This window comes from Saimiri boliviensis, chromosome 17 (assembly GCF_048565385.1).
Source record: "Saimiri boliviensis isolate mSaiBol1 chromosome 17, mSaiBol1.pri, whole genome shotgun sequence".
Classification (NCBI taxonomy): Eukaryota; Metazoa; Chordata; class Mammalia; order Primates; family Cebidae; genus Saimiri; species Saimiri boliviensis.
In genome coordinates this window covers 43,570,886-43,697,632 of record NC_133465.1, presented here as the reverse complement: position 1 = coordinate 43,697,632, position 126,747 = coordinate 43,570,886, and the positions used below count along the sequence as shown (strand labels likewise).

Here is a 126,747-nt window from a genome sequence, read left to right as displayed (position 1 = left end):
AAAAATAAAAAATTAGCCAGGTGTGGTGGTGGGCACCTGTAATCCCAGCTACTCTGGAGGCTGAAGCAGGAGAATTGCTTGAACCTGGGAGGCAGAGGTTGCAGTGAGCCGAGATTGCACCACTGCCTCCAGCCTGGGTAACAGAGCAAGACTCTGTCTCAAAAAAAAAAAAAAGAAAAGAAAAGAAAAATGCCCTTGTTCTGAAAGCCCTGTTTATGCTGATACCTTGGTCCTGATGGACATCTGGGGTAGAAGAGGGGGCAAGAGGCTAGAGTTGGTGCCCCATAGAGTCCAGACCCTGGATTTGGAAAGCTTGGGGGAAGTTACATGGCGTCAGGGCAAGGGAATGGATGGGACCTCAGGGCGCTTGCTAGCCTCACGTGGGGCCAGCTGTTAGTGGGGGTAAGAGGATCCTCGAAGTCCCTCCTCCCCACCCCTTCGACCATCTCGCTCTGTTTGCAGATGATTGTGCTCCAGTCCCTCCATAAGTACCAGCCCCGGCTGCACATTGTCGAGGTGAACGACGGAGAACCTGAGGCCGCCTGCAGTGCTTCCAATACCCATATCTTTACTTTCCAAGAAACCCAGTTCATTGCCGTGACCGCCTACCAGAATGCCGAGGTGAGGGCCGCCTGAGCCCCGGTGGGGAGGAGGACAGAATGGGGTCCCCTGTCTCCCTTGGGGGTGGATTTGGGAAGTTCCCGAGCCCCAGACTCAGGACTCCGGTGACTCTATTCCCTTCTCTCTAGATTACTCAGCTGAAAATTGATAATAACCCTTTTGCCAAAGGATTCCGGGAGAACTTTGAGTCGTAAGTGCCACTGGGTTCAATTCAGCTTTGGTCCGTCCTGAGACACATCCTCTCCCTGTCCCTAAGAGCAGGAGAGTTGGGGGCAGGTGCTAGAGGTGGGCAGGGCAGGGAAGGCGGGTCAGGGAAGGGACACGTGAAACAGGTTGGCTCACAGGTGACTGGTTCTGCTTGTGACCCGTTTTCTTGCCTTTTTTTCCCTAGCATGTATACATCTGTTGACGCCAGCATCCCCTCCCCGCCTGGACCCAACTGTCAATTCCTTGGGGGAGATCACTACTCTCCTCTCCTACCGAACCAGTATCCTATTCCCAGCCGTTTCTACCCCGACCTTCCTGGCCAGGCGAAGGATGTGGTACCTCAGCCTTACTGGCTGGGGACCCCCCGAGACCACAGCTATGACGCTGAGTTTCGAGCAGTCAGCATGAAGCCCACATTCCTGCCCTCTCCCCCTGGGCCCACCATGCCCTACTACCGAGGCCAGGAGGTCCTGGCACCCGGAGCTGGCTGGCCTGTGGCCCCCCAGTATCCTCCCAAGATGGGCCCAGCCAGCTGGTTCCGCCCCATGCGGACTCTGCCCATGGAATCTGGCCCTGGAGGCTCAGAGGGGCAGGGACCAGAAGACCAGGGTCTCCCCTCGGTGTGGACTGAGATCGCCCCCATCCGGCCGGAATCCAGTGATTCAGGACTGGGCGAAGGAGACTCTAAGAGGAGGCGTGTGTCCCCCTATCCTTCCAGCGGTGACAGCTCCTCCCCTGCTGGGGCCCCTTCTCCTTTTGATAAGGAAGCTGAAGGCCAGTTTTATAACTATTTTCCCAACTGAGCAGATGACATGGTGAAACAAACAGAAACAGTGTTACTAGACTGGAGGACGCCAACTCATTTAGGAACAGATGAAGGCCTGAGAAGCCCCACGCTCCCTCTGACCCTTCTCTGTATAGTAGTTGGCTGGGGAAGCAGGACTCAAGAGGATATTGGGGTTCACTGGCTGCTTCCTGACCCACGATGAAACCTGAGAGGGGTGTCCCCTGCCCCTTCCTCTGCCCTGACTACAGTCGTTACCTGGTGCTGCTTCTTGCTCTTGGTTTTCAGCTAGAGAAAAGAAGACAAGAAAGTCTTGGACATGAAGGAGCTTTTTGCTTCTAGTGGGGTGGGAAGGGTCAGGTGCGGGACATAGGATGAGGAGACGCCACTTTCTTCCTTTGTACAGTAACTTTCAAACTTGTTGTCGGCTTGTGTGTTAATCCCTGATCCGAAAAGAACAAATACATGTATTTTATAACCATCAGCCAGCCAGGATCAGGGAGAGGACTCAGGTGACTTTGGGCAGCTGGCTGGGCTCCCCCTGCTCAAACAGTGGGGAGTGGAGGAAGGGGCTGGAAAGGGGGGATGGCAAAGATATTGTTTATGGTGGTTGTGTGTGTGTGTGTGTGTGTGTGTGTGTGTGTGTGTGTGTTTACTTTTTCTTTTCCTTTTTTTTTGAATGGGGGAGGCTATTTATTGTACAGAGAGTGGTGTCTGGATATATTTCTTTTGTCTTCATCACTTTCTGAAAATAAACATAAAACTGTTGGATGTGCCTGCCTCAGTACCAGCATGGGAGGACATGGATGGGGACTCGATTGGGGGTTGTACCCCAAGGTGTTTCTTGGCTTTCATTTCTGGGGTACCTGCTAAAACCCTGAAATGACTCCAGCTGAGTTAGAGCAAGGCCACATGTCCTGGCTTCAGCACGCAGGGGATGGTTGATGCTCCTTCTTAAGGCATCTCGGAACAGGCTGTGTGTGCATCCTGACGTTGGACGGGGGGGTGTGAGGACAAGGCTGGGAGCAGGGGCGGGGTGATGTGAGGGAGTGGCACTTGATTTCGCTTGGCATTTCTAGCAGCCCTCCACCTTTATCTCTAGGGTTATTCAAGGATTAAAGAAATAAATATAAAATGAAACGTGAAATTATCACTTTCGTAAGTCAAAAAGCCATCCGGCTGTGGTGGCTTATGCCTGTAATCCAAGCACTTTGGAGGCCAAGGCGGGCGGATCACCTGAGGTCGGGGGTTCAAGACCAGCCTGACCAACATGGTGAAACCCCGTCTTAGGAAAAAAAAAAGCCAAATATTAGCTATTTTATGTGACTCGAGCTAATACATGTAGAGTTTAGGAACAGTGCAGGGACAGGCCAGGCGCAGTCACTCACGCCTGTAATCCCAGCACCTTGGGTGGATCGTCTGAGGTCAGGAGCTCAAGACCAGCCTGGCCAACATGGCGAAACACCGTCTCTACTAAAATAAATACAAAAATTAGGCAGGTGCGGTGGCAGCCACCTGTAACCTGTAATTCCATCTTCTCAGGAGGCTGAGGCAGGAGAATCGCTTGAACCCAGGAGGCAGATGTTGCCGTGAGCCGAGATCGTGCCATTGCACTCAAGCCTTGGCAACAAGAGACTCAGCCTCAAAAAAAAAAAAAAAAAAAAAAAATAATAATAATAATAATAATGATCAGAACAGTGCCTGACAAACAGTAAGCACTCACTGTGTAAGCTATTGTTGCTAACAGTTTCTAGCTGTTTCTGTCTCTCTGTCTCTTTATATACACACTGAATTGTGTTTGTAAAATGATACATGCTTTTTATTTTTTTGAGACAGAGTTTCGCTCTTGTTGTCCAGGCTGGAGTGCAATGGCATGATCTCAGCTCACTGCAACCTCCACCGTCCGGGTTCAAGCTATTCTCCTGTGTCAGCCTCCTGAATAGCTGGGATTTCAGACATGTACGACCATGCCCAGCTAATTTTTGTAGTTTTAGTAGAGACAGGGTTTCACCATATTGGCCAGGCTGGTCTCAAACTCCTGACTTGAGGTGATCCACCTGCCTTGGCCTCCTAAAGTGCTGGGATTACAGGCATTAGCCACCATGCCCAGCCAATTTTTAAAGAATTCAAGCAATGAAGAAAAGTATAAAGACAATAATAAATTATCTCAACTCTTACCCATTAAGAATTATTATTGCCGGGCGCGGTGGCTCAAGCCTGTAATCCCAGCACTTTGGGAGGCCGAGGCGGGTGGATCACGAGGTCAAGAGATCGAGACCAGCCTGGTCAACATGGTGAAACCCCGTCTCTACTAAAAATACAAAAAATTAGCTGGGCATGGTGGCGTGTGCCTGTAATCCCAGCTACTCAGGAGGCTGAGGCAGGAGAATTGCCTGAACCCAGGAGGCGGAGGTTGCGGTGAGCCGAGATCGTGCCATTGCACTCCAGCCTGGGTTAACAAGAGCGAAACTCCGTCTCAAAAAAAAAAAAAAAAGAATTATTATTAACATTAGATGGGCTAGACAGAAATATTTTATAAAATTGGATCCATACTGAAAATGCTTTTTCTTTTTTTCTTTCTTTTTTTTGAGACTGAGTCTTGCCCTGTCACCCAGGCTGAAGTAGTAGAGACAGGGTTTCACCATCTTGGCGAGGCTGGTCTTGAACTCCTGACCTCATGATCCATCTGCCTCAGCCTCCCAAAGTGCTGGGATTACAGGTGTGAGCCACTGCGCCGGCCTCTTCATATGCTTTCTAATCATAGGTTTGTAAAATGATTTGTTCATATCTTTTGCTCAGATTGCTATTAGGGTATTTGTCTTTTTCTCCTTGATTCTGGTTCTTTATATATTCTTGACTTGATATCAACCATTGTTTGGTTATTTATATTCCAATTGTCTTCCTGTAGATTATTGTTCCTCTTATCATTTTCTTTAAAGTGGTTTTCTGATAAAAAAAAAAATTTGTAGTTTTAATGTAGTTAAATTTAACAATTTTTTTTTTTTTGAAGAGACAGGGTCTTATTCTGTCACCCAGGCTAGAGTGCAGGGGTGTCATTATAGTTCACTGCACCTGCAAACTCCTGGCCTCAAGTGATCCTTCCACCTCAGCCTCACCAGCAGCTAGGAATACAGGCATGTGCCACCATGCTTGGCTAATTTTAAATTTTTTTGTAGAGATGAGGTTTCACTATGTCACCTGGTCTTGAACTCCTAACCTCAAGTGATCCTTCCACCTTGACCTCCCAAAGTGTTGGTATTATAGGCATGAGCCGCCACACCTGGCCGACATTTTATGGTTAGTACTTTTCCTTGTCTCATTTAAGAAAACTTTTACTTACTGAAGATCAGAAAGATATTCATCTGTATTTTTTTTTCCATAGAATTTGAAATTTTGCATTTGACATTTAATTCCTTTTAGTATATGGTATGGGGGAAGGATTCATTTGTTTTTTGTTTTCCAGTTTTTCCTGTTTGTTTTTGTTGAATAGTCTTTCTTTTTTATTACTTTTTTCTTTTAGAGACAGGGTCTTGCTATGTTGCCCAGGCTGGAGTGCAGTGGCTATTCACAGGCGAGATCCCACTACTGATCAGCACAGGAGTTTTGACCTGCTCCGTTTCTGACCTGGGCCGGTTCACCCCTCCTTAGGCAACCTGGTGGTCCCCCGCTCCCGAGAGGTCACCATATTGACGCCGAACTTAGTGCAGATGCCTGATAAGCATAGCGCACTATAGCCCAGAACTCCTGGGCTCAAGTCATCCTCCAGCGTCAGCCTCCTGAGTAGCTGGGACTACAGGCACACACCACCGCACCTGATGAGTAGTCTTTTCTTTCTTTAGACTCTGTCTCCCAGGCTGGAGCAATCTCGGCTCATTGCAATCTCTGCCTCCTGGGTTTGAGCAATTCTCCTGCCTCAGCCTCCCAAGTAGCTGGGACTATAGGTGCATGTCACCATGCCCGGCTAATTTTTTGTATTTTAGTAGAGACGGGGTTTCACCATGTTGCCCATGGCTATCTCAAACTCCTGAGTTCAGGCAATCCGCCTACCTCAGCCTCCCAAAGTGCTAGGATTACAGTCGTGAGCCACCGTACCTGGCTGTTGAATAGTCTTTCTTTTGCCCATGGTCTTAGTCTCACATACTACTTCTGGTAAGCGAAGTCCTCTTTTTGAAATTTCTTCTTCTAAAGTGCCTTGACTATACCTAGCTCTTTACCCTTCTATATGCAATATATAATAACTTGGAAATTTTCATGACAACCTGATTCAGATTTTTACTGAGGTTGGACTAAATCTATTGGTCAATTTGAGAGAAGAGATAACTTTGTGATATTGTCTTTCTATACACGAACATGGGATATTTCTTCATTTATTTAGGTCATCTTTGGCACTCTTTTGTAAAATTTTCCAATTTGTAGGTGTAGGTCTTTTATATCTTTTGTTAACTTTAGTCTTGGATATTTATTTTTTTCTCTGTAAATAGCATCTTTTAAAATATATGTTTTCTAGTTGTTACTGGTTTGCAGAATTACAATCGATTTTTGTATATTGATCATGAGATCAGCCACGTTGCTAAACTCTCTTATTATTTTGGGGGGATTTCATATAAATTCTTTAGAGCTCTCTCCGTGGCAAATGATATTATTTTAAAAATGAGAGTTTTATTTCCTTCTTTTTAATCATTATGCTTCTAATTTAGTTTCCTTGTCTTATTGCACTGGCCAGAACCTCAAGTGCTGGTTTCTTGTCTTTTGGGGGATGATTTCCCCCACCCTTTTTTGACACCACCTCTGATGGGGTCTCACTCTGTCACTCCGGTTAGAGTGCAATGGTGTGATCATAGGTCACTGCAGCATTGAACTTCTGGGCTCAAGTGATCCTCCTGCCTCAACCTCCCTAGTAACTAGGAGTATAGATGTGCACACTATGAAGCCTAGTTAATTAATTAATTTTTTTTTTTTTTTTTGTAGAAACAGGGCCTGGTTATATTGCCCAGGCTGCTCTTGAGCTCCTGGCCTCAAATGATCCTCCTGCATTGGCCTCCCAAAGCACTGGGATTAGAGGAGTGAGCTGCCATACTCAGCTCAGTTTCCTCCTATTTATTACACTTTTTTTTCTTATGCTTGTTTGCAATTCTATAATTTATTTATTTTAGTGGTTTATCTATACATTTTAATAAGCATATTTAAAGATGAATGGTTTTTTTCCTCCCTTCTGGACAGTAAAATAATTTTAGATCACTTTAGTTCTGATCTTCCTCCTTCCAACTTACTGTTCCTCCTTCTGACTTAACTAATAAAAACTTATTTCCTTCTTCTGACTTATTGATAGCAACTCCTGTATTATCATTTAGTAGCCATTCTAATAACCTGTTTTCCATTCATGTTTTTCTCCTATCAACTTACCCATTTTAGTTCTTTCTTTTTTAACACCTAAAAATTGGACTCCTTTATTATTTTATTGAGAATATGCTCTTTTGGACTTACCTTTGTTGTTGTTGTTGTTGTTTATTTTTTTTGAGATGGAGTTTCACTCCTCTTGCTCAGGCTGGAGTGTGATGGCACAATCTTGGCTCACTGCAACCTCTGCCTCCTGGGTTCAAGCGATTCTCCTGCCTCAGCCTCCTGAGTAGCTGAGATGACAGGCATGTGCCACCACACCTGGCTAATTTTGTATTTTTAGTAGAGACTGGGTTCCTCCATGTTGGTCAGGCTGGTCTCAAACTCCCAACCTCAGGTGATCCGCCTGCCTCAGCCTCCCAAAGTGCTGGGATTACAGGCGTGAGCCACTGCACCCGGCCCTGGACTTACCTTTATGTTACCATTCTTTTTGTTCATTTTCCCTTTTTCGTATTTCTCTTTTTGGGGGGATCATTTACCTGCTTCTTTAACTAAATTCTTTATAAGTTCTTTTAGAGACATTCTCTTTGTAAACTTCCCCTGGGCTTGTTTCTTATAAATGTTATCATTTTCCCTATCGGTATCGAGTCTCACTATGTTGGCCAGGTTGGTCTTGAACTACTGGCTAAAAAGTTCTTCAAGCAAGAGCATACTTCCTCCCAGAGAACTGGTTTACTACCATAACACTGGAAGCTGATTTATTAGGTTGGGCCCCCATGATGTTATGAGTAGAGATTTGAGTTCTCCTAAAGAGACTCTTCCAAATTTCTTACCAAGTGACTGAAGAATATTGTAGGAGTGAAATATGAGAAGAGGAACTGAGGGGTTAATTTGTTCTTTTGCAACATTTCACTTACATTTTCTTCTTCCAGCTTTGCCTCACCCTTCCTAGCCACTGTCTTGGGTATCCCCAAGTTCCATGGCTGTTCCTCTCATTTTCTTTGAGAATGACCCTCTATAATTCTAGGTGGTGGTGGTATTTTGTCGCTCAGGGTGGGAAATCGTTATTTTGTCGCTCAGGGTGGGAACGCATCATGGGCATCTTGATATCTCTGATTTCAAACTTTTAGCCAATCCACCAGTTGTCAGTACCATGCCTCAATCCCACCTTCTACTATGCCAAGTTTTGAGCCTCTTAAGCACTCTTTGGGGGTACATCACTTCGCTCATTGTTCATCCTGTTTATAACATTGCAGGCTGTAGCTCCATGTTGCCAAATCACGCACTACTCCCCCATCTGCTTTCCAAAAACTTGTTGAAATGATTGTTTGCTTCCTCTTCCTCTGCTGTTCTCTTTGTTCCTATGGTTTCATACATTTGAAAAATTCCGGGGCCGGGCGCGGTGGCTCAAGCCTGTAATCCCAGCACTTTGGGAGGCTGAGGCGGGTGGATCACGAGGTCGAGAGATCGAGACCATCCTGGTCAACATGGTGAAACCCCATCTCTACTAAAAATACAAAAAATTAGCTGGACATGGTGGCTCGTGCCTGTAATCCCAGCTACTCAAATTGCCTGAACCCAGGAGGCGGAGGTTTCGGTGAGCCGAGATCGCGCCATTGCACTCCAGCCTGGGTAATAAGAGTGAAACTCAGTCTCAAAAAAAAAAAAAAAAGAAAAATTCCTATATTATCATTTTAGTAACCAGTGTGCAAATTTTAACCTAAACACTCTTCATCAATTTTGAATGAAACCTGGTACACTTTTTTCAGCCTTCATGGCCTTCTTCTTTCTCTACCCCCCATTCCCAAATTTCAGGCAAGTTTTCTTCTATTTTGTCTCTGATTACTTCCCATCCAGCAAGTATTTATTTTTCAGAGATATCCATTATTCTTTGACTTGATCTCAACCCTCTGTTTCTCTCCTTTTTTTTTTTTTTTTTTTTTTTGAGATGGAGTTTCGCTCTTGTTGCCCAGGCTGGAGTGCAATGGCGCGATCTCGGCTCACCGCAACCTCTGCCTCCTGGGTTCAGGCAATTCTCCTGCCTCAACCTCCTGAGTAGCTGGGATTACAGGCATGTGCCACCATGCCCAGCTAATTTTTTGTATTTTTAGTAGAGATGGGGTTTCACCATGTTGACCAGGATGGTCTCGATCTCCTGACCTCGTGATCCACCCGCCTCAGCCTCCCAAAGTGCTGGGATTACAGGCTTGAGCCACCGCGCCCGGCTTCTCTCCTTTTTTTAAAAAAATTTTTATTGTTTTTATTTTTTTAGACAGGATCTCACTCCCATTGCCCAGGCTGGGGTGCAGTGGGACTATCACAGCTCACTACAGCCTTGACTTCCTCGGCTCAGGTGATTCTCTCATCTCAGTCTCATAAGTAGCTGGTACTACAGGCACATGTCACCATGCCCAGCTAAATGTTTGTGGTTTTAGTAGAGACAAGGTTTCACCATTTTGCCCAGGCTGGTCTCAAATTCCTGGGCTCAAGCAATCTGCCCACCTTAGCATCTCTAAATGCTGAAATTACAGGCGTGTGCCACTGCATCCAGCTTTTGTTTCTTTTCCTATTACTTTGCTTTCATTTTTTGACTTTACATTCTGTCCTCTGGGAGAGATTTCCAAAGTTATCTTAGTAGTGGCTTATTAACTTGGGGATGGCTGAAGATTAATTTCTAAGGAGAGAGTGATCCAGAAGTATAAATATCTGTACTTATGATTTACATGAATGCCTTTGTGAGTGTCTGTGGTTACAGCCATCTCTTAATATGCTATATTTTGTAAGAGTTGATATAGTGAGAGTTATAAATGGCTGGGTATAAAAGTAACTGTTGGGGGCTGGTCTGATGGTAGTGGGTTATCAGAACTTATTAGCATTATTGTCACTAAAGTTGGTATAAAAATCCCCACTGCTAAATTTGACTGGCTTAAAAAAAAAGTAACTGTTGGATCAGGACTAGGTTAAACAGTAGTTTAATCTTTTCTTAGACTCAGCAAAACCCAGCCTGCCAGCCAGGTGTGGTGGCTCATGCCTGTAATCCCAACACTTTGGAAGGCCGAGGTGGGCGGATTGATTGTGCTCACAAGTTCAAGACCAGACTGTGCAACATGGTGAAACCCCATCTCTACTAAAAATAAAAAATTAGCCAGGTGTGGTGGGGCACACCTGTAGTCCCAGTTACTTGGGAGGCTGAGGTGGGAGAATCAATTGAACCTGGGAGGCAGAGATTACAGTGAGGCAAGATCGTACCATTGCACTCCAGCCTGGAAGACAGAGGGAGAATCTGTCTCAATCAATCAAACAAACGAACAAAAAACCAGCCTGCCTAAGCTACTTATACCTAAATTGCCATGGGTTTTTTGAGATCGGGAAAAAGGATGCAAAAATTGCTTCAGAAAACATCTGAAAAACACAACTGCCTGAGCTCGTATCTCAATATGACAAGTATTCTTATGTGACGTAAGAGAAATTGTGGCACAGAAAGATGATTGAATCATGTTTAGCCACACATGATATCAAAATGGTCTTTCACTGCAGTGACTTGGCTTTCCCCCAGTTCAAGTGTGATCTTTAGAGCTTTATTGGAAGTTTACATTCTGCCATTGGATTTTAGTTTTCAGTTTTGTCTTATCTCATCTATCTTTTCTTCATCCTGGCCCTTTATCTTTGTATCTTAGTTTTCTCCTAATAGATTTCTTTTATTTAATTAATTATTATTATTATTATTATTTTTTGAGATGGAGTTTCACTCTTGTTACCCAGGCTGGAGTGCAATGGCGCGATCTTGGCTCACCGCAACCTCCGCCTCCTGGGTTCAGGCAATTCTCCTCCCTCAGCCTCCTGAGTAGCTGGGATTACAGGCACGTGCCACCATGCCCAGCTAATTTTTTATGTTTTTAGTAGAGACAGGGTTTCACCATGTTGACCAGGATGGTCTCGATCTCTTGACCTCGTGATCCACCCGCCTCGGCCTCCCAAAGTGCTGGGATTACAGGCTTGAGCCACCGTGCCCGGCTATTTAATTTAATATGCTGAATAGTTACCTGAAATTTTTTGGGTGGTCTTAAAAATGTCAATGTAATTGCAGAGGTAACTGACTATGTGGGATTACCAGCTATATATCAGTTAAATGAATAGTTGAACCGTAACCTTTTTTGGGCAAAATAATAGACATTGTATATCATACTCCTCCTTTCTGAAAACATCACCCATTCCCTCCTCAGAAGGCCATGTTTATATGATGTGACCCTGCCCCACCTCATCCCCATCATGACTGATCAAAAGTGGATTGACACATGAAAAAATTGAGGTTAGCCGGGCGCAGTGGCTCAAGCCTGTAATCCCAGCACTTTGGGAGGCCGAGGCGGGTGGATCACGAGGTCAGGAGATCGAGACCATCCTGGTCAACATGGTGAAACCCCGTCTCTACTAAAAATACAGAAAAATTAGCTGGGCATGGTGGCACTATGCCAGCTACTCAGGAGGCTGAGGCAGGAGAATTGCCTGAACCCAGGAGGTGGAGGTTGCAGTGAGCAGAGATCGCGCCATTGCACTCCAGCCTGGATAACAAGAGTGAAACTCTGTCTCAAAAAAAAAAAAAAAAAAAAAAAAAAAAAAAAAAAAGAAAGAAAAAATTGAGGTTGAGAGTCATTAGTTACTTTGGGATGGTGCTTGAGTTTGGGTTGTCTAAACTGTGGTGCAACAGGTCAGCCAAGCATGTGAAGATGCAGAGAATACAGTTTGTGGAGTTGGAGCAGAAGATATGCAAGGAGACAGTGGGATAAAGTATAAGAAGAGACTGAGTGATAGCAAGACGAGAGTAAGAGTGAAAGAGAATTTCCTGGTTCCAGTTCCCTTTAAAGTTCTACTTAACTTCCTCTCTTTGTCCCTTGAGTCACTTCCATGTTGTGATAACAAGTTTCCTTCAGTTTGGAGTGGGAGTCTGGGACTACTAAGAGAACCTCAATTAAGACATCCCTTCCCAGTCATAATAAGCAAATCACATCATTGTGAGTAAGAGGATGAAGATGCTGCACAGTCTGTTCCTATAGTGGGAGGACATGGCTCCAGCTCATCCTAAACTAATGTCAGACTGTTAAGAAACAAGGCAAAAAGCTGTAGGGGTGGAGAGACAGAGATCACATCCTCATTTCATCCCTGTGTAAATTATTTTCTGATCTATCAAAGGTTGACCCTACCATTCCTAGGTCTTGCTGAAGTATTGGTGTAGGTTCTGCATGAGTAGCAAAACCTCATGAAGCTTTGCCTATAGCCAATTTCCGATTGTGGAGTTCAAAGAGAGAAAGAACAACTAAAGCTTCTGGCCTGGTGGGGGGACCACAATCATAGTCTGAAGCGGAGGGTCATAGCCAAGTCCTTTCTGCTTCTCATGTTCAATACCTGCCAAGGAAATCTATGATTTCAGATCAGTGAAGCAGCAGTGGGTATACATTTTAGATGGCTGCTATGACTTTGGAGTAACAGTGAGATGTTTAAATGAGAGTTAAAAGGGAGATGTCTAAATGAGATTCACCTGGATGGGAACCAAGCCTGTGAGGCTGACAGTAGCTTGCCAGAGACCAGACAACACTGTCCAAGCAGGCCCTTGAACATCCGCAGGGCCACAGAGTCTTTCCTGGATGCTGTATTCAGTGACAACTTCATTCTTTTGAAACTTACTATAAAAAAATTCGAGCATACAAAAAATGTATTCGATTTAACAATTATTCACATTTTGCTATATTGCTTTATTTTTTTTCACCATTTTAACCTAAGTTACAAATATTATGATATTTCACCTCCAAATATTTCAATCTTTATCTCTTAAAAGCAGGAACATTTTTGTTACATAACCACAATGCCACTATCATGCCTAACAAAATCAATAATAATTTCCGGTATGTTCTTTTATTGAGTCCTTATCCATACTGACCTCACCTAAATGTCTTTCACAACTGATTTATTTGCCCAGATTCCAAACAAAGTCTGTATCTGATATTTTGTTGTTATTCTCCCTCTTGTAATAGGGAATAGTGCTCCTACCTCTTCTTTTTTTTAAATGCTGTTAACTTTTTAAGTAGCCAAATCAGCTGTTCTGTAGAGAAGTATCTCTCTTTCTGGATCTGGCCGATTGCTTTCGCATGATGTCACTTAATTTGTTTATCTATACTCTGTGTTTCATACAAATTTACATATTTATTTATTTATATACACACACAGTGGACCTTGAAACTTTGTGCAGTTGAAAATCTGCATAAGCCGGGAGCGGTGGCTCACCTGCACTTTGGGAGGCTGAGGTGGATGGATCACAGGGTGAGGAGTCCAAGACCGCCTGACCAACATGGTGAAACCCTGTCTCTACTAAAAATACCCAAAATTAGCCAGGCATGGTGGCACACACCTGTAATCCCAGCCACTCAGGAAGCTGAGGCAGGAGAATCACTTGAACCTGGGAGGCAGAGATTGCAGTGAGCCGAGATTGTGCCACTGCACTCCAGCCTTGGTGGCAGAGTGAGACTTCATCTCAAAAAAAAAAAAAAAAAAGAAAAAGAAAAAAGAAAAGAAAGAAAAGAAAAGAAAATCTGCGTTAAATTTTGATTGCCCAAAAAGTTATCTATTATTGATTGGAAACCTTACCAATAACATAAACAGTTGATTAACATTGTGTATATTATATGTATTATATACTATATTCTTACAATTAAGTAATGAAATGTCCTTAAGGAAGTCATAAGAAAGGGAAAATATATTTATTATTCATTAAGTGAAAGTGGATCATCAAAAAGGTCTTCAACCTTGTTATCCTCCTGTCGGACATGGTATATGTATACATATATAGTATATGTATTATATACTGTATTCTTACAATTAAGTAAGCTTGATAAAATGAAATGTCCTTAAGGACTAATGGATAGTCATTATCCTATCAACAGCAAGTTGTGCTACGAGAGGTGTCATTATCCTTTAGTAACACCATTTGTTGGCTGGTCCATTTGTTCCCCATTTATTTACAATGCCATGATTATCATATTTGAATTCCAAGGTATACAGTCTGTATTTTTTCCTTTTATTCATTTGTTTGTTACTATGCCAATTATATACTTTTTAAGTAAAAATGACACATTTTACTTTGAGATAATTTTAGATTCACAAAAAGTTGTAAGAAATAATACAGAGGCTGGGCATGGTGGCTCACACCTGTAATCCCAGCACTTTGGGAAACCAAGGTGGGTGGATCACTTGAGGTCAGGAGTTTGAGACTAGCCTGACCAACATGGTGAAACCCCATCTCTGCTAAAAATACAAAAGTTAGCTGGTCATGTTGGTGCACACCTGTAGTTCCAGCTACTCAGGAGGCTGAGGCAGGAGCATCGCTTGGTCCTGGAAGGTGGAGGTTTTAATGAGCCAATATGGCGCCACTGCACTCCAGCCTGGATGACAGAGGGAGACTGCATCTCAACAACAACAACAATAAAAAAAAATTTTAAAGAAATAACACAGAAATCCCATGTACCCTTTATCCAGTTTTCCCAATGGTAACACTTATAAACTATAGCACAGTATCACAACATAGAAACCAACATTAATGCAGTCAAGATACAGAACATTTCCATCACCCCAAGGACCCTATTGCTCATTTATAGTGACATCTGTCTCTCTCCGGACCTCACCTTCTCCTTAACCTTGGTTATCTATTAATCTGTTTTCTGTCAAATTGTTTTTTTTTTTTTTTTTTTTTTTTTTGAGACAGAGTCTTGCTTTGTTGCCCAGGCTGGAGTGCAATGGTGCAATGGTATGCTCTTGGTTCAGCTCTTGGGAGGCTGAGGCAGAAGAATCGCTTGAACCTGGGAGGCGGAGGTTGCGGTGAGCCAAGAGGGGAAATATATATATTTATCATTCATTAAGTGAAAGTGAATTATCAAAAAGGTCTTCAACCTTGTTACCTTCCTGTTGAGTAGGCTGGGGAGATGAAGGAAGAGGAGATGGAGGAAGACTTGCTGTCTCAGGGGTGGCAGAGATGGAAGAGTTGGAGGAGGTGGAAGGGGAGACAGGAAAGGCTGGGACATTTGGTGTAATTTTATTTTATTTTATTTTATTTATTTATTTATTTTTTTGGGTTTTTCTATTTTCTTTGGTGTAATTTTTATTGGAAAAGATCTGTGTACAAGTGGACTCATGTAGTTGAAAGCCGTGTTGTTTGAGGGTCTACTGGTGAAACCCTGTCTCTACTAAAAATACCAAAAATTAGCCAGGCGTGGTGGCGCAATCCTGTAATCCCAGCTACTCAGGGGGCTGAGGCAGGAGAATCAATTGAACCTGGGAGGCGGAGGTTGCAGTGAGTTGGTGATCTGATATCTGATACCATAGCCGGCATGTTATGTTTAACATATCAGAATGGAATTACTGGTATATTAGGGTTTAAAATGAATTGGGAAGTGTTTCTTACTCTTCTACTGTCTGGAGGAGATTATTCAGAATGGGTGCTAATTCTTTTTTTTTAAAGACAGGGTCTCACTCTGTCACCTAGACTGGAGTGCAGTGTCACAATCTCAGCTCACTGCAACCTCCACCACCCAGGCACAAGCAATCCTCTTGCCTCAGCCTCCTGAGTAGTTTGGGACTACAACATATACCACCATGCCTGGCTAATTTTTTTTTTTTTTTTTTTTTTCTGTAGAGACCATGTTGCCCAGCCTGGTCCCAAACTCCTGAGTTCAGGTGATCTGCCCTCCTCAGCCTCCTAAAGTGCTGGGATCACAGGCATGAGCTACTGCACCCAGCCAGAACCGGTGTTAATTCTTTCAACATTTGGTAGAATTCTCCAATGAAACAATCTGGGCCTGAAGATTTCTTTTTTTGTTTTTTTTTTTTTTTGAGATGGAGTTTCGCTCTTGTTACCCAGGCTGGAGTGCAATGGCGCGATCTCGGCTCACCGCAACCTCCACCTCCTGGGTTCAGGCAATTCTCCTGCCTCAGCCTCCTGAGTAGCTGGGATTATAGGCACGCGCCACCATGCCCAGCTAATTTTTTGTATTTTTAGTAGAGACGGGGTTTCACCATGTTGACCAGGTTGGTCTCGATCTCTCGACCTCGTGATCCACCTGCCTCGGCCTCCCAAAGTGCTGGGATTACAGGCTTGAGCCACCCCGCCGGGCCTAAGATTTCTTTTTTGGGAGTTTTATATTATGAACTCAGTTTACTTAATAGTTGTAGGACTATTCAAATTATCTGTTTCATATTGGGTGTAGATTTTGCTTTTTGAGGAATTGGTTCATTTCATCTAAGTTATTAAGTTTATATGCATAAATGTTCATAATATTCTCTTATTCTCCTTTTATTGTCTGCAGATCTGTAGTAATATCTGATTTTGGTCATGCCATTGGTAACTTGAGTCTTCTTTCTTCTTTGTCAGTCTTGCCAGAGGTTTGTCAATTTTATCCACTTTTAAAAATAACTACTTCTGCTGGGTGCGGTGGCTCAAGCTTGTAATCGCAGCACTTTGGGAGGCCAAGGTGGGTGGATCACGAGGTCAAGAGATCGAGACCATCCTCGTCAACATGGTGAAACCCCATCTCTACTAAAAATACAAAAAATTAGCTGGGCATGGTGGCTCGTGCCTGTAATCCTAGCTACTCAGGAGGCTGAGGCAGGAGAATTGCCTGAACCCAGGAGGCGGAGGTTGCGGTGAGCTGAGATCGTGCCATTGCACTCCAGCCTGGGTAACAAGAGCGGAACTCCGTCTCAAAAAAAAGAAAAAAAAGAAAAAAAAACCACTACTTCTTTGTTTCATTTATTTTCTGTATTGCTTTGTCTTAAATTTAATAGACAGTTGCTCTTATCCTTTCTCCAGCTTGCTTTGCATTTATTCTGCTCTTCTTTTTCTGGCTCTTGAGGAGGAAGTTTAGATTATTGACTTGAGACTTTTCCTTTTTTTTTTTTGAGAGAGTCTCACTCTGTCCCCAGGCTGGAGTGCAGTAGTGGGATCTTAGCTCACTGCAATCTCTGCCTCCCAGGTTCAAGCAATTCTCCTGCCTCAGCCTCACGAGTAGGTAGGATTACAGGCGCACACCACCATTCCCAGATAATTTTTGTATTTTTTATTGAGATGGCTTTTTGCCATGATGGCCAGGCTGGTCTCAAACTCATGACCTCAGGTCATCTGCTTACCTTGGCCTCCCAAAGTGCTGGGATTACAGGTGTGAGCCACAGCACCCAGCCTCCTTTTTTTCTAATGTATATATCCCGTGCTATATATTTCTTTCTCATTACTGGGCACTATGGCTCACACCTATAATCCCAGCAATTTGGGAAGCTGAGGTGGGTGGATCACTTGAGGCTATGAGTTAAAGACCATCCTGACCAACATGGTGAAACCCTATCTCTACTAAAAATACTAAAATAACCCAGATATGGTGGTGAGCACCATATCCTGAGTCTCAGCTACTCAGGGGAAAGAGGTGGGAGGATTGCTTGAGAGCAGGAGGTGAAAGTTGCAATGAGCTGAGATGGTACCACTGCACTCCAGCCTGGGAGACAGAGTGAGACCCTGTCTCTCTCTCTCTCTTTTATTTTTTTTGAGACAGATTTTCATTCTTCTTGCCCAGGCTGGAGTGCAGTCGCATGATCTGCAGCCCCTGCCTCCCAGGTTCAAGCGATTCTCCTGCTTCAGCCTCCCGAGTAGCTGGGGTTACAAGCATGCACCACAACGCCCAACTAATTTTGTATTTCTAGAAGAGACGGGGTTTCTCCATTTTGGTCAGGCTGGTCTCAAACTCCTGACATCAGGTGACCCGCCAGCCTCAGCTTCCCAAAGTGTTGGGATTACAGGTGTAAGCCACTGTGCCCAGCTGAGACCCTGTCTTTAAAAAAAAAGAATCCTCTCTCAGCACTGTTTCGTATGTCTGTCCCACATATTTTGATGTTGCATTTTTATTTAGTTGAATGTATTTTTAAATTTCCCTTGAGACTTTCTCTTTGATCCATGGATTATTTAGAAATGTGTTGTTTAGTTCCAAGTGCTGGGACATTTTCTTGCTATCTTTCTATTATTGGTTTGTAGTTTTATTCCATGGAGAACACATTCTATATAATTTTAATATTAAAAAATTGGCTAGGCTCAGTGGCTCAAGCCTGTAATCCTGGCACTTTAGGAGGCTGAGGTAGGTGGATCACCTAAGGTCAGGAGTTCAAGACCAGCCTGGCCAACATGGTGAAACCCTGTCTCTACTAAAAATACAAAAATTAGTGAGGCATGGTGGCAGGTGCCTGTAATCCCAGCTACTCGGGAGTCTGAGGCAGGAGAACCACTTGAACCTGGGAGGCAGAGGTTGCAGTGAGCTGAGTTCATGCCATTGCACTTCAGCCTGGGTGACAGAGCAAGATTTCATCTCAAAAAAAAAATTATTGAGATTATTTTATGGCCCAGGATGTGGTGTATTTTGGTGTACATCTTGTGGGTACTTGAAAATAATGTTCATCCTGCTGCTGTCAATTGTAATGTTCTATAAATGTCAATGAGATCTTGTTGGTTGATGATGTTAGGTTCTTCTGTACACTTGCTGATTGTATTTATTTATTTTTATTTATTTATTTTTTGAGACAGAGTCTAGCTCTGTGGCCAAGGCTAGATGCATGGCTCACTGCAACCTCCCACTGCCTTCCAGGCTCAAACAATCTTCCCACCTCAGCCTTCCAAGAAGCTGGGATCACAGGCGCACTGCCACCCCCAGCTGATTTTTGTATTTTTTGAAGAGATGGGGTTTCACCATGTTGGCCAGGCTGGTTTTAACTCTTGAACCTTAAGTGATCAGTCTGCCTCAGCCTCCCAAAGTGCTGAGATTACAGACCATGTTGCCCGGCTAGTCTGGACCTCCTGAGCTCAAGGAGATCTGCTTGTCTTGCCATCCCAGAGTGCTGGGATTACAGGTGTCAGCCACTGAGTCTGGCCTCAGGTACTTTTTTTTTTTTTTAAGATACTATTTCTATTGAATGTGTTAATCTGGGCATGTCTTTCTGGGTCTCCCAAGCTGGAGTGTAGTAGCACAATTCTCCTGCCTTGGCCTCCTGAGTAGCTGGGATTACAGGTGCACACCACCATGCCCAGCTAATTTTTGTATTTTTAGTAGAGACGAGGTTTCACTACCTTGGCCAGGCTAGTCTTGAACCTCTGACCTCATGTGATCTGAACACCTTGGCTTCTCAGTGCTGGGATTTACAGGCATGACCCACCACGCCAGGCCTTGCAGGAGTATATCTACCGTATTAGAATGTTGAGTGATTCCATTTAAAACCAAGGATTCTTTATATTTGTTACTGCTGTATTTTATGTCCAACACTGAAGAGGCATCGTTTTCTTGAAGTTTCTTGTTAGATATATTACTATATCATCACAGAGGTTTTTTAAAATTGTAAATGGAACATTATTAACAGCTATTTCTAATGAGTAATTGTCAACATCTATAGAGTCATTAGTTTCTGTGTGTTTATCTTATATCTGGCCACTTTACTCAGTCTTTTCATTAATTCTTCCAGTGGCTTTTTTTTCCCCCTCTACTAAGCATCCTCTTCCCCACATTTCTGATAATAGCTTCAGGAGTGCATACAGTACAAATCAATCACAGCATCCCATGCTCCTGGATGAAAGGTTGGCACATGACCCAAGACAAACCAATCAAAACCCTTCTTTGGATTTCTATGGCTGCAGTTGACAGAAAAGGGCTTATTTTTTCCCTAGTTATGGTTTTCGGGTATCATCCTAGATACCACTGGTAGCCAGCATCCTCTAATTGCATGGATAAAAGTCATTCTAATTTGGAACACAATGAGGCCGAAACACGAAGTGAGGAAACCAAGATAATAAAGAGAGAGAGAAACTAGCAGTATTTGGTCCTTGTTTCCAGGATATTCTTGCCTTTTCTATCTCATGACACAGCAAGTCACCTTTTGTTTAAATTGAGTGGGGTTGTTTATTTGCGATGAAAAGAATCTTGACCATACAGAACTGGTGCCAGAAGTTGCGTGATGTAAGCAACAGAATTTGACAAGTGAACCTGGACAAGTTGTGTGGAATGCAATGAAAAGCACCTCTTTCCAACTTGGGAAAGTAACTGTTCTCATGGTAGAGGATTAGCTGGCTTAACCATTTCCTGTTGTATTTTGGGACTCAGATTATATGGCCAAAAGTACTGAAATTATTGGGGACTCGGTGGAAAATGTCAGATATTGAACATAATGTACTTCCTGTGGTCTTCAATACAATGCTACAAGACAACAAACATCTTTCTTTTAAGCACCATCCGAGGAGGTTGGATAATTAACTTCGTTAAGAAAGATTCAATCTATCTGTGTCTAATGATCTAAGACCACCAAGAGACAATTGTGTGCTGTGAGTAACTGCAAACGCTGAATTTTCTTCTCTATGCTCAAGTTTAAGAGCTGTCAGAGGAAATGATCTGTTATACCTATAATCTATTTTTTTGTTTTGTTTTGTTTTCTGTTTTCTATCTCTCTGTTCTACACACACAGTGTCAAATAACTTCCCTTGTAATCCCAGAGTCCTCCCCTTACTGGAGTCTCAGTAGCTCCTGGGGCTATAGGCTCTTATTCAATACCAGCAAGAAAGAGCAAGTCCATTTCACAGTGTTCCCAGCAAAAGTCCTGTGATTCACTCCGGGCTGGTATAGATCAACTGCTCATCCCTGAGCAATCATTTTGACTAGGGAAATGGGAATATACTGAGTGGGCACATCCTAGATTTGAGAGTGGAAACAATCCCAGATTAAATATCCTGTCTGAGAATGGGATGGGGGAGATAATTCCCCAAAGGAAATTCAAGGTCTCAATCCCAGAAAGATGCTGGGAAGTGAACCCCAGATGTTCTAAGGAAGAACCTTAACCTAAGGCCTAGATGGCATCATCAGAGCCTCCAGACCTGTTGCTAGGAGACAGACACCACCATAGCCAGGTTCAGAGTCAAATTTCATAACTGGGCAAAATTGTTGGCATTGGTTCCTTGAACATGGTATCCCCAGGAATTGAAATGGCAGACGGTCAACTAGGATTTAAGGGAGTTGTGTCACCAGAGAAGTCCCGGGCCTGGCAAACAGGGCCCTCCGATGGCTCAGCCCTGAGGTCATTCCCACTCTATGCCAGCAGGATGCGGGGCACTCAAGGACTCAAAACTCCTCCCAGGTCTGGCCATGGAGGGCAAAAGATGAGGTAAATTCAGGCAGTGGCCACAATCGGGGCAATCTGATTTGCTAAGAAATAACTGATTTCACTGCCAGGGAAGTGAGTTCTCGCAGGTCCTGTTCTCCTGCCTGGAGTCCGTTTTCTAGACTGTGGACCACTGTTACTTTACCTCCTCTCCCCTTCCTTTTTAAAAATATACATTATATATATATTTTGTTTTGTTTTGTTTTTGAGACGGAGTTTCGCTCTTGTTGCCCAGGCTGGAGTGCAATGGCGCGATCTCAGGTCACCGCAACCTCCGCCTCCTGGGTTCAGGCAATTCTCCTGCCTCAGCCTCCTGAGTAGCTGGGATTACAGGCACGTGCCACCATGCCCAGCTAATTTTTAGTATTTTTAGTGGAGACGGGGTTTCACCATGTTGACCAGGATGGTCTCGATCTCTTGACCTCATGATCCACCCGCCTCGACCTCCCAAAGTGCTGGGATTACAGGCTTGAGCCACTGCACCCGGCCAAAATATACATTATATTTTTTAAAACAAAAATCATAAGTGTTTTTTTGTTTTGTTTTGTTTGTTGAGACAGAGTCTTGCTCTGTTACCTAGGCTGGAGTGTAAAGGCATGATCTTGGCTCACTGCAAACTGTGCCTCCTGGGTTCAAGTGATTCTTGTGCCTCAGCCTCCCGAGTTGCTGGGACTACAGATGTCTGCCACCACACCCAGCCAATTTTTTTTTGTACTTTTAGTAGAGACAGGGTTTCACCATGTTGCCCAGGCTGGTCTCGAACTCCTGGCCTCATATGATCCACCTGCTTTGGCCTCCCAAAGTGCTGGAATTACAGGCATGAGTCACTGTGGCTGGCCTTAAGTGCTCATTTTTATAAAACAAAACAACATAGAAAATTACAAAGTGAAACCTTAGTCTGTCCCCAGACCCAACCCTCTTTGGGTCCACTCTGACTCTCTAGAGAGTAACACCTTTAAGAGTTAGGTGTGAATCTTCCAGTGCTTTCTCTATATACATACAAATACAAGTATACATCTAAAGCGTACAAGAGAGTAAAATTCAAAAATCTCCCTCTATCAATTCTGAGGCCCACTCCCAGAAGTAATTATTTTTAACTATTTTTAGCTTTCTTTATAATACTTCCTTGATGATAGAAAATATGCTTCTGTCTCTGTGCCTAATCCATCAAGTTTAAACAGTAGCTTCTGACTCCCTGTGATGAAAGGTGATAAATGCTATTGCTTTCACTTCTTCCTTCTTTTAATCCCTGCCAGTCACATATTTATTTACTTCTTCTACTATTTACTTTTAGAAATTTAAATAATACATTTCAACATCTATTTCCTGACTTCTTTTTGGATCACTGCCATACAAAAATGATTTTCCTTTATTCTCATACTTGATTGATAGTTTGGCTGGGTATAATTTCCTTTCAATATCAGTTAGGATTAAGGTTAGCTACAAATAAAAGACTCAAAATAGCAGTGGCTTAAACAAATTGAAGTTTATTTCTTTCTCTTGTGAAAGACTGGAGGGCATTAGGTTCCTCCCAGTTTTCCACTGCGTCACACTTAGTATGTGACCCTTTTCCTCATGGTTAAAGAGGATGGCTTCATATTGGCTTTCTAAGCAGCAGGATGGAGGAAGATGCAAAGAAGGAAGGGAGAGGCTGGGCACGGTAGCTCATGCCTGTAATCCCAGCACTTTGGGAGGCCAAGGCGGGTGGATCACGAGGTCAAGAGATTGAGACCATCCTGGTCAACATGGTGAAACCCCGTTTCTACTAAAAATACAAAAAATTAGCTGGGCATGGTGGTGCGTGCCTGTGATCCCAGCTACTCAGGAGGCTGAGGCAGGAGAATTGCCTGAACCCAGGAGGCAGAGATTGCGGTGAGCCGAGATCGCGCCATTGCACTCCAGCCTGGGTAACAAGAGCGAAACTCCGTCTCAAAAAAAAAAAGAAGGAAGGGAGAGTTGGAACTTAGTCACATGGCCACACTTAGCTTCATGGAACCCTAGATGTGCAACCTTCATTCTGGCTGGCCATGCACCCAGCTGATTTTTTTTTTTTTTTTTTTTTTAGAAATGGTCTCACTCTATTGCCCAGGCTGGAGTGCAGTGGCCTTATCACAGCTCACTGAAGCCTCAACTTCCTAAGCTCAAGTGATCCTCCTGTCTCAGCCTCCAGTAGCTGGGAATACAAGTGCACACTGCCATGCACAGCTAATTTTTAATTTTTATTTTTTTGTAGAGACATGGTCTTACCATGTTATCCATGCCCATGTTGTTCCCTGGATAGTTTTTGTATTTTTTAGCAGAGACGGGGTTTCACTATGTTGACCAGGCTGGTCTCGAACCCCTGACCTCAGGTAATCTGTCCATCTTGGCCTCCCAAAGTTCTGGGATTACAGTGCCCAGGCTGGTCTTGAACTCCTAGGCTCAAGAAATCCTCCGACCTCAGCCTCCCAAAGTGGTGGGATTACAGGTGTGATCCACTGCACTCAGCCAAATATCAGGTGTTTGTGGGGTCTTTTTTGTTTTTTTTTGAGACATGGTCTCACTCTCTTGCCCAGACTGGAGTGCAATGGCTTGATCTCTGCTCACTGCAGCTTCCACCTTCTGGGTTCAAGCGATTCTCATGCCTCAAGTAGCTGGGATTATAGGCATTTCCCAAGTAGCTGGGATTATAGGCATGTGTCACCATACCTGGCTAATTTTTGTATTTTTTGTAGAGATGGGATTTGGCCGTGTTGGCCAGACTGGTCTCAAACTCCTGAGCTCAGGAGATCCACCCGACTTGGCCTACCCTGCTGCTGCGATTACAGGTGTGAACCACCACGCCCGGTTAACTATTGGTCTTAATGCACCCTCTACTCTTTGACTTCCTCCTCCTCCTCTTTCTTCTTTTTTTGAGACAAGGTCTGGCTCTGTTGCTCGGGCTGGAGTGCAGTGGCACGATCATATGATCATAGCTCACAGCATCCTGGAACTCCTGGGCTCAGATGATCCTCCCACCTCAGCCTCCCATGCAGCTGTAGGACTATAGATGTGCGCCACCACGCCTAGCTCTCTTCCTTCTTCCTGCATCAGGTATTGCTTATGAGATTCAGCTGACAATCTGATTTTCATTTTACCTTTGTAGGTAATCTCTTTTTCCCCTGGAAGTCTTCAGATGAGAGAGAATGACTCATGCAGAACACTTGGGATGCAGGAGTGCAAACCATTTCCTCACAATTGGCCACTAACGTGTGCTTGTCCTCCTCCTGGACTCTGCCCTTTGTCTGCCCTCTGTGTCCACCGCTCAGTGAACGTGGATGTCCTCCAGCTCTGGCTTGCCCTGAGTGGTGGTGTCCTCCTGTGGCTTTAGCTACCACCCGTGGGATGAATCCCAAATGTATCTCCACAGCTCAATCCCTTTTCTCAACCTCTAGGTCCAAAATGATAGAGTCATCCACTGGGTATCACCCGAGTGGCCCACAGGCATCTCAACCCCCTCATGTGCCAATCTCAACTCTCACCTCAAGCTGAACCTCCTCATTTGTCCCTGTCTCAAGGAACCGGGCAAGTTCGCCCTTTTCACAAACCAGAATCCTGCAGTCTCTAAGGTCTATAACTCTGTATGTTACTGTCTCTCCTTGAACTTTCTTATACGTTTGCTAATTCTCACTCATCTTCCATAACTCAGTTGAGGAGTGATGTTTTTAGGAAAGCGTTTCCTGGTTTCCTCTTGCCTCACTCCGAGTTGGGTGTCCTCTCTTGGGCTCCCAATGTCTGGAAAGTTCCTGTGCCCCATCATCACTGTATACTTCCTTTTATTCTTCTTCTTCTTTTTTTTTTTTTTTTTTTTGAGACTGAGTTTCTCTCTTGTCACCGAGGCTGGAGTGCAGTGGCACTATCTCGGCTCACTGCAACCTCTGCCTCCCGGGTTCAAGCGATTCTCCTGCTTCAGCCACCCGCATAGCTGGAATTACAGGCACCCACCACCACCCCTGGGTAGTTTTTATATTTTTAGTAGAGATGGGGTTTCACCATGTTGACCAGGCTGGTCTCAAACCTCTGACCTCAGGTGATTCACCCACCTCGGACTCCCAAAGTGCTGGGATTACAGGCGTGAGCCGCTGTGCCCAGCCTGTCACTGTATAACCATCTGAACTCTCATCGGGACTGTGAACTATGTGAAGTTAGACACTGGCTCTTATTTCCAAACCTCCAGCTAGAGTGGGACATCTGACACATACAAGTGGCAGTTTCTATGGTTTGCTGTCCAGCCTATATTTTGTGCACCTCCTGATAACGGCACCCCCATTTCTTTGGGGAGCTACCTCTCTTCCTCTACATGAGGAGGGAGCTGTGGTACTTACTCTCTTCCACTTCCACCTCCTCTACAAAGGTGGGCGTGTGACCAGGCTGGGTTTGTCAGTTTTTTATGTCTCTGGCAGCAGTGATTAGATCAATTCAGTGACCCAAGAAGGACCAATCGGATTCTCTTTTGGAATTGCCATACGGACACTGGAACAAAGTCCCTTTCATGTTTGGACTGCCAGTTGAGATGTTATAGGCGTGAGGCTGCAGGTGGTCATCTTCTCACATTTTTGGAGGGAGTCCATGTGTAGGAAAAAGGCAAGCAGACCCAAGTGGAGATGAGCCATGGGCAAGGATGGAGCCACGGCGGCCTTGCGTCCTGAGCTCCAGTCCTGTTGTGCCTGTTTCCCTCCTTCAGCCCTTTAGACTCTTAGAGTACAGTGTCCTCCCCAGTGTGAGCCAACAGGTTCCCTCTTAAAGTTGCCTTGAGTGGGCCGGGCCCAGTGGCTCATGCCTGTAATCCCAGCACTTTGGGAGGCCGAGGCGGGTGGATCACCTGAAGTTAGGAGTTTGAGAGCAGTCTGGCCAACATGGTGAAACCCTGTCTCTAACAAAAACACAAAAATTAGCTGGATGTGATGGTGTTCCTGTAATCCCAGCTACTTGGGAGGCTGAGGCAGGAGAACTGCTTGAGCCTAGGAAGTGGAGGTTGCAGTGAGCTGAGATTGTTCCACTGCACTCCATCCTGGGCAACAGAGCGAGACTCCATATTAAAAAAAAAAAAAAGTGGGTTTGAGTGGGTTTCTGCTGCCTGTAACAAAGAATCTGTCTAATAGGGAACTCCATACAAATTTAATGAAAACGCTCATAAACTAAGTGAACCATTTCAGGCGCCTACGCCCACCCTCTGAGTGCGTCAAGCCCTCCTCATCTATGCTCTTTGAAGAGGCTGATACTACCCCCGGCCTGCACTTGCAGTCTTGAGTCTGAACTCTGCAGCCTAGTAAGTAACACCTTTGCGATCTGGCCTCAACTTCCCCAGCAAATTTCCCATCTTCTTCCTAGGCAGCCTCTGTTCCAGCCAGTTCCTTGCACATAGGTCGCTAAACTGGCCCCGTTGTTTCAGATGGCTGCATTCTGCATGCGCCTCACACTGATGCTCTTATCCCAGCTAATTAATCCTGACCCACCCTCCAAGACCAATCCCAAGGGCGTCTCTTCCAAAGCCTTTCCTGTCCCACCCAAGCGGAGTTCAGCCCCCTTTCTTCAGTAATCACCCCCGACTGCACACCCATCAGATGAAATCACAATTATTGCTTACTCATCTGTCCTTCCTCTACTAAGGCAGGGTCCCTCAAAGGCAGAGATATGCTCTTTATCTGCCTTTGTAGCCCTGTCTCTCAGCACTCACAGTATATTGTCAACAAACACATGCTGAGTGAGTGGTCTTGGGAAGAAGCTTCATTTCTTTATAAAAAAGGGAGTTCTTCTGACCCCACACACCCCCAGGTTTTAGGTTTCAGAAGAGAGGTAAGTCTTGTGATCATCCATCAGGACCCATTCCATGCTACGAGGGTGGAGAGCGGAAAGACAGTGTGGACCTCATTGGACTAGCTCATGTCTACACTGGCTTCTGGTACAGTTAGTGATGGTCCATTTAACTTAGAGTACCCTGACTCTCCCTGAGAGTCTCTGAGCTTTGAGCAGCCCAGCCTCCTCCCTCATTTTCCACCACCAGAAGTGGGATGGAAATGGTCATGAAACTGCAGTCATGTCTGCAATGACGGGCGGGGATGTGTTGCTGAGTGATTTCATTGGGACCACCGTCATATATGTGGTCCATTCTGGACAAATGTTATGCGGTGCATGACAGTACATGGAGGATGGAAAAGATATAGTGAAATCCCTCAAGCATCCACCAGAGGGCACCCCAATCCCCACAAAGCGCCCACTTCACTCTGAGAAAGAGCCTTGTAGGACTCATTACCTTCTCTTACTTCTACTTGGGTATCTATCGAAGCAGGTCAATGAGAATCAGGCCACAAATGTGTGATGATGGCTGAAGGTACCGCCCAGTGATGACAAATGACTCATATAGAAGCATCTCCAAACTCAGGCTGTTTGCACCCCAATACATACCACCTCTTGTTTTCTTTTTTTTGAGACAGTCTCACTTCGCTGCCAGGCTAGAGTGTAGTGGCGTGATCTCACCTCACTGCAAACTCTGATTCCTGGGTTCAAGGGATTCTCCTGCCTCAGCCTCCCGAGTAGCTGGGACTACAGGCACGCGCCACCACATCCAGCTAATTTTTGTATTTTTAGTAGAGACAGGGTTTCACCATGTTGGCCAGGATTGTCTTGATCTCTTGACCTCATGATCCACTCGCCTTGCCTCTCAAAGTGCTGTGATTACAGGTGTGAGCCACCGCGCCCAGCCATAGACACCACCTCTTATCCCGCAGAGACACAGATATCCCCAATTTCTAGACCTGTCCCCCAGGACACTGGGGATAAGGGGAGTCAGGTTCCCTATGGGAAACTATGCCAGTTCCCTCCCCCACGCCCACCTCTGGGAGTCAGCCCCCTCCATCAGCCTCACCCATTGGGCCCTCATAGTGGTCTGGCCCCTAAGCAGCCAACAGCACAGACCTCTCTTCAACCACTCCTGCCTCTCTAGCTACCTGAGCCTATCCATGGTCTGGGCTAGGTCATGTGAGTCCAGCTCTAGTCCTTACCTCTGGTTTTTGGGAGAGAGCTGTAAGTAGGTTGGGAGCAAGATGGGGAGATGGGAGACATCCCTCTGCCCTGCCTAGAGGGTGAGGATTGGGATGAGAACAAGATGGTGATTAGGCCCACTGCCCAATTCAGCAGAAAACTCGTGAGGGGCAAGTCACTGCTTGTCCCTCACTGCTCTTGGGTGTTCCTAGGAAGCTGGAGAGAAGGGGGAAGATCAGAAAGGGTGGTCACGCAACCCTCTCTCCCCACAATGCAGGCCCAGGCCCAGCTCCCCTGCAGCAGGGCTCTTGGGGATGCAGCCCGTGGGGACCCAGATGTGGCGGAGTCACTCCTGACCGCTCCCAGCTTTCCCAGCTCTCACATGCAGAAAGGGAGTGAGGGGCAGAGCAAAGAGCACTGGATTCTACAGGAGGCCTGGGTTCGAAGCCTGCTCTGTCACGCACTGTCGCTGCTTCGCTGAGGTTCAGGTTCTTCATCTGTAAGGAGGGATATGACGCCATCTAGCCCCAGCAGTGGCAGATTGGCTCCCACAGATGATGGAATCAGAGTTTGGAAGGGTCGGGGGATAAGGGCCCTGTCAACTGTAGATGGGAACCATAGTTCCTAAAATTACCTACCAGTTTAGTTGGGGCAGAAGCAGAACAGACCCTTAGTGGAATCTAAGGTCCACCATCACTCTCTTAAAAGACAGTGTGACTTCCCCATCAGTTCCTGAGACAGACCATCCTGTGTCTGACTAATCGTCCTCTCCGGTTCAGGAGGCTTGGGCTGTGGGGAGTCTTGCCCCACCCACCTCAGATACAGAAGGCAACCTGGCTAAAGAGGCCGGAAAGTTCTGGAAGGGCTGGAATTCCGGGGCTAGCAAACATGCAGGTTGAGTGGGCAGAAATGGGCACTTGCCTCCAGGCATCGCCTTCAGTGCACACTCTGGGACCTACCCGGGTGGGCCAGGGGTGGGATGCGGCCGGGACACGTGGACCCCGAGGAGCCTGCAGGCTGGCGGGTGTAGATGGCTGCCTTGCAGGAGCAGCACGGGGCAGAGCCCGGGGCTCTCGGGTGCAGCGGGCCGGGTAGCCGCGGGGCGGAGCCCGAGAACCAGAGACTCCCGAGCGGGAGGGACCCGGCGGGTCTTGGCCTCTGTCGTCTGTGCCCGGAGCGGCGCGGGCCCGTTTGCCGCCTTTGTCGGCTTCCCTGGGGCTGCCTGGCTGGGAGCACGCAGAGAAGGTGCAGGGTTCGCAACGGCGCTCGGATTCAGTCCCCTGGCTGGAAAACCGGCTGGGACCGGGGCCGGGGGCCAGGGTGGCAGAGTCTCCGCGTGGTCCGTCCGCTCACACGTGCGGGATTCCGCCCCCAGCACGGACGCGGGGAGGGCGGCGGGGCCAGCAGAGAGAGCAGGTCCCAGGCAGCCCTCATCTTGGTGACCTCTACCACCCCAGCTACTAAACAGGTGGGGAGGCTATAGGATGGCCACAGAAAAGGCACCTCAGGTCCCCTCAGTTGAAGTATTGAGGGTCAAGAGGTGGTTGGATTAGACGAGGGGAAGTCTGGACGAAAAGGTGGGGAGGGTGGGGTTGGAAGCACGAGCCGCTGGAAATCCCGTTGTAGGGAGGCGGCGTCGAAGGCCAGTGGGCCCTCTCCAGGCTCAAATGCGCCTTAGCCTTTCTTTTGATCACTGTTGTTTTTTTCTTGCAGATCAAACGGATGAAAGTCAATTTTAGAAAATTTGAAAATTTACAACAAAAGTAAGAAAATTATAAATTGCTCCTAATCTTATCACCCAGAGACAATCATTAATATTAATATATATAAAATCACACTGTATTTAAATTTGGCCGGGCACAATGGCTGAGGCTATAATCTCAGCACTTTGAGAGCCCAACGCAGTAGGATCGCTTGAGCCCAGGAGTTTGAGACCAGCCTGGGCAACATAGGGAGACTCTGTCTCTACAAAACAGACAAAAATTAGCTGGGCATGGTTGTGTGTGCCTGTAGTCATAGCTATTTGGGAGGTTGAGGTGGGAGGATCACTTGAACCTGGGAAGTTGAGGCTGCAGTGAGCTGTGATCACACCACTGCACTCCAGCCTGGGTGACAGAGTGAGACCCTGTCTCAAAAACAAACAAAAAAACAAAAACAAAAAATACTTAACATTATATGAAGAACATTTCCCCATATCATCAGATAACGTATAAAAGCACGATTTTAAAGTCTACATTTAATTGGAAGAGTAGATCACGACTTTACTCAATTCCTTATTGATAGAAGGTTAGATTGTCAATCTCAAAATAGTCTCTAAATTTTGCCACAGCCAACATCCTTGCATATGAATCTGTGCCAACGTATGCCTATTCAAATTTATTTTTACTCCAAAAGAAGTGCCCGCTCCTTGTAAATGATATAACCAATCCTAAAGGATCCAGAAAAGAACATTGAAGTCTACCTCCACTTTTTGTCAACTCACTGGAGGTGACAGAGTCCTCATTTTTCTAGGAAGAGGTCAAGATTTTCCTTTGTGCATTGCAAGGTAGACATATTCTTGTACATGTTTGTATATGGTGAGGGAACAGCAGATCACAGTTAAAACTCCTTTTGCCTCTTTTTAAAATTAAATACATCATTTTATGAAAAACACACATTTGGCCATGCACAGTGACTCATGCCTATAATCCCAGCACTTTGGGAGGCTGAGGTGGGTGGATCACTTGAGGTCAGGATTTCAAGACCAGCCTGGCCAACATGGTGAAGCCCCATCTCTACTAAAAATACAAAAATTACCCGGGGGTGGGGGTGGGCACCTGTAGTCCCAGCTACTCGGGAGGCTGAGGTGCGAGAATTGCTTGAACCTGGGAGGCAGAGGTTGCAGTGAGCGCCACTGCACTTCACCTGGGTGACAGAGCAAGACTCCATCTCAAAAAGAAAAGAAAAGAAAAGAAAAGATAAACACACATTCATTGTGAATAATAACAGTGAATCAGATCACACTGGGAAGGAGAGTAGAGTGAAAAGCCTGGGACTGAGGGCCTCTTCTGACTCCCAGTGTCCCTGTGTCTCTGTGTTGGTGGGGGTGGTCACAGTGATGAGAGCCTGGTCCACTCCCTGTGAGTGCCTATTAAGAGAGGTCCTCAGACCCCTGAGGCTGGAGTGCTGGAGGGGAGACCCCAGAGTAGGGGGCTGGTGGTGTAGATTGGGTGACAGTCATTATCTCAGTGCCATTAAGGTCCATGATTGTGGGGAGACAGGGGCCCCAAGGGGTGGGGGAAGGACTGGCCTCGGCGAAACCTGGAGCAGACATGCAGGTCCTTGGCCTGCCTGGGGTGCATGACTTTCAGCAAACTGAAGGGACTCTCCCTGCCTGGACACGTCCCACCTATCCGGGCCATTGTGGCTCTGTTGGGCTGAACTGCTCTCCTGCACACAGCTGGGCCAGCACACTTCAGGCTCTCCCTTACTAGTCTGAGAGCCCAGAGGCCTCCTCTGCCCTCCTCAAGCAGAAGACCCTCCTCTACGCCAACCCCAGAGCTGAGGAAATTCCAACAACCCAAGCAGCTAGCTGAGAGGAACCACAGGGCTTGGCATGAGTGGGCAAAGGTCCCAGGCCATTTAAGATGACTCTGGTTCACAGGAGAGATCATGGAGCAGGGACCTGGGGAAGGCTGCACCATGGGTTGCCCATGAAGGATACCCCCCAGCCATCACACCCTGGACTGTCCCCAAGGACCTGTGTCAGGGGCTGTCACTTGAGGGACTTTTAGATGGTGCCCATGACAGTGCTGTAGAGATGTTTCCGTGTTGCATGCTAACAGCGGTGGGTCCAATGGGGTGGGTTTCCTGCCCAGGAGTTCTGCTCTGACACTTGAGGGTAGCGTTGACATCCTCCTTCCAACCCCTAGGGTGGGGCCTTACACTGGGCGGGTGACCATGCATCTCAGCTAAGTCTGCTCCTAATTAAATGCTCAGCTGTTAAACCAGGATGAAGACAGAATTAAATCGGGGGTTTGAGGTAGCTGATTATTATCATAACAATTATGTTCTGTTCGGTGCCTACGATGACCCAGGCATTTTACATCGCTTTTTATTTTTTTAGTGTTTACAATCACCTCCCAGGAAAATACTCTTCCCTGATTTACTGAAGAAGTGAAGTTCAAAAACAAAAGAAAAAAAAGTGAAGTTCAAAGAAATTCAGTAACTTAACCAAGAAAAAAACAGTAGCAGATTATGGGCTTGGGCTCATGTTTTTCATTTCTCTATGTTCTTAAAACTTTTGAAAGGCTTCTATGATATTTTATACCTACATGTAATTATAACAAGGATGATAACTTTACCCTAATATGACAACAAAAGCAAATTGCTTGGAAAACCAAAACAAAGTTTCCATACAGGTTCTCACTTCTAAGACGTTGACTGCATTCCTGAGTTGAGCTGTTAGTGATCATCAAATCAAAGATCGCTTGCCCTGGAATCTCCTGAGAGGAGATGAATAAATTAATGAAAAAGAAAAGTAGCTTAAGAAAGCCCAGGCCGGGCGCGGTGGCTCAAGCCTGTAATCCCAGCACTTTGGGAGGCCGAGGGGGGTGGATCACGAGGTCGAGAGATCGAGACCATCCTGGTCAACATGAAACTCCGTCTCTACTAAAAATACAAAAAAATTAGCTGGGCATGGTGGCACGTGCCTGTAATCCCAGCTACTCAGGAGGCTGAGGCGGGAGAATTGCCTGAACCCAGGAGGCGGAGGTTGTGGTGAGCTGAGATCGCGCCATTGCACTCCAGCCTGGGTAACAAGAGCGAAACTCCGTCTCAAAAAAAAAAAAAAAAAAAAAAGAAAGCCCAAAGACTGGAAAACAGTTGTGCAGTTTCTTATAAAATTCAACATATCCTCACCATATGCTCCAGCAATTCCACTCCTGAGCATTTATCCCACAGAAATGAAAACTTCTGTTCACCAAAAAAGCCTGTACACAAATGTTCATAGTGGGTCTATTTATAAGAGCTCCAAATTGGGAAAAACCCAAAGGCCCTTCGATGAGTGAATGAACGAACAAACCGTGGTGCATCTACTCCGTGGAATACCGCTCGCAATAAAAAGGGTTCAGCAGGTGCGGTGGCTCACGCCTGTAATCCCAGCACTTTGGGAGGCCGAGGTGGGCAGATCACTTGAGGTCGGGAGTTTGAGACCAGCCTGCCAACGTGGCAAAATCCTGTCTCTACTAAAAATACAAAACTTAGTCGGGTGTGATGGCGAGCACCTGTAATCCCAGCTACTTGACAGGCTGAGACAGGAGAATCACTTGATCCGGGAAGGTGGAGGTTGCTGTGAGCCGAGACTGAGTGACTGCATTTCAGCCTGGGCAACAGATTGAGACCCTGTCTCAAAAAATAACGCCAACAAACAAAACACACACACACACAAAATGGAACAGGTTACTGTGACACACACAACTCAATGAATCGCCAGGACATTACAATGAGTGGAAAAAAGCCAATCCTCAAGGTGACCAAGGCTAGAGCTCTAGGAAAAGGTCCCTAAAATACCTCATATGGGTGCTGTCAGGATGGGGGAGGTTTTGAAGGGAGAGCCTGGGGGATCCCTTTATCTAACCCGAAAGGAGATTTTTTTCTCTCTCTGCCTCATCTGGAGAGAGGCTGATTTCTCCAGTAAGAAAACTCATGGGGCTAGTCTGTACTGTACTACCATATAAAAGTACCTGAAAAGCTTCTTTCTTTTTCTTATCTTTTTTTTTTTTTTTTTTTTTTTTTTTTTTTTTTTTTTTTTTTTTTTTAAATAGAGTCTCCCTTTGTTGCCCAGGCTTGAGTACAGTAGTGTGATCTCGTCTCACTGCAATCTCTACCTCCCAGATTCAAGCCCTTCTCCTGCCTCTGCCTGAGTAGCTGGGATTACAGGCGCTTGCCACCACACCCAGCTAATTTTTGTGTTTTTAGTAGACACAGGATTTCACCACGTTGGCCAGACTGGTTTCAAACTCCTGACATCAGGTGATCTACCCACCTTGGCTTCCCAAAGTGCTGAGATTATGGGCATGAAGCCATCATGCCTGGCTTTTTTTTTTTTTTTGAGACAGAGTTTTCTCTTGTTGCCCAGGCTGGAGTGCAATGGGATGATCTCGGCTCACTGCAACCTCCGCCTCCTTGGTTCAACTGATTCTCCTGCCTCAGCCTCCCGAGTAGCTGGGATTACAGGCATGCACCATCACACCCAGCTAATTTTGTATTTTTAGTAGAGATGGGGTTTCTCCATGTTGGTCAGGCTGGTCTCAAACTCCTGACCTTAGGTGATCCACCCACCTCAGCATCCCAAGGTGCTGGGATTACAGGCTGAGCCACCACACCCAGCCTCATTTGTTTTTAGTTTAGTTTTAATCACTTTAGGAATACGGGGGTTTAGACACCCATTCTTATGCTAGCAGCTTTCCTAGACCTTTCTGCCAGTGGATCACTAATCAGAGCAGACTACAGATGTCCCTTAAACTGTGCTAGGTTTATAAAGACGCTTTTAAGGCATAGTTCACACCTCATCAGGAAAGTCATGACTGGTAGAGGAACCACGTGACCCGATTGTCTGGAAGAGCATAGAAGAAATGAGACAGAAGCTTCTGTCATCTTTGCTGTTGCAGAAGACCAGGCCCAGCACAGAGAAGTGGAGCATCAACACCCTGTCCCAGGTCCCAGATGTTCAACAATACTGTTCTCTTCCCATATCCCACGGAGGCTCCATGGGACTGAGGAGAATCTGTCTTGGAGAAAAAATGCTGAGTCAGGACCTCTTTGAAGATAGCTCCAGGAGAGGCAATAGAGTCCTGGCCATAATTGAAACTTTTTTTTTTTTTTTCTTTTTTGAGATGGAGTCTTGCTCTGTCCCCAGGCTGTAGTGCAGTGGCACAATCTCGGCTCATTGCAACCTCGCCTCCTGGGTTCAAGCAATTCTTCCGCCTCAGCCTCTCAAGTAGCTGGGACCACAGGCGCGTGCCACCACGCCTGGTTAATTTTTGTATTTTTATTAGAGACAGGGTTTCATCATGTTAGCCAGGATGGTCTCGATCTCTTGACCTCGTGATCCGCCCACCTCGGCCTCCCAAAGTGCTGTGATTACAAGCGTGAGCCACCGCGCCCGGCCCATAATTGAAACTTTTACTGAAACTTTCTCTAGGAAGTTCCAAGTTCACAGGCAAAGATTTTAGATAGGGTCCTAGCAAGTACAATAGCCAGGAATCCGAAGCACTGTAGACCCCGGGGCAGAGCTTTCCGCTGTCCGTGGTGCTGATGGCTGTAAGCACTTTGGAGCAGAGAAGACTGATAGCGAGCTAGTTATGACATATGGCATAGTGATCAATAATTTGAGAAGGTTCCCCATTAGGATCATGTGAAATCACTTCATGAAGAGGCCTCCCATTTTGACCTCAGCTGGACTGCTGGACTCGCTTTTCAAATCTCCCACTGGGATGTAGGGTGAGCATGAAAAAACAAAAAACAAACAAACAAAAAAGTGAGATTGATAGGCCGTGACACAATTGTTCAATGGGGCAAAAATGAAAGTTACAATAAACTTCGAAGAACAGGAATTATATACATTTTACTTTCTGACCATAATGCAATTATGTTAAAATGTAATATTTGAAAATGAAAACACAACTAAATAATTCACAGGGCCAGGCATGGTGGCTCACGCCTGTAATCCCAACACTTTGGGAGGCCAAGGCAGGAGGATGGCTTAAGGTCATGAGTTCAAGACCAGCCTGGGCAACAAAGTGAGACTATCTCTACAAAAAATTTAAAAATTAGCTGGGTTTAGTGGCATGTTGCTGTAGTCCCAGCTACTGGGGAGGCAGAAGTGGGAGGATTCCTTGAGCCTAGGAGTTTCAGATTGCAGTAAGCTATGATCACGTTATTGCACTCCAGTCTGGGTGACAGAGGAAGACACTAAAAAATAATAATAATTCATAGGCCAAAGAAGAAAGCACAGTGAAAATTTTATAGTACTTAGAACCTAATTAAATAATAAAATGTTACAAAAGTTATTCATCCATGTAACAGATTAACAGAGAAAAATCATATCATCAACTCAATAAATGTAGAAAAAAATTATTAAGTTCAATGTTAATTTGTGTAAAAACAAACCTAAGCAGATTAAGAATAAAAGAGAACTTTCTTACCTTGAGAGAATATATCTATGAAAATCCTATAATAAATGCCATCTTAAATGGGGAAATTAAGCATTCCCTTTAGAATCCAAGGTTGACGAAGTTGTGGAAGGAGCTGGTGAAGCTAATTTGACATTCTGGCAGAAACCAAAAACCTAATCTCTATTTTAAAGCATGTAATCCTGAATTCATCAATTTTGGAATGGAACAGTATGTTAAAACACCCTCAGAAATTTGTGCTATCTTTATGAAATATGTTAAAGAAAAATGAAGGTATTAGCAAAGGTATCTTGCTTAGTATTTGTTAAAATGTTTTTTTTGTTTGTTTTGTTTTTTGTTTTTGTTTTGAGATGGAGTTTTGCTCTTGTTGCCCAGGCTGGAGTGCAATGGCACGATCTCGGCTCACTGCAACCTTCACCTCCCAGGTTCAAGCGATTCTCCTGCCTCAGCCTCCCGAGTAGCCGGGATTACAGATGCCTGCCACCATGCCCAGCTAATTTTTTGTATTTTTAGTAGACATGAGGTTTCATCATGTTGGCAGGCTGGTCTCGAATTCCTGACCTCAGGCGATCCACCTGCCTCGGCCTCCCAAAGTGCTGGGATTACAGGTGTGTGCTGTTACTCCTGGCTAATTTTTGTATTTTTAGTAGAGACTGGGTTTCACCATGTTGGGCAGCCTGGTCTCAAATTTCTGGCCTCATGTGATCTGCCCACCTCAGCTTCCCAAAGTACTGAGATTACAGGTATGAGCCACCATGCCCGGCCCCAAAATTAAGTGTATTTCTATATACCAGCAATAAATTATCAGAAATTGAAATTTTTGGCTGGACACAGTAGCTTACACTTGTAATCCTAGCATCTTGGTAGGCCAAGGCAGCCTGATTGCTTGAGTCCAGGCGTTTGAGACCAGCCTGGGCCACATGGTGAAACCCTGTCTATAACAAATACAAAAAAACTAGCTGGGCATGGTACACACTTGTGGGAAGCTAAGGTGGGAGGATCACCTGAGCGAGGGAGGTCGAGGCTGCAGTAATGTTCCAGTGAGCCAAGACCACACCACTGTTCTCCAGCCTAAGCGACAGGAGTGAGACCCTATGGAAAAAGGAAGAAACGAAGGAAGGAAGGAAGGGAGGGAGGGAGGGAGGGAGGGAGGAAGGGAAGGATATTGAAAATTTTTCTTTTCTTTTCTTTTCTTTTTTTTTTTTTTTGAGACGGAGTTTCGCTCTTGTTACCCAGGCTAGAGTGCAATGGCGCGATCTCGGCTCACTGCAACCTCTGCCTCCTGGGTTCAGGCAATTCTCCTGCCTCAGCCTCCTGACTAGCTGAGATTACAGGCATGCGCCACCATGCCCAGCTAATTTTTTGTATTTTTGGTAGAGACGGGGTTTCACCATGTTGACCAGGATGGTCTCGATCTCTCGACCTCGTGATCCACCCGCCTTGGCCTCCCAAAGTGCTGGGATTATAGGCATGAGCCACCGCGCTTGGCCCGATATTGAAAATTTTTAAAACACCATCCAAAGTTCAAGACTAGCCTGGCCAACATGGTGAAACCCTGTCTCTATTAAAAATACAAAAATTAGCCAGGTGTGGTGGCAGGTGCCTGTAATCCCAGCTACTTGGGACACTGAGGGAGAAGAATTGCTTGAGCCTGGGAGGTGGAGTTTGCAGTGAGCAGAGATTGCAACACTGCACTCCAGCCTGGGAAAAAGAGCAAGATTCCACATAAAAATACATAAGTAAATAAAAATAAATAAAATAAAAACACCATCTTCAATGGCATTAAAATATGGAAGACTTGGGGAAATCTAACAAAAGATGTGCACGATCTACACACTGAAAACTGTAAAACTTTCTGAAAGAAATTAAAGAAGATCTAAATAAACATAGAAATATGCCATGCACATGGATCAGAAGACTCAATATTGTTACAGTGCTATTTTCTTCAGATTGAACTATAAATTCAACATGATCCTAGCCAAAATCCCAGCAGGCATTTTTTTTTTTTTGGTAGAAAAAAAAAATCACAAGCCAATTCTAACACTTATATAGAAATTTAAAGTACTCTAAACTAGCCAAAACAATTTTGAAAAAGAAACGTGACATTAGAGGAATTACACTACTTGATTAGGCATTATACATAAAATTGTAGTAATCAAGAGTGTGTGATATTGGCATAATACAAATTGATCAATGGAACAGATTGGAGACTCCAGACGTAGACTCACTCCCCAAAGGTAAAAGACAGTTCCGAGGGGGAAAGGATAATTTTTCAACCAAAAATGCTAAAAAAAAAAAAAAAAAAAAAAAAAAAAAAAAAAAAAAAAAAGATATCTTCATGCAAGAAACAAAAGAATGGAAGAAAGAAAGAAGAAACAACCATATTCAAACAATTTCCTCAAATGGATCATAGACATAAACGTAAAACTACAAACCTGGAAGAAAATCATAGAAGAAAATATTTGTGGTCTTAGGCTAGGTAAAGATTTATTAGACACAACACCAAAATCTTGATCTGTAAAATTTTAAAATAAGTTGGGCTTCATCAAAATGGACAGATTTAAACAAACACTTCACCAAAAAAGACATACTATTCAGTTGGCAGTTAGCGTTAGCACATGAAAAGATGCTCAACAATATTCATCTATTCTATCTTACGAAATCTCATTTTACTCAGTATCTTCTGTATCCTAACTCCTTCTACAAACGGAGATGCTACTGATTGTCTTTGTACTACGACAGGTGAGCTTTATTTTCTTATTTTTGTATTTGAAAACTTTTCTACAATGAACATGCATTCATTTTATCAGCAGCAAAAAGATTTTTTTTTTTTTTTTAAAAGAAAACATGTAAAGATAAATTGACGACTTGTATCACAACCTCCATCACTCATCCAGCGGGTTAGGGGTCCTCCATTACCTGTGCTTTCAACCACGCCCGCCCCTCTAAAATCCTGAGCCTCCCTCAGCCCAGTCTCTCCTCTGCTTCCTCCTCTCAGCACCGGCGCGTCCTTGTTCCGTCAGGGCATCTTCAGTGCGTCTCTCCGTCCGGACGCTGCCGAGGAAATACTGAAGTGGTAGAGGGTGTGGGGAGGCCGTCCAAGAGTGGACGTGTCCAGGGCTTGCTCTCCGCAGGAGGAGGCGTGCAGGCTGGGGTCCGTCTCCACGGTCCGGCACTGCTGGGGAGGGAACCCCGCACGTGTGCGCAGAGCGGGGACGCGGGGACGCAGCTGCTCCTCGGCCCCGGTCGCAGACTCTCCGCGCCCTCCCTCCCCGGCCGCCGCTGCGTTTCCCCGGCCAGCAGGAGCCCGAGTCCGAGCGCAGCTGCCGACCCTGCGCCTTCCCTGTGCACTCCAAGACCCGCATCTGCAGGGGAGCCTGGGGGCCCGCGCCGCTCCGGACCCAGGCCAAGACGCCCCTGGTAGCTCCAGTTCCTGCGTCTTCTGGTCCTCGGGCTCCGCCCCGCGGTCACCGGGCCCGCTGCACCCGAGCTCGCCGAGTTCTGCCCCCGCTGCTCCTGCGAAGCTGGTGTCCACACCCGCCGGCCTGCAGGCACCTCGGAGGCCCACGTGTCCCCCGGCCACATCCTACCTTGGGGCCACCTGTTTCGATCCCAGAATGTGTGCGGAAGGTGAGGCCTGGGAGCAGGTGCCTATTTTTGCCCCCTCAACCTGCATCTTTGGATCCTGGGACTTACTGCTCTTCCAGAACTTTCTGGCCCCTGGTAGATGGAGATGTCTCTCCAGTGTCTGAAATGGGTGGGGCAGGAACTCCCCACAGCCCGAGGCTTCTTAAGTGGAGAAAGAGATCAGACATAGGATATTACATATAATGATGTTGCGATTTGACTGTGGAATACGCAGTGATCTGACTGAAGGCTCCGGATCCCTAGGGACCTGAATCACATCAGAGGGAATGGGAGCAGGAGCCAGGGTGTGGTGGGCAGTGCAGTCCCGAGCAGCGAGGCTGATGGGAGCTCTAGTCTGGTGTCACCTGTAGCCACATCTGCTGTTTGATAGGTGCTCCAGAGTCTATATTCAGTTCCACCATCCTGTTAGACTTACACCTGAGCACGTGGGGAGTGGAGGTCAGAAAAGGAGGGCCAGGATTTCAAGGCTGCGCTAGACACCTGGGGCTGAGAAATGGGTTGTACTTGGGTACCTGTCGCCTGGGCTTGATGGAGGAACCTGGTTACATAAGTTGTGACAAATCCAAGCAAAGGGTTTGCATTGACATGGTAGATTAAACACATTTCTGCACCTCCTTGCACACAAAATCCTGCAAAATGACAGAAAAGATGGGGAGAAACAGCATAAGTAGCTGGGCACTGTGGTGTACACCTATAATCCAACATTTGGGGAGGCTGAGGCAGGTGGATCCCTTGAGCCCAGGAGTTCGAGACCAGCCTGGTCAACATAGCGAAACCCCATATCTACTAAAAATACAAAAAAAATTAGCCGGGCGTCGTGGCGGGCACCTGTAATCCCAGCTACTTGGGAGGCTGAGGCAAGAATGCCTGAACCTGAGAGGCAGAGTCTGCAGTGAGCCAAGATTGTGCCGCTGCCCTCCAGCTCTGGGGGGACAGTGTGAGACTCTCAAAAAAACCAAAAAACAAAAAACAAAACAAAACAAAAAAACAAAAGCAGGGTGTGGTGGTGTGCACCTGTAGTTTCATCTACTCCAAGGGCTAAGGTGGGACCGGGGAGGTCAAGGCTGTAGTGAGCCATGATTGCACCACTGCACTCCAGCCTGGGCAACAGAGTGAGACCCTGAAAAAAAGAAAAGAAAGAAGGAAAGAAAGAAAGAGAGAAAGAGAGACAGAAGGAAGGAAGGAAAAAAGAAAGAAAGGAAAGAGAGAGAGAAAGGAAGGAAGGAAGGAAAGGAGAGGAGAGGGAAAGGAGAGGGAGAGGAACGAAAATTTAGCTTTTCTTTCTTATCTTTTTATTACACTAGTTTAAAGAGCTAAATTGTTTTGGAAAGTTTGTTATGAAAACCTGCAGTCTCCCACATCCTCCATTCCTTATTCCCTAGAGGCAACCCCCTTCAGCTCTTTTAGCTCAAAATAAAATATTTATTGCCGCTTATTCATTTTTCAGTTTTGAGACATTACTGATGAAAGATAAAGATTTAACTACCTTTCCTCCGATCTTTATTATATGCTCACTCTGCACACACCCTATCAACATAATAATATCATAAATATAGATGAAACTTGATATGGCTAGATCAGTATGCCATTACTGGAATTACATAAAACCTTATTCATAGCATAAACACAGAGAATATTACAATTACTTTTCCTCCTCTAAACACTTTTTTCCTCTGAAATTAATAATTGTTTTTGTTTGCCGATTTTTCTGCAAATATATCACTACTCCAACCCCCAACTCTCTACCAGTTGTCTAAATCGCTTCTCAATATTTTCAGACACATCAGGCATTTCAATTAGTTTCATTTTATGGGAGGATCTTTCCTTAACCAAAGCTTCCTTCTTGCTCTGACCTGTGCTGGCTGGTGTCTATTCCTGTTGCCTGTTGTCATCTTGGCAAGTCCCTCTGCTTTCCTCTTAAGTTGGATTCCTCATTCTTGGAGCTTGTGTCTTTTCCTTTCTTGGTTTCCTCCCTTGTTTTGGTGGAGTACATCCTCCAGTAGCTTCCTGAAAGGGGCGCATGGCAGGTAAGTATTTTTGGAACTTGCTCATCTTGAAGTTCTTCATTCAGCTTATGTTAAATTGATAGTTTGCATGGATACAAAATTCTATGATATAATTTTCTTTAGAATATGAAGGCATGGTTCATTTTCTTCCTGCTTTCAGTGTTTTTTTTTTTGTTTTTGTTTTTGTTTTTTTTGTTTGTTTGTTTGTTTTGAGACAGAGTCTCACTCTGTTGCCCAGGCTGGAGTGCAGTGGCATGATCTCTGCTCACTGCAGCTTCTGCCTTCTAGATTTAAGCAATTCTTGTGCCTCGGCCTCCTAAGTAGCTGGAACTGCAGGCACATGCCACCACACCCAGCTAATTTTTGTATTTTTAATAGAGATGGGGTTTCACCATGTTGGCCAGGGTGGTCTCAAACTCCTGCCTCGGCCTCCCAAAGTGCTGGGATTACAGGCATGTGCCACTGCACCCAGCCTTAGTGTTACTCTTGAGATATTTAAAGCCTTTCTAACTTTTGAGCTGGAGTGTGGTAGCATGATCAGGGCTTACTGCAGTCTTGACCTCCTGGGCTCAACTGATTCTCTCACCACACTCAGCTAGTATATTCTGCCCCCCTTTTATGTAGAAATGAGATCTCACTATGTTGCCCAGGCCGCTCTCAAACTCCTGGGCTCAAGTGATCCTTCTGCCTCAGCCTCCCACTTATACGAACTGTTTTCTTTCTTTCTCAAGAGCTTTAGGGATCTTTTCTGTGGCCCTGGTGCTGACATTTGAAACTGTGCTTTGATGTGAATCCACTTTCACCAGTTGCATAAACTTTCAACCTGAAAACTCACAAATTTTATATCTTTGAAATTTTCTTAGCTTATTTAATTGGTGAGTTATTTTTTCTTATTCTCTATTTTTCCTCGATGGAACTATTGTTAGTCAGGAGTTGGATTTTCTAGATTTGTCCTGTAATTTTCTTGTCTTTTCTCTCCCATTTCCATTCCATTTGTTTTATTTGCTTTCTGAGAGATTGAAGTTTTATCTTCCAAACTCCTATTGAATTTTCAATTCCTGCTATCCTGTTTTCAATTTCCCAGAGAATATTTTTATCCTCTGAATATTCTTTTTTAAATATAGCATTCTGTCTTGTTTCTTGAATGCCATATTTGACCTAATCTCTTTGATCTCATCTTAGTGTTAGTGAGATTTCCTTTCCCCTGGGTGTCTGTTTCCTTCAAGTTGCTCTTTTCACTATGTTTATTTTGGGTCCCATTTTTCACACTATAAGATTTCTTTAGATGTTTCAGGTTTTCAGTCAATTTTACCTTCTCTGAAGAAATCTCTTCTGAAGTCTTCTAGCCTGCTCCTATTTGAAATGTCACAAGCCACACTTGGTGATTGGCTGTCATTCTGGGAATACCTTGTCTGGCTCTGTTTGAGAACAAGGCACTAAAAAATTACAAGGCTGGCTGAGTTCATGGCTGAGCTTATCCACAGTGGAGCCACTGTAGTGATCTGACTGGGACTTTTTTAGGGGAACCCTTCAGAGTCTTTTCCTCATGAGCTAGTCTGACACTGTAAGAAGGACTCTTATAACCCTCCTCTAGGTGGTTTAAGACTGTGGACAGGGTCTGGATGCTGAGTGGAAGGAGAGGTTTGGGAAGGGTGATCTTGAATTTAACTCGTAAACATTCCCTGTCCCCCATTTCCTGAATGGTAACCCCAACCCTCGGCCACATCTGGCATCTCTAAGTTTAGAGACTGCTTATTTTAACCTCTCCACAATAAACCTTTGTCTTTTGGGAATTGGAAGGAGAGTTACCCAGCTGTGTTGAGTGTGGAAGAGAATATGAGACTATACCTATTTTTTTTTTTTTTTTTTTTTTTTTTTTTTTTTTTTTTTTTGAGACGGAGTTTCGCTCTTGTTACCCAGGCTGGAGTGCAATGGTGCAATCTCGGCTCACCGCAACCTCCGCCTCCTGGGCTCAGGCAATTCTCCTGCCTCAGCCTCCTGAGTAGCTGGGATTAAAGGCTCGTGCCACCATGCCCAGCTAATTTTTTGTATCTTTAGTAGAGACGGGGTTTCACCATGTTGACCAGGATGGTCTCGATCTCTCGACCTCGTGATCCACCCGCCTCGGCCTCCCAAAGTGCTGGGATTACAGGCTTGAGCCACCGCGCCCGGCTGAGACTATACCTATTTCTTAAATAGGCTTTTAAACAATCTGTTTTTTTAACCCTATCTTCTTCTCCACTGGTACCTTCTATACCAGAGTCTTTAGAGAGTTATCTGCAAGCCAGAGCTCTGACTGTGCCTTCTCCACTGCTCGTGTCAGAGTCAGTTATTTTAGGTTTATCACTCACCATTTGTTTCCAGCTTCCACAACAGTCTCCTATTTCAATCACTGTTTTCCTTTCCCTTTTTTGGGCTGTGCTTTTTTTTCCCCCCCCCACCCCCCGGCTAGTCAAATGAAGCAGTGGGAGTGGAGAAGGAACAAAGAAATCTGTAACTGGTTGTGATCAATTAGTTGTAAACACCACTGCATTCGGACCAGCCTTTTTTTTTTTTTTTTTTTTTTTTTGAGACAGAGTCTCTCTCTGTCACCCAGGCTGGAGTGCAGTGGCGTGTTCTCAGCTCACTGCAAACTTCGCCTTCCGGGTTCAAGCGATTCTTCTGCCTCAGCCTCCCTAGTAGCTGGGACTACAGAGGGCACCACCATGCTCGGCTAATTTTTGTGGTTTTAGTAGAGACGGGGTTTTACCATGTTGGCCATGCTGGTCTTGAACTCCTGACCTCAAGTTATCTGCCCACTTTGGCCTCTCAAAGTGCTGGGATTACAGACATAAGCCACCACTGTGCCCGGCCACCTTTGCCTTTTAAGGTCTACAAAGATCTTGTTAAAAGAACTCTTCCTAGGGCTGGGCTCGGTGTCCCACACCTGTAATCCCAGCACTTTGGGAGGCCGAGGCGGGTGGATCACCTGAGGTTGGGAGCTCGAGACCAGCCTGACCAACATGGAGAAACCCTGTCTCTAAAAGAAAAAACAAAAACCCTTTGAATGTGATAACCAGACAGAACCTTGGCTCCACCCAAAGATGTGAAGAGTGGTAGAAATGGCTCATATTAAAAATAAAATTTATATCTTTTACATGTTTGGTTTATTTAAAGGATAATTTACTATATAAACTTAACTCTAAGTGGGTCACAGACCTAAATGTAAATCTATAAAACTTCTAGAAGAAAACATAGAACATATTTTTAAATTTGAGTTAGGCAAAACATTTTTGAATACCACACCAAAAGCATGATCTGTAAGAGAAACTATTGATAAAATTGGATTTCATAAAAATTAAAAATTTCTCCTCTTCGCCGGGCGCGGTGGCTCAAGCCTGTAATCCCAGCACTTTGGGAGGCCGAGGCGGGTGGATCACGAGGTCGAGAGATCGAGACCATCCTGGTCAACATGGTGAAACCCCGTCTCTACTAAAAATACAAAAAATGAGCTGGGCATGGTGGCACATGCCTGTAATCCCAGCTACTCAGGAGGCTGAGGCAGGAGAATTGCTTGAACCCAGGAGGCGGAGGTTGCGGTGAGCCGAGATCGCGCCATTGCACTCCAGCCTGGGTAACAAGAGCGAAACTCCGTCTCAAAAAAAAAAAAAAAAAAAAATTCTCCTCTTCAAATCACATTGTTAAGAGAATTAAAAGACAAGCCACAAGCCAGGAGGAAATATTTGCAAAATATGTATCTGATAAAGAACTTGGACCCAGAATATATAAAGAATGCTTAGGCCAGGCGCGGCGGCTCACGCCTGTAATCCTAGCACGTTGGGAGGCTGAGGTGGTTGGACCACCTGAGGTCAGGAGTTCAAGACCAGCCTGGCCATTATGGTGAAACCCAATCTTAAAAAAAAAAAAAAAAAGGCCGGGCGCGGTGGCTCACGCCTGTAATCCCAGCACTTTGGGAGGCCGAGGCGGGTGGATCACGAGGTCAAGAGATCGAGACCATCCTGGTCAACATGGTGAAACCCCGTCTCTACTAAAAATACAAAAAATTAGCTGGGCATGGTGGCTCGTGCCTGTAATCCCAGCTACTCAGGAGGCTGAGGCAGGAGAATTGCCTGAACCCAGGGGGCGGAGGTTGCGGTGAGCCGAGATCGCGCCATTGCACTCCAGCCTGGGTAACAAGAGCGAAACTCCGTCTCAAAAAAAAAAAAAAAAAAAAAAAAAAATCCTATTGACCATAAATGTTAATTAGATTCAAGTCTTCTTTAAAAAAAAAAAAAAAAAAAAAAAGAATGCTTAAAAATGAGTAATAAGGCAAGGCGCAGTGGCTCATACCTTTGGGAGGCCAAGACAGGTGGATCACCTGAGGTCAGGAGTTCGAGACCAGCCTGACCAACATGTTGAAACTCTGTCTCTACTAAAAATACAAAATTAGCTGGGTGTGGTGGCACATGCCTTTGGAATCCCAGCTACTCGAGAGGCTGAGGCAGGAAAATTGCTTGAACCCAGGAGGTGGAGGTTGCAGTGAGCCGAGATCACACCATTGCACTCCAGCCTGGGCAGCAAGAGAGAAACTCTGTCAAAACAAAACAAAAAAGCCTCAGTAATAAGAAACAAACAATCCAATAATAAATGGACAAAAGACTTGAACAGATGCTTCAGCAAAGATACATTAATGATAAGCACATGAAAAGATGCTAAGATAGGGGAATGCAAATTAAAAGCACAATGAGATACCACTATACATCTACTAGAATGACTAAAAACAAACACTCTAAACCCCTGGCAATAATAAGTAATGATGAAGATGTAGAGCAACTGGAAGTCTCATATGTTCTTAGTGGGAATACAAAATGGTACAGCCACTTTAGGAAACTGTTTGGCATTCTCTAATAAAATTAAACATACACTTAACAACTTTTATAAAGTGAAATATACACCTAATGTAAGGTCCAGAAATTTCACTCCTTGATATTTATCCAGGTAAAAGAAAACAGGTTCACTCCAAAATTGGTACATGGGACTGGGCTTGGAGGCTCACACCTGTAAACCCAGCACTTTAGGAAACTGAGGCAGGCGGATCACGTGAGCTCAGGACTTTGAGACCAGCCTGAGCAACATGGCAATACCTCGACTCTACAAAAATATAAAAATTAACTGGGCATGGTGGCTCACCCCTGTGGTTGCAGCTTCTTGGGAGGCTGAGGTGGGAGGATCGCTTGAGGCTGCAAGGCGGAGATTGCAGTAAGCTGAGATTGCGCCACTGTACTCCAGCTTGGGTGACAGAGGGAGAAAAAAAAATTGCCGCATGGTTGTCTCTAGTGGCTTTATTCATAACTGCCAAGAACTGGAAATAATCCAAATGTCCTTCAACTGGTGAATGGATAAACAAACTATGATACAACCATACAATGGAAAACTATTACACAACAAAAAGAAATATTGATACACATAGATCTCAAATGCAGTATGATAAATGACCAAAGCCAGACTCAAAAGGTTATATATTGTGTTATTCAATTTATATGACACTATGGAATAGTGAAAATTTTAGAGACATAATACAGATCAGGCTGGGCATAGTGGTTCATGCCTGTAATCCCAGCACTTTAGGAGTCCAAAGCAGGCGGATCACCTGAGGTCGGAGTTCAAGACCAGCCTAACATGGAGAAACCCCATCTCTACTGAAAAATATATATATATATACAAAATTAGTCGGGTGTGGTGGCGAATGCCTGTAATCCCAGTTACTAGGGAGGCTGAGGCAGAAGAATCACTTGAACCCGGGAGGCGGAAGTTGCAGTGAGCCGAGATCACACCATTGCAATCCAGCCTGGGCAACAAGAGCAAAACTCTGTCTCAAAAAAAAAAGAATATGGAATTTGGGGGGTGACTGTGGATTACAACTGTTTGCATTTGTCAAAAATAATGGAATTGTACTCTAAAAAGAAAGAATTTTGCTGTATGATAATTGTACTGTAAATAATGCTAAAGTTAATCCATTCGATTTTATTTAGTTGTGTTTGGCCAGGAGAAAATAAATACATGCATGTATTCCATCTGTAGTTTTTACATGAACACTATTCTGTATGCCTTTTTTTTTTTTTTTTTTTTTTTTTTGAGACAGAGTCTCACTTTGTTGCCAGGCGCCAGGCTGGAGTGCAGTGGCACAATCTTGGCTCACTGCAACCTCTGCCTCTCAGGTTCAAGCGATTCTCCTGCCTCAGCCTCCCGAATAGCTAGTGTAAGGGTTATTGCCGAGTTTAAAATGAGGAAACTGAGGCCAGTATAAGAAAATTAAATGTCAGGCCGGGCGCGGTGGCTCAAGCCTGTAATCCCAGCACTTTGGGAGGCCGAGGCGGGTGGATCACGAGGTCAAGAGATCGAGACCATCCTGGTCAACATGGTGAAACCCCGTCTCTACTAAAAATACAAAAAAAAAATCAGCTGGGCATGGTAGCACGTGCCTGTAATCCCAGCTACTCAGGAGGCTGAGGCAGGAGAATTGCCTGAATCCAGGAGGCGGAGGTTGCGGTGAGCCGAGATCGCGCCATTGCACTCCAGCCTGGGTAACAAGAGCAAAACTCCGTCTCAAAAAAAAAAAAAGGGAAATTAAATGTCAATTTATTCAGCTCCCCGGCGAGGTTCTACGGTCCCGGGGAAAGGGGCCAGAGAAGTCAGGCTGACTTCTTGGGGCCTGGTGTTTTTATGGCTAGGAGGAATGGGCAACAGCTGGGTGCTGTGATTGAGTACAGGGGAGCGGGATTGAGACGGGGCTGGCAGCTATTGGTTGGCGGGTTGTTGGGCGAGTTTTCCGGTGTAAGAGCCGGTCAGGGTTGCATTAGCCGGAGCCTTTCAGGGGAGCCATGCGGCAGAGCTCGGTGCTGAGTGCAGAGCCTGGTGCCAGGTGCAGAGGTGGGTATGTCCGGCCTCCTGGTGAGGCAACTGGCCTTACATTCAGACCCTTTTGATGATATAGGACGTCGCTTCTTTGTGGCTACTTCCTGCTGAATAGGGGCGGAGTGAGGGAGAAGGGTCAGTTGGCTGGTGCCTTGGTTGGGAGTTGGACGTAGGGGTGAAGTAGCATCTGGTTTACGACCACCCTGGAAATTTTCTTCATGCAGGCCTGTAAAAACTTGAGGAAAAAAGGGGCTAGCATTAACAGAAGACAAACTACGACCCAGCGAGACTGATGCATTTTGCTTCTTGTGGAGGTCCTCTTGGAGGCGATAGAGAGTGTTGACATTGTCTTCCATAAGGCCTGTTTCATTGATGTAATAGCAGCACTGCTCCTGGAGAAACAGACAGGTACCTCCCTTTTCTGCTATCAGCAGGTCAAGGGCCCCTCGGTTCCGGAGAGTTACCTGGGCCAGTGACGTGATTTGTCACTGGAGGGAGGCCAGGGAGGTGGCCAACACTTCAATGGCCACGCGAAGCTTGTCCTTTAGTTGAGTGGCTGAGGTGACACTGTAGCCCAGGGCGCTGCTACCAAGCCCGGCCACCGCCAGAGAGGATGCTAGAGAGAGACCAACGACCATTGGGAGGAAGACTGCTCATCTGTCTTGGTGATGAGGGGAGGGTTGAAGGAGTGATAGAAGTTCGGCCTGTCCGTATACCTCTAATTGCAGGACCAAGGTGACAGGCACACAAGGGAAAGGGAAGGAGGCATTACTAACTTTAGTTAAGGTTCCATTACACCAGAAATCTCCTCCTGGTGGTGTGTAGAGGGAGGATTTTACCTTAACTGTGGTGTTACAGCTGGGACTGGAGCTGCTGGCTGTCTCATAGCAGAGAGAGAAATTTTGAGGGTGTACTTGGAACAAGGGGATATCCGTTAACATGGTGCCGGGTCCCGTAGGTGATTGTGACAGATTGAACCTGGACCTGAGGGGAACTGTAGCTAAGGGGGAGTTGCTGAGAGAGGCACAGAAAAAGCAGTTGGTGATATTCATGACTTTAGTTAAATTTAACATGTTGGCTCCCTGCTGTACTAGAGTCAACCACGAGAAAGGTTGAGAGGTGCTATCAGGATTTGAATTGGTTAGTTAGGGTGGCTCCATTTTGCAGGATTGTATGGCTTACAGAACTGAGCTGTTCTATTGCTTCAGGGATGATGCGGGTATAGAACTGGAATATTAGCCATGTTCCCTGAGGGTGGCTCCAGGTATAATCTTCATAGACTTTACTGGACACTCCTGCATCCCAACAGCTGTGCCACAGCCTCGCGGATGTTGAGGGCTAAGAAACCGTTGCTGAAGCGAGTGAGCATGCAGTTGGGACGGCTTGGAGGCTGTGGCTTGTGAATAACACAGGAGCTGTATGGGTACCCCCCGTAGGTGGTGTTCCACCAACGACAGTAGTCCTTGGTTTGGTCATATAGAAAACACAGCCCATGCCGAAAGTGAAACCCATGATCGTGACTGAGTATGGCCCTTTTACCGTGTGGGATGAGGATGGAGACGGTAGACTGACAGCTGCCTGTTTGGCAGTTTGCCTGTGCAAGATAATGGGTCCTGGTGGTGGGGCCCTCAGTTCAGGATTCCTGGATGTAGAAGCGCCAAACATATGACTTGGCCTCAAGAGGAGATATCAGAAGGACTGTGAGGAGGAGGCTCTGAAGGGTTAGGGGGTGACGGGTCGGGGCCACGGGTGAGGCAGAGGCGAGTGGGGCCCAGGGGTTCAGATTTCCACTGATCATTTTGGGGGGCCAGTTTGAGGCGGGACACATGGTACCACAGAGTGTGACCCAGGAGTTTGGCTGCTGTGGGGGTGGTTAGGATAACAATGTGGGGTCCCGACCACCTGGGCTGCAAAGATCCTGGTTTGAGCTCCAGCACTTTGGGAGCCTGAGGCAAGCAGATAATCTGAGATCAGGAGCTGGAGACCAGCCTGGCCAAGATGGTGAAATCCTGTCTGTACTAAAAATACAAAAATTAGCCAGGCTTGGTGGCGGGCACCTGTAGTCCCAGCTACTTGGGAGGCTGAGGCAGGGTGAATGGCTTGAACCTGGGAGGTGGAAGTTGTAGTGAGCTGAGATGGCACCATTGCACTCTAGCCTGGGCAACAGAGCAAGAATCTGTCTCAAAACTACAACAAACCAGTGCTACAGTAAATACCTCCTCCTCATTTGTGCATTTATTATATGGGATACAGTTCTAAAATTGAGACTCTGTGTCAAAGGGCCCCCATTCTCCCCATTTCTCCATGAGTAGTGAGTGTAGTTTTAATTCCAAGGGACTGGCAGGAGTGAGTGCAGCTACCCCCCTGCAGCAGAGCCCTCCATGCTTACCCAGCCCCCTCCATCTGAGAAAAAATAGAGCCTCTTTCCTATTACCTGCTAACCTTACCTCAGGCTCAAAAGTTTTACTAATGGCTGACAATTAGTACTTCGCTGCAATTAGACTGATGTTCAGAAAGTTTTAATAATGCCTGGAAAAGCTTATGTGGTATATAAAAATTTACATCAATATGACCACAGCAAGGAAAAAATTGAATGCCTTAAATGGGAGGAAGCCATCAAAAGGCAGTATTTATCATTGCCTTTGGTGGCACAAATATGAGTGATTATTTTCTCCTCTGCATTTTTCTATATACTAAAAGGGTTGGGGCCAGGTGCAGTGGCTCATGCCTGTAATCTCAGCACTTTGAGAGGCTCAGGCAGGTGGATTACTTGAGCCAAGGAGTTTGAGACCAGCTTGGCAATATGGCAAAACCCTGTCTCTACAAAAAATACAAAAATTAGTTGGGTGTGATGGTGCATGCCCGTAGTCCCAGCTACTTGGGAGGCTGAAGTGGGAGGATGTCGAGCCCAGGAGGTTGAGGATGCGGTGAGCAGAGACTGTGCCACTGTACTCCAGCCTGGGGAACAGAAAGGTTGATGGGCAACTTTATAATGGAGGTCACAGGTCACTCTTGGTTTCACTAAGAATGGGACAAGCTGACATTAGGTGCCTTCTGGTGGCATGTGATGTGAAGTACTTAGTACTACCTCTGAAATGTTCTTCTCTAAAAGAACAGTTAAACTTGAATCTAATCAAGCCTTTAGATCTAACTTCCAGTTCTCAGGAAATTCAGAGGGCAAAGAAATAAGTTGAAAGTCATCACAAAGGCACAGACAGGCCAATCTGGACTATGGGACGTTCCACAGAACAACTGGCCTTGTTTTTTCAACAAGACAATAGTTTGAAGGAGGATGAGGAGAGGATGGATGCTCTGAGTTAAGAGACATCATCAAACACCATCTGCAGACCTTGACAATATCCAGATTCAACTGGATGTAAAAAGATATGCTAGGAACACTTGGGAAAATTTGAAAATGGACTAGATGTTAACAGAAAGCCAAAGAATATTATTTTCTTTTTTCTTTTCTTTTCTTTCTTTCTTTCTTTCTTTTTTTTTTTTCAGATAGAGTTTTACTCTGTTGCCCAGGCTAGAATGCAATGGTGAGATCTCAGCTCACCACAAATTCTGCTTCTCAGGTTCAAGCAATTCTCCTGCCTCAGCTTCCCAAGCAGCTGGGACTACAGGCATGTGCCACCATGTCCGGCTAATTTTTGTATTTTTAGTAGAGACAGGGTTTCACTATGTTGGCCAGGCTGGTTTCAAACTCTTGACCTTGTGATCCACCTGCCTCGGCCTCCCAAAGTGCTGGGATTACAGGTGAGAGCCACTGTACCTGGCCAAGAATTTATTTTCTTAAGGAGAGGCACTGGCACTGTGGTTCTGAAGAAGATATCCATGTATTACAGATGCATAATGAACACGTAGGGTTGAAAAGATGTGAGGTCTGGAGTTTAAAACAACAAATCAGAATGAACACATTAGGCAATTGGCGCAAATGTTTGACAATTGCTCATTCTGGGAGGTGGAAATATGAGGATTCATTATATGTTCCCTCTAAAATGTTATTTTATAGTATTTTCATGACAAAAATTTAAAAGTAATACAGTAGGTGGTTATGTTGTAAACATTCCAGATAGCAAATGGGTATCTTGGGATAAAATTTTCAGGGATGCCACCATACATGATGTAAAAATTGCTTATTCTCAAATAGCTCAGATAGAGGAGGTTCAACAGCCCCAGCAGTGAAAATAAAAGGGATATGAAAGGAGCAATTTGGATCAAATAGTTTCCTAAAATGAGAGAGTGACAAAGCTGCATTGCTAAACTAGTCTATAATGTACTTTATTATCTCACATAATGTCACTTTCCATATGAAAGTGTATTAAAATAGCCGGGCGCGGTGGCTCAAGCCTGTAATCCCAGCACTTTGGGAGGCCGAGGCGGGTGGATCACGAGGTCGAGAGATCGAGACCATCCCGGTCAACATGGTGAAACCCCGTCTCTACTAAAAATACAAAAAATTAGCTGGGCATGGTGGCACGTGCCTGTGATCCCAGCTACTCAGGAGGCTGAGGCAGGAGAATTGCCTGAACCCAGGAGGTGGAGGTTGCAGTGAGCCGAGATCGCGCCATAGCACTCCAGCCTGGGTAACAAGAGTGAAACTCTGTCTCAAAAAAAAAAAAAAAAAAAATTAACAATTAGGCCTGGCACAGTTGCTCGTTCCTGTAATCCCAGCACTCTGGGAGGCCAAGATGGGCAGATCACCTGAGGTCAAAAGTTTGAGACCAGCCTGACCAACATAGAGAAACCCTGTCTCTACTAAAAATACAAAACTAGCCGGGTGTGGTGGCACATGCTGTAATCCCAGCTACTCTGGAGACTGAGGCAGGAGAATCTATTGAACCCGGGAGGTGGAGCCGAGATGACGCCATTGCACTCCAGCCTGGGCAACAAGAGCAAAATTCCATCTCAAAAAAAAAAAATTAAATGTTTTTAATAATAACACACCAAGGATGTGAGAATTAGAGAACAATAGTTTCCATTTCTTTGGGTGGCCCAATTTTTCCAGTACCAGATAAACACATTTCTAGGTTTAATTATTTTCGAGACTCCCTTGAGGAAAATTCTGTATCTTTATTACTTTATCTTTTATTTTGCATTTTTGGTGCATATAAAATAAGGCTTGTGGCATATATTTGGGATATAAATTATAATATTAAAATAGATTCCTGTGAATCAAACACCCTAAGACCAAAACAGTACCAACAACTGCATCTATCTGTGTACTCCTTCCTTCTCCAAGTCCCTTGGTCTCCCAGAGTTTACTACTATCCTGAATTGTGAGGTTGTTTTTTGTTGTTGTTGTTTAAAATTTCTTAATCTGGCAGGGCACAGTGGATTACACACCTGTAATCCCAGGATTTTGGGAGGCCAAGGCGGGCGGATCACTTGAAGTCAAGAATTTAAGACCAGTCTGGCCAAGATGGTGAAACACTGTTTCTACTAAAAATACAAAAATTAGCCGGGCATGGTGGCAGGCACCTGTAATCCCAGCTACTCAGGAGACTGAGGCATGAGAATCACTTGAACCTAGGAAGTGGAAGTTGCAGTGAGCCAAGATCGGGCCACTGCACTCCAGCCTGGATGACAGAGTGAGACCCTGTCTCAAAAGAAAAAAAAAATTCTTAATCCAATACTCATATATCCTTCAACAAAATGTTATGTAGTTGTGCTGCTTTTTGAGCGTTGTACTCTTTTCAAGTTTCCCTGGTGATATGGTTTGGCTGTGTCCCCACCCAAATCTCATCTTGAATTCCCATGTGTTGTGGGAGGGGCCGGGTAGGAGGTAACTGAATCATGCAGGCAGGTCTTTCCCGTGCTGTTCTCATGATAGTGAATAAGTCTCATGAGATCTGATGGTTTTAAAAAGGGAAGTTTCCTGGCATAAGCGCTCTTCTCTTTCCTCTGCCATGTAAGAAGTTATCTTTCACCTTCCACCATGATTGTGAGGCCTACCTAGCCACATGGAACTGTACATTAAACCTCTTTCTTTTGTAAATTGCCCAGTATGTCTTTATCAGCAGTGTGAAAGTGGACTAATACACCTTGTCTACTGGGTTCCTGGTCTGCTTGGTTTGAGACAGGCTGTCTTTGAGTTAATTGAATTGAGGGGAGAAGAATCTAGACCCTAAGTTCTCCTTGATACCAGAAGTCAAGAGGCCACGGGAGCCAATTTCATAATTAGCCTTAAATGAGTGCAACCAATCAGCACCCTGGACAGATTGGGGTCATTTCAAGTATTCTACCTTCTCTTTCCCTGAGGTCAGAATAATTTCTCCTTTTTCCCAGCCTCAGGATTTTGCAACCTTGTTCCAGGTCCTTACCTGTTCAATCAGTCCTAACACCTTGGCCTCCCAAAGTGTTAGGATTACAGGTGTTAACCACTGTGCTGACCACATTTTATAAGTTTTAAAACACACACACATATATATGACAAATGTAAAAATAAATTTTAAAATAGAAAACCCTTTAAAAGGTTTTGTTCTAGTTTTCTTTGACAGGAAGAGGATTATATATTGTGCAAATGTTACTATGATTTAGCTTAGACAGTAAATCAATTCGTTTCAGGTTAAATGTGAGATTTTTAAAATCCCTATTAATATCGAGAATGAAAAGGGATAATCACAAAAGATCCTACAGGCGTTAAAAGTTCAACTTAATGACAAATCTGACAATTTGGGCACACTCTTCCAAAAAAAGCCCAAAAACTTGAGACGTTCTTTGCCGAGAGTCGCCGCGGTTTCCTGCTTCAACAGTGCTTGGACAGAACCGGCGCTCGTCCCCCACCCCGGCCGGCCGCCCACAGCCAGCCCCCTGTCACCTCCACACCGCATCCTCGGACCGCCCCAAGGCCCCCGCCGCCTCTCCTTAGCAGCCGCCATGACGACCGCATCACCTTCGCAGGTGCGCCAGAACTACCGCCAGGATTCAGAGGCCGCCATCAACCGCCAGATCAACCTGGAGCTCTAAACCTCCTGTGTTTACCTGTCCATGCCTTTGACCGCGATGATGTGGCTTTGAAGAAATTTGCCAAGTACTTTCTTCACCAATCTCCTGAGGAGAGGGAACATGCCAAGAAACTGATGAAGATGCAGAACCAACCGGGTGACTGCATCTTCCTTCAGGATACCAAGAAAGCAGACCATGATGACTGGGAGAGCGGGCTGAATGCGATGGAGTGTGCATTACATTTGGAAAAAAATGTGAATCAGTCACTACTGGAACTGCACAAACTGGCCACTGACAACACTGAGCCTCATTTGTGTGACTTCATTGAGACACTTTACCTGAATGAGCAGGTGAAATCCATCAAAGAATTGGGTGACCACGTGACCAACTTTCACAAGACGGGAGCTCCCCAATCTGGCTTGGCAGAGTATCTCTTTGACAAGCACACCCTGGGAGACAGTGATAATGAATGCTAAGCCTTAGGCTAATTTACCCATAGCCACGGGGTGACTTCCCTGGCCACCAAGGCAGTGCATGCGTATTGGGGTTTCCTTTACCTTTTCTGTAAGTTGTACCAAAACATCCACTTAAGTTCTTTGTACCAGTCCTTCAAATAAAGAAATTTGGTACAACAAACAAAAACAAACAAAAACTTACCAAAACTGGCAGAAGAAAAGGTAAAATCTCTGCTGGTTGTGGATTTTCCCCAAGGGTGGAGCCAAGGAATTTGTACTAGGTCTGGGCTTGGGTGGTTGGGCCTTCCTTCTCCACCCAATCCTGAAAAAGGTCCCAGTTCTCATTGCCACCCCTTCGCCACAAACCACAGAGAGAAAATAGTAGAAATAACGTATTTCCAACAATATCCTGAGAAGAGTTTTTTTTGTTTTGTTTTTTTTTTTAATAGCCCGACCTGGCCTCTTTCAATTAAAAAAAAAAAAAAAAATCAGAATCAGGGCAATAAGCAGGAACATTATCAAGGCCTGGATCTCTCCCAGGGAGTGTTTCAATGGGTATGTCAAAATCTCAGCAAAATTTCTGGGCTGCAGAAATGTTTTTCTGAGCTCAGTGGGGAGGAATTTGATGACAATGGATTATGGATTATTTCCCTAAATTAACTCAGTCAGAAGAATGATCACCCAGAAATTACTCTTCCTGTTATAGGAAGCTGAGCCAGCTCCTAACTGGTTTAGACAGCGATCCTCACCGAACCTGGCCTGACCCATTACCACAGCCTTTGCCCTGCTCCTCCTTTTGTCAAGCTTTCCTGTCTTCCCCATCACTGTAGGCAAGAGTGCCACCTCCAGCATATGGTGGTAATTGGAATGGATAAGCCAGAAGTGTACTTTCATACATAGTCACAGTAAGATAAACACTGAGTGTTGTTTTGTGGGTTTTTGTTTTTTGTTTTTTGTTTTTTGTGGGTTTTTTTTGTTTGTTTGTTTTTTTGTTTTTTTTTTTTTTGAGACAGAGTTTTGCTCTTGTTGCACAGGCTGGAGTGCAATGGCATCAACTTGGCTCACTGCAACCTCCACCTCCTGGCTTCAAGCGATTCTCCTGCCTCAGCCTCCCAAGTAACTGGGAGTACAGACGCCTGCCACCACGCCTGCTAATTTTTTGTATTTTTAGCAGAGACGGGGTTTCATCATTTTGGCCAGGCTGGTCTTGAACTCCTGACCTCAGGTGATCCACCCACCTTGGCCTCCCAAAGTGCTGGGATTACAGGCGTGAGCCGCTGGCCGTGAGTGCTGTTTTAACCAAAAAGTATCATATAATTATATGGAGAAGATAAATGAGGAGGGAGCAAGTGTTTGGCCAGTGTAAGAGTGCTAAATCCTCATCTTCCTTAATAGAGCAATTATTAATAATATTGCTTAAAACTGATAAATCAAGACATTTATGTCAGAAGAAGCATGGTATTCCTATATAGGGAGGAAATATCAGAAAAAAATAGCTGAAAGCGTTTGGGATGAATGAAAAAGGGGCTGAGAAACAATGAAGCAAAGAACCATTGTTTTTTGTAATAAGCACTTTATACACTTAAAAATCTTATTTTATTTTTAATTACTAGAGAGTGGTCTTGCTATGTTTTCCAGGCTGGTCTCAAACTCCTGGCTTCCATCAGTTCTGACACCTTGGCCTCCCAATGTGTTAGGATGACAGACCACTGTGCCCGGACACATTTTATAAGCTTTAACACAAACACACACACACACACACACACACACACACACACACCCCTATGAGAAATGCAAAAATAAAATTTAAAATAGGAAACCCTTAAAAGGTTTTGTTCTAGTTTTCTTTGACAGAAAGAGGATTGTATATTGTGCAAATGTACTATGATTTAGATTATATGATAAATTAATTCATTTCAGGTTAACTGTGAGATTTTAAAAATCCCTGTTAATATCAAGAATGAAAAGGAATCATCACAAAAGATCCTACAGGCATTAAAAGAAGTTCAACTTAACAACAAATTTGACAATTTGAATTTGAGTGGGCACACTCTTCCAAATAAAAACCAGAACTTACAAAAACTGGCAGAAGAAAAGGTAAAAGCCTTGAATAGTTCAGTATCTGTTAAAGAATTGTCTCTGTTATTCAAAGTGTTTCCTCAAATAAAGGCCAGATTGATTTGTCAGTGAATGTTTTATTTATTTCCTTTTTTTTTTTTTTTTTTTTTTTTAATTGAGACAAGGTCTCACTATGTTGTCCAGGCTAGTCTCCAACTCCTGGTTTCAAGTCATCCTCCCACTTCAGCCTCCCGAAGTGCTGGGATTATAGGCGTGAGCCACTGTGCCCTGCCTAACAGCGAATTTTCAAACATTTAAGAAGGAAATATCAGCAATATAGTCAAAGTCTTCAAGAAAATAGTAAAAGAAGAGAGAACTCCTCCCAACTCTTTTATGAGGGCAAGAAAATGTTTACAGAAAAATCTAATATTACAAGAAAGAAAAATTAGTGTCCAATTTCTTTCATGAGCATAGATGTAAAATCCACGTAAATTATTAGAAAATTTATTCCAGTGATACATAAAGGGATAATACCTCATGACCAAGTGGGTTTATTCAAGAAATGCGGCCGGGCGCGGTGGCTCAAGCCTGTAATCCCAGCACTTTGGGAGGCCGAGGCGGGTGGATCGTGAGGTCAAGAGATCGAGACCATCCTAGTCAACATGGTGAAACCCCGTCTCTACTAAAAATCCAAAAAAAATTAGCTGGGCATGGTGGCACGTGCCTGTAATCCCAGCTACTCAGGAGGCTGAGGCAGGAGAATTGCCTGAACCCAGGAGGCGGAGGTTGCGGTGAGCCGAGATCGCGCCATTGCACTCCAGCCTGGGTAACAAGAGTGAAACTCCGTCTCAAAAAAAAAAAAAAGAAAGAAAGAAAGAAATGCATAGGTATTTAAAAATAAAATACCCTTGTGGGGCCCCCGCCGCTCCCGGCACAGGCGACCGAGGCTGCGGCTCTGCCCGTCACTCCTGCTTGGGCGTCTCTGGTCCTCGGGCCCCACCCCGTGGCCACTGGGCTTACTGCACCCGAGCCAGTCTGTTGGGCGGGCGGGCTTTGTCCCCGCTGCTCCTGGGAGGCTGGCGTCCACACCAGCCTGCCTGCAGGCACCTCGGGGCCCACGTGTCCCTCATCCACATCCCATCCTAAGGCCACCCCATGTCGGTCCCAGGTGTGGTCCCTGGGGGCAGGCACCCATTTCTGCCCCCTCAACCTGCATTTTTGCCAGCCTGGAACTTCCTGCCCTTCCAGAACTTTCTGCTCCCTTGTAGGTGGAGATGTTTCTCCTGTGTGTGAGCTTCCCACAGCCTGAGCCTCCTTAACTGGGGAGGGGGGATCAGTCACCTGATAGACACAGGGTGCTCGGTTGTCTCAGGAACTGATGGTGAGGGGACCACAGAGATGAGGGGTGCTGCCTGCTCCCCTTTAACCAATGCCAGAGCCCCCAACCTTTTTGGGGAGATGCTTTTTATCCTCCTATGTTTGGCAAAAGTCTCAGGTGACTTAAGGCACCAGCTGGTATCTGCAGGTTCACACGCTAAACTCTGCTTCTGTCTCTCAGGCGGAATTGCTGCTGCCTTGGGAAGGCCCCCAGGTGTGGTAGCGGCAGAGATGCTGGTGACCCTGGCCCAGGTCATCTGAAGCCACTCTTGTCCTGTACTCCACAGCTGGAACAACCCTCCGTCCTCCGCTTTCCTAGGACAAACAAGATACCGGTGAAAGGGTAAGGCCAGCAGCATCACCCCCATGCTACAGCAGAGGAAACTGAGGCTCAGAAGGTGAAGGGAATAAATGGCAGAGCCAGGGCCAGAACTCAGGACTCCTGGCTCTTGGTCCAGGGCTCTTGCCCCCAGGCTGCATGGCAGGTGGCGGGAGGTGAATGTGTGGGCCTCTGAGGGCTGCTGCCCACTAGGCCCAGCTCAGAGGAGAGCAGCTCTCTTGGGCCTGTAACATCTTGCTAAAGGGAGGAGAAGGGAATGAAGGCCAGTGTGACCTGCCTTCTGCATCTCCCCTCCTTCGCTGTCTGTCCCCAGGGGTCCTAGGTGAGATGGCTTCATGCAGAAGCCAAGGTTTCTCTGCTAAACTAGCACTGGATTAATAGCTCCCTTCCTTCTTGTCTTCATTCTCATCCCTCCCAGGAGGGCACAGTGGGCACCCCCCCCCTTCAAACCATGTGCACACACACACTTCAGCCAATGCTGGCATACATAACTAAATGCAGGGTTCCCATCCCAGTGTGTGGTGGGCTCTGGGATGACAGGAGCAGGCGGGGATTTAGTGGAAACTTAGGGAGAAGTCCCTTTACTGAGGGCTCTGGAGGAGAGGTGTCCTGAACCAGCTGTCCTTGGGAGGGATGTTACCTGGAAGTGAAGCAGCACTAGCAAAGGGGGCCTGACCTCCTTCCCCCAGACCAGCTGGGCAGCTTCTGGGAGAGGCTAGGGACACCTGGGTCTCCCAGAACACGGGTTTCCTGACTTGTGCATTTTCTTTGAAGATGAAGATGGGCAGGCAGGGATGGCCGGAGTCCATGGGAATACGGCTGCAACTGCGTCTGCTGCTGCCATTGATCACTGCTGGGCAGCCCACATCCTTGGAGACCTGAGACTCCGTGCAGCTGGTGGTGAGCCACCTGTCCGGTGGGGCTTGGGATAAGACTAAATTGATTCTTTCAAGAGCCCAGGGTGCCCTCTTGAGGATGCCTGAAGAATCTCACCGTCTTTGTCCTAGACAGACTGTGTGGCTGGCTCTCAGCCTTTTCTCTCCTTTCTGCTCTGTCCCTGACCCTTCCAATTTCTTCTTCACCCACAACCCTCCCAGAGCCCAGCCCCCCCACCTACCCTTCTCCAGAGAGACACTTCATTTTGAGGGGCCTCTCATGTTAAGGGTCAGCAAGGCCCTAGCACCCCTAGGGACCTGGCATCCTGGGGGAGAGTGCCCATGGTTTGGACTTGTCCATCAAAGCCACCCCTCCACATATCTTGGGGCCTGGAAGCATCTTTCAGCAACATGATGGCATGTCTTTATGAGGCGTGGGCCACGTGACGTGACTCACGCCTGTGATCCCAGCACTTTAGAGACCAAGGCTGGAAAGTTGCTTGATCCCAGGAGTTTGAGACAAGACTTGGCAACATAGTGAAACCCTTTCTCTACTAAAAATTAAAACAAACAAACAAAAAACCAGCCAGGTGCAGTGTTGTGTGCCTGTAGTCCCAGCTAATCAGGAGGCTGAGGCAGAAGGATTACTGGAGCCCAGGTGTTCCAGGTTGCAATGAGCTACGCCACTGCACTCCAGCCTGGGTGAGATCTTGTCTCTAAAAAAAAAGAGAGAGACATGAGTAGCACTCTAGAACCCCCACCCATAGAACCAAGCTCTCCCAGACCCTGGAAGCACCTGCCTGGGTCCCATACAGAGCTGACTCTGGCCTGTCGAGATCTTGATAGCTCTCAATGTTCCCTTCTGATGGTGATGGCTCTTAGGGCACAGATGAGCAGAAGATGAAGGGGTGTGTGGCAAGAATCAGGAAGACCAGTCCCTGATCCACCACATAAGGCCAGGTAATCTGGTTAAGTGTCTGTACCAGAAATAGGTCATTGGGTGAGCAACACCCAGCCCAGGCTGGCCTGTGAAGGTCTCTCTATGTCTATACTGCTTCCCTGATCACCTTAAGGGAAACAGAAATGGGTCCTAGGAGGAGAGTGCCAAGCCTCTCCTCCTTTGCTACCCCTGCTAGAACTAGAGGGTCTCTTAAAGGGGGAATCACTTATAAAAATGTGTCCTTTGCAGTAAGGAGCCACCATTCAACTAATGATCCAATGGCAAAGTCCCCCGAGCATTCCCTAAAGGGGCTGGACGTGGCCGGGCAAAGTAATCCGGGATCTTTAAGGTGCCTGCGTCAGAACTGGGGCTAGACTAGCGCAGCCTAGAACAGGAGAGCTGTGCACCCTCGAAGCAGCAGACCAGAGCCAGTGGAATTGAAGTCGGATGTAAGATCCCTGCATCTTCAGCAGGTGTTGGTCAGGGGCTGTGGGTTCCCCCACCACTGTCCCCACTGCCTTCATTCTCCCCGAAGTAGAGAGGGTGGACTCCCCTACACACATCCTCATGGGCTGCATGCCATCCGGGTGAAGCTGGGAGGCACAGGGCTGGCCCAGCAGCCTCCTCCTGCCCTGAACACCCACTCCACCTTGACCTCATGGAGCCAATGTGAATGCCTGGGCCTCTCCCCTGGTTCAGCACTCTTTCCTCTCTCTGGTTTATTATGCATACACACACCCTTTTTTCAGAAGATGCAGGGAATTGGGGATTTTGTTTTTTTGACTGTCTTTTGTTTTTTGGTTTTTTTTTTTGAGACAGAGTTTCACTCCTGTTGCCCAGGCTGTAGTGCAGTGGCACGATCTCAGCTCACTGCAACCTCTGCCTCCCAGGTTCAAGCCATTCTTCTGCCTCAGCCTCCTGAGTAGCTGGAATTGCAGGCACATGATACCAGGCCTGGCTAATTTTTGTATTTTTAGTAGAGACAGGGTTTATCCATGTTGACCAGGCTGGTCTTGAACTCCTGATCTCAGGTGATCTGGCCACCTTGGCCTCCCAAAGTGCTGAGATTACAGGTGTGAGCCACTGCGCCCTGCCTATTTTGGACTTTTTTTTTTTTTTTTTTTTTTTTCTCCTTCCAACCCAGGTGTCCCTATTAGCTGTTCACTAACGATTAATATTTTTTTTTTAAATTGTTTAAATCCTTCTGGGTGGAGCCCTTTGGGGTTGGAGGGTCCAAGGAGGGAAAATGAGGACTGAAACACCTCCTGCCTACCTTCCTCTCCCTCTGCTACTATTGAGTGGCCCAAGCATCTCCCCTGCGGTCCAAGCTCCATCGTCCTTTGCTCATCCAGGGAAGCGGGTCTCTGGCTTTCCAAACTGCTGCACTCCAAGCCTAGTCAAGGACCACCAAGCCTTTAATGGCCCCTAATTTGGGGCCATTAAGCCCCAAAATTCTCCCCTTTGCCCCAAGCCCACCATGTCCTCCAACCAAGGCCAGGAGGTCTGGGTCTGTGCTGGGTTCCCCATGGCCCAGTGGTGATGGGTACTCCTGTGGGACATTTGGACTAGGCTTACCCCCATTTCCAGCTGTTGAGGTGGCACCTGGGCTGTGCCTGGGAAAGAAGTCAGGGGACGGTGCTGGTCTAGCGGACACAGCCGCAGAGGAGTTTTTGGTTTCTTGTCTCCACTGGAAAAATAACTTGGGAATTTGGTTTATTTTAAACTCTAGTTTTTTAATTTTTTGAGATGGAGTGTCACTCTGTCACTCAGGCTGGAGTGCACTGGTGCAATCCAGCTCACTGCAACCTCTGCCTCCTGGGTTCAAGCAATTCTCCTGCCTCAGCCTCCCAAGTAGCTAGGATTACAGGCACCCCACCACCACACCCGGCCAATTTTTGTATTTTTAGTAGAGACGGAGTTTCACCATCTTGGCCAGGCTGGTCCTGAACTCCTGACCTCATGATCCACCCACCTTGACCTCCCAAAGTGCTAGGATTACAGGTATGAGCTACCACACCAAGCCTAAACTCCGGTTCTTAAAATGCGTGGCAATTTCTCATGGGCTGGTCCATCAGATGCTGTGGTGCTCTGAGGGGAAAGGGCCCAGAGAAGGGCAGTGCATGCTGTTTAAAAATATCCTGAATGTGTGTGGGCCTTGGCTTTTTTTGGAATGGGTTGAGGTTATTTCTGGCATGTGGTGTCAAGACAAGTGTATTCATTTTAACTTCAACACTTGCCGTAAATAAACTGGAAATGTGGACCACCGCTCCTCCGCAGGGGCTGAGGAGGAAGAAAAAGATGACAATGTGAAGGGCTGTCATAGCTCAGGGGTCACCTCTGTTCCTGCCACCCTGCCACCCCCTAAAGAAAGCATGACTTCCTCCTGGGACAGTAATCGGGCCAGAGCGGGACTGGGGTCTCTGTCGCTGCAGGCGGTGGGGTGGGAGTGGGGGTAAGGCGCTAAGAGAGAATGAATGAAATGAGAAGCCTGGGTTGCCTCACAGATCTTCTCCTTTAAGACACAAGAGAAGCCAAACAAAAGATAAAGCCTTTGAACAGAAGGGTAAGGCAACCTGACCAAGATCACACGTCTTCAGCATCAGAGCTGAGCCCAGGGGCAAGGGCGGTGGGGAGGAACTGTTGGCCTCCTCCCTCCCTTCCACCCTTGAACACTCGCTGATCCTGAGGGTGGAGGCGGGGCACTACACAGACCTGACTTAGGGTGCTGCGTGTCAGGGCCAGCACTCTGTGCCAGACAGGGAGCCAGGGGCCATGTGGTTTTCTACCAGTTGAAGAGTCTGGATTTTCCTCTAGGCACTGGGAAGCAGTGGATGTATTTTAAGCAGACATGAAGTGTCACATTTTCTCTTGAAATACCACCCCGGAGGCCAGCCACAGTGGCTCACGCCTGTAATCCCAACACTTTGGGAGGCTGAGGTGGGTGGATCAGCTGAGGTCAGGAGTTTGAGACCAGCCTGACCAACATGGAGAAACCCTGTCTCTACTAAAAATATAAAATTAGCTGGGCATAGTGAGCCGAGATCACATCATTGCACTCCAACCTGGTCAAGAAGAATGAAACTCCATCTTAAAAAAAAAGAAAAGAAAGAAATACCGCCCTGGAGGCCACCGCCAATAGTCCAGGCAAGCACTGATGAGGGCTCAGCCTAGCCAGTGCAATGGAGAGAAGAGGCCAGCGCAGAGAGACCCCTGGGATTGAAGTCACAGGATCAAGCAGGAGGGAAGATGAACTCGGCTTTTGGCTCAGGCTGGTGGTGGCTGTATTCAGTTCCTCAGGCTGCTGTAACAGTGCGCCACATATTGGGTGACTTACAACAACAGGAATGTATTCTGTCATAGCTGAGGCCAGGAGTCTGGAATCAAGGTGTCAGCAGGGTTGGCTCCTCCTTGAGGCTCAGTGGGAGAATCTCTCTCCGCCTCTCTCCAAGCTTCAGGCGGCTGCCAGCAGCCCTGGCACTCCCGGCTCGCAGACGCCTCACTCCCGTCTCTGCCTACGTCTCCACGTGGCCAACTCCCGTGTGTCTGTTTCACACGCTTGTCTTCCCTTGCGTACGTCTGTGTGCCCAAATTTCACTCTACTTATAAGGACACGAGCCACTGGAGTAGAGCCACCCCAATCCAATATGACCTCATTTTAACTTGATTATAGCTGCAAAGACATTATTTGCAACTAAGGTCACATGCGCATTCCTGAGGGCTAGAAACATTCCTTGGGGGACACAATTCATTTTACCCATGACACTGGCTGTGGGCCTTCCACTGACCTTGAGCACATGTGTTTTTCACTCAATGAATGGTCACAGGCCAAAGTCTGGGACAGTCTTTATTGGAGCTTGGAATGTCATAGCAATTCACCCTCATCAGAGGCAGACTGTGAGAAAGAGCAGCAATGTGGTGGACCCCCAGCAGGGGGAAGGCCGGGCTACATGAAGGAGCCCTGCTCGCCTGCAAGCAGGGCACAGGCGCACACGCACACACTCTCCTACGTGAACTTACACTCACACCTGCGCACTCGCTGCCGGTGGGTCGGAGGCCAGGTACCTCGGGCTGCTCCCCTCCTCATGGAGAGGCCTCCTCCACTCTGGGGGAATCCGCTGAGCTGAGACAGGAGGGAACCACTTGAGGATCAGGGATGAAGGATCTGGAAGCTGGAGGCATTTTGCAGTTAGGGAGAAGGGATCCAGGACAGGAGGGATGGCCAGGGACCAACCAAAAGGAGCTGGAGAAGGCCCTGCGGGGCCAGGGAAGGGGAAGCAGATGCTGGAGATGGGCAAGGGAAGGGGAGGGGAGAACATCTCCTCTCCTTCACTCACTGCAACCTCACTGCCGGGGACGCGCCCTGGGCACAGAAAGCCTGGGGAGCATCAAGAGGTCCCCTGCATCCTAGGAAGGCACTGAAATGGGGAACAGATCCTGGGAGCTGGAGTCTTCCCCAAGCACCCCAAAGGGGACAGGAAGGGAAATGGTGAAGCAGGAATGGTCTCACATGCTGATTGGGGCAAGGAGATTGGGGAAGATAGATTCTGCTTCTCACCCCAAACAGTGGGGTGCGGGGTGGGCTGAGATGCAGCCCCTCTGGCCAGCAGAGGGGAGAGAGGGCCAGGGCTGCCCCTTTGGTCTCAAGGGCAGTGAGGGGGGGAGCCTGGCCTCACCCATGTGTCCGTGGTAGGGGGAGGAGGCAGGAGTAGCGAGTAACCAGAGCCTCCTGCCCCCGGGGCCAGGGCTACCAGAGCACGGCCCCATCCATGTTCCCGTAGCCTGGCTCGGCCCGCAGCCTCCAGTAGGTATTGTTGGTCACCCACCATTCCTTCCCACTGCTGTCTGTTTGCCGCCTGGTGGGAGAAGGCGGTGGCAGTGAGGGTGAACATCTAGAAGGCAGGCTAGTGCCCTAAGGCACTGCCTCCCATGCCTGCCCTGCTCCAAGCAGGGCTAGGGGGAGACCCAGGGCAGAGGGCAAGGCCGAGGCACCTGAAGAAGCGAGCCTGGTGGACGATGTTGTTCTCCTCCATGACTTTGCGCCTGTCCCGCTGCAGCTGCTCGATCCTTCTCTTCTGGGCCTCAGCGGCCTGTATGTTCCCCTCCTCCAGGTACCTGAGGATCCAGATCGAACTCAGTGGAACTGCCCATCTGCAGGGGCCCCCAGTCCCAAGGCCGCTGTCCCTGCCCAGCTCTGTCCCCTAGACAAGCCCCATTTCTCTGAGGCCACTCAGTGAAGGAAGGACAAAGCCCCAGCTCTGTGGTCCTCGGAAACCCGTGAGGATGGAGTGAGCCAGGTGGTTCTAGGCCAGCACCCATGCGGCACTGACCTCTGGTCTGGCCGGAGCCTCGTGTCAGTGGAAGGCAGCGACCGTTTCAGCTCTGCTGTCAGCTCATTCAGTTCCAGGGCAAACTGGGTGAAGCCGAAGTTTCGCTCATGGTCAGGGGGCATTGAGTCTGGGGGAAGGCAAGGGGCTGGGGCAGGTGAACCGGGCCTGAGCCGCTCCAGCCTCACCCAGCCCTCTGTGACCCCTCCACTTACTGGGTTTCCAGATGCACTGGCCGCCCGGTGTGGGTCCCCGGTACAGCCCCTCGTGCCACTTCCCAAAGAGTCGGTGGAGGACACGGCCGCTCCGACTGAGCACAGCACCCTGCACCTCGTGGACATTGGAACTCCAGTACTTGGCCTGGGACAGGGAACACAAGGTTTAGAGAGGTGTTCCCTCCCCCTTAGCCAGGGTGACCTCCAGAGGCCGAGGCTGCCAGGGGTGGATGGGGAGGGTCAGGCTGGCATGTGCACCTTGCAGAAGGTGATCTTGCAGTGGCAGGAGCTGTCCTGTGTGTTTCGGATGAGCACCTCCCCATAGTGCTCGATCCAGCGCTGGCCGCTCAGGACGTTGTGAATGCAGGACGTCACCTTGTTCCACTCAAAGTGGTCCCCAAACCTGAGAAAAACAAAGTATGGAAGGGCAGCTGGCTGGCCTCGAGAACAAGTGAGTTAGGGGCCTCCTGTCTTGCTGGAGCACGTCACATGGGTGTGACAAGAACCCTGGGGTCCTGGCTCAGTTCTGCAGTGAAGGATGACTTCTATTCACAAGGCAGAACAGCCTTGACAGAACGTGGTCAATGAACACGTCTCCACTCATCTAGAAAGCTCCCGAGTGCCTAAGCAATGGGGTTGAAAACACACAAAGTGTCCTGCCCTTGGGCGCCAGGGACCCTGGGTACATTCACATCCATTATCCTGCTTAAGCCTCACCCCTCAGGTGTTGCTTCTTACTGTCCTGCCACAGGCAAGCAGGCTCAAGGCTCTGAGGTGTCAAGTCTTCTTGCCGCTTGCATCGCTTTTTTTTTTTTGAGACAAAGTCTTGCTCTGGGAGTCTCGCTGTATTGCCCAGGCAGGCAGGAGTGCAGTGCAGTGGCGCAATCTCAGCTCACCACTACCTCCACCTCCCACGTTGAAGCAATTCTCCTGCCTTAGCCTCCCCAGTAGCTGGGACTGCAGGCTGGCACCACCACTACTTAGGCTGGCTAATGTGCATCACTACGGAATGGCAGAACTCCCAGCTTCCAACTCCAGAATCCAGGATCTCTCCCATAACACCCAAACCATTCTCAATACCCTTTTTCTTTCTGCCTTCAGCCCCCTGCCTGTAAAATTAGCTAGATGAGAGTTTTTCAAATTTTGTCGGTGACCCATAAGTCCTAAGATCAATTTAGGTTTCTGTGTGCGTGTATGTGTACGCGTTGGCTTGAAGATTCAAAGGCATTTCTGACTGTGAGTCATGGTCCAAAAAGTGTGAAAGCCGCTGAGTCAGATGACCTCAATAGGCCCTTCCAGCTCTACGATGTTCTAAGGCTTTTCATCTTTCTCTATTGCTAACAGCTGTAAATATAGGTGCAAAACCTACAGACACTCACCCCACTGCAAGCAGCTGCAGGCCAGACCTTCCTATCCCGTCCTTATCCTGTCCCTAAGCCCATGCCCCCTCCAGCCTGAAGGACCGCCTGTCCCTTCAGCCTGAGGGACCGCCTGTGGCTGGGCCTGGCTGCTGAGAGCCTGAGAATCCTACCTGGGCAGGCTGACGTTGACTGTCCCCACAGGCACAATCTCCAGGGATTTGCCCCAGAACTTGTTCTTCCACTTCATGTCTGGCATTGAGTTGGGAGGGAGAGAGAACAATGGAGATAAGGCCCGAGAGCACTCTCTTGGCCCAGGGCCACCCCGCCCTGCTCTCCACTCCTCACCTTGCCAGAAGGTGAAGTTCTCAGACTCCGCATGGCAGGCCGAGATAGGGGGGTGGTGGGAGACCTTGGAATGCAAAGAAGTTCTCTTGAGGCTGCCCCCTAGCACCATCAGGGCACCCCAAAGTGCCTTATTCCCACCCCCAGTTCCCCTGAGTACCACAAGACCAGTTAGTTCCAGGTCTCTTGTCCCTGTCACCCTTGGCCACCTCCCAAATCCATCATCCTCTTACTCCCATGAGGCTCCTGTGCTCTCCCTTCTCCCTCCCTCTTTCTCAGGAGCTCCCCTGGCTGGCCCTGTCTATGGCACCCTCCAGAATCCCTGCTCAAGCCTGAAAAGCTCCCTGCGACATTGACAGGTGGGGCCTCATTGACCCCATGCGCTGCCTGAAACCCAGCCCTGGCTGACTGCCCTCCCACACCATCTCCCCCACCCACCCCAAAGCTGATCATCAGCCTGCAACCTCCACCACATACTCTTAGAAACACTTGTCCTTGTCCCCACTTGGAATGGCTCCACGTCTGGAGCCTTCAGCTCTGACATCTGACAGCCTGTCTGCCTGCCTCGCCTCTCTCCATTCCTTGTCACCCACAGCTCCAGCCAAGATGCCCAGGTCCCTGACTGCACTACTCTCCCAGTCTGTCATCCCCATAATGCCCCTCACAGCTCTCTCACCTGATACCCTCAATTACCTACCCCACTTGCCAGAAATGCCAGCTCCGGCCTCCTCTGTGCACCCCTGACTCTGACTTTGCTACCAAAACACAGACATGACCCACATCCACACTAAGAAACTGCTAATTTTACAGTGTTCTATATCTGGGCCCGGACACCCCCATCAAACCCGCTCTGAGGATCTAGACACAAGCCAGGCCCTTTAAACCTCATTCGCCTCCCACAGTCCGCAGGAGAACAGAGCTGGGTCAGGGAGGAGGTTCGTGCTGTTCAGCCTGCTCCCCGCGATGCCCCCCAGGCTCCCACCTCCTCCTCATCCTTCTGCACCTCGGTCTTTCCTTCTTTATTTCTCTTTCTCTCTGAATATAAAGATTTTCTGTTTCTTCCACCTTAAAAAATAGCAAACCTTTCTTTTCTAGACACACACATCTTTGTTCACATATGCGTAAAACATTTCTGGGAGGCATCCCAAAAGCTGGTAGCAGTAGTCCCTTCAGAGTGTGGGGATGAGACGAAGGCTTATTTTTTGTTGTACGCATGAGTGTACTGTGTGAATCTTCACCATGTTTTCAAAAACACCTCAAATCCAAACAAACAAACACACAAACAAACTGCCTTGACCTTTATTCCCCACCAGCTGCCATCTTCTCTCTCCCCTGTCCCACGTGGTAAAATTTTTGTGAAAATAGTCTGCATTTTTCTCTGTTTTGTTCATAACCTACCCTCTGCACCCACTGTAATCCAGTCTCTGTCCCCACCTTGTCTTGGAAACCTTCCTCATGCAGGAAGCCAGTGGCACCCCCCAGGTCCCAGGGACTTATGTTCCTGCCCCTTTGGGGCTCCCCAGCACTCCTGCCTGCCCTCCTCCCTAGACACAGTGGGCAATCCTCCCGTGGGCAGTCCTCCTGTGACGTCCTCCTCCCTCTAAGCTGGCCACTCCTCGACCTGTTAGCGCCACCTGGTGCTCTAGGAGGAGCTCCAGGCCAGCGACTCCGGAGCTCCTGAACATCTCCGGTGGAAGTCAAGCCACTTAGACGGTGTGCGCTCACACACACACTCTCCACCTCGCTAACTGGCGCCGCCATGCACTCACTGAATCCCCCAGACCAAGCCACGCAGACTTCTCCCTCTCATCGACAACCTCCCCATCCCCTACACATGATAGTACCCTGCTGAGCACCAGGCCCTGTCAGGGGCGGTGCATAAACAGCTCTTGAACTAAACACACCGCAGCCTAAGCGCAGGGCTGAATCAGCTCTACGGAGATGGCAAGACAGACCCCGTCGGCTTACCCCAGCCAGGCACATGCCACCCAAGTGTGCTTTGCACACTGTGACTCTGAGCACCCATTCCAGCCTCAAATCCTCCATTGTGCCAATGCCTACAGGATTTTAAAACGCTCATACAAAAGCCCCAAGCCTCCTTCCCTTCACTGGCAGGGCTCCTCAGGGTCTGGCCCACCTTGTCTTCCAGCCCCATCTCTATCCTTCCCAAGCCTGCTCCATGCATTCCTCTACACCATTTGGAAGGAACATCCCATTCTCCCCAGCCCGTGGACTCCCAGCTCTCTCCAATTCATCCTCCAGTTCATCCGAGCCCAAGATTGGCCCCTAGAGCATGAGCCCCAGGCAGAACTCCTGGGATCCCATGGCTGGACTCAGAATGGGCCAGGAGCACCACAGAGCCTGGCACAGAGCCGACTGCCCACACTCCTCTCCCAGACCCTGGTCCCTCTGCCCCAGCTCTGGTCCCAAAGTTCAGTCCCTTCTGGCCCCAGCTACCCAAGGCCAGCCCTCTGCTCCTGAGGCCACACCTGCTCGCTGATGAAGCGGAAGCCTCGGTCAGGCCGTTCACACTCGTAGGTCTCCCCCAGGACGGGGTTGAAGGGCTTGCAGCCGGCTCGGTGGTATGTGGAGGAGTAGGCTGAGACAGCAAAGGCTGCGATGTACACCTGTGGCGGGCAAGGCAGGTGCAGGGCCCTGAGGATGGGGCCGCCACCCCAAGCAACCAAGGTACGGGATCTCAGGGTAGAACTTCAGCAGCAAGGAATAGCCCGGCTAGGGTTTTCTGGGAGAAAGGGCCCCGGGGAGGAGGAAGGAGAGAAGGTACCATGCGCTCGCAGGGGTCAGCGATGCGGCTGGCCTGGTCCAGGAGGCTGCTGTACTCCAGCTCCTCGCAGAGCCGCTGCAGCGTGTTGAGTGGCTCATTGAGCTGCACAGGCATGGACACCTTGGACAGGTCTTTGCCGATGTTGTTGCGCAGAATGTTCCACAGGCTCACGTCAGCCCCAGGCCCACTGGCCGCAGGCAGGCAGCGACGGCGGGGTGGCCCCATGGGTCTTCCTGGAACACACCCCACTGGGGCCCGCCCTGCCACGTCACTCTCCATCTGGGCACCAGGCACCCCGGACACAGCAGGCCCGCAGCCTAGTCCAGGGCCGAGCTGCCTCCAAGCCCCTGGGGCACTCATAGTTGTCCTCGCCCCCCAGCCCGAGTCTTGACTCACAGCAGGGCAGGACCACTGGGCTCTAACTGCTGACGACAGTCCCAGGACTGAGCTGCCCGGCAGGGCTGGGAGCCATGCAAAGGTACAGAGGGATCCCACTGCCGGAAACCCTGCAGCCCAGGAGCCCCTCCCAACTCCGCACCCTTGTCTTTTGTCCTCTTTCTAAACACGGAAACAGACGTTAGAGTGCAGATTATCCAGCCCAACTTATAGACGAGGAAATAGGCTCTGAGAAGTAAAATGACAGGTCCAGAGCCACACTGATAACAGCAGCAAAGTGGGATCTCTCGCCTCCCTCCAAGGCCCTAGGCGAGCCTGCTGCTATGGAGGCCAGCCCCAAGGCCTGAGCCTGGCCCACCCCACAAAGCTGCTCCTGGAACATTTTCCGGTTCATGACCTGGCCTTCCTCAGCTCCTGGGGTCAGCATCCAAAGATACTAGACTGTCAGTGACCACAAAGGATGGCCTTTGCATGGGCCCAGGCTATGGACAAACCCTGTTTTTCCACCCGCCTCCCACCCCTCCCTGCCTGCCGACCCAGCTGGCACCTTTCTGACAGCGCTCAGCTCCCCTGAGATCCAGCACCTCCTCAGACAGGCTAGTGGTGATTTCACTGGTGCACGACTCCTCCTCTTCTGAGCCCTGGGCCAGGATAGATGACAGGCCGGGCAGACTGGGCCTCCCCTTGGGCAGCTGGGCAGTGCCCAGGGCCTGGCAAGAATCTGCCCAGCTAGCCCTTTGGTGGGAAGGGGAAGATAATGTACTGGGGGAGCTCTGAGCCCTAGGACATTGCCCCAGGAGGCCTGGCATCACATCACAGAGCGTGCCCAGCCACCTCGGGAAGGGGAGGGCCCGGCGCTGCAGCTGGTGGGAGGGACACAGAGTCTTGGCGGGACACAGAGAGAAGGGAAAGTGAGGACTGCTGAGATTCAGGGTCTGAGAAGAGGGATCAAGGGAGCGCTAAAGCTGAGACAGAGGCATGAAGATGACTGAGGCTGTGACTGAGGCAGTAGCTTCAGGAGAACCCAGTGGGGATGAACACGTCAAACTCCTCTAGAAGAGTCCTCAGCAGAGACTTCTGAGCAGGACCACACAACCCAACACATCTGGACATATTCCCAGAGACAGCAGCTGAGGTGAGAAGGGGCTGAGGACTCTAGGGCCTCTAGTCTCTGTGGACCCCACCCTTCTGTTCCTGAGGTCCCCCCCCCCCCCCGAACCACAGCCAGCTTCCCTCCTCCCTCACCTCATTCTCAGAAGAGCTGGCGGAGAGGAGAACCTCACAGGCATCGAAGAACTCCGTGTGGGAATCAGCAAGGGACAGGATGCTGCTCTGTGACAGCTGCGGGGTGAGCTCGCGCCCCTTCATGTACAGAGCTTCTTGCTGTGGGAGCAGCCAGATGGAGGTCAGGCCCCGGGGCCAAGCCGGGGGATCAGGCAGGGCACCCCTTGCCTGACAGTTCCCTTGAGAGGGAGGCGTAAACAGACACTTTTGCTGTCTGAGTCAGACACTGAACAGAAGAGGCAGCGGGGAGCGAGCAGGACACGAAGGCGTAGTGGAACGAGCCCCGGCCTGGAAGTGAGGGGTGCAGGCTCCAGGATAACTGCTTACACTGCCTGCCCCTGCCCCTGAGCTCCACTCCAAGCCCTTTGTGTGCACTAACCCACTCAACCCTGATACCCACCCAGTGAGGTAGGCGTAATTATCTCCCCCACTTTGCAGACTGGGACACAGGCTCAGGATCACAAAGCCGGCAGGCAGCGGAGCCAGATTCGAACCCACGGAACGCAGCCTCCGAGTCTGTGCTCAGAGCCTGAGTCCCAGTTCAGCCAGTCTACAATGGCAGGAGCCGGAGCCCATCCATTAGATCCTTTGAGCCTCAGCTTTCTCATCTCGAGGGTGAGAATCACCGCATCAGAGGACTTGGAATTAAAAGTGAAAGCACCCTGCACACCGATTGCTACACAATGATTGAGATGGGGCTGCCACCGACCTTACGGGAAAGACAATGGAGCCAGGATTTGTGGGCTCTCTTTGGGACTAACAATCAACCACGCCCACTGCCCGGGGCCTTTGCTTCTTCTGGGAGAGAAGGCACAGGAGAATGGGCCCCCACAACCCACCCTGGCTCCGCACCTCCTCAGGGTTGAGGGAGCTGAAAGAGTCTGCTGTGGTGTCGGAGGAGGTGGACAGTGAGTGGAGGCGCCGCTGGCTAGTGGGGACCTCGGAGACCTGCAGGGAGACGGTAAGGGACACGGTGCCAAGAGGATGAGGCCCTCCCCACCTTGCTGCCTCATCTCTGCAGAGACTCGCCCTGCCAACCCCCTACCCTGACCCAGATCTGCAATCGGACCCAAGGCTGGCAATCCTCAGCTTCAAGCCCTATACTCCCACCAACCGCCCTGTCCCCCAGGCCTCACCCCCATCCTTGACAACTCTGAGCCCTGGTGCATGTCCCTTAGTCGGTCCCGTTCAGTGGTAAGGGCGGCCAGGACGCTGCTGAGGGAGCTGTGCACTGTGGGGGCGGGGCAGACCGTCAGAGCCCCACTCCCTCCTGCCCACCCCCCATCAGCCCCTCCCAGCATCACTTACCCTTCTGAGCCAGGGCCCAGAAGCTGCGCTGAAGGTGGGCGTAGTCTGTGGGTGGCAGCCCACGGGTGCCCGAGGAGTCCCGAGACTCCAAGTAGCGAGACAGGTTGGGAACAGAGCCGTGGAGACGACCAACCTGTAGATGAAGGAGAAGGGCTGATGGGGCCAGCCGCCTCAGAGCATCCTGCCCCAGTTATGAGAGGTCCACGCCCCACCTCACCCGTCCAATGGTGTCATCCTTGGCAAAACTCTGGGTGCACCACATGCGGCTGGTCCGTTTCCCCTTCTTGGGTCTTTCGGTTGTCACTGAGGCCTGGCAAGTCAAAGTGGGGGCAATTTTACTCACAGGGTGGGGAAAAGGAGCAGTAACCATCACAACCTGGGAGAGGCAGATGGCCTCCTGAGCCACGGAGGTGGGCGCAAATCACCCAGCATAGAGAGTACAGCCACCCAGGCAAGGTGACAGGGACAACTGATATCCCAGTGGAAGATGATGGCCACCCTGGCAGAGGCATGGGCATGGAGGAAGGAGCAGAGACAACCTTGACATGGTTTGGACATGGGGCAGGGGTAGGGAGGAAACCAGGTGATGTGTGGCTCTCCAGGAAACTGCAGCAATGTGGGAGGAAGAGGACCCATCCTGGGGAAGTGATGGGATCAGGGGCCCTGGGCAGGACCCTGTGTGTCCCTCTGGATCTTACCTGGTGTGTGGGGATAACAGGGGCTGAAGGGATTCGGTGCAGGGACTCCAGGCTCTGGAGGAGCCTGTGTAGTTCCTGGAGCTTCCCCTGACACTCAGAGAGCTCTGGGGGGAGGAAGAACAAAGACATCACTTTCTTTCTTTCTTTCTTTTTGAGATGGAGTTTTCACTCTTGTTGCCCAGGCTGGAGTGGAATAGCACTATCTCAGCTCACCACGACCTCCGCCTCCCGGGTTTAAGTGATCCTCCAGCCTCAGGCTCCCAGCCTCCCAAGTAGCTGGGATTACAGGTGTGAGCCACCACAACCAGCTATTTTTTTTTTTTTTTTTTTTTTTTGAGACGGAGTTTTGCTCTTGTTACCCAGGCTGGAGTGCAATGGCGCGATCTCGGCTCACCGCAACCTCCGCCTCCTGGGTTCAGGCAATTCTCCTGCCTCAGCCTCCTGAGTAGCTGGGATTACAGGCACACGCCACCATGCCCAGCTAATTTTTTTGTATTTTTAGTAGAGACGGGGTTTCACCATGTTGACCAGGATGGTCTCGATCTCTCGACCTCGTGATCCACCCGCCTCGGCCTCCCAAAGTGCTGGGATTACAGGCTTGAGCCACCATGCCCGGCCACTTTTTTTTTTTTGAGACAGAGTCTTGCGCTGTTGCCCAAGCTGTAGTGCAATGGCATGATCTCAATTCACTGAAACCTCTGCCTCCTGGGCTCATGTGATTCTCCTCCCTCAGCCTCCCAGCAGCTGGGATTACAGGCATACACTGCAACACCTAGCTAATTTTTTTTTTTTTTTTTTTTGGTATTTTTAGTAGAGATGGGGTTTCACTATGTTGGCCTAGCTGGTCTTGAACTCCTGACCTCATGATCTGCCTGCCTTGGTCTCCAAAAGTGCTAGGATTACAGGTATGAGCCACTGCACCTGGGCTTGTATTTTTAGTAGAAACAGGATTTCATCATGTTGGTCAGGCTGGTCTCGAACTTCTGATCTCAGGTGATCCACCTGCCTCAGTCTCCCAAAATGCTGGGATTACAGGTGAGCTGAGCCTCAAGGACATGTCTCTCCCAACATTGACTTCATGGAGATCCTGACACTGCTCCCGTTCCCTGCTCAAGTGCTCAGGTCCCTATCCCTGTTAGTGTGGTGTCCCCTGATTTCCCGGGAGGGCCTGAAGCCCAATTTCTACTCTGTCTCTAGACCATGCCTCACCTCTGCTGCCTTTGCACAAGCTGGGGTGCGCTCACCTTTTCTCTCTACTTGGTTTACATTTCTCCCTCCAGGCCAACCTCACAGCTCCCTACTGCAGGAACTGGATTCTAGAGCACACCCCTTCCCTGGCACTAATCCTCAGGCCCCTGCCCTGTGTGGGCATTCAGTATCTGCTTTGTCACAACTCCTGTCCCTGCATCCACGTCATCTATGTGCCCAGACAGACTCTTACTCCTCTGTAAGACTGGGACTCCCCAGGACAGGGCCCAAGTAGACTGGATCTCCTTGTATCAGAGGCTGCCTCATTATACTGGGGCTCCCTGAGATGGGGATGGGGGTACCATTTTCCCCTCCTGCTAATGCTAACTCGACTTGCCAGCTCCGGCCCTACCCTTTGGGCTGCTGTGCCAAGGGCCCCTCACCATGAGAGCAGCGGTCCAGCCCGTCACTGTCCCTCAGCCAGGAAGACACCTTCTCTCTCGGTCCAAGCCCAGGTAGGGCTGAGGCACTAGCTGCTGTTGGAAGCTGGGCACCAGGAACCTGTGGGGTGAGCCCAGGGTCAGGAAGGAGGGTGCCCACCTCCCTGGGTCTCACAGTTCCCCACTGGCCCTGCCCCTACATTGCCATGTTACTTGCTCCCACCCCAGGGTCCACCTTACCTTCCGGTGAGTGGTACTGGGCAGTGTGCTACGGGGCATGTCCAGTCGGTGGGCCAGGCGGTGGGCACGCAGCTGGGCCACCCAGCTCTGGAATAGGTCCTGGGATTTGATCTGCAGAAGTGATGGAGCAGGCGAGGGCTATCGGAAGGGAGGAACCCCTTTGCAAGAGCAAGAAGTCAGGGCTCTGTCCCCAACCAGGGTCTCTTCCTACAGAGCCCAGTTTGTGCAAAGCTCACTTGCAGGGAGACAGAGTGTCAGGTGCCCACGTGTCTGAGCCCTTAGCTCTGTGCCTGTCCATGCAACAACCAAGAAGTACAGGTCTGCCCTTGGCTGTTTTTACAGGATGGAAACTTACTTCTTGTCAAACTCAGAGACAGACCCTGAGCTCCACAAACCCTCAGTCCCCGCCCCTGTGTGTTCCAGTGCCTTTGCCAGGCTGGGGGCCAAGACACGCCCTGCCTCCCAGGGATATCACCTTGAGGTGGTAGATGTTATCTTCAGTGTCAAGGTCAATGCGTTGGGCCTTTTTGTTGATGGACATGACCGACAGCCGGACATCGATGGAGCCATGAAGCTTCCCCTTGGTGATCTGGGGAGGAAGCATTGGTCGGGGGACAGGGAACCTGTTTTAGGCTCCCAGAGCCATAGAGCCACCATCTCCCTCAAGCCATTCTAGGCTCAAGGGCCAGGTGGCAGGTTCACTTTCATGTCTAAGTCACACTATCAGTAGAGACTTGTCAGTCATCCTCCCATGTATAGAACACTCCGCTATGTCAAGTCACATCTTGAGATCTAAGAAGTCACAGATTGGGCCAGGCATGATGGCTCATGCCTGTAATCTCAGCACTTTGGGAGGCCGAGGTGGGTGGATCACCTAAGGTCAGGAGTTTAAGACTGGCCTGACCAACATGGAGAAACCCCATCTTTACTAAAAATACAAAATTAGGCCAGGCGCAGTGGCTCACGCCTGTAATCTCAGCACTTTGGGAGGCCAAGACAGGTAGATCACCTTTGAGACCAGCCTGGAGAAACCCTGTCTCTACTAAAAATACAAAATTAGCTAGGTATGGCGGCACATGCCTATAATCCCAGCTACTTGGGAGGCTGAGGCAGGAGAATCACTTGAACCTGGGACCTGGAGGTTGCAGTGAGCTGAGATCACGGCATTGCACTCCAGCCTGGGCAACAAGAGTGAAACTCTGTCTCAAAAAAAAAAAAAAATTACAAAATACAAACTTAGAAATTAGCTGGGCATGGTGGTGCATGCCTGTAATCCCAGCTACTCAGGAGGCTGATGCAGGAGAATCACTTGAACCTGGGAGGGGGAGGTTGCGGTGGGCTGAGATTACACCATTGCACTCCAGCCTGGGCAACAAAAGCAAAACTCCATCTCAAAAAAAAAAAAAAAAAAAGTCACAGATCAAGAAAAACGATTCCCATCCTCAGGGATCTGCAGGGTTGTGGAAGGCAACACCCTCTGGGAGAGATCCTGGGCGCCCAGGCCTTCAGTTCCTTGTTCCCAGATTGAGAATGGGACCAGGATGAGGGTGGTAAAGCCCCTCTTGGGCACTTATTCTGCCCTGTCCAGAGAGCCTTGTGTGTTTGACCTCCCTTAGCATGACAGCTCTGCCTCTAGGGGATGGTACTCTCTGACTAGAGAGGAGGAAGCCACAGCCCAGGGACGTAACTTGCCCAAGATCACACATTCAGTGAGTGGTGGACCTGGGATTCGGATCCTGCTCTGGTTGATTCCAGATACCCCGTGCCTGCCCGGGGCATGCTAGGGCCAGACTCCTCCCACAACCCCGAGCCACTGCCCAGACTCACATCTTGCCGGGTTGTTGCATAGTGAAGAATCCCGTCCTCGAGCACAAAGTATCTCTTTGATGTTGCCCAGGAGTGACAGGACCAGGGAGGCCGAGAGGAAGGACATGAGGGAGAACCACACAGATCGGCTTTTCTTTCCCTTCTCATCATGCAAACACCATTGTACTGCCCGGCAGCTGCCCCCATTCCCACCTGCCGCCACGTCTGGCCCCTCCCTCTGCCTGCGCACCCTACCTTGTGCCAGCCCTTCAGAGGCCACTTCCTCTTCTTGAGCAGGTGGCCCTCCTGCCTCTCAGGCATGACACCCTCTGTCCCCAGCCTGCCCTGAGGCTCCTCCACCACCTCCCACAGCTCAGAGGCCTGCAGTGCAGGACAGAGGGAGGAGAGCACTGGTGAGACGTCAGCCTCAGCCCCTCCCGGTCTGGTTCAAGCTTGGCCCACCCACCGCCGCTTTCCCACTCTCTGACCTGCTGAGCACTGCTGGGCTTTGTGGACTGAGCGCTCTCAGGCAGGAAGGGAGAGCCCCTGTCTTGGAAGTCCATGGAGAAGGGAGAGGCTACTCCCTGCTGAGGACGAAGAGCAGGGAACAGGGTGGAAGGGGAAGGATGTCACCTGGTCCTGACAGGGTCCTTGAAGCAAGAGAAAGACCCCCCTTAATGCAGACCTGCTATCACCTTCCCCACCTCCAACCCCTCCCGCACCCTCAGAGATAAGGGCTCCCAACACACCCTCTGCTCACCTGCCACGCCTCTCCCAACTCTGCCCCTCAGCCCCAACCCCACCCATTTTCACCCGATATGGATATTGCCCTGAGAGGTGAACTAGCACACAGCAGACGGGCAGGTGCCCAGGGAAACAAGACATATGCCCAGCCTCGCCTTGGGCACATACTCTGGGGCTCCAGGAAACATTCAGGGCTTTCTTTGGAGGCTTCCCTGGGAGTGCTCAGAGGTGAAGCAAGGGAGTGACAGAAGAGACTCCAAGAAGAAACAGAGGAGTTCAGAGACTGGACAAGTGAGACCTCCTGAATCCAGCTGCCTCGCCCTCAGTACCCCTCCACCCTGCCACCATGGCTCAGAGGCTTCTCTCCCACGATCCCCTTGCAGAAAATGCCCCAGCCTCCCACCGATTGGTCTCCATATTCTTTAGTGTTTGGAGAAACTGAGGCCTGAGATAGCCCCGACTTTCCCATGTCTCCTCCCACCAAACATGCCCCTACGATGCCCTCTTTGGACCCTCAGTGCCCACTAAAGCCTCACCAACCCATCTACCATTCCAGTCCTTGGGGCTCTGAGAAGTGCCACCCACCCCGAGAGGGCAGGACACTGGGCTAACGAAGACACTGCACAAGAGAAGAGGGGGCCCAGGACATGCCCAGGTCTGCACAGGTCCTGCAGCAGTGCCCACAGGCACCCTTGGCACCGGCCCTGGCTATCCTGGCTCCTGCGGGAGATCAATAATGCATGAGGCTCTGCGTGTGTGAGACGGGGGAGGGGACTGAGGGGCGAGGCTGGCTGAGGTTGGGGAAGCAGCCCAGATCTTCTAATGGAGCTAGCAAGCACCTGAGGAACTTAAGCCAAGAGGGGACAGGGATGTGGTAGGAACAAGTGCCCAGGAGGTCAGGGCAGAGGGACCTTGCTGCAAGAGGCTGACCTGGGAGGAAACTCCTGCATTCAGCCATTGAAAGTTCCCAAACTCTTCCGGTGTTCAGGTGTCTCTGCGCCCTTCTCCCGGCTCTGTGGGGATCCTGGCCCCTCACTGCTTGTGGGTGGAGGGGGAGGCTCTATCAGCAGGAAGGTGAGGGGTCTAGGCGAGCCTGGTGGGTGCCCCTCTCCACCTCCATTCCCACCATCTCGGAAGCAGACCCACCAGCTTCAGGTGGGAGGAAGCTCTTCTCCGGGAATGTCAGCTGCTGCCACGCAGTCCCCTTACCCCAGGGTCCATGGACGCCAGTGCTCCTTGGCCCTCACGCCGCTCTGCTTCTGAGTCACCGGCTCCGAGTCACCGGCTCCCTCCTCACGGAGCTGAGCAGTGGCAGCAGTTGCTGCAGGAACCAGGAAGGAAGGAAACGTCGGAGCCTCCCCTCTAGCCGGATCTCCCCACCTCCCTCTCTCCCCTGTCCCCTCCTCCCGCCAAGCTCCGGGCAGCCGCTCAGCTCTGCCCCCCTGCTCCCCGGAGGACTCAGGGCTAAGCAGACTGCCCTAGCATGGTTGTGGCTTGGGAGTGGGGGCACAGTCCCCACTGGGCATTGTTCCAGATAGATGAGAGGACTGGGAAACTGCTGGCTGTATGCCAATGGTGGTAAAGGATTTATTCAGACTTGCATGGCAATGACCCTGTTAGTGCCCAAGGCCAATTCCTAACTAACCCTCCCACCCCCATCTCTCGTTTTACATCTGAAAATAGACTGCAAAATTGGGAGCCAGCAAAAGTATCAGGTTGACGGTGGAGGGACAGATGCCCCCTCCGGGACCGTAAGAGAGTGCCAACAGCACAGTCAGCAGGGCCAGTCAAGTCAGGAGAGGAACAGCCAGTAGTCCCCACACTGAGGCTTTTCATTGGGGGTGATTTCCCACCAGGTCAGGCCCCACGGGGATCTGAAAACGCCTGTGCGGTCGATGACACCCCACAGCCTGCAGTGTCTGATCAGGAGCAGGCCTGGGGCAGTCACAGCTGCTGTTAAAAGTGAGCTGTAACCCTGGTCCCTTCACTTCCCTCTGCCCTTCTGCTGGAGTACTGTGCCCAGCTGCTCAATTCTAATAAAAAATCGGTTCTTAACAAAGATCTAAAATTCATTCAAATGAATGTGGCACAGACCTACAGCTTTAAGCACAGCAAAGTGTTCTGGAAAAAAGTAGGTGGAGCCTCAGGTGAGGGACGAGATTCAAGTTTCTTCTCCGACCCCGAAAGTGACATAGGCCACTTATTCCCTCCACTTCATCCTCACTGGGCTTGGTTTGTTTCAGGGTCTCACGTTATCTTTTGGGGACACCCGCTGTCTTGGCTCTATTCAAAGCCTCAGCACTGCCCTAGCCACCCCAGGAGGAAGGCGTTGTTAGCACCTGGCAGGGTTCTGGGAGGGACAAAGCTGCTAAGGAGCACTGGGCAGCACTGGCCAGACAAGCTCTGGCATCTAGGAGCCTCAAGGGCCTTTTAAGCCGCTTGCCAGTGATTGAACATCCCTGGGCATACAGCACAGGGAGAGGCACTGTGGGAAACCGGTCCTGGCCCAGGCCACAAAAAAGCTGCTGCAGATCATCCCTGCCAGACAGTGCCTGTCCAAGACTAAGGAAGTGGTGGCATTGCTTCAAGTCCAAGAAGGAATGTTGAATAGCTGGGTCACCCCTGCATCCACCCAGAATGTGCTCCAATCAAGGACGACGGTGTGCTTCGAGTTAAGCATCCTATCATCCTTTTTAGTAACTTCTGGTTCACCAAGACTTGCATGAGGCCTCCTACTCTAGAGCCCTCAGAATTCACAGAGAATCCTAGTTTCCCACAGCTTTTGTTCAGAACCATCAGACTTGCAGCTAGTAGGCACAGCTGTCAGCTGCCTTTAACAGGGCAAGCATGCACGGGATGCCACTGTGGCAACAGGTACAGGGGAAGAGGATTTTCCTAGGAAGGGAGGTGACAGTGAGGAAAGTCAGAGGACAGAGAAGCCCCTGAGAATCAGTCTATAAGAACGACAACTGTGGAAACCACAAAACAGAGGAAGTAGAATGCATTTCATTTGAGCATAAAGCAGTGCTTCCAAACTTTCCACAGCATGGCACACTCCCACGGGCAGAGAACATCCAAGCACACCAGGATGGAAGACGGGATCCACTTCTGGGTAACCTGAGGAGGAAGCTCCAGTGTAAAAATTCAGGATGCAGTCTTCAGAGCAGAGAGGGCCTGGTTCAAGTTCCTGTTCTGCCCCTTACTAAATGCATGACCTTGTGTAAGCTACTTAATTTCTCTGTTCCTTCTCTGTGAAATGGGTACCATGTTGTCAGGAGTTCAGGAACTAATACATGTACAGTGTTCAGCACGGAGCCTGGCACACAGCAGGCTCTCACCAGGTGCCATCCTCAACATGACTGCTTGGTTGAGCTACTGTGGCAGTGGCAAGTTGTGATCCAAGAGGGTGGGCTCAGGAGCCCATGCAGCAAGGGGCAGTGACCAAGGAGGCAGGGGTAATAGCCTTCTCCTTTCAGCATCTCTGCCTTGGACCTGGAGAATGGAGAGAGACTTTGCTCCTATCAGGTCTCAAGTTGGGAAAACTAAGGACAAAGCCAGTGACTAACAGCCTCCATTTGAAATGGAATCCTCCGCATCTCAGAGTGGCCTATACTTGACAATATCATTGTTAGCGAAACCCAAATGACAAATGCACTCCCTCACCCCAAGTTCTTCCACATCTCCCATGGAGGACAGCACAGCCAATAGGGCAGAGTGTATTTAAGGGCAGGGCTGGCTAAACAGGCTGGCTACGAGTCCGGAACACGGTCAGGAGGATCTGGCTTCCCATTGGCTGACACAACAGAATCCTCGCGTTGCTGTCTGATGTACTGGTCCAACAGGGTGGTCAGCTGGAGGGGCTGGTGCTGCAGCAGGGAGTGGGTCTGGGCCGTGATGCAGGTGAGGCCTCCTACAAGCTCCCCCTGCACCAGGGGCAAGCTGGGGAGCTTGGAATAGTTGATAAAGCCCTCCCTGCTGAGGATGGTGTCATCGATGCAGCCACCTGGAAGAAAACAGGATCAGCTGGGTTCCTTGCAGATGCCTTTCTTCTCTGAAACAACATTCTGACTCTAGGAACTTGCTTTCCATTGCCCTTGTCAAAATCCTGCCTTCCCCAGGACCTGGGTTCCACCGTGCCCCATGCCACTCCCACTCTCTTGGGATCGATCCCGACTTCCTCACTCTTCCCTCGGAAAACTCTTAATGTATCCACCTGGCCCTGACTCCCATTTAGTGTTTCCTAAACTTCCCTGTAAATAAGAATTAGGCAGCCAGGTGCAGTGGCTCATGCCTGTAATCCCAGTACTTTGGGAGGCTGAGGCAGGTGGATCACCTGAGGTAAGGAGTTCAAGACAAGCCTGGCCAACATGGCAAACACCATCTCTACTAAAAACACAAGAATTAGCCAGGAATGGTGACAGGCACCTGTAATCACAGCTACTCAGAAGGCTGAGGCAGGAGAATCCCTTGAACCCGGGAGGAAGGGCTCAAGTGAGCCGAGATCGTGCCATTGTACTCCAGCCTGAGTGACACAAACGAAACTCCATCTCAAAAAAAAAAAAAAAAAAAAAAAAAAAAAATCAGGCTGGGCACAGTGGCTAACACCTAAAATATCCAACACTTCTGGAGGCCAAGGCAGGAGAATTGCTTGAGCCTAGCAGTTCAAGACCAGCCTGGGTAACATGGTGAAATCCCACCTCCACAAAAAATACAAAAATTAGCCGGGCATGGTGGAATGTGCCTATAGTCCCAGCTACTCAGGAAGTTAGGGTGGGAGGATGGATTAAGCCAAGGAAGTCCAGGCTGTTGTGAGCCATGACCGGTCCACTGCACTCTATCATGGGCAATGAGAGTGAGACCCTGAATCATGGAATGGAAGGAAGAAATCGGAGCTATTGTTTAACAGGTGTAGTTTCAGTTTTAGAAGATGAAACGTTCTAGAGATGGATAAAATTCTAGAGGTTGTATAGCATCATGAATGTACTTAATGCTGAACCATACACTTAAAATGGTTAAGATGGTAAATTTTATGTTACGTGTATTTTACAATTAAAAAGTTGAATAAATATCATGGAGTGTGGAGGGGGTATTAAAATCAGATTTGCCAGGCGTGGTGGCTCACGCCTATAATCCCAGCACTTTGGGAGGCTGAGGCAGGAGGATCACCTGAGGTCAGGAGTTCAAAATCAGCCTGGCCAACATGGTGAAACCCCATCTCTACTACAAGTAAAAAAAAAAAATTAGCTGGGCATAGTGGCAGGCACCTGTAATCTCAGCTACTCAGGAGGCTGAGGCAAGAGAATTGCTTGAACCCAGGAGTCAGAGATTGCAGTGAACCCAGATTGCACCACTGCACTCCATTCTGGGCGATAGAGTGAGACTCTCAAAAAAGTAGTAATAATAATCAGATTCCTATCCCACCCCCTCCCCTACAGAGCCCTATGAAATCTTGATTTCCAGGGGACACATGCACTATTCTCTATCCCTTAAGTAAGTCAGCATCAGGGCAGTCTGGGAAACACTGGTCACTTGCCCTCAGTACTCTTGACTTGGGCTGTTTTAAATATTGTCATCTGTGTGGGTTTCAGCATCTGCTACCCCACTGTTAGACTCAATGTATTTGAATTTTCTCCCCCTGTTCCATGTCTGCCTTCCCTAGTCTTCTCTCCAGTGCAGAAGTGACCTGGGGTAATGACACAACACAGATGTCTGAATGACAGCCCTCAATAAACGTGCTGTTGACTCAGGCCCCATCCATGAAAGGATGTTCTCTCCAAGAATGTCCACGGTTTTACCAAGACAAGCCTAGCAGATGGCGGCAGGCTGCCGCAGCACCTGCCCCTCTTCACCCCACCCCTAACTGGCAGGGTTGCTTGCTCACCTAGCAGTGGCAGGAATGGCACAGTCCTTAAGATCCGTACCATCTCCTTGACCTTAGGCTCTTCACTGACCAGCAGCATGTTGTGCCCCACAAAAAGGGGCAGCAGATTTTGGTACTTGGAATCCTCCAGGAAAGGCCTCAGGACCTGGGACAGCATAAAAAAATGGCTTATCAGGGACAAGTGGAAGGAAGAGCCACCACGTGGGTCATGGGCCACATTAGGCTGAGGGTACAACCCAAGGGTGGCTCACAGAGGGGAAGAGTAAGAAGTATCATAACTGGGGAACAGATGGTGAGGTCTGAGTCTGGTGGGGATTGGGGGAACATACGCAACCCATGACAAGGGGCCCACTCCCTACCTGGTTGGGGAAGACCTTCACTAGGATCTTGTGTTTCCGCAGCCGGTGTCGCATAAGAAGCTTGTCCTCTGCGCTCAGAGCCACATTCTGGCAGACAGCTATCATTCGGTTGTTCTGGAAAACTGCTGCTATCTCCCGGCGGATTAGCCTGATGAGGCCTGTCTCCTGATGTTAGAAAGCGATGCCCAAGGGTTTGTCAGCTGTCACTTCTCCTGTCAACCTTGCTCCCTCTGTGGTAGGTTCTAGGGCTTCCAGTGATCCCCAAATGTGCAAAAGATCAGGGAACAAGTAGGATAATTGGGACCCCGACTCTAAGAGACATGTAACATCTCCCACTCCTCTAGCCTTTCACTTTCATTAGATATTCGCAGTCTTTAGCAGTGTTTTCCAAACCTGAGAACGCTCAGTTCCACTCCCCCGAAAATAGGTCTGCAGTCTGCCCCAGTCAACAGTGCTGACAATAATATTGTCAAAATTACTTCAATTATCAATCTGACACTATACTCACGTTGAATTATTTTACCAATCATAAATATAACTGTTGGCCGGGCACGGTGGCTCACGCCTGTAATCCCAGCACTTTGGGAGGCCAAGGCGGGTGGATCACGAGGTCGAGAGATCGAGACCATCCTGGTCAACATGGTGAAACCCCGTCTCTACTAAAAATACAAAAAATTAGCTGGGCATGGTGGCTCGTGCCTGTAATCCCAGCTACTCAGGAGGCTGAGGCAGGAGAATTGCCTGAACCCAGGAGGCGGAGGTTGCGGTGAGCCGAGATAGCGCCATTGCACTCCAGCCTGGGTAACAAGAGCAAAACTCCGTCTCAAAAAAAAAATAAAAATAAAAATAAAAAATAAATAAATATAACTGTTGTGCAGTGTTAGTTTAAAATTGAGACATTTGGCTGGCACAGTGGCTCATGCCTGTAATCTCAGCACTTTGGGAGGCCAAGGCGGGTGGATTGCTTGAGGCCAGGAGTTCAAGACCAGCCTGGCCAACATAGTGAAACCCTGTCTCTACTAAAAATACAAAAAATTAGCTGGGCATGGTAGTACGCGTTTATAATCCCAGTTACTCAGGAGCCTAAGGCAGGAGAATTGCTTAAACCCAGAAGGCAGAGGTTGTGGTGAGCTGAGAACGTGTCACTGCATACCACCTTGGGTAACAAAATGAGACACTGTCTCACACACACACACACACACACACACACACACAAAAAAAAAAAAAAAAAAAAAAAAAAAAGATAGGAGAGATACTCTCCCCAACTGCACCTGCTAGGGTAGCTCTCACATCCACATTTTTTTTTTTTTTTTTTTTTCTGAGAAGGAGTTTCGCTCTCGTTACCCAGGCTGGAGTGCAATGGCGCGATCTCGGCTCACTGCAACCTCCGCCTCCTGGGCTCAGGTAATTCTCCTGCCTCGGCCTCCTGAGTAGCTGGGATTACAAGCACGCGCCACCATGCCCAGCTAATGTTTTGAATTTTTAGTAGAGACGGGGTTTCACCATGTTGACCAGGATGGTCTCGATCTCTTGACCTCGTGATCCGCCCGCCTCGGCCTCCCAAAGTGCTGGGATTACAGGCGTGAGCCACCGCACCCGGCCCACATCCACATTTTTGAAGACAAGAAGGAAATTCAGGAGGCCCATCCAATCCAGAGCCCAATATAGAATCAAGTGCAGATTTCATCTTAAAGTATCTAGATCAGGCAAAGTGAAATAACCATGTGACAACGACTGAGAGTCGTACCTCACTATGGCCAGAGACAAGATTACTTTCATCCACCATCCCACCACCAAGTGACATGTACCCAAACTCCTACTTACTTCCTGTGGGGGGCTGGGAGGAGATGGCAGGCATCTTGGGTTGACGGCTGGTTTCGGAGGGATATATTCAGTCACAGCCATCAGCTTCTGTCGCTGAAAGTGCATCACACGACGGTGGCGGGTAACAGCCTTGGAGCCACAGCGGACAGTCTGGAGGGTAGGCAGCCGACCTGGGAGGGTATATAGCAGCATCCTTAGATGCAATCTCTTGGAGGCCCTAGTTTATCCTAGATAGAGAAAAAACACTCCCTAGCAAAGAAAACCACAGCTCACAGAGCTAGACTCAACACAACAGTGGGACAAGGAATTGTCTGCCAAAAATTCTCAATTTCCAAAGCTTCTCTTCTCTCAGTAAGTGACCTGTGGTCAATTACTTAATACCTTGAGGCTCCCATTTCTCCAGCTCTTCTTTTTTTTCTCACCAGGCTGGAGTGCAGTGGCATGATCTCAACTCACTGTAACCTCTGCCTCCTGGGTTCAAGCGATTCTTCTGTCTCAGTCTCCCAAATAGCTGGGTTTATAGGCACGTGCCACCATGACCAGCTAATTTTTGGACGGGGTTTCTCCGTGTTGACCAGGCTGGTCTCAAACCCTAGACCTCAAGTGATCTGTCCACCTGGGCCTCTCAAAGCACTGGGATTACAGGTGTGAGCCACTGCATCCAGCCTCTGGCTCTTCTTAATGTGCAGAAATGCAAGAAAAAAATGAGAACAAAGGAGAAAATATTTTGAACACATTAAGAAAAGAGGTGACCGGGCGCAGTGGCTGACACCTGTAATCCCAAGACTTTGGGAGGCCGAGGCGGGTGGGATCACTTGAGGTCAGGAGTTTGAGACCAGCCTGGCCAACATGATGAAACCCCATCTCAACTAAAGATACAAAAATTAAGGCCGGGCGAGGTGGCTCAAGCCTGTAATCCCAGCACTTTGGGAGGCTGAGGCGGGTGGATCACGAGGTCAAGAGATCAAGACCATCCTGGTAAACATGGTGAAACTCCGTCTCTACTAAAAATACAAAAAAATTAGCTGGGCATGGTGGCACGTGCCTGTAATCCCAGCTACTCAGGAGGCTGAGGCAGGAGAATTGCCTGAACCCAGGAGGCGGAGGTTGCGGTGAGCCGAGATCGCACCATTGCACTCCAGCCTGGGTAACAAGAGTGAAACTCCGTCTCAAAAAAAAAAAAAAAAGATACAAAAATTAGCCGGGCATGATGGCGTGTGTCTGTAATCCAAGCTACTCAGGAGGCTGAGGCAGAAGAATCGCTTGAGCTTGAGAGGCGGAGGTTGCAGTGAGCCAAAATCGCACCACTGCACTCCAGCGTGGGTGACAGAGCAAGACTCTCAAAAAAAGAAAAAAAGAAATATAAATTCTCAGGCGCTGACTAGACCTACTGAATCAGCAGCTCTGGGGTGGAGCCTAACTCTAGGGTGGAGCCTAAAAAATAGTGTGCTGTTTGTTTGTTTTGTTTTGTAGAGACCAGGTTTCACTGTTACCAAGGTTGGTCACAAATGGTGACTTAACAAGCCCTCCTGGTGATGCTGACGCATGCTAAAGTTTGAAAACCACTGCTCTAACTACTACTGTGACATCCTCTCCTATGATTCAAAGAGGAGAAAAAAAGTTACGCCATCCTCACAGCTCAGACAAGTTTCTCTTTCCTCCTCTCTTCCTGTTTACAGGCAATGCTATACAGCACTCCACAGTAAACAAGGCACTTAAAAGCCCTGAGCCAAAGTGACCCCTTCATCCTCAACACAAGGCCAAGACTAGAACTTCCCACTATCAGCCATTCCCAAGGCTGAGATGTGACCTCAGAAAATGGTCCAGATAGAAGGCAGCTCTAACAATCAGAGGGTATGGATATTTGCTGGATTAAGAGGTCTTATTGCCAGCAGCTACAAAACCTGTTAAGACTGTAGGCAGGCTAGGGACATGGATGAACCTGGAAACCATCATTCTGAGCAAACTGTCACAAGAGCAGAAAATCAAACACCACATGTTCTCACTTATAGGCGGGTGTTGAACAATGAGAACACATGGACATGGGGAGGGGAGCACTACACACTGGGGTCCGTTGGGTGGAAATGGGGGAGAGACGGGGGGTGGGGAGGTGGGGAAAGATAGCATGGGGAGAAATGACAGATATAGGTGAGGGGAAGGAAGGCAGCAAATCACACTGCATGTGTGTACCTATGCAACAATCTTGCATGTTCTTCACATGTACCCCAAAACCTAAAATGCAATTAAAAAAAAAAAAAGACTGTAGGCAGGCTTTGAAATCAAATGAAGCTGGATTTTTATTTTATTTTATTTTTAGACAGAGTCTCACTCTGTCACCCAGGCTGGAGTGCAGTGGTGCGATCTCGGCTCACTGCAACCTCTGTTTTCCAGTTGTAAGCGATTCTCATGCCTCAGCCTCCCCAGTAGCTGGGCCTACAGGTGTGCATCACCACGCCCGGCTCATTTTTGTATTTTGAGTAGAGGTAGGGTTTCACCATGTTGGTCACGCTGGTCTCAAACTCCTGACCTCAGGTGATCTGCCCGCCTCAGCCTCCCAAAATGCTGGGATTACAGGCGTGAGCCACTGCGCTCAGCGGAAACTGGATTTTAATCTCTCTTCCGCCACTTAATAGCTGTGACCTTGGCCACCCAACTGGTCTGAACTCCAGTTGCTACGTCTATAAAGAGATGGGAATGTCTTTCTCACAGGGTGCTTTAGATTTAAATGATTTAAACGATTTAAATGAGCGAACACATATAAAAACAGTTATCACAGTGCCTGGACTATATTAAGTGTTCAAATCTACTCATTAAACAAATATTTATTACCCACCTACTAACATCAAGCACCTCCATCTTAACGTCTCAGCCTAAATGTCACCTGCTGACTATGCTGAATGAACACGGTCCTGCCCTTAAGGAGTTTAATAGAGGAAACAAGCAACTAAACGAATGCAAAATTAGATTGCAATGCGGCTAAGGAGTCAAGAGAAGGCTTGAGAAGGTGACACTTAGGATGAGACATTAAGATGGGGGCATAATGCAAAGGTCTGGGCGAGGAGTGGTCCAAGCAAAAGAAACCCTGGAGACTGGCAACAGCTGGACGTTGTTGCGGTGATTACCAGAGTCTGGAGCACAAGGAACTGGATGGGGTAAGGAGGCCAGCGATCCAGCTGGGGTCAGAGATTATGGGAAGAATCAGTAGTAGAAGAGGGCAGATGAGGCCTAGAGAGCGCCGGCAAGACACGCCATGAGGACCTGAGTCACTCCTTACCCGCCTGGGGCAGGAGACCCCCTCGCAGCATCCCCGCCACGGCCGCGGCCATATCCACCGGAAGAATGGACGGAAGCCGAGCGGAGACGGAAAGAGCCAAGGATTGTGGGGTGGCGAACCCTGGGGCCGGAAGCAGTGGGCTTACCCGCCGGCTACGTTTGTAGCACGCATGCGCTGAGCGGCCAACTGAGCCTGCGTTTACCGCCCCACTCGGCGTCCAGTCTCCTAGCAACGACTCCGGCTTCCTAGTAACTGCTCCTTACTCAACCATTCCTGCCCACAACACCCCAACTTGCTGCCAGCAAAGCCCCTCCGCACCCCTCAAACTCTAGACCCTTCACATCAATTTACTGTTCTCCGACCTCACCCCAGGAATTTTCTCTGAATCAACTCCTTTTCCTCGTCTCCCAAGTCTCTTGAGTTTCTCTTTCTTCCTGCCATCCTGGGTTCCGCCATCCTTAGGGACCGCCCAGGCTGCTAGGCTCCTTTTCGTTCTTCTCCCCGCTCAGACTAGCAGCCTCTTATTTTAGTTCATGGCTGGAGGTGAGTATGGAGGTGAGACAGTGGGTAAAGCAGTTGGAAAACAGTGGGGTAAGGCCTCCAAGAATGAGGAAATGTGACTGTTGGACTCATCTTTTCACAGCTAAGTCTGCCCAGGGTCCAGAGGAAGGGGGCGTCTGCATCACTGAAGCCCTTATCACTAAGCGGAACTTGACTTTCCCTGAGGATGAGGAACTGTCAGAGAAGATGTGAGTGCATGGGGGAGGAAAGGGGTGCTAGAAGGCTGAAACACTCAGGATGACCAGGTCCCTGAGTTGTACTTATTTGTCAACTAATCTTTGTCTCTCTCCTTACTTACTCCACACATCCAATCAGTGGTAATGTCCAGTTGATTTTCCATCCTTAAAAATAATTCCATTTCTGTCCGGGCATGGTGGCTTTACGCCTGTAATCCCAGCACTTTGGGAGGCCAAGATGGGCGGATCACTTGAGGTCAAGAGTTTGAGAACAGCCTGGCCAGGCCGGGCGCGGTGGCTCAAGCCTGTAATCCCAGCACTTTGGGAGGCCGAGGCGGGTGGATCACGAGGTCGAGAGATCGAGACCATTCTGGTCAACATGGTGAAACCCCGTCTCTACTAAAAATACAAAAAATTAGCTGGGCATGGTGGCACGTGCCTGTAATCCCAGCTACTCAGGAGGCTGAGGCAGGAGAATTGCCTGAACCCAGGAGGCGGAGGTTGCGGTGAGCCGAGATCGCGCCATTGCACTCCAGCCTGGGTAACAAGCACGAAACTCCGTCTCAAAAAAAAAAAAAAAAAAAAAAAAAAAAGAGAACAGCCTGGCCAACATGGCAAAACCTCATCTCTACTAAAAATAAAAAAATTGAGCCGGGCGTGGTGGCTCAAGCCTGTAATCCCAGCACTTTGGGAGGCTGAGGCGGGTGGATCACGAGGTCAAGAGATCGAGACCATCCTGGTCAACATGGTGAAACCCCGTCTCTACTAAAAATACAAAACATTAGCTGGGCATGGTGGCGCGTGCCTGTAGTCCCAGCTATTCAGGAGGCTGAGGCAGGAGAATTGCCTGAACCCAGGAGGCGGAGGTTGCGGTGAGGCGAGGTGGCTCCATTGCACTCCAGCCTGGGTAACAAGAGGGAAACTCCGTCTCAAAATAAAATAAAATAATTAGCTGGGCGTGGTGGCGGGCGCCTGTAATCCCAGCTACTTGGAAGGCTGAGGCACAAGAATTGCCTGAACCTGGGAGGCGGAGGTTGCAGTGAGCCGAGATGGCGCCACTGCACCCCAGCCTGGGCAAAAGAGTGAGACCCTGTCTAAAAAAAAGAAAAAAAAATCCATTTTTTTCACCATCTTCACTTAACTGCCTTAGAAAAGGTCGTGTTCACCTCTCTCCTATAATCCCAGCACTTTGGAAGGCTGAGGCAGGAGGATCGCTTGAGCCCAGGAGTTTGAGACCAGCCTGGACAATAGAGTGAGAATCGTATCTCTAAAAATAAAAGTAAATTAGCTGAGCATAGTGGTGCACACCTGTAGTCCTAGCTACTTGGGAGGCTGAGGCAGGAGGATCACTTGAGCCCAGTTATCTGTTGCTGCAGTAAGCTATGATCATGCCATTGCATGCCAGCCTGGGCAACAGGGTGAGACCCTATTTCTAAAACAAACAAACAAAAAATAAAGTATTTTTAATTACTGTTTTAGAGACAGGGTCTTGCTCTGCTGGCCAGACCAGTCTTGACTCCTCAAACAATCCTCCTACTTCAGCCTTCTGAGTAGCCAGTGATCATTTTAAATAACAAATCTAATCAGGCACTCACTGATAGAAACTTCCTTGGCTATTACCTCCCAAATAAAATCCCAATGCCTAAGCATGAGCTGACTTCTGCTAGCTTTTCAGCCTTATTTCTGGCCACTCTCCACAAGTGTACAATTTCCCACACTGTGTTATCATACCTTAGTACCTTACTACTCAGAGTATGTGTGGAGGGGGTGCAGGGGTAGGGCAGCAGCATTGGCATCACCGTGGAACTTGTTAGAAGTGGAGAATCTCAGCCCCTCCCCTGATCTACTGAATTAGAATCGGCATGGGCATATTAGAGTTCCACTTGAAATGCCTTCTCTCCATATCCCCCTATCTTCATGGTTAATGCCTACTCATCTGTCACCTCCTCTAGGAAGTATTCCCTGATTCCTTCTACTCTGAACTTAGTGCACAGGCTATGTACTCCCTTTGTCCCCTGTACTTGCCTCTGTTATCCACTTGTCATAGATGTTTGGCCTGCTGCTTCTTGTTTCTTTTTTTTTTTTGAGATGGAGTCCCACCCTGTCACACAGGCTGGAGTGCAGTGGCGGGATCTCGGCTCACTGCAACGTCTGCCTCCCAGGTTGAAGTGATTCTCCTGCCTCAGCCTCCCATGTAGCTGGGACTACAGGTGTGTGCCACCATGCCAGGCTAATTTTTTTTGCATTTTTAGTAGAGATGGGTTTCACCATGTTAGCCAGGCTGGTCTCAAACTCCTGACCTCAGGCAATCTGCCTGCCTTGGCCTCCCAAACTGCTGGGGTTACAGGCGTGAACCACTACGCCCAGCCCTTTTTTCCTTTTTAATGACATAGGGTCTTGCTCTGTCACCCAGGCTGAAGTGCAGTGGCACAATCATGGCACACTGCAGCCTCGACCTCCTGGGCTCAAGTGATCCTCTTGCCTTGGCCTCCCAAAGTGCTGGGATTACAGGGTGAGCCACCATAGCCAGCCTTCCCTGCTTCTATAATAGTGGTAGGCAGGGACTGTGTCATTTGTCTCTAGTAGGCACTCAGCAAAGGTTGTGGAATGAATGAATGGGTGGATGGAACAAGTGCTTTTTCCTCCATGAACCATTGAAAATGAAGGTGAGGCCGGGCGCGGTGGCTCAAGCCTGTAATCCCAGCACTTTGGGAGGCCGAGGAGGGTGGATCATGAGGTCAAGAGATCGAGACCATCCTGGTCAACATGGTGAAACCCCGTCTCTACTAAAAATATAAAAAATTAGCTGGGCGTGGTGGTGCGTGCCTGTAATCCCAGCTACTCAGGAGGCTGAGGCAGGAGAATTGCCTGAACTCAGGAGGCGGAGGTTGTGGTGAGCCGAGATCGTGCCATTGCACTCCAGCCTGGGTAACGAGAGCGAAACTCCGTCTCAAAAAAGAAAATGAAGGTGAGGAAGGATCTTTCTACAATGTCTCATCTTTGTCCCACCCCTGCCTCCACCATCCAACCTGGCCAGAGGAAGGCTTCTCTTGCCCCCAAATCGCTCCAGGAACTATAAGCTGCCATCCCCCAACTTCCCAGTTGGCCCTTAGTCCTCTCTCTCACCCTCCCCAGTGCTCATGATAGAGATCCAAGTCTGCAAGTCAAGCCAGTTTCATGATCTAGACACCACCTCAAGATGTCAAGAAGATATATCTCACATCTGATCAGAACCATTCAGCCAACTACCCCTCCTTGAAACCCCTTCCCTCCTCCCTCTCTACCACTCTCCGTGCTAAGAGACCACATGAGTGGCGCTGTAACACCATCCTTACTGACTCTTCTCCCAGGTTTCACACTCTTGCTGAACTGCAGACTGTCCGCCTGGACCGGGAGGGGATTACTACTATCAGGAACTTAGAGGGCCTCCAGAATCTTCACAGCCTCTATCTGCAAGGGGTAACTGCTTCCCCCGCCCCATCCAATCCCCACCCTTCCCCTCCCCTTGACCCCTGTGGGCATAATCTGTCTCATCTGAAAGGAGCCAACCAGGTCATCTTGCCCATTCCCTGGTGTTCAGGCAGGCAGACCTTCACTTAAACCATTCCCAGATGAAGAATTATCCTGAATTGAATTCCCCCAAAATAGATCCTGACCATGCTCTTGAATCACTGTTCTTTAGATACTTCTTTTGGTCTAGAAGTTCTTCTTGGCATCTACTCTAAATCTTTCACATTAAATAGCTCCAGCCCATTTCCTGCTTTGAAGAAGAGGAAGAGGAAACTATGAAGATTCCTCTACATCCTTCAGATCCTACTTGAAGGCTGTTTGGTGGTGGTGGTGGTTGGCTGATCTTCAGCCTTCCCCTGGTTGAATATTCCCAGCTCCCTTCAACTTTCCCCATAGGAACTTTACCCATCAATTTAATGTAGGTATACTCATTGTTCTGCGTCTGAAGGCCACCACCAAGGCCCTTACTATTTCCCTGGTGGCTTCTTGGTTTCCTTTTCTGATTCCCAGGTCACTCTTTGGTTGTGGAATCAGAAGAGTATACTTAATCAGGCTTAGATACCCCAGGTTTAGGCTGGATGTGGTGGCTCACGCCTATAATCCCAGCACTTTGGGAGGCTGAGTTGGGTGGATCATCTGAGTTCAGGCTGGCCAACATGGCGAAACCCCATCTCTCCAAAAAAAAACCCAAAAACAAAAGATACCGCAGGTTTACCCCCTTAACCATCCACCTGGAGAAAGAAAATCATCTTTCTTAAGGTTCAAGGAGTGGGATGATCCTTCCCAATGTGCTAGATCTCCAGCTGCAGTAGACATGGTCTTAGGGCTTTGTCCCTGTAACAAAGGGCCCCCCACCCATCTGATCTCAGTTTGGTTTCCCCACTTCCGTTTCTTCTTGCAGAATAAGATCCAGCAAATTGAGAACCTGGCTTGCGTCCCCTCCTTGCGGTATGTGATGCCAGGGTTCAGGCAGGGGAAGAGGGGTCGGGGGAGCCCAGCCACACCCCAAAGAACTGGTTCTGATTTCTCCAAGCCTGGGTCCTTGTCAGCCAAGGGCCAGCAAGCCTAGCTCTACTCCCTCACCCCAGAAGGCCATGTGTCCCCACGGGTCATCAGCTGCCTAGCCTGGGGGCCCCGGTGTCAGGTACCCTCCTCTTCTCCTGCAGCTGTTCCATGATTCAGCTCTGCCTTTCTAACCCTTCCTTCCCCTACAGCTTCCTGTCTCTGGCAGGAAACCAAATCAGGCAGGTGGAAAACCTCCTCGACCTCCCGTGCCTCCAGTTCCTGGACCTTTCTGAGAACCTGATAGAAACATTGAAGCTGGGTAGGAACCCACTTGCCCTGGCTCACCAAACACATCCCATGTGGGGCCTGCCCTTCCGTTTGTGCCCATTTCCCTGTGCTTGTATTAGCCACATCCCTGCAGGTCCATACTTCATCCTTGGGGGGTTCAGGGGGCAGAGTAAGGAGGTAGTGGCTTTGGAATAGAAAGTGGGTATGAGAAGCCCATTCCCATCGCATATTGGGCTTTTGGCTAAGATCAAGTGAGAACCCCATTCCCTCTCTCTTTGCTGTGTACAGATGAGTTTCCCCAGAGCCTTCTTATCCTCAACCTGTCTGGAAATAGCTGCACCAACCAGGATGGCTACCGGTGAGGAGTGGAGGGTGGGAAGAAACGTCATGCCTGAGCTCCACCTGCTAACTCAACCCAGGCCCCTCACAGCCTGCAAACCTGGGGTCACTGTGGCACCTTCTCCCCCACCTCCTACCTAGCTCATGAGCCACCACCCCTCCAAGTGTGGGTGCTATGGTGCCTGTCTTTGCATCTTCCATGCCAGGGTGCCCTCCTGGGTAACCTCTGCTCTGTCTGCTCTGCAGTGAGCTGGTGACAGAAGCCCTGCCACTTCTCCTGGACCTGGACGGGCAGCCTGTGTTGGAGCGCTGGATCTCAGATGAGGAGGATGAAGCCTCGAACGATGATGAGTTCCCAGAGCTGAGTGGCCCATTCTGCTCAGAGCGAGGTAACCCTGCTTCCCAAGGCTTTTAGCCTCCCCAGAGCCCACCTCTGCCCTGTGGGACATGAGGGAAGCTAAGAGCAGTGATGTCTAGGTAGGGGAGCCCCAAGTTCAGAGCAACATCTGGGCCAGAGCAAGGTGTCAGTCATGGGGCCCAGGCTCAGGCTCCTTCCCACAAGGGATGGCAGGGAGCCAGCCAGAGACCTCCCTGAGCCCAGGGACCCTCCTGCTGAGCCCAGGGCTCCACCCACCTTGCACCCTCCATCGCCCGGCCCTGCACAGGCTTCCTTAAGGAGCTGGAGCAGGAGCTGAGCAGGCACAGGGAGCGCCGGCAGCATGCAGCCCTGACGGAGCACCTGCTGAAGATGGAGACGCAGCCCGCCCTCACCGACCTGCCCCTGCTGCCTGGGGTGCCCATGGCTGGGGACAGCAGCCCTTCTGTCACTCCTGAGGAAGGGAAGGAGACACTCCCTGAGGCCGTCTCCTCACCCCAGGCCTCCTCTCCCACCAAGAAACCATGCACTGTGGTTCCCAGGGGCCAGCAAAGCTCTCTCTGGGGAAGGAAGGGGGCCCGAGCAGCCACAGCCCCCAAGGCTTCTGTGGCTGGGGCCCCCAGCACAACCAAAACTACGCCCAAGAGAAGCAAGAAATGATACTCTTGTGAACCTTTCTCTATGAGTGGAGTGGGGCCTGCCTCCCTTCTCAGACCCCTCACCTGTGACAGGAGCCCATTCCCAGTAAAGTGTCTCTAGGCCCTGAATATGCTTTTCTTGTCGCTCGGGGGTATCTCAGGGGAAGCAACCAGTGACGGCACCAGGAAACAAAAGACAGAGCCCAGTGAGCTGCCTTATTCTAAAGAGCGAGTCTGGAATCTTACGGGAGCTACCCACAGGGCAGGCATGACTCAGGCCTCGCGATGGCTTCCTGGCTCCTGCATGGGCAAGAAGTGGGCACCGCCTCATGGAAGATGCTGCCTCACTGCCACCCCTAGGGGGGGCCCTTCCCCGGTCCAAGCCCAGGACCAAGGAGCTGTGGTGCTAATCCTTCCCAGCAGCAGCCAGCTCCCGTCCCCATCACTCAACCATTCATAAGAATGAGGACACACCACAGGCCCTGCAGCCTGCCCAGGGCTGCCTTTGGGCCTCACTTGGCTCTCCCACCCCGACTGGACCTGGGATAAAGTTCACTGAAGAGAAAACAAAGCACATTTATTAAGGCAAAGGCCAAGTTGGCTGCTCAGAACATGGCCAGGGGGTGTGAAGGGATTGCTCAAACTTCAGTACCACCAGCTCAGGGCAGTTTGCTGCAGGGGTCCAGGCCCACCCCAGGCCAGCAGAAGCTGTGAAGCTTACAGGTAAGCCTGGCTCTCCCTCTTCACAAAGGCCTGGAAGAGGCTGCCCAGTTCCTGGAAGGGTGGGGCCCCCTCGCTGGCCAGCAGCCCCCGTACGGCCTTGAGACCTTCCTGCTCCAGATCCCTCTGTTTCTGCCGGAGCTGCTGCTCCTGATCCTGCCCCAAGGGAAAGTTGAGATATGAGTCTGGCCAGGACAGGCTTCCCGCCAGGTGAAGGGGGGCAGAGTACCACCTCACACAGGCAGGAGAAAGGAGAGACCTCCCTGATATTCCCCTGGGCAGCTGCCGGCTTTGAAGGGAGGAGCTCCTCTCCCCTCCTCTGGAATCTCCTCTACGCCCAGATTCCCTCATTTTTCCAGAGTCTATCATCCCGTCAGGGTAGCCCCATTCCTGGGGGATACCTGATCACTCTCCATCAGCCCCAGGGCTGCCTGGTGTCCACGGTAAAGGGTGTGCCGACGATCTACCTGAGTCTGGAATCGGGGCAGGGTCCGAACAGGGTCCTGTGCTCCAAAAGTTGGGGACAGCACCTGGGGGGCCTGGGCCACCCCCACCCCGAAGATAAAAGGTTTAAACACGGACCTAGAGGGGCACGGAGGTGAAAGGACAGAGATGTATCAGATCCTCTCTTCTTATTGACCTTCCCCACTCTCATTCTTCCCACCTGGATGGGTCTGGCGTGGCCGTGAGAAAGTGCACACAGGGCTGCGTGGGATCCTGGGGCAGGACGGACACCATGCTGGCGGTGGTGCGAAAGCCACCTGAGTCCATACAGATGCCACTCTCCTTGTCCCTGAGGATGCCCATCATCACCTCTGCCGTGATGCCCCCTGCCAAGGAACAGAGGGGGCAGCTATGGGAGGCGAGAGTGGCTGGCACTGCTATGGCCCTCCTAGCCCTCAGCCCCTCTACCACTCACTGACCTTGCTGTTGCCGCAGCAGCCCCTGCCCTGCCAGGAAGCGGGCCTTGGCAGCCTCCATGCGCACAGGCTGCTGGGTCAGGGAGAAGACCTGAGCAAAGTCAAAGGTGCCCTGCCCATCCCACCAGCCCTGGGCCTGGGCATGGGTCTGAAGCTCCGGGTGTTGGGCCGAGATATCTGTGCCAATGCTCAGCTGGTTGGAGATGTTTCGGGCTCCCTCTGTGGAAGAGATAGGGGAGCAGTTCATTTACCCCTAAGTATCTATTCTAAGCCAGGCACTGGGTGAGGTACTGAGAACATGGTGAAGAGAATGACCTACCCTCATGGAGCCTACGGTGTGGTGGGGGAGGCAAACAAAACAATCAGAAACATAAGCGGGCAACTGTGCTGAATGCGAGGAGAAGTACCTGCTTGCGTATAAGCAGGAAACCTGACCACCCAGGGAAGTGCAGGAAGGCTTCCCGGAGGAAGCAGCAGGCTGTAGCACGAGGAAGACTTCCAAGTGAAGGAGAGCAGAGTTCCCAGGTGGACTCATCTCCCATCTCCCTGGATGTCCAGACAGGCTCATAACTGGATCAAGCCCCTCCCTGCTGCTACCATCTCTCCCACTTCCCAAGGCTGGCAGAAAGGGAACGCCTCACCCTGGATCCTCTGCGCAGCCCAGAGCCTCCCAGCTGTCTCCAGCACCCACGCCTCAGTGCGGTCAGCCAGCAGGAAGGTGTTATGGTAGCAGAACGGTGCAGGGTCCTCCAGGCAGCTGCCCCCCTGCCCATAGCGCTCCAGTAAGCCTGTGATCACATGCAAGGCCTCCTGGGCAGAGGTGCTCCGTTCCAAAGCCAGCCTGGCAAGAGAGAGGGCCAAGGGACAGAAGGGTGACAGAGGGATCAATGGCTGGTGGCAGAAGCTCCAGGGAACAGAGGAGGCACAGAGAGGTTTGGTGATAGGGTCAAGTCACACAGCAAATCTGCTGGCACTGATCGTATCAAACACAATTATGCCAGTGGCTTTCATACTCTGTGGTTCCATGTGCTATGTGCTCTGAGGGTTCCATGAAAAGGCCTGAAACAGTTTCAGAGAGAGACCTGTGCTGACCCCCCACCTCTCCACCCAGAGCTGCTCCACTATTACTGGTTTTATAAATTGGAACTGTACATGAGATTTCAACTGAAAACAAATAAACCACTGCTCTAGTTCTGGGCCAGGAGACACCCAAAGGTGGTTGCTGCTGCAGCTTCCCTCACGAGGGCAAAGTCTGCAGAGAGGAGAAGGCTCCTGTGAACCAGGCTGCAGGGAGGGGAGGATGGGCCCAGGTCAAAACTCAGCTTCCAGATTTCTGGTGTGTCAGGGAAATGAGGAAGGGCAGGGTCTGCACCTGAGGAGGTCCATGCCCAGCAGGGCTTCCCCCTCTCTAACTGGCTCCTTCGTCCACACAGCCTCGTTGCCAATGCAGACACCATGCTCGTTGGCGCCCATCTCAGCCCCCCACAGCCAAGAAGGGCGGCTCAGAATCACAGCGTTCGTCTTCAACACCTGTTCCACCTCAATGTAGGTGCACTGGAGGTGAGGGAGGAAAAAGGAAGCGTCCACTTAGAGAAGGGCGGCACCTGACACGTGCTGGCACTCTGCCAATCACCTTATACATCCCTTCGAGGAAGGTCTCATTCCCATTTTATAGAAGAGGAAACTGAGGTAGACTGAAGCTACATAATGGGCTCAGGGCCAGGTTAGTAGACCTGAAGCTCATGCTCTTCTCACTACTTCTGGCAGTCTCCCAGGCGTGGGGATCAGCGAAGAAAGTCAGAAGAATGCCGAGATCTGCCACACCTTGCAGCAACCCATAAGGCCTAACCCACCTGGAGCCGGCTCCCAGGAGTGTGAGTGCCTGCGGGGACAAACACCACCTCCTGCACCTCGTCCCTGGGTCGGTCCGAGTTCTTGGCAAAGATGACAGCCGGGATGGCTGAGGCCGGAGGCATCGAGACAAAGCAGTCGCAGGAACACGGGGCGTCAGGGCTCGACGATGCCATCTGGGGAGAGGCGGGGTTGAGTGCGGGCCTCCTCATAACCCTGGCCACGACTCAGCCCGGGGGAGCCTCCTCCCCCTACACGTGCAAACGACGCGCAGGGAAGACACCACCGTGGCTCCCGGACGCTCGGCGCACACACCATGCACGGGTTTGCAGGAACGGAGGTGACCACTCTGCCCGGGCTCCAGGCTTGGGAGTCAGCAGGCGGGCGCTCTGAGGGGCCCGCCCCCACTGGGAGTCCCGGCCCTTCGGAGCAGTGGTGGGACCGTCTCCCTCGCTACCCCACCGACAGTCTCGCGGCCCTGCGCATGTCCAGACACCCCACCCTCTTCCGTTGAACCCTTCTCTCACACCCAATACTGTATTCCCCTCACCCTCTCTGCCTCCAAGACCCCAGCTCGGTCCCGGGCGCACCTCCTCAGCTTCGGGCCAGGGCCGTCCCATTGGGCGGAGTCTCCCAGCTGACCTGGAAGGCCTTCGGCCTCGGGGTCGGAGCCGGAACGAAGCCTGCAGCTCCACCGTTTTCCACCAGGGCGCGCGCCTGCACCACTTCCCGGAGCAGAGCGGCCACCTGGCTCCCTGCCGTACCCGGGAGCCCATTTCAGGCCTGATAAAGGCTGCTCACCCCACGGAGTCTCTCCGGGGAGCTGGAGCTGGGGGTGGAAAGGAGCCCGCGTGAAAAGGGAGACTTTGTCAGAGAGAGGGGACTTTAGGGTCATCTGGAGATTAAGGAAGAACCTCAGATACTTGACTACTGGTTTGAATCTCAGAGGCGCAATCCCAGGCTGGAGGCGCACAAGGAAGTAAGACACAATGCGGGAGTGGTGGAGGCTGGGTGCGGTGGCTCGCTCCTGTAACCCCAGCACTCTGGGAGGCCGTGGTGGGTGGATCGCCGGTACCCAGGTGTTCAAGACCAGCCTGGGTAACATACCAAGACCTCACCTCTAGAGAAAATATTTTAAAATTAGCTGGGCGTGGGCTGGGCGCGGTAGTTCGCATCTGCAATCCCAACACTTTGGGAGGCCGAGGCGGGCGGATCACGAGGTCAGGAAATCGAAACCCCGTCTCTCCTAAAAAATACAAAAATTAGCCGGGTGTGGTGGCAGGCACCTGTAATCCCAGCCACTCAGGAGGCTGAGGCAGGAGAATCACTTGAAACCGGAAGGCGGAGGTTGTAGTGAGCCGAGATGGTGCCACTGCATTCCAGCCTGGGGGAAAAAGCGAAACTCCGTCTCAAAATAAATAAATAAATAAGCTGGGCATGATAGTGGGTTCCTGTAGTCCCAGCTATTCAGGAGGCTGAGTTGGAGGATCGCTTGAGCCAGAGAGGTCGAGGCTGCAGTGACCTGAGATCACGCCATTGCCCTCCAGCCTCGGTGACAGAGCAAGACCCTGTCCCTTAAATAAATAAGGGAATATGTGCACAAAACCCATCTATCTGTCCAAGGGTGCTCAGACCCATGGAAAAAATAGCTTTGAAAGGAAATTTAAAACTTTCTAGTTCAAAGCTTTGGTGCCTTTACCTGTAGTGAAGCTGAAACCGCAAAGAAGTCTTGGCCAAAGGTGACACATGGTCATGTGCAGTTATACTCTGATCCCAAATGTTTTGATTTTCAGTTCATTTTTCTCTGCAAACCATCTCTCCATAACTATCATTAAGGCAAATGCATCTTACACCCTTTTGCTCTGTGGAGCCCTCCAGGAATGGAGGGAGGGGAGATGCTGCAAGGTTAGCTACTTCCAGGAGTTGCATTGAATCCATAGATGGCTTTGAGTAGTATGCACATTTTAGCAATATTAATTCTTCCAGTCCATCAGCACGAAATATCTTTCCATGTCTTTGTGTCTTCTTCAGTTTCCTTCATCAATGTCTTATCATTTTCAGAGTACAGATTTTTCACCTCCTTTGTTAAATTTATTCCTGAATATTTTATTATTTTGAAGGCTACTGTAAGTGGGACTGTTGATTTCTTTTTGTACAGTTTGTTGTTAGTGTATAGGAACACTACTGACTTTTATACATTGACCTTGTATCCCTTGACTTTACTGTATTTGCTTATCAATTCTAACAGTGTTTTAGTGGAGTTTGGTTTTCTTTCAAGCCTACTCTGCTAGGGTGCTGGCACTCAGGCACACTAGGATTACTGGGAAGGTGAAGGCTGTCTGATCCAATGTCCAGTAGGGGTTGTGAGGTTGCCATTTAATGTCATTCCAGAAGCAAACATCAAGGCTCTGTGCTGACAAACCTGGGGACCGGGAGCAGCTTGGAGGAAAGCAGGTTCACCTCCTGCAGTTCCCGGGCTGCCCACTGTGGGGTGGAAAGAGGTAGGAGGAGAGGCAGGGAGAGGCCACAGCGCACACCCAGGTGGCAGTTCCCAGGCTGTCTTCTCTGTCACTTTCTCATTTCTTATTTAATTCACCCACTCTAGAGGATGGGAGTAGATTCTACTTCCACTTCCCAGGAGAGGAGCTGAGAGAGCCAGCCCAGATGTTCTGATTTCCCTAACTCCTTTCTGGGCCCTCCTTAATCCTGCCAAGCACCCGATCTGAGGTGGGGTCAGAGGTGGCCTTGGGCTCTGGGGGGAGGAAGAGGGCAGGCCAGCCAGGCAGCATTTCCAGCAAGCAAGCAAGTGTCAGAGCCCCACCAAAGGCCCCCGCTAAGAATGCAGGTCAGCGGGAGGAGCTGTATGGGGAGGAGGGGCGGCCCCAGCCCTGCCCAGACTAGCCCAGCCGGCCCCACAGCTGCCCTCCTGTCCCTGGGGGCAGCGAAGTGGGTAAAGGAGGATGGGACTCACCAAGTTCCTGGGGTCTAACTCCCCTGGAACCAGGAAGACAAAAGAGGCACCCGGAGGAGTGGGGCTGTCATGAGGTCTCAGGAAAATATACCCGTCCCTTCTTCTCCCAGGCTTCTAAATCCAGCAGCAGATGGAAACAAACAACTGGCTCCCAAACCAGTCTGATTTCCTCTATGACCCCTAAATCATTCATTCTGATACTGCCATCCTAAGGTGGCCATAAACATGTGATCCCAGAATCTCCCAAAATAAGTTATGGGTTAGGCCAGGCTGAGTACCAGATTTGGGTTCGAAAAATTGGATTAGGGTTAGAGTGGTAGATATAGAAATCCCACTTGGAGGGCCGGGTGCGGTGGCTCAAGCCTGTAATCCCAGCACTTTGGGAGGCTGAGGCGGGTGGATCATGAGATCATGAGATCAAGAGATCGAGACCATCCTGGTCAACAAGGTGAAACCCTGTCTCTACTAAAAAAAAAATACAAAAATTAGCTGGGCACGGTGGTGAGTGCCTGTAGTCCCAGCTACTCGGGAGGCTGAGGCAGGAGAATTGCCTGAACCCAGGAGGCGGAGGTTGCGGTGAGCTGAGATTGCGCCATTGCACTCCAGCCTGGGTAACAAGAGTGAAACTACGTCTCAAAAAAAAAAAAAAGAAAAAAAAAAAGAAATCCCACTAGGGATAATAATAATTTTGGCAAAAAGTAGAATGAGTTGGTGAAAGAACAGTAACCCACCCTGCCCCTCTGGAGCCTAAAACCTATCTTCTGTCAACTTTCTTAGCCTTGGGACTCTGGAATCATGAGGATTTTTTTTTTTTTTTTTTTTTTTTTTACCCATTTGATGTGAATTAGGCACCAACTTTTTTTGTTTGTTTGTTTGTTTGTTTGTTTGTTTGTTTGTTTTGAGACGGAGTTTCGCTCTTGTTACCCAGGCTGGAGTGCAGTGGCGCGATCTCGGCTCACCGCAACCTCCGCCTCCTGGGTTCAGGCAATTCTCCTACCTCAGCCTCCTGAGTAGCTGGGATTACAGGCACCCACCACCATGCCCAGCTAATTTTTTGTATTTTTAGTAGAGACGGGGTTTCACCATGTTGACCAGGATGGTCTCAATCTCTTGACCTCGTGATCCACCCGCCTCGGCCTCCCAAAGTGCTGGGATTACAGGCTTGAGCCACCGCGCCCAGCCTTTTTTTTTTTTTTTTTTTGAGATGGAGTTTTGCTCTTGTTACCCAGGCTGGAGTGCAATGGTGCGATCTCAGCTCACCGCAACCTCTGCCTCCTGGGTCCAAGCAATTCTCCTGCCTCAGCCTCCTGAGTAGCTGGGATTACAGGCACGCACCACCATGCCCAGCTAATGTTTTTGCATTTTTAGTAGAGACGGGGTTTCACCATGTTGACCAGGATGGTCTCGTTCTCTTGACCTCGTGATCCACCTGCCTCAGTCTCCCAAAGTGCTGGGATTACAGGCTTGAGCCACTGCGCCCGGCCGTGGCACCAACTTTTTATCAAGCACTGGGACGCCTGGGAAGATGTGTACAGAGAATATTTCTGCATATCTCCGGGGGCGGGCGCACGCAGGTCCAGTGCGGGTATGTTTGTGTGCCCTGTGGTTGTGTAACCATGGCGAGTCTCTAGCTATGAGTTGCAGTAGGAGCCTTTCCCTCATACTTTCCAGCTGGGCGGGAGCCCATCAGATAGCTCGGCTGCCTTTCATCGCCTTGTCCCTGATAAGGATCATCCTGGGTGAAGAAATCGCTGCCAGTCACCCCCAGCTCAGTCACAGCCAGGGAATGGACTGACATGCACCCTCCATGGGGATGCCGTGAGGGAGCCAGTGTCTGGGAAAGGCGGGAACCAGTGTTCTTAGCAGGGGAAGGGAAGGAAGGGGCTTGTATGTGGAGGAGGAAAGTGATATCTACAAACTTCGAGCAACCACAGGAATGAGACCAGGGAGGGACAGCCCGGGGATCAACCCAGAGGAAGCACCTCCCTCCTTCTGTACCAGCCACCTCTGGGGCAGGATCAGACACCAGCTCCAACCCAACTCAGTAGACGTGAGGCTTCCCGAAGGGCTGCAGGATCACTGGGAAGCATCCACCCCACTCTGGCCCAGACCTGGTTCTCACTGCTGAGGGACACTAAGTCAAAAAGGAAACACAGCTGGAACACAAAGGAAGCATGATGTAGTTGATGACTTTATTGCATAAAAAACACAGGCTGTTTCTCCCTCCTCCTACCCCCTCAAAGTGAGTTCACAGCAGTTAAAGAAAAAATAAATTCCTACATTTTTCCTCTAGGGGGGCTGCCTAGAAAGACAGGCAGCCAAGCAGCCTAGATCTATAAAAGAGGGGAACAGAAGAAAACCTATCCAAAGCCTCCACCCCCATACCTCAGAGCCTGGGACTTCCACTGGGGGGAGCATGTGTGTCCCCTACCACCACCAACACCCATTTGGGAGTTCCTCCTTAGGATGGCCACTGGTAAAGGCTGTCTCAGTGGCACAGGGAGGGGGTGGCTGGTTTCGATGGGTGGAGGAGAAAGGCATCCCACACCCACAGTGCCCTTCGTCTCTCCCCCTCTCCACCTGGCCAGGCAATTTGCAGGCAGTGCCAACTCTCCTCCTGCCCCCAACCCGCCCAGCAAGGAAGGGGATCTGTGGTTGGGTTAGCAGGAGGTAGGGAAAAGAGGAAAAAGAAAGAACATTACTTCTTAAACTACCCCAGGCCAATGAGTCCCTCAGGAAGGTCACCCTGTCCCTTTTAAGGAGGACCCCTTTGTATACAAACACATATTCCCACCCAGGTCCCAGCCCCCACTTCCCATATAGCTCCCAGACCTTGGCCTGGGCTCCAGCATCTACAAGGGAGGAAAGAGATGCTGGGTCCAGATCCCAGGACCTTGGATGGGGTGAATAAGATGGGGTCTCCCTGGCTGGAGACCCCAGGCTCAGTAGAGAAACACACACATGCACACAGGTACACACAACATACACACACATAACCTAATATTAAATAAAATACCCTTTGCTTATAACTTAAAAATCAATACACAGCTAATCTCCGCAGAGGCCTCTGGGTAAAGAAAGGGAGCAAGGGGAAAGGAGAGGGGTGTCAGAGGGACTCTAAGGCCCCTCTCCAACCTGGGAAAGCCCTCTGGCTGCAGGGGCCTGTGGCCTGCCAGACCCTTCCTCATATCAACTTCTTTCCCCTCTGCCTGGCTCAGGCTCTGCTGGACTTCTCCCCTCCCTCCCTCCCTTCCTTCCTTTCTCCCCAACCCCATGATCAGAATCAAAATGTATTTCTAGCATCTAAAGGAAAAGGAAATGGGGACAGCTTCCTAGATGTCACCTCAGAAGGCAGAACCCCTTCCAGTGGGAGAAAACTCTTTCTTCTCCCTGCCCCTGTGAGATGAGGGGGAGGAGGGAATCCCCTAATGAACATGCTAGGGCAGGGGCAAGGGAAAGCCAGGAACCAAGCTAGAGAGACAGTGGGGCTTAGTTTCTTAGTGATGCCAAAGAGATGGTCAGGCAGGCCGCAGGCCTCCACTCTGAGTGGGAACCAGTGGAGGTCCCTCTGCTGAGACACCCCCAATCTGCACCCAACCCTCTTCCTTCCGTCCTCGAGAAGAAGACAACTGGTGGGAACCTAGGGTAAGGAACTACGTGGATTCTACGGCTGGCTGCCTTGAAAACACAGCTAGGGTAAAAGATGGGGAACATGACTACTCAACTTTATTTCTCATAAAGACCAAGAATTAAGGGCTGAATTAGAGTTGGAGAGGGAAGGGGTTAGTTCCTTCCATCCCCCACCCAATCCCTATCTCTTATTTCAGAAGGAGACTTCCCTACTCGCCCTCCACATCTAACTCTGTCCTTTATCGAACAGCCCCCGCTGGGAAGCTGTCCGGAATGCCAGCCCTCTTCCCCTCTTCCTTCGTGGCTCCATCAGACTGGGTCTGGAAGGGTTCATAAGGAAGCTCATCAAAGGAGTTATTTTTACAGCAACAACCTTCCAAATCAGAGAGAGACACCCCTGCCGAGGGGGACCCCCAGGCTCCCCCATTCCGCCTCGTCTCTCCCTCCGGAAACCCTAGGGGCAGAAGCACTTGTAAGTGGGATGAAAGGGACCTCGCCGCAGGGCGGCTCCGGAGGCGCTTTTATGTCCGGGTTCCCAGGCGCTAAGGACATGTCCAGACAGCCATCCCCAGCCCCCGGGGCTGGCCCCACTTCTCTACGCCCCGGGCGGGAACTGGGACTTGCTGTCTCCTCTAGCCTGTCCCCGCCCGCCGCGGTACGGGTGTCCCACCCCAATCCCCGAGCCCAGGGGCGAGGGAAACCGTGAGGCAGGGGACACCTGAGCGGCATGCACAGCTCCTACCGGCCCAGTCAAATGCATCCTGCCTAGTAGCCCCAGAGACTAAAAACCCCTAGCGCCCCATCTCCCTGTCCCTGCACCACTTTTCCTCCCCCCTGAATAAATATGCACCTTCTCCTCTTCCTCAAGCCACCCCCAAGGACGTCAGACCTGGCGGCTCGCATCCAGCGCCCCCTGGGAGACCCGCAGGGAGGCGGCACCGAGGAGCTCAGTTGGAGGGTGCGGCGCTGCCCTCGGCCTCGCGTTTGCCTTTGCCCCCGGGGGGCTCCACTGCGCCGCCGGCCTTGCCCTCTCCCGGGGCCGCCCCGGTAGCCTCCTCCTTGGCGCCCTCGTGGGTTTTCATGTGCTTGGCCAGGTGGTCGCTGCGCATGAAGACGCGGCTGCAGACTGCACAGGGGAACTTCTTGGTGCCGGTGTGGGTCTGGAGGTGGCGCTGCAGCTCGTCCGAGCGCGTGAAGCGTTTGCCGCAGAAAAGCCAGTTGCACACGAAGGGACGGTCGCCGCTGTGCCAGCGCAGGTGCGCCTTCAGGTGCGACGTCTTGGCGTAGGCTTTCCCGCAGCCCGGGATGTGGCAGTTGTGCAAATGCTTCTTCTTGCCCCCATCAGGCCCACATGGAGCCCCTAGTCGCTCCGCCTCCAGACAGTTGGGGCAGCGACACACGGTCTGGCCTGAGCTGCGGGGCACTGACCGCCGGGAGCCTTTGGGGCGTGCCGCCCCGTCTAGGCTGGAATCGAGCCCTTGGGACTCCGGGGCGGCTGCTTCCAAGGCCTTAGCCCCATCGGGCGGCCCCAGGAGATGCTGCCCTCCGGCAGCTGGAAGGAGGTGGTGCGAATGCGGGTGGGGTGTCGGAGCACAAAGCTGGTGGTCTCCGACGTAGCCCCCCAAGCCCGCCTGAAGCGCCCCGGGGTGGCCAGGTGAGGTCAGCGCTCCCTGAGGGTGGGGGAGGTCCATCCAACTGGTGCCCGGATGAAGGTCCCACCACGAGCCATCCTCCGCGCCTGGGTGAGTCGGCCTGAACCACGATTCATAATGGTGTGACATGTCCGGCTGCAGGAGCTTGGAAAAGGGGCCCGGGGCCAAGGGACTGTCGCTTTCCAGGTCCTCGCAGGTTACCCGCGAGGAGGCCCCTGGCAGCTCATAGCCCTGAGAGAAGTCCACCTCCGGGCCCAGCGGGAGGCTCTGCAGCTCTCCAGGCTGCAGCGGGGAGGGGTAGTCCCCGGCCTCCGGGCTCGTGTGGCCCTGGTAAGTTTGGAGAGGCTGCAGGTCGAGGCGCGGCGGGGAGGCGTGCGGCGCTTCCGTGTGCTGGCTGCCCAGAGAGCCGCAGACAGCGGTTAGCATTGCCGGGATCCGGGGTGGGGTGAAGGCAGGGACGGTCAGGGGCACCTCAGACAGGACCTAAAGGAGGCAAAGAAGCGGAGAAGTAAGGGAAATAACCAGCTCACTTTCCCTTCTAACCCCGGTGCCAGTCCTGCAAAGTTCTCCTCTCTGGCCCCAGGTGTGAAAAAGAAGGATGCACCTCTGGACCGGGACTAGAGATCAGTTCAGAGAATTGGGAGTGAGAGGAAGGGTCCAACATGTGAGGTTCTCATCCAAAGATAGAGGATGATGGAGGTCTACCTTCCTCTAAGTGATCCCTGCCATAGAACCCAGCTCATCCCTTGAGTTGGGCCACTCCCAGGCTGGCAGGTCAGATACACCTACAGCACAGTGCTAGAACCGTCCCCACCCCAGCTGCCCAGGCCAGCGCAAGGGGCAGTGGCATTTCCCCCTGCAGACCTGTTGCCAGCCCAAATGGAAGATCTAGGCCCATCTGAGCTTCCCCAGTTTAACTCAGGATACAGATGGGGAGAGGGGATGGTCCGTTTCTGAAACCCAAAGCTTCAGGTGACCTGTCCCTCAGAAAGCCCCAAAGGAGTCCTGAGTCTTTAGAGAAAGAGTTCTCATGCTATTCTCAAAGCACGTTCAGTAATGAAAAGCATTTCATCCCCTGCACTGGCCCCCACCTGGCCTGGTCCAATCGGTCCCACTAAACCGACTTCCATGCCCCCGCCCCCTTCCCGCAAGCAGGGACTTCACGTCCCTGGGGAGCAACTCTCCAGCCACCAGATACCCCCTGGAATCTAAGAGATACCCCCCACCAGAAAAAGCTAAATTGCCATCCCTCTCCTGACCCATACCAGTGCCAGGCAACTCTCTGGCTGCCACCCACACTCTTCTCCATGTTAGGGGAGGCTTAGATATGAAGTTGGGAGGGAATGACTACCCCAGAGAAGAGCTTAACAGCAAGCTCTGGAAGGTAGCATCATACCCCTTTAAGTGATACAGGGTCAGAGTACAGGAAGAGAAGGGCAACAAGAGAAGCCACAATCACAGAGCTTAAGAGCAACAATTGGCTGGGCGCGGTGGCTCACGCCTGTAATCCCAGCACTTTGGGAGGCCAAGGCAGGTGGATCACAAGGTCAAGAGGTCGAGACCATCCTGGTCAACATGGTGAAACCCCGGCCGGGTGCGGTGGCTCAAGCCTGTAATCCCAGCACTTTGGGAGGCCAAGGCGGGTGGATCACGAGGTCGAGAGATGGAGACCATCCTGGTCAACATGGTGAAACCCCGTCTCAACTAAAAATACAAAAAAAATTAGCTGGGCATGGTGGCACGTGCCTGTAATCCCAGCTACTCAGGAGGCTGAGGCAGGAGAATTGCCTGAACCCAGGAGACGGAGGGTGCGGTGAGCCGAGATCGCGCCATTGCACTCCAGCCTGGGTAACAAGAGCAAAACTCCGTCTCAAAAAAAAAAAAAAAAAAAAAGAGCAACAATTGCCCAAAAAGATGATATAAGGGAGTTCGTCCCAGGCATGGATCATTTTTTAGAAGCCCCCCAGATGATTCTTATATGGAGCCAATTGCTGAGAACCAATGCTTCAGGCCAATCTTATTTTGAAGAGGAGAGAACAGGCTGAATGACTTGGCACAGTGACTTGGAAACAAGGATGTTCATTTATTCGTTCAGTCAACCAGGTCTCTTAACTCCTGGACTCCCAGTGTGTTACTGTCTGTAAACCAGTCTTTCTGTAACCCATTAGAACCCTAAAGACCCCCAACCCTTTCTCAACCACATGTCTGTGGCTTGAAGGTCACTCTCTTCTCACCACCTCTCCCTAAGGCCTGGAAGTCCTGGTGCCTCAGCTGGACAGGTTTGTGTGCGTGGGTCTTCTCTACTAGTCCCGGAGGAGGCCAGTGATTTAGGGCAGGGTTGTTTCCTTCCCACAGCAGGGTTTAGCTGACCCTACCACCTTCTGCCTCTGCAACCAGGGAGGTGGCACTGATAGCCTGGGAGAGGGAGGAAGAGGAGAACAGGGGGGCCTACTCAGGCTCTGGCAGCTTCACGGCAAGAAAGGAACAGGGCGAAGCTGCAGGAGTGGAGCCCCAGGCTGGGGCGGGGCAGCACAGAAGGGGCTGGGCAGGAGCTGTGAGGCCCGGGACCCTAACAGCTTTCAGCGCCTGGGAACTGCCCCAGGGGCTGCAGAGTGGGAAGCCTAGAATGGTCTGGGCTCCAGAGTGGCTTCTCCAGACAGACAACCAGAGAGCCCAGGTCTGGGATGCAACGGCCTGCTACCAAGATTTCGGAAACCCAAAGCCGGGTGATTCTCAGGTTCTAACACCTGCCCCATTGGGTAGAAAACTGCCCTCGAACTGGCTCAGTCTAGCAGAAGACGCAAGACTAAGACTCTGGGAGAGTGGAAAGGGGGCAAGACCTGAGGGTGATAGGGAGCCACCCTTAGGTGGCAACTCTTAAGTTGCCTCTATGGCCCTTGACCCACCCGCCCCAGACGGGCAGCGCTGCCCTGCCCCGGAACTGAGAGGAAAGAAGGCGAACAGGACTGAGTGCCAAGTATGTGTTTGGTTCACCTCCAGGCCCAGAAAGATTTCGGGAAAGAAGAGAGCACGGCGCATGTCGCAGGCTTCTCGCTCCCCGAAGTGGGAAGGCGAGTCGGGGCACCCTTATGCCCCATTCCTCTCTGCCTCTTCGGATCACCGGCTAGTACTCCCAGTTCTCAATGTCCCAGTCCTCTGGTTGTCCCAGTCGCTCCAGTTGCCCCGGTTTCCAGCCTCCTCGGTCCTCCAGTCTCTCCCGTCTGCCCGGTTTTCCCTCCGTCGGGTTCTAACCCCTCAGATCCCTTAGGACCACCCTGCTTTCAGGGCCATAGGTGGCTGGGGCGCGTTCGGAGCGCGTTTTTTCGAGAGGATCTCCGTAGCGCGCACCCCTGGCCACCCTGACCCGGGCTCCTACCTCGAGGCTGCGCGCGGGCTCCGGGCACAGCTGGCTGGTGCGCTACAGACTGGCGCTCATGGGCTCTGGGCGCCGGCGAGCTCTCCAGGGGCTAGGGGCAGGAGCCGAGGGAGAGCCGGACCCGGCAGCAGGCGGCAGGCTGCAGGCGGCTGGTGGCGGGCGGCGGGCGGTGGAGGAGGTGAGCGCCGGCGAGAGGGCGGAGGACCGAGGGCGGGCAGGAGCCAGCGAGCGAGCGAGCGAGGCCAGCTCCGCCCGTGACTCACCCGCGAACTCTGCCTTCATCCTCTCCCCAGCGCTGCTTTTTCCCCCCCGAACTCGCGGCCCCGCCCACCTCACCTGCTGCTGCCTTTAACCCTTGCGGGCTTGGACTGGAGGCGCAACCCGGCCGCCGAGGAGGGGGCGGGCAGGAGTGGGGGAGGAAAGCTAACTAGGCCGTGCGCCGCCCGCTCCCTCGCTCCTCCCTGGTCCCCTCCACTCCCTGGGCGAGGGGCCCAGGTGGGGTGATTCCCAGGTTCTAAGACCCGCCCCACCGGGTGGAAAACTGCCCTTGAACTGGCTCAGTCTAGCAGGGACACAGGACTAAGACCCGGGGGGACTGGATAAGGGGGAAGGTCCTGGGGGAGATACGGAGCCACTCTTGGGCGGCAACCCTTAGGTTGCCTCGATGGCTCTTGACCCACCCTCTCTGGACTGGAAGCGCTGCTCCGGAACTGGGAGGAAAGAAGGGAAAAAGATTGAGCGCCAAGTATGTGTTCAGTTCGCCTCCAGGCCTAGGCCGTGAGAAATCTCCCTTGGCTGCCCTCCTTCACCATTCCCCCGACCTCGGACCCCCGTCCCCTGCCCTGCCTCACCGCCGCTCCGCGCAGTTTCTCTCCACCACCACCCTTCCGCGTCCTTTTTTCCCTCTCGCTTTCGGGTTCTTCCTTTCTGACCTTTCTGGGTGACCACCTCCTCTCCTCCCTCCTCCCAGACTCCCCACCCACCCACCGCACTGGTCTCTGCTGCACCCACTCCCGTCCCAGGCCCCGGCAGCTCTCACTCTGCTCCTCACCGTAGGCAGCAACCCCAGTGCCTCTCCTCGCCCTCCTTTCCTTGGGAAAGTGCTCAGCCTAGGCACACCCTCGACCCCGCGCACCCGGTTCCGAAGAATGGACAGGCGCCTGAATGGCCCTGGGAAGGGACACTTCTGAAAATAGTTGATCTATCCCTCGCCACCACTCCTTCCTAATTCTCACCGGAATATCTAAACCCAAGGCTCTTAATTTGGGGAGGGGTATTGGATTCCTTTGAGGAAAATGCACAAGCTCAGAGCAATAGTCTGGTAAAATTTCAGGAGGCTCGCGGAGCTCACAAAAACTTCTCTCAAAACCTGGATGGGTCGACATTTCCGAGACCGGCCAAGCACCGGAGGGCAGGGAAGTTCCACCCCCACTCACCCACCCATCCTTCTGCCTGGGCGCCCAGGTGGCCCCGTGCTTCTTTCCAGATTGACACCTCCCATGCCGTAGTGTTCACCTCTCCGTGTGACGCCTTTTTTGCAGGCGACTGCCGATGATTTTCCTATTTATTTCGTTTTGCGGGTTGGTCTCCCTTGTGCGCTTTGCTATCGGCTTTTTAAAAAATTCGTTATCCTCTTTACAGTCGATTTCATTCTTGAATTCAGGCTGATTTAATCTCACCTCTGCAGCCCCTATTCCATCCCCTGCATCTCCGCTTGGGACACACTCAAACTGTAACTTAAAAATAGTTAAACCGAGTCCACAAGCCGGGCGAAAATCAATCCATGTGTGTACGCTTATGTGTGTGTGCTATCCCCGCTAGACATCTTATGCAGAATCGATGTCGGATTCATCTGTGCATCTCCCTCTTTTCTAAGGCTCAGTTCCCTCATCTGGACAACCTGGGTACACATTGGTAGAGTCTCCTGCGGGATTAAAGGAATCGATGTGCCTAAAAATGCTTAGCCCACAGGGCCCCTGGTAAGCACCAGGCAAATGGAAGATATCCTTGTTATAATTATTAAATAAGTCAGTTCCCAGTAAATATTGTTTGGATTAAGGTATATGCACAAAGACCTGTGGACGAGAAGTTTATCGATTTAAGTTCCAGTCCCAGCCCTGCACTTGCTAAACTGGCAGGTCAGGTGACTCTAAGCCTCAGTTTTCTCCTTGGTGAAATGCTGTAAGAGCAGCCACCATGCTAGGGAAAGCATTTGAAAGCTGGAGGCGCTGCGTGACATTGGGGGATTGAGATTTCTGATAAGTCTGGGTTTCCTTTTTGCCTTCTTGGTGCTTGGCACCCTGGATGTGGATTCACAGGAACTGCTCTGGATCTTAGTGCCCATGGCTAAATTGACAATCCTCTTCATCAATTTGGCTTTCTCTCCATCCACTTAGCCTGCAAATCCTAGCCAGTTGAGTTTGTATACTAGTTCACAGCCACCTCTGGAATAAAGTAGAAGCTCATCAGAAGGTCCAAAACAGAGCCCCCAGTGGGGAACTCTGGTTCCTGATTTGACCTCTGGACATTCCTGCCTCCTCCTCCAAGCCACCTGCTGGTGCTGTATCTACTGTTCCTAAAGTGCTAAAGCCAGTGCAGGGGTCTGACTCTGGGTCAGGGGACCAATTTCTCCTCCCATTTATAGGCACCAGATTGCTTTCTCTTCCTGCCCCCTTCTGTCTTTCCCTGGAAAGCAACAGGGATTCAGCCCGAGGATGGTAAACACTCTCTGCTGTTTTCACTCTAGGCCCCCTTTAACCCTACGCCGATCCAACCAGACCTGCAGCCATCTGGAGTCTCACGAGCAAAGACCCTTCATCTGCCTGCAGCTCATCAGCAGAAAATTCAACAACAATGTAGTTGTCTCTGGAAACTCCCAGCCATTTTGATTTCCTGCTCTGCCTAGGTTTTTGTCGCTCACTCAGGGTACTGGCGCTATCTTTCTTCCAGATCCCTCTCTCCTTGCAGTCCTCTGCTTCCAGCCCTTTCCATTTCCCACTTGCTAGATGTTTTCCCACTGAACGACAGCTCATGGTCTGACACTGACATGATGAGCAAGGTCACAACAGCCCACTGCCCATATACTTATTGCTACTCAAAACTGAACAGTGCAGCTCATCACATCTCCCGTATAAACTGAGATCTGTCTTGGACTTGGGCCATTTCTACTGCTCTTCCTCATTCCCTCAAATAAATAGTCAGCTTTCCCCCACAAGTGTCCACCCCCGATTCCTGCCACCCCTTTTCTTCTCAAGTTTCATCTATAGTCAGTGACCCACTTGTGCCTGGAGAAACCTCATTAGTCTGCATGTTTATCATAACCAGCATTTATTTACTGAGCACCTACTATGTTCCAGGTGCTTTATACAAATATCTCTAATTCTCATGGGCATGCAGCAAAGTGATTATTATTATTCCCATTGTACATACGAGGAAGCCAAAGATCAAAGAAGTTAAATGATCTGTCCAAGATTACAGTTGTTAAAAGACAGAAGAAGAGGCCAGGCATGGTGGCTCACGCCTGTAATCCTAGCACTTTGGGAGGTCGAGGTGGGTGGATCACCTGAGGTCAGGAATTCAAGCCAAGCCTGGCCATCATGGTGAAACCCCATCTCTATTTAAAAAAAAAAAAAGACAGAAGTAGAAACTCAATTCAGATTTCTCAGGCTCCAAAGCCTGTATTCTGCCTCAATATGGCAGAATTGATGACCCTGGAAGTCTGGCTCCCCTAGAGCCCGAAGGCAGAAGGAGACAGCATTCTTAAATGAATCCCTAGATCAAAGCCATCTCCTATCTTGAGTCTAATGGACAAACTGATCCCATCTTGAATTGCTGAGACAAGTCAGACTCTACACTTGTGATCCCTTCCAAACCTCAATTGTCCTGTAGAGATTGCACTATGAGAATATCAAAGCTGGTCTAGCCCCAAATTGTCTAGTCCAAGCCCTTGTTTTACTGGTAGGGAAACTGAACCCCAAAACAGGGAGGTTAGTAGCAAGTTAGAAGCAGAGCTGGGACCAGACCAGAGTCTCCTAATTCCTGTTTTTCTCTTCTCATTCACTCTTTATTTCCCACTCCCACCTCCAGGCTGCATTTCCAAGCCTGCAAGCTGATGACCTGGATGTCAACTTATTCCTTCTTCCCCTCCTCTCTCTATCACACTCTCCTGATTCCTAGAAAACCAGGTAGAGCCTAGAGCTGGGGTCAAATAGTTTTCTTTTATTCATCCTTTATTCATTCAATAAACACTTATTGAGGGTCTACTTAAGGCCAAGCACAATGCTGGACACTAATTTTCTCATAAATTCCAGTATCACTAGCTACCACCATCCCTTTCAGTCTAGAAGATGAACCCAGCTAAGGATAGTTCATCTGGATGTTAATATGTGTATATCTACAAATGTATGTACATATCATGCCTTGTGTACCTGCGGGCTTGAGTGTAGGGTGTCTGTCTTCTGTCCTCCATCATAAAGGGAGTTTCCCACAGGATGTGGATAGTGGTTTCTCCCTTACTACCCTTGCAGGAGTTCTGTCATTTGGGATCTTCCAGGCAGTGAGTGTGTGTGCTCTGCATTTCTATTAACATTTATTTGCCTTTCCTTTCTCTCAGAATAAAGTTCCCAGCTATGAATCCCTATTCCGCTTCACTGGGCTGACTACCCCAGCCCAGTCAAAAGACCTCCAAGGGATCCCTTTGGTTCTCCATGCAAACCCTATCAAGATCTCTCTCTCTTATCTCCCCCTCTCCAAATCAGAAAGAACCAGACCCTTCTCTATGATCCCCACTTTAGAGTGGAGACCTGATCCTCTTTGTGGAGTTCCCCTGTACTGGACAGGGTACAGCCTCTCTTACCAGTCCATGGAGCCCAGAGCTGGCGGTGGCAGTGAGGGCCGAGTGGTGGTGATAAAAGAGACAGGCTTTATAAAGGAGGCGACAGGCAGTGCCAAAGGGGGAGGTGAAGGAGGGAGCAGGGATGCTGCCAAGTCCCTCACGGCCTCGGAAGCTTTTAGGATAATCCAGGAAACAGTGGCCCCCAGCTCTCCCAGGGGAGTGGTAGGGGGTGAGAGCTGAGTCCTTGAGGTCTGCCAGGAAAGGAGGATTTCAGCAGGGAGTGGGGGCTGGGAGCACTTCCTTCCTTCCCCAGAGTTGGCTGGGCAGTGGGAGAGGGACAACGTGGTTCTTGCAGGATGGAGAACCTACAGCGTTGCTAGGGTCGAGAGCTGGGATGGCTGGAACTCTCCAAATTCCATCCCCTCTTTCTGAGGTTTCCTCCACGGACTTGGTGGGAAAGAAAGAAGTTCCATTTTCCAGACCCGAAAGGTGCGTTCACTGCCCCCTGCCGCAACACACACACACACACATACCACACAGCTTCAAGTTAGTACCTCCTTGCAGAGCTTCACGTCAGTGTCGTTGGTCTCTCCTGCCTCCCTGAGCCACAATTTCTCTCATTCCCTTTTCATCTTCTCTTTACATACACACCTCCCAACTGGGATCCCCCAGGAGGACCCAGTGTAATCTATCTTTTGGACCTACGGTCTCTCATTTTCAAATGGGAAGGGAAGACTCTTTCCCTGACTTGGGATGGGGTGGGGCAGCTTGGGATGGACGAGAGATCACCTAAGACCAGAGGCAAAGTCCAGCCAAGAACTGTTCTAGACAGTTCAGGACTCCTGGAACTCCAGGAGGGTGAAGAGCTTGGGAAGATGGCCTGGAAAAAGGGGAAGGGGCCTGAAGGTGAATTTAGGGGGAGTCCCTAGATCTGTAACTATTTATATGAGCCTAATTTTAGAGTCGTTCTAAGTTTAGGTATACTGGCTAACAAAAACATGTCCTAGGGCAGAGACAGACAAAGAACCAGGAAGGAGAATGGAGATGACACAGCATAAGACTTGTTTCTCAAAGCTCACTGAAGCTGAGCATTCTGACCCACATAGGAGAGTGGCCTGGGGGCTTTCCAGGGGATGACATCCCATTTGTGGCAATAACCCAATGCCCTTGGCAGAGGACAGGAGCAGATGTACCCCCTCTACACACACCAGAACCCAGTACCCCAAGACTTGCATGCCACCTCCCTCCCACAGGATGAGCCAGGGAGTCTTCACCCAAAACTCTTCTCCTGCTCCTCCCCCTATACCCTCAGCAATCTCTAGACTGGGGATTCCCAGTCTCTTCATTAACTTTTCAGCAATTATCCCATAAAGGCCCCGACAAGTCCTTCCTCTCCCCATTTTAGAGATGAGAACACTGAGGCACTGAAGAGGTAAAAGCTCAGCAGAAAGCCACCCATCAAGCAGGAGAGAATAGAGTAGCAGAGGGCTTAGGAGGCAGAGATGCACCCCTTTCTTCAATCTTAGGCAAAATTGGAAGGACAGGGCTGGCACAAGCCCCTGGAGGAACCCAGGCGTCAGGACTGAGGAAGGCTCCAGGGAGGGGCTTCCCTGTCCCTCCCCACCTTCCAGCACAGAAAATCAGAGTGGGGAGGGGAAACAAGCTGAGGAGACCACACAGGTGGAGTAAATAATGTTAATACAGGAGCATTATCACTAGGGCATTTCCTCATGGATAAATGTCTCAAATACCAAAGGATGCCTCCAAATTATAGTTAATTACAGAGTTGATTTGCATAAATTATAAGGTGAGCATACAAATTCTTTCAATCGGTTCCATATGCTTAGGTAGCAGGTCCAGTCCAAAAGATGGGAGAATCTTGGGGTGGGGGGAGTTTGGAAGAGGAAAAAGACCCAGCCCTCGACCTGGACCTTCAGGCCCACACACCTTCCCCGGGCCTTTGGATCAGTCAGCAGTGTGTGGAGACCCTGCCTGGAGAGCAATGAACACAGCCAGCACCCTACTTGGCAGGAGACCCCCTTTCCTCCTCTATTTGCACCTCCAGACAGTGCGCTTTCCCAACAGCAATGATGGGCGGGTGGGAGAGAGGAGCTGGGAAACCAGGGGTGGGTGCCACGGGGCCTATAGCTTGGAGTTGGGGGCGGGACTCCAGAGTCCTGGCTTCTGGCCTTCAGAGCCAGAAGAAGGGAGGGGGCTGAGGAAGCTGAAGACCCAGTGCGGCTAAGGGTAGATCCAAGTCAAGCCCCTCTCTCTTGATCTCAGCTCCCCTATCCGCCCCTGGCCCCCCACACCGAGCCACCTCCCCCAACTCCAGCTCACTCCCCGCGCCAGCCCTCCGATCTCAGGTTTGATGTTGCCGCTGCCTGCACCTTCCAGGTGGCTCCTCAGCGGCTCAGACTCCCAGACTTTCGTCTCCAGTGCCTGGGCCTATTTCCTCTGCCCTCGCCTCCTGGTCTCCCACCTCCTCCTCCCACCCCTAGCTGCTAAGACTCTACTTCCTTCTTCAGCTCTCTAATTTGTTCCTCCCTCCGGCCCCCATCCTCAGCCCCAGAGGCCCGTATCCTACTGTTCTTCCGTCCATCTTTCTCCTCCTTGCCCAGCCTCCCTGCCCTAATGATCCCAGGGCTCCCCTACACTCAGCTGTCAGCTTCCCCTTCCCAACCAACAAATGCTTTCTGCTTTCCAAGCTACTCTTCCCCCCACCCTAAACTTTCCTGCCTCATGTCCCCCAAATCCTTACCGCATGTAGTTCTCTGATTTTTCTCAACATACCTGCTCCCAAGGCAGAAGCTACTGGATTTGCTTAGGTTGCAAGGAGGAGGCTGGGCTAAGTAAGGTCTTCGAAATGTGTGCAGGTGAGAATTTACCTTCATCTTTTTATCTTAGGGCAGGGGAAGACGACGAAGAAAGAGCCCAAAATGGTGTCTGGTACTTAGCAAGTATTTTACAAACATTTGTTGAATTAACAAATGAGATGGAAATGGGCACCAGCTTGTGAAAATTCTATGGCAGTGTCAACTTGCTGACAAAAATTACTTCTTGTCTCGATTAATTTTCAGGTCTCCTATGCCACTTTTGTACCCACCAACCTGAGCTGACCTGCCCGAGACAGAGTCTCTTTCTGTTGTCCAGGCTGGAGTGCAGTGGCATCATCCTGGCTCACTGCCACCTCTGCCTCCTGAGTTCCAGCGATTCTCATGCCTCAACCTCCTGAGTAACTGGGATTACAGGTGACCACCACCATGCCTGGCTAATTTTTGTGTTTTCAGTAGAGACAGAGTTTCACCATGTTAACCAGGCTAGTCTTGAACTCCTGGCCTTAAGTGATCAGCCTTGCCTCAGCCTCCCAAAGGGCTCGGATTACAGGCATGAGACACAACGCCCGGACTAAGCATCCTAAAATGCCACTCCATCTTGGCACTCCCCATCTCCCACACATCCACTGACTCCACAGGGCTAACTGTGCCATTCAGGACCCTCCGACTTGACCTCTATCCCCTGTGCAGCCTTCTCCTGCTGGTCCTCATACAAACCCTAGAGCCCAGCTCAGCCCAACGGACACGATGTTCACCAAACACATTCAGCCTTCCTACCTTTGTTGAAGCCATTTCCACCCCTGCCAGCCATTCTTGCCTCAGGAAAGCACATTATCCTTCAAGCTCCTGGCTGGCCCATAGGCGGCTTTCTCTGCAAAGGCTTCTCTTATCAGCACATCACTGGCGTGCTCCTCTGAACTTCCTTAGCCCTTGTTGCCTCATGCTCTGCTTCCATGGGCTTGTTTTCTTATCTTCCCTACTGGTTGGATCCTTGAGGGCAGGGACTATATCCTTTTCATACCACAGGGTCCTCAGCCTAGAGCCTTTCTTTGAGAAAGGGGTGGATAAGCCACAGCTGAGTCAATTAGAGAAAGGGCTCCTCAGAATCCAAACTTCCAGAAGCTCCCCACCTGGGGGAGGGCAGCAGTGAAGGCAAAAATCTGGGTTGGGGGAAGACACAATAGGGGACTTGAAACCCAGAGATCCGTGAAGCAAGCACACACAGCTTCCTGCTTTCCCCCTGGCTGGCCCTGGTTGTGTGATGGAGGTGGAAGGACCCAGAGAGTATCTGGGACATTCAGGGTTGGAATGGGGGCTGAGGGAGAGTGAAGCCCCCCCACCCTGTCATCCTGCCTGGAACAAGGAATTGGAGGTTTGGGGTGAAAGGAGCAAGGGCAGTGAGTGGAGACCGGAGAAAGGACTGGGTGGGTGTCAGTCAAGGAGGCAGGCAGAGGCAGAAAAAGCAGAATCCTCTAGTCCCTCGGTAGGAATTTAAACTTTCTTTTTCTTATTCAGATAAAATCTTCCGGTGTTGCCCAGGCTGGAGTGCAGTGGCGCAATCTTGGCTCACTGCAACCTCCACCTCCAAGGTTCAAGGGATTCTCGTACCTCAGCCTCCCAGGTAGCTGGGATTACAGGTGCACATCACTGCACCTGGCTAATTTTCATATTTTTAGTAGAGGCGGGGTTTCACCATGTTGGCCAGGCTGGTCACAAACTCCTGACCTCAAGTGATCTGCCCGCATCGGCCCCCCAAAGTGCTGGGATTACAGGCGTGAACCACCGCGCCCGGCCCAGGAATTTAAACTTCTTACAAAGGTGGAAAGATCCCAATCATGTCACACCTCAGCTCAAAAACATTCAATAGCTCCCCATTACTTACAGGAGAAAAATCTACACTCTTAGGCCTAGAATTGAAGCCCCATTCCCCATCTGGCCTCAGCCTGCCTTGCCAGCCACATCCCTTCCCACTCCCCAGGAGTCATTCCCATTCCACTGCAGGCTTCTTTTTTTTTTTTTTTTTTTTTTTTTTTCAGTTTTGAGACGGAGTTTCGCTCTTGTCACCCAGGCTGGAGTGCAATGGCGCGATCTCGGCTCACCGCAACCTCCGCCTCCTGGGTTCAGGCAATTCTCCTGCCTCAGCCTCCTGAGTAGCTGGGATTACAGGCACACGCCACCATGCCCAGCTAATTTTTAGTATTTTTAGTAGAGACGGGGTTTCACCATGTTAACCAGGATGGTCTCGATCTCTTGACCTCGTGATCCACCCGCCTCGGCCTCCCAAAGTGCTGGGATTACAGGCTTGAGCCACCGCGCCCGGCCCCACCGCAGGCTTCTACTCCATCCTTACCATCCACATACTTTCACACCCCACAGTGTCCCATGTGTGAAATACCCCATTTCTGTGCCCCATGAGCTACTATTGACCTTTTAAATCCCAACTCTCAGCACTTTGGGAGGCTAAGACAGGCAGATCATGAGGTCAGGAATTTGAGATATGCCTGGCCAACGTGTTGAAACACTGTCTCTACTAAAAATACAAAAATTAGCCAGGCGTGGTGGCGTACGCCTGTAATCCCAACTACTCAGGAGGCTGAGACAGGAGAATTGCTTGAACCTAGGAGGCAGAGGTTGCAGTGAGCCAAAATTGTGCCACTGCACTCCAGCCTGGGCAACAGAGCAAGACTGCATCTTAAAAAAAAATAAATAAATAGGCCAGGTGCGGTGGCTCAAGCCTGTAATCCCAGCACTTTGGGAGGCCGAGACGGGTGGATCACAAGGTCAAGAGATCGAGACTATCCTGGTCAACATGGTGAAACCCCGTCTCTACTAAAAATACAACAATTAGCTGGGCATGGTGGCATGTGCCTGTAATCCCAGCTACTCAGGAGGCTGAGGCAGGAGAATTGCCTGAACCCAGGAGACAGAGGTTGCGGTGAGCCGAGATCGCGCCATTGCACTCCAGCCTGGGTAACAAGAGCGAAACTCTGTCTCAAAAAAAAAAAAGAAAAGAAAAGAAAAAGAAAATAATAAATAAATAAATAAATAAATAAATAAATAAATAAATAAATAAATCCTTTTTGTCAACATCACTGAGAGTTGGCCTCATGGGCTTCAAGACACTGCATAAAAAACATGCCCTGACTCTTATTCTTTCACCCTGACACTGTGCCCAGTGCCCTGTCATGAATCCAAGGTCAGGGCTGGCAGACAAGGCTCCATAAGAGGCCCGGCATCCTGTGTCCTGGCCAACTGGGCACGGCCAGCAACCTGCAGCCAAGGTCACGCAGAGAACCTCCAGCAGGATCCCACGAAAGGAGAATTAGAGAGGAGGCTGGGTATGAGGACCTGGCAGGCAGAATCAGGCAAGGATGGGGAGGGAGGGCAGTGCCCTGGAAAGGGGGCCGGTCTCATTGTTGTGGTCTGTCTGGGAGATTCCTCCCCTTTTTAATTTGCTTCCTGATTGAGGGGTTGGCTCTGCCTGCCCAGCTCCCCCATCATTATCTGCTGCCGGTGGCTCAGGTGCTGGCGAGCCTGGCGTGGCCCCTAGGTTATTACCTGGAGCTCTGGGGGTGGCAGAGGCTGCCCCTCTGGCCGGGGTGGGGGCCTGTCTGGAATCTGCCCTGATCCTGCCACCCACAGGGCAGCCATCTTGATGCCCAGCATAGTGGGCACATTGACTTGGTTCCAGGAAACAGCCAATCCCAGGCAGACTTCAAGGTGTAGATAAGCTTCATCTTTCTTTCTTTCTTTTTTTTTTTTTTTAAGACGAGGTTTCACCATGTTGGTCAGGCTGGTCTTGAACTCCGGACCTCAGGTGATCTACCCGCCTTGGCCTCCAAAGTGCTTGGATTACAGGCATGAGCCACCACGCCCACCCATAAGCTTCATCTTTCTTTCTTTCTTTTTTTTTTTGAGACGGAGTTTCACTCTTGTTATCCAGGCTGGAGTGCAATGGCACAATCTCGGCTCACCGCAACCTCCGTCTCTTTGGTTCAAGCAATTCTCCTGCCTCAGCCTCCCCAGTTGCTGGGACTACAGGTGTGCACCACCATGCCCAGCTAATTTTTGTATTTTCAGTAGAGACGGGGTTTCACCATGTTGACCAGGATGGTCTCGATCTCTTGACCTCGTGATCCACCCGCCTCGGCCTCCCAAAGTGCTGGGATTACAGGCTTGAGCCACCGCGCCCGGCAGCTTCATCTTTCAAATGCCTACAGTATGGATTCAAAAACCTGAAGGACTGGGTACAGTGGCTCATGCCTGTAATCCCAGCACTTTGGGAGGCCAAGGTGGGTGGATCACTTGAGGTCAGGAGTTAGAGACTAGCCTGGACAACATGGTGAAACCCCATCTCTACCAAAAATACAAAAATTAGCCGGGCATGGTGGTGCACACCTATAGTCCCAACTACTTGGGAGGCTGAGGCATGAGAATCACTTGAACTCAGGAGCCACAGATTGCAGTGAGCCAGGATCAGGCCGCTGCACTCCAGTCTGGGCCACAGAGTGAGACTCTGTCTGAAAAAAAAAACACAACAAAACAAAACCTGAGACAGCCAGCCACAGTGGCTCATGCCTATAATCCCAGCACTTTAGGAGGCCATAGTGCACAGACTGCTTAAGCCCAGGGATTCAAGATCCGCCTGGGCAATATAGCCAGACCTCATTTCTACAAAAAGTACAAAAATTAGCTGTTTATGGTGAGGGTGCCTGTAGTCCCAGCTACTTGGGAGGTTGAGGTAGGAGGATCACTCAAACCCAGGGGATCAAGGCTGCAGTGAGCCATGATCATACCACTGCACTCCAGCCTGGGAGACAGAATGAGACCCTGTCTCAAAAAAAAAAAAAAAAAAAAGGGCCGGGCGCGGTGGCTCAAGCCTGTAATCCCAGCACTTTGGGAGGCTGAGGCGGGTGGATCACGAGGTCGAGAGATCGAGACCAACCTGGTCAACATGGTGAAAACCCGTCTCTACTAAAAAATACAAAAAATTAGCTGGGCATGGTGGTGCGTGCCTATAATCCCAGCTACTCAGGAGGCTGAGGCAGGAGAATTACCTGAACCCTGGAGGCGGAGGTTGCGGTGAGCCGAGATCGCGCCATTGCACTCCAGCCTGGGTAACAAGAGCGAAACTCCGTCTCAAAAAAAAAAAAAAAAAAAAAAGAAGCCTGTAATCCCAGCACTTTGGGAAGCTGAGAACAGCAGATCTCCTGAGGTCAGGAGTTCGAGACCAACCTGGCCAGCATGGTGAAACCCCATCTCTACTAAAAGTACAAAAATTAGGCAGGCCCAGTGGCAGGCACCTGTAATGCCAGCTACTCGGGAGGTTGCGGTGAGCCGAGATCGCACCATTGCACTCCAGCCTGGGTAACAAGAGCGAAACTCCGTCTCAAACAAACAAACAAACAAACAAACAAACAAAGGTAAAACACCCAAAGTTTGATCCATTCCTCAAAGGCTGTGAAAGGAATTGAAGTCAGTCATTAAGAGCTTCCCAGCCATGTGGGGATGAGAAAGGAGAAAGAGAGCAGTGAAGCTGGGGGATTCTCCTGCTGAATCCTTCCTGTTCTGTGATGTTCAGAAATCCAAGAGTCATAGAGGGGAAAAGTGGCATTGATCTATGAACCTGGGACACTAGAACCCAGTATGTGGGATTTCCTGTTGTACAGGTGCAGAGGAGACTCAGTCTCCTTTAGTGCCTGGAGCACTGGCCT

General features: G+C 49.8%; 6 protein-coding genes and 1 pseudogene across 22 annotated transcripts in view; 3 read left to right on the top strand and 4 right to left on the bottom strand.

Annotated features, from left to right (window-relative positions):
• TBX21 (T-box transcription factor 21) overlaps positions 1–8,318 on the top strand; it is a 19,128-nt gene extending 10,810 nt beyond the window's left edge. The window contains exons 4-6 of the mRNA XM_003931206.4: positions 463–621; positions 750–811; positions 1,013–8,318. Coding sequence (XP_003931255.2) covers positions 463–621; positions 750–811; positions 1,013–1,631 — 840 coding nt within the window. The 3' untranslated portion in view covers positions 1,632–8,318. The remainder of the gene's footprint in view (positions 1–462; positions 622–749; positions 812–1,012) is intronic.
• A 47,445-nt stretch (positions 8,319–55,763) lies between these two features.
• LOC101044189 (ferritin heavy chain pseudogene) lies at positions 55,764–56,326 on the top strand (annotated as a pseudogene).
• Positions 56,327–65,707: 9,381 nt separating this feature from the next.
• OSBPL7 (oxysterol binding protein like 7) lies at positions 65,708–81,383 on the bottom strand. 13 transcript variants are annotated; one of them, XR_012514651.1, is made up of 25 exons: positions 81,158–81,383; positions 80,942–81,046; positions 79,756–79,917; positions 79,523–79,648; positions 79,289–79,342; positions 77,937–78,050; positions 77,462–77,599; positions 77,225–77,342; positions 75,594–75,697; positions 75,113–75,205; positions 74,896–75,028; positions 74,724–74,818; positions 74,440–74,535; positions 73,549–73,686; positions 72,851–72,944; positions 71,908–72,155; positions 71,612–71,749; positions 69,126–69,189; positions 68,951–69,029; positions 67,678–67,822; positions 67,420–67,564; positions 67,208–67,352; positions 66,870–66,992; positions 65,898–66,733; positions 65,708–65,772 (listed from the first exon to the last, which is right to left on the bottom strand). XR_012514651.1 is itself a non-coding variant. In XM_010341831.3 (24 exons), exons 3-24 carry the CDS (start codon positions 79,828–79,830, stop codon positions 66,625–66,627), a joined length of 2,574 nt encoding a protein of 857 aa, XP_010340133.1. In that variant the 5' UTR covers positions 79,831–79,917; positions 80,942–81,046; positions 81,158–81,383; the 3' UTR covers positions 65,708–66,624. The 13 variants fall into 13 exon arrangements, 9 of the variants coding, with proteins under 9 accessions (XP_010340133.1, XP_074244754.1, XP_074244755.1 ...); XR_012514650.1 differs by having other exon boundaries at positions 65,708–66,049; positions 66,554–66,733; XR_012514652.1 differs by having other exon boundaries at positions 65,708–66,000; positions 66,554–66,733.
• A 1,613-nt stretch (positions 81,384–82,996) lies between these two features.
• MRPL10 (mitochondrial ribosomal protein L10) lies at positions 82,997–91,439 on the bottom strand. Of its 2 annotated transcripts, none has more exons than XM_003931212.4 (5): positions 91,350–91,439; positions 88,076–88,245; positions 86,252–86,416; positions 85,893–86,037; positions 82,997–84,014 (listed from the first exon to the last, which is right to left on the bottom strand). In XM_003931212.4, the coding sequence occupies exons 1-5, from the start codon at positions 91,399–91,401 to the stop codon at positions 83,761–83,763; spliced, it is 786 nt and encodes a 261-aa protein (XP_003931261.2). In that variant the 5' UTR covers positions 91,402–91,439; the 3' UTR covers positions 82,997–83,760. The 2 variants fall into 2 exon arrangements, with proteins under 2 accessions (XP_003931261.2, XP_074244752.1); XM_074388651.1 differs by having other exon boundaries at positions 91,198–91,430.
• A 97-nt stretch (positions 91,440–91,536) lies between these two features.
• LRRC46 (leucine rich repeat containing 46) lies at positions 91,537–98,371 on the top strand. Its single transcript, XM_003931209.3, has 8 exons — positions 91,537–91,892; positions 91,993–92,098; positions 95,437–95,545; positions 96,498–96,544; positions 96,811–96,920; positions 97,178–97,247; positions 97,475–97,617; positions 97,894–98,371. Exons 1-8 carry the CDS (start codon positions 91,883–91,885, stop codon positions 98,262–98,264), a joined length of 966 nt encoding a protein of 321 aa, XP_003931258.1. The 5' UTR covers positions 91,537–91,882; the 3' UTR covers positions 98,265–98,371.
• Positions 98,372–98,793: 422 nt separating this feature from the next.
• SCRN2 (secernin 2) lies at positions 98,794–102,396 on the bottom strand. Of its 4 annotated transcripts, none has more exons than XM_074388647.1 (8): positions 102,324–102,396; positions 101,742–101,909; positions 101,255–101,442; positions 100,524–100,723; positions 99,886–100,101; positions 99,627–99,792; positions 99,364–99,544; positions 98,794–99,118 (listed from the first exon to the last, which is right to left on the bottom strand). In XM_074388647.1, the coding sequence occupies exons 1-8, from the start codon at positions 102,351–102,353 to the stop codon at positions 98,960–98,962; spliced, it is 1,308 nt and encodes a 435-aa protein (XP_074244748.1). In that variant the 5' UTR covers positions 102,354–102,396; the 3' UTR covers positions 98,794–98,959. The 4 variants fall into 4 exon arrangements, with proteins under 4 accessions (XP_074244748.1, XP_074244751.1, XP_074244750.1 ...); XM_074388650.1 differs by having other exon boundaries at positions 99,430–99,544; XM_074388649.1 differs by having other exon boundaries at positions 102,284–102,381.
• Positions 102,397–106,857: 4,461 nt separating this feature from the next.
• Positions 106,858–113,668, bottom strand: SP6 (Sp6 transcription factor). Its single transcript, XM_003931211.4, has 2 exons — positions 113,363–113,668; positions 106,858–110,469 (listed from the first exon to the last, which is right to left on the bottom strand). The coding sequence occupies exon 2, from the start codon at positions 110,410–110,412 to the stop codon at positions 109,282–109,284; it is 1,131 nt and encodes a 376-aa protein (XP_003931260.1). The 5' UTR covers positions 110,413–110,469; positions 113,363–113,668; the 3' UTR covers positions 106,858–109,281.
• Between the last annotated feature and the right edge of the window lie 13,079 nt (positions 113,669–126,747).

Excerpts from the sequence above, each read along its gene's own strand:
- LRRC46 (XM_003931209.3), top strand. Across the intron at positions 92,099-95,436 it reads GAGGAACTGTCAGAGAAGAT|GTTTCACACTCTTGCTGAAC; the intron begins GTGAGTGCATGG and ends CTCTTCTCCCAG. Across the intron at positions 97,248-97,474 it reads ACCAACCAGGATGGCTACCG|TGAGCTGGTGACAGAAGCCC; the intron begins GTGAGGAGTGGA and ends TCTGCTCTGCAG.
- MRPL10 (XM_003931212.4), bottom strand. The coding sequence starts at position 91,401 with ATGGCCGCGGCCGTGGCGGGGATGCTGCGAGGGGGTCTCCTGCCCCAG. Across the intron at positions 86,038-86,251 it reads TGAAGGTCTTCCCCAACCAG|GTCCTGAGGCCTTTCCTGGA; the intron begins GTAGGGAGTGGG and ends ATGCTGTCCCAG. Across the intron at positions 84,015-85,892 it reads GCCATTCCTGCCACTGCTAG|GTGGCTGCATCGATGACACC; the intron begins GTGAGCAAGCAA and ends GTTTTCTTCCAG.
- OSBPL7 (XM_010341831.3), bottom strand. The coding sequence starts at position 79,830 with ATGGACTTCCAAGACAGGGGCTCTCCCTTCCTGCCTGAGAGCGCTCAG. Across the intron at positions 69,190-71,611 it reads TCCGCTTCATCAGCGAGCAG|GTCTCCCACCACCCCCCTAT; the intron begins GTGTGGCCTCAG and ends TTGCATTCCAAG. Across the intron at positions 67,823-68,950 it reads GTCAACGTCAGCCTGCCCAG|GTTTGGGGACCACTTTGAGT; the intron begins GTAGGATTCTCA and ends TGTTTTTCTCAG.
- SP6 (XM_003931211.4), bottom strand. The coding sequence starts at position 110,412 with ATGCTAACCGCTGTCTGCGGCTCTCTGGGCAGCCAGCACACGGAAGCG.
- SCRN2 (XM_074388647.1), bottom strand. The coding sequence starts at position 102,353 with ATGGGACGGCCCTGGCCCGAAGCTGAGGAG. Across the intron at positions 99,793-99,885 it reads GCTGCTGCGGCAACAGCAAG|GGGGCATCACGGCAGAGGTG; the intron begins GTCAGTGAGTGG and ends GTTCCTTGGCAG. Across the intron at positions 99,545-99,626 it reads GCCACGCCAGACCCATCCAG|GTCCGTGTTTAAACCTTTTA; the intron begins GTGGGAAGAATG and ends GTGCCCCTCTAG.